At 34.4% G+C, this 102,512-nt stretch overlaps 2 protein-coding genes across 3 annotated transcripts; both read right to left on the bottom strand.

Moving 5' to 3' along the window:
• Window positions 1-17,877: 17,877 nt before the first annotated feature.
• On the bottom strand, window positions 17,878-77,535 carry LOC111057152 (WD repeat-containing protein 26). 2 transcript variants are annotated; one of them, XM_039428192.1, is made up of 11 exons: window positions 77,292-77,514; window positions 71,945-72,044; window positions 69,461-69,520; window positions 65,994-66,130; window positions 64,945-65,079; window positions 63,436-63,583; window positions 55,265-55,636; window positions 42,852-42,997; window positions 28,637-28,845; window positions 27,142-27,351; window positions 17,878-17,962 (listed from the first exon to the last, which is right to left on the bottom strand). In XM_039428192.1, the coding sequence occupies exons 1-11, from the start codon at window positions 77,501-77,503 to the stop codon at window positions 17,958-17,960; spliced, it is 1,734 nt and encodes a 577-aa protein (XP_039284126.1). In that variant the 5' UTR covers window positions 77,504-77,514; the 3' UTR covers window positions 17,878-17,957. The 2 variants fall into 2 exon arrangements, with proteins under 2 accessions (XP_039284126.1, XP_039284125.1); XM_039428191.1 differs by lacking the exon at window positions 17,878-17,962 and adding an exon at window positions 20,098-21,777 and having other exon boundaries at window positions 77,292-77,535.
• A 17,748-nt stretch (window positions 77,536-95,283) lies between these two features.
• LOC120351325 (cytochrome c oxidase assembly protein COX20, mitochondrial-like) lies at window positions 95,284-99,373 on the bottom strand. Its single transcript, XM_039428194.1, has 2 exons — window positions 99,171-99,373; window positions 95,284-95,542 (listed from the first exon to the last, which is right to left on the bottom strand). The coding sequence occupies exons 1-2, from the start codon at window positions 99,338-99,340 to the stop codon at window positions 95,407-95,409; spliced, it is 306 nt and encodes a 101-aa protein (XP_039284128.1). The 5' UTR covers window positions 99,341-99,373; the 3' UTR covers window positions 95,284-95,406.
• Window positions 99,374-102,512: the final 3,139 nt, after the last annotated feature.

The following is a 102,512-nucleotide window of genomic DNA, read 5'->3' on the forward strand; positions in this document are numbered from 1 at the left end:
GAGCTAAAATTGATCCAATTGCGAAATTACTGGCATGATGCCAGTAGTGCCCACAAGGGGGGGGGGCATGGCGCAATTTGCGCCATCAACATTTTTGGGGGGGGGGCAAGATTTTTTTTATATTTTATGTCAACATTTTGAATCATGGCTAAAAAATCAAGGTATTAAATAGAGATATCCTAATGTAGTTAATTTTAATTCTTTTTCCCACCTTTACAATGTTATATTTTCCTAAGGAATATAAAGCATGAAAAATACAATTGATAATATTTTGTATGCAGGAATTTTAGTAATTTTAAGCCTATGAGTTTGAAGGTAAATCTTTCACAAAAATAAATTATAACTTCATCATCCACTATTATTCTGATTTCCTTTGCTTAATTTCAATTTTTAATGGTCCTGTGTTTGAGTTTCCTTGCTGTTGCAACCTAATTTTCTTAAAAGCACAATGACAAGTTAAATTGTAAAGACATTTTAATCTAATAATTACTTTAATTTCGAATGTGTTTCATGATGATATTAATGTCTCTGGAATGGGAATGCAATTATAAACAACATCGCAAACTCTAGTGAATTTGACATGAAAAAACTTCTCTTGTCAAAAATTTGTGAAAAATATCAAATGAAGCCAATTTCAATCTTTCAAATTTACACCCTATTTACCACACAGTAATCAAGTAATTATTGTAATGCTTCATTACTTTTTTCTGTTTTGTATAATAGTACAGTAAAATTGTCGTTTTTCAGGAAACAGCCCAACAAAATTTTTCGCGACGGTTCTATATGTATTTTGGGGCACTGACTTCTAATCTGAAATTCGCTGACACGCCAGAAGGCGGCTTCATCACCAAAACTCCCAAAAAAAACCAAAATTTCGGACTTTTTCAAGTTTTCCATTTAATCTTGAGAACCTTTAACTTTTCGAGAAAAAGCATTCCCTAAAATATTAAAGATAATAAAATTTCCAATAAATTGAGTGGTCGCGCAGGACTCTACGATTTTTATTCCGTAGCTAAGAGTTTTAAAAAAGAAACATTTCGGCTGAAATCACCTTACGAGGGTTATATTATATAAGAATCTCTCGTTAGATTTCAGTATTTCCTAGTGGGGGGCACACATAGGGATACGTCCAGGATCAAAACTTTAATCACTTATAACTTTTGACTGAATGATCACATCTCCTCGTACTACAGCTCGTTCATATCAGCTCGTCATGGCGGTTGAAAATCATGTATCATATCACTAAAATTTGTTTAAAAAATAGGAAATTTCTCCTTTAGTGTATTTCAGCCCATATTTCAATGCATAGAAAAATGACCGATTTCTATATTTAAAACTGTGTGTCTCGGTAACTCAAAATGATACTTGGTCTTGATTTGAAGAAAAAAATCTCCTGTTTTATGTGAGGTGAATGATTTTTGTAAAAATATAATCGTGAAGTAAGATACGTTTGTTTCTAAAAATCAAGAAATTTGCGATATTTTTTTTTTCATTTTCACAGTCTCGACAGTTTTTTGATATAAACAGTAATGCAAGATCAATTTAAGGCCATTCAGCTTATAGAGCATGAAATTTTCTCTCATTTAAGACCAATCGCAAGTTTCTATCATGTATTGTACTCATTTTAGAGACTCTTTAATAACAGTAAAATCGCAAGAAAAATGAGGAAATTGAGATCATTATTCAATTGGCTGTAACTTTTGAACGGTATTGAAAACAGGAGTATAATTCATGGGAGTGAAATGAGGAGAAAATTCATCACAACCTCGACTACTTTTTGGATTTTTTATCTGAAGTGTTCCACAAGATACGCAACGTTGCATATGCGAGACTGTGAAAATGGGGGAAATATCACAAATTTCACGCACATGCAAAGTTGCGTATCTTGTGGAACACTTCAGCTAAAAAATCCAAAAAGTAGTCCTGCGCGACCACTTAATTCATTGGAAATTTTATTATCTTTAATAATATATAGTGAATGCTTTTTCTCGAGAAATTCAAGGTTCTCGAGATTAAATGGAAAACTTAAAAAAAGTCCAAAATTTTGGGGGTGAAGTCGCCCTCTGGCGTGTCAGCAGATTTCAGATTAGAATTCAGCGCCCCAAAATACATATAGAACCATCGAATAACATTCTTTCGGGGCTGTTTCCTGAAAAACGACCATTGACTGGACTATAAGTTGTTATCCTATTATATTAAGCGAGCAATTTCTGTATATCTGTTTATATTTTTATATCTGTTTATATTTTTATATCTGGCTATCTGGTTATCTTGTTAAATGGTTATTTATGTTCAACGGGTCTCTGAAACAGCTCTTACGATTTTCAAGAAATTCGGAATATAGTAGGTTTATGATATCAAAATTCGATTGCACTAGGTCTCATCCCTGAGAAAACTCCCTGAAGGACATGAAAAGGATAATTAATTCATCCTTGGAAAAACAGATGATGATTTCGTCGTCTGTCGATAACAGAAGATGCGTGTGCCTGTGTGGGAGATCAGCTGTGTAATCAATTAGCTTACCGTATCTCGCGAGAAATCTAGAAATTTTAATTGACTCGATCAAAATACAGTAATCTGATTTGTTGACATGAGATGGTATATATCATAATATTCAAAGTTAATCATTATTTTACAGTTCTAAGTGATTAGTGAGTGTTATATTGTCATTCAATTTGGTATGTAAACAATCTAAATTAGAAGTTTCATGTTTTCAAATATTTGGACTGAAAATTTCACTTGAATTCAAGTGTATGAAACATAATCTACTTTTTGGAATATTAAATATTCCAACTATAAATTTTATAATGCATAAATCAAAATTCGGGGAAGAAACAGTTTTGGGCTGTGCCTGTTAGTCCTTCCCCAATCATTTTAAAGAATTGAGCTCTGTTTATCAATGAATAAATAACGAGCAAAGCTCGGTGCCCCGATATTTGGTATTAATAGATAGAATTTACAAAATGTACTTGTTCAGATGATATCTTTATTCCAAAAAACAAACCATTTGAAGATACATTTTGTTCGACTTGTGTTATTTACTCTTGTAATGTTAAAAAGTAAATACTACCAACAACGCAACATCAGTGACAACCTGTTCCAATTTATTATAAATATCGGGGCACCGAGCTCTGCTCTGGAGTACCTACAAAAGCATATAAAATTATTACGGAAGAAGAATTTATAATAAATATTCATAGCTCATACAGAAAGGTTCTATCTAATCACAGTGGATTGAGATTATTTCCTAGAGGAATGCAAAAAATTCTCTCACAAAAGCATGTTAAATTTTAAACCTGATTGATTTCACGTGAACCAAATCACAGAAGACCATCTCAAACAGATAGCTTATCTGATTGGTTCTACTAGAATTAATCAGGATAAAAATTTAACCGGCTTTTGTACAACTGCCACTAAGTACCTGATTGAATTAGGTACAAAAATTCAACAGCTGAGTCATAATTTTGTCTCACACACATGCAATGTCCTTCAGCGAGTTTTCCCAGGGATGAGACCTAGTGCAATCGAATTTTTATATTATAAATCTACTATGTTCTGAATTTCGTGAGAATCGTTAGAGCCGTTTTCGAGATCCGGTGAAAGAGAAACATCTAAAAATTTAAACATCTAAACAGAAATTGCTCGTTTAATAGTATAGGATTTAGAATACCTAAACTTGCCGACATGATATATTGTATGAATAAAATCGTTCCAAATTTGTATGAATGTTTAGGTACCAAAATTGCTATGCAATATTCTTTTGCAATAAAGAATTATCAATGATATTATTATTCAACTTTTTATAAGTAACCTTAACATTTAAAAATCGAAGCCTCCCTTACTTATCTTTTAATATCCTATTAAAATATTTGTCATGTAGTTTTTCCTGATGTAATGTAGTACTTTCTAGTCCTCCCGAACAAGAACGGATGCACTGCTAGTCTCAAAAATAATATCAAAAAGATACTTCATTTCTATTTTAAAAGAGATAAGGAACGATGGTATATATTTTTGCAATATTATGAAAACAAAAAGAATTCCTCACAAGACCAAAGTTAAATAATGTCCTTTGGAAGATGTAACATATTTTAATTTGGATTGATAAATAAAAATCCCTAGCTGAAATATTTATAGGTCCAAGCGAAGTAATTGGCTAATATCGCCAAAGAGATAACATAAAGATTAGATAATATCAGACGTCCTGGCTAAACTGTACAACAGCCTAAGAGGAATGGAAATAAATTTTGCTAATATATAATATTATATAAAATATTGAAAATTGAGGTTAGGCATAAACATTTAGTGATCGGCGACCTAACGATCGACCGAGCCATACAACGTAGAATCTGACCAAACACCTTGGCAGAAATTTATTGTGGCAAAACAGTATGCAATTTGAGGAACTAAAGGTCTCACGTGGCTAATTATTGTGATGTATGAAACAACTAATAACCTATGAAAAATTACTTAGCATGTAAAGAGCATATTTAAAAACCCCAACAAAAATAATTAAATGTATTAAGGAAGTAGGAGGTTACTGGGCGCATGAATACTGTAATAATTTGCAAGCACCAATCAAATAGTGGCAATTGATAGGCGGCAATAGTGAGCCGATTCAAAAATATTTGTATATATTTCTACAAATAAATAGAATTTATAAAAAATTGTTGTATAGTCTATGTTTTGGATATGGCCCGAAGGCAAAGAAATTATTAAATATATAACATAAGTAATAATTTAATATTTTAATACGGTCTATTTGAGCTTTGAATGGCGGAGGACTAGAATATTCAAATTTTATGCAAATTTGGAAATCGGAAATGAGAATTGTAAAATTGAGAAACAAGAACCACACTCGCCTGCCAACTGCCAACATGAGAGGTCACTAAAAATTATAGAGCGTAATACCTTGCTATATCTTGTAATAATTTAAAGTTAAATTGAATTACTAAATTTCTCATAAGACTTTGTGATGCTCTTATAAAGCAAAAGTCATTTTTTTAAAATAATTTTGTAACCCCTTGGAAGAGACTACTCCGGCTACAATAATCCAGGACCACCAGGAGTTGGATCAACATCAGCAGCTCATAAGAAAATTCCGACACGTGAGTGGAAAATATTGAAATAGTGATAGGGCGCCCTCAGTGCTTCGAAATTAAATAAGAATCAAAGCTAGCTCGTCAAAAGGGTTTTCTTATAAATTAAGAATTTGGTAAAAAATACTTGTGCAAGTAAATGTAGTATTAAAGGTATTTTATTAGAAAGTAACGAATCAATCCACATATCAGAAGATCTATCAATCAAAGAAGTATAAAATCTAGGCTGTTAATACATATTCATATGATCATTAATTTCTGCAATATAATTTGCGATAGTTTGTTGTAGCTCTGATTCACTAGATGAATTGCTCTATTTATTCCTTCAGGTGCCGAATCTCGCACCCTGAGATAAAATATATATTTATTACAAAGAAATCTATTAGATACTATAGAATTTAATATATATATTTGGAATACTAGTTTGTCAGTTTATCATGCTGACCTAAAAATCTATTCAAAATAGAATTGTCCAAGTCGACAGTTATTAGCAAGCTGATATCGCAGCTACATGCAAATAAATGCATATGATCATAAAAATAAAAGCACATGGTAACGTTTTGTGCTATAAAATTTAAAGAATAGTATTGGCCTGTGATATTTTATTGATCTCGATTATTGTTCTATCTTATATTATATATTTTTTATCGCCCTATATATTTTTTGCTCTGATTTATTTTTTTGCAATATTTGTTAATATAAGTATCAAATTGTTTATGGTGTGCGATTTATTTTTATTCCTCAATACAATAGGATAAGTATTATATATATATATTTTTTTAGTGAATTATCAGAATTATTGTGGAAGCTCATATCCGAGCCTATAACGATTTTTATGAGACTGTATCCTATAAAAAACCACGACCTGATTTTTATAATTATTAAAATATTTCATGCTCTACCGACTGATGCCAAGCAGGAGGCTAATCGTTATTTAACTATAAAAAATAACGTGACAAAGATTAGAATGTAAGATGTGAATTTTATTGTCATACACTGACTAATGTTGAAAACTAAAGGGTTGGAAATTGGGGTAATTTGTGGGGGGGGGGCATTACACTTGGATTGGGGGGGGGCATGCGCCATTGCCCTTGGGGGGGCTGGGCACCCCTGCTGGCATCTGTGCTAAGAATAAATGCCTTTGAAAAATCTGGATAAATAAGGAGCGGTTCTGTGATTAGTTTTTCTTTCAACTTTTGAAAAGCGGTTTCACATTCTTCATTCCAGTCGAAATGTTGATTCTTTTTAGTTAATTTTGTAAGCGGTTTGGCGATTTCGGCGAATTTTGGAACATGTCTTCTGTAATAACTGCATAAACCTACAAAACCACGGATCTCTTTTTCATTTTTAGGTCGAGGAAACTCTTTGATTGCTTCAATTTTCTTAGGACATGGCTTGATTCCATCCCTGTTGACTATGTGACCAAGAAAACTTATTTCTGGCTTAGCAATTTGACATTTTTTCAATTGAACACTCAAATTGACTTCTCTTTATCTATCCAATACTTCGGAAATATCTTCAGTGTGCTGATCTATTGTAGGGCTAAATATTAAAATATCATCCATGTACGGTAAGCATGCTTTTCCTTTCAATCCTAACAAGGTAGAGTCTACAAGTCTTTGAAACACTGCTTGTGAATTGATAAGTCCCATTGGCATTCTTGTATATTCATAATGTCCATCAGGAGTACTAAAAGCAGTTTTTTCTTGACTCTCAGGGTGCATTTTGATTTGGAAGAATCCAGAATTCATATCAAGTGCTGTGAAATATTTGTTACCTCCAAATGAATCTAATGTCTCGTGGATATCAGGTAAAGGCCTTACTTCTGGAACTGTAATTTTGTTAATTTCTCTAAAATCAATACACATTCTGTATGTAATAACACCATCAGGATCTAGTTTTTTCGGAACAATAACAACTGGTGCTGACCAAGGTGATGAACTGGTCACAATGATTCCTTTGTCTAGCTGTTCTTGAATAAGTTTCTTTAAAACACATCTCTGTGAATGTGGTACCCTATACGGTCTTTTATTAATAGGGGGGTGATCACCAGTATTAATTTTGTGTTCTACTGTTGATGTACAGCCTAAATTCTCAATTCCTTCAAGACTAAAAATGTCAATATATTTGCAAAGTATATTTCTCATCTTAATTCTCTCTTCATTATCCAAATGACTCAACTTTCCTTCTAATTTAGCTGCAAACTCCTCTGTTCTGTTTTTAGTTAGCTTAACTTCTTTATAGTTAGCATCGTGTTCATCATTGCTTGATTGAGACTCTTCGACATTACAAATTAATGTGTAAATTTATGTGTATATAATGTTAAATCTTCATTGGTTACATTTGTTACTTTAGTCCAACACATACCATTCATTACTATAGATAGACTTCGGGCTATTAAAATTCCATGAACTTTGACTGTTACAGGCTCTGTTATTATTACTTTGTTTTCTAATTCATTTTTCAATTCTTTATTGTTTTTTCTCAATTTTATTTGTACTATTCTCTCCGACCTAGCAGGTATTGTGAGATTGGTTCTACAATACGCATTAACATGAACTGTCGATTGTAAGGGTAATTTTGAAGTTATCGGTTTTGATTGGATAAAATTGTCTTCTATCTTTGAATTTGTAAAATCTGTTTGAGTACTTCCTTCACTTTTCATACTTATAGTTTTTGATTGAGTATTTTCTTCTTCAACCTTCATATAGCCACTCTTTTTGTAATCTTCATTGGACCTGTTTCTTTCATAAAGTCGCGCAACTTGCCTTCCTTCCATAAATAATATACTACGATCAAGGTCTATGACTGACTTTAATTTTGAGAACATCATATCCCAGTATTGAAATATAGGTGTCTGGTAAGTCAACTACTATTAAGTCGCATTTTACCTCCATCCCATTCAGTTTTATAACTTGCCTCACTGTCCCATGCACTCGCATAAGGGCTCCAGCGATGCCTCTAATTAGGATGTTGCTTGGAGTGATTGTGCCAGTTACGATTTGTCTTGTGATAAGGGATACTTGTGCTCCCGTATCAACTACAATCTTTCCTTCCACTCCTCCAATACTACCATCCACAACTAGTTCTTCGGCACTATTTTGGCATAATGTAGTTACAATTTTGGGTTTACTTCGTCTCGCCTGTCCAGACCTATTACAAAAGTGATCTGAATTTACTAATGTTTGGGGTTCCCAACGGCGGTCTTGAGCTCCCCGTTGTCGTTTAACAACTTCTCTTGATCTTTTCGGTTGTCATTCATCTTTTCCCCACTTCCCCAACAATTGTGTGCAAGATGTCCTCGCTTGTTGCAATTGTTACAAATTTTATCTGCGGAATATTGTTTCATTCTACATTCAATTTCTAGATGACCCTTTTTCTTACAAAAGTTACAAACTCTAATGTCCACTTGTTGAGTGTCAGTATGTACAACTCTCTTCCTACAATGTCTAGCGATGTGTCCAATCTTCCCACAGTTATAACAATTTTTTTGAGTTATTGTGCTAAATACTTTTCTAGATGGCTCCTGTTCATTTTGGAAGGGTTTTCTATCTAAGTTGAAAATCGCTATGGCTGTTGCTACTGCTTCTTTAAAGGATGTTGGGAATTTGATACGAGTTTGTTTCCCTATTTCACCATGTAATCCTCTTAATAATGACTCCATGGCTCTCCTATCAGCTTCTTCCCTTAGTATTTTATTAGCTTCATCACTTGCTGTTACTCTAATCGTCTTCCTACTAATGTTCATGACTCGGTCTGCATATTTTTCAATTGACTCTCCTTTATTTTGTTGGATTGATGCCAATTGCTCATAGTAATAGCGACTTGGTAGGCTATCACTGAAACGCTCAACCAAAGCTGCACTAATTTCAGCTGCAGATTTTGCTTTCCTACACCTATCATCTGACTTGAAAAACAATAATGCACTTCCAGTAAGTTTTAATCTGATAATTTGTGTCTTTTGAAATTCTGACCAGCCACACAATTGAGAGATTCCATCAACAGTGTCAAGAAAAGAATGAATTTGATCTGACTGCTCTCCATCGAATGTTGGAATACTGCTAACTAAATCGAAATTTGGTTTGACATTTTGCTCAGGGGGTGTAACAAGTTCTACATCTACTAAATTTGTATCTGTTCTATTTAGGTCTATGTTAACAGTTACGTTTAGTGTGATACTAAGTTGATTTAATCTAGCTGATAGCGCTTCAAAAGCAGCTTGAACTTCTACTTCCTGCCCTTCAAAATTAACTCTCTCAGACATTTAAAATTTGTATAATCAACCTTTCATTTTCATAAATAGATAACTCTCATAAACAATAAATTTAATCTATCAGCTCTGTGTGACCTAAATAATTTCATCTTTGATCTGAAATCTTTTCATCTTATATGATTTTATAATAAACAGTATTGTTATCTGACTTGATTGATTCAGCATAAAATAAACATTAATAATTTGAAATGAGCTCTAAATTAACTGAATGTAGACCTAACAATTTCCTATCATGAAGTCTATCTCCAACACAATAATTTGATAAATATATAAATAATAACAATAATATTTTCAATATAGAAAGAGCTGTATAAATTGCTCACCAAATTTAATTGTTGATGTCTTCATCTTCATTGTAGAATGCCGCAAACGTTGCCCCAGTAGTAGATCCATGTTATTACAGTGTTGTCCTCCGCCGAACAGCTGGTAGAATGACAGCGACAATTCCTATGGAGTCGTGTAGCCTGAAGAGCGATGAACCTGGTGACGTATTCGCCAACACCCAAAAGTTGGAGGAAGCCCACGTCACACCTCTACCAATCCCCACCTCAACGTTTCGCTGGTTCGCTGCCCGCGTTCTGCTGACTCAAGACACTTTCGCTTTCCAGAGTTCAACAATCACGCTCGGTTTCATATTTCATCCGAATAATTTTCGAACTCACTGTTCAACAGTATTTAAAATTGAATTTAATAATTTTTTTTGCTGCATCATTTTTGAGACGTCAACGTTATTTAGAAAATATTTCTGAACGGATTTGATTTATCGAATTATGAGTTTAAGAAATTTTGCCTTTTGTCCAAATTCATGTAGAAATGAATCTATACTGTTCATTATTTAGTAGTTAATAAAGTTCTCTTTATCTTCACAAACTAAAGGAACACATAATACACATAATCAAGAGTTCAACAAAATCACGTCCACATATTCAAAAACGAATTAAAATTTAGTAAAACTTAACAATGAACATCGAAACTATCACGATACCAATTATATTATCTTTCGGAGACAAGTTTCGTTACTGATCTTTCACAGTTGAAATACTTTAAACAAATTTTCAGAGTTCGGATCCCACCGCCAAGTCACCACTTGTGGCGTGCGTGGCGAGCATGACAGTGCTCTCCAGTAGCGCTGCCACCACCAGGTTTTTAGGGTCCTGGTCCCTGCTACTTTTATAGGATAATTCAAATAAATACGCAAATTCACTAAAACAATCTCACTCTATTGAAAAAATCCCATAACAAACATCTATACTCTCTCTCTCTCTCTAAAAACTTCATCTCCTATCTCACGCACAACCTTCCTCTAGCGTGTCTCGGAACGTTCTCCCCCTAGATTCGCCTCTACACGGTCATCACTCTCTCAACTCACCAGTTCAAAAGTCCAATTTGGTGGCCTCAGTGATGACTCCGCTATTCTAATAATTAATATCCTATGAGAGCGGGGTGTTTGAATTGTTACACAGTTGATAGGGCTTATAAATAGCTATCTAGGGTATAAATTTGAAGAAAATCCTTGGAGCCGTTTTCGAGAAAACCGTGAAAAACATGGTTTTTTAGTAATTATCCGCCATTTTTCTCAAAAATATTACGGAACTCCTGCAATTTTCCCAGAAATGAGATTCATGTCAGTTGGTCAGGCTTATAAATAGCTATCTATGGTATAAATTTGAAGAAAATCGTTAGAGCCGTTTTCGAGAAAACCGTGAAAAACATGGTTTTTTAGTAATTATCCGCCATTTTTCTCAAAAATATTACGGAACTCCTGCAATTTTCCCAGAAATGAGATTAATGTCAGTTGATAGGGCTTATAAATAGCTATCTAGGGTATAAATTTGAAGAAAATCGTTAGAGCCGTTTTTGAGAAAACCGTGAAAAACATGTTTTTTAGCCATTATCCGCCATTTTGAATTGAATTTTATTGAATTTCTTATTGTCGGATCCTCATGGTATAAGGACTTCAAGTTTAAAATTTCAAGTCAATCGGTTAATTAGAAATGGAGTTATCGTGTTCACAGACATAGCCTACACACACACACAGACCAACACCCAAAAATCATGTTTTTGGACTCTGGGGACCTTGAAACGTATAGAAAACCTGAAATTGGGGTACCTTAATTTTTTTTTGGAAAGCAATACTTTCCTTACCTATGGTAATAGGGCAAGGAAAGTAATGAAACGTATAGAAAACATGAAATTAGAATAACTTAAATATTTTTGGAAAGCAATACTTTCCTTACCTATGGTAATAGGGCAAGGAAAGTAAAAATGTAGAAGAGGTTAAAATATCCTAAAATTTGCTACAGGACTGCAACGAAAATCGAAATAGAAAAAGTAATAATTTATTTTGTTGTGAGAATATTCTTAGGCTTGTGACTACAAGAATATTATAAAAAATATTCTCTGTTCAACCTCATTTACATATCAGAAGTCTTCGATTTTAGAACAGTGATTAAACATGAGGAGGCCTTCAGAGCATACACAATAGACAGTAGACATACCACAACACAATTATTAATATGATTTGTGTTCATCTTCTGCTTCTGCTGCTCTGGTATAAGGGCCGGTTTCCGAGCTCGGGATTTAGCTAAGCTCTAGACTTTAATCCGCTTTATATTAAACTCTGGAGTCAGAAAATTTGCTTTCCGAGTCAGAGCGTTAATGTAGTCGAGGACTCAAATAGACCCTGGAGCTTAGAGATCACGTTAGACCCTGGAGTTTATAATTTCGCTTTCTGAGTGAAGGGCTTACAAGTCCAGGACTTGAATTAGATTCTCGCCTCTTTCCGAGTCAAGGATTTGTTAAAGATCGCTAAGTACAGAACTTAAAACAGTGTGATTTTGAACCCTCGACTGGGGTTGGGTTTAAATTTAATTTCTAGACTTAACCGAGCAAACACAATTCAGTTATTGTTTTGGAATAGATCAATAATTGCCAAATAAATGTCATGGAATACCTAAATTATTTGAATTAGTCCATCTTAATTCATAATTTATAGTTTGCAAGTTTATTTTGGAATAAAGTTCTTCATAATATCATGCGTAAAATACTAACCTTATTTTACGACTGTGGCATAACCTAGAAATAAATGTTCAAGGGAAATAATACAAGGATTGCCTTGGAATTGCCATCATCAAATCTCCCAATGTGAATATTATTAATCAATGGCATATTCAACATATTAATAATAATATTATAACAATAATAAATTATTATTCCAGTTTTTCTTTAAAAAAATACGTTTTCCAACTCAATTGTTAGCATACTAAAATTTTTATTCCAAAATCAATGGCAAGGATCAATGATAAATAATAGCGTAACGTAAAATAAAATGTTTATTTTTTATTCATGTTTCAAAAGTTTAGGTTTTGCTTTGAATCTATAGATCCACACAATACAAAGAAATCGAAACGAATTTTCACAAAATAGGTACTGTAATAATTGTTATAAAACAGTTTGGAAAGCATTTGAATTATCCCGCATTCCCGCTGCAATCAGCTGTTTTACTATAGGCCTAGTGCCAACAATACAACAGCTAAATATTAAGGATTTCCCTCATGTTTACTGCGTTAAAGTCCTGGACTCAAATAAGTCGAGAACATAATTATAGACCCCGGAGTTTAGAATATAAACCCGTGACTCAGAAAGTTGATTTAGACCCGAGAGCTTATTTTAGTCGTGGACTCTGTAAGTCCAGAACTTATAGATGCCGAGCTCGGAGACCGGCCCTAAGAGACATACCGTTACATCGTAATTTTATGGAACACTATGCGGAAATTGTTGCCAACCTTTCATGCAAGACATAACTGAATCAAGACATAGACAACCCTGCATCGACTGTCATGACGGTCAAATTTAATATATAGTCTTATAAGGCTTGCATGAAAAGGTCGCAATTTATACATTTTTGCCAAATATATGTATAAATAATATATATTTGTTTGATATTTTATTCAAGTCTCAACCAGTTTTATTCAAGTTATAGTTTTGTGTTTATGTGGTTACAAAGTGAGCAGAGCGGCTGCATGGTATAGAAATGTACAATATATTAAACATAAATAATCGAGCTGCCAGAAGTTTCTTGAAAGAAAACAAGTTTTGCAATACTGCCTATTCAGCGTTGCCATATATTAAATCACGTTTAAATCAATAATTGAATCACGTAGACTTGCATTCTGTAGTTGAATCAGAAATTTAAGAAAGTCACTATTTCACACATTACCGCTATTTCGTTTGCTGCAACTTGTTTTATTTAGATTATAGATACTACTATAAAGCCGGTTCCAAACCCACAAATAGACCATCAATAAGTGTCCAAAGGCTCATGTTTAAAAAGCCTTCTTCTTTCTCTTGCAAGTTTTTAAAACACAAAATACTCGCAGTCCCAAATCTTTAAATTCATCTTGTGGCTGTATTCCAGTAAATTGAAAAATGAGTAGGTTACAGGATGAGAAATCATCCACCAGCACAATGGGTGCAACACAAGGCCCACAAATTAAATTTGAACAGAACAGCGTAGGTTCGCGTTGCGTTGCGCATTGTATCATATCGCACTATTAATAGTGACGACCACGTTATAATCGCACAATTCAATTAGCATTGGTGTTGCTATCCTTTTCTATAATTGGACCAAGCAGATAGCGCTATCCTTTTCTAGCTTCGCAACGTTTACAGATAGTTTTTTATCATTATGAATATAACTAACAAAATATTTTATCTCAATTATGAAATTGTAGTAATTTATCATTGAAAAATATATTTTCTTGACGAATAAAATATAATTGATTACAAAAAAAAAAAAACAGTTTATATTACATCAGATATACTGGTATCAGCTACAATAAATATACCCTTGAAATCTTGATAAAATTTGCTAACTTTTTGTCCCTTTTAAATTTTCTGTAAAGTGAACGGTCTTCGTGAAATTTGCAATCAAAAATTAAAAATAGCCGCCATTTTGAAATTTTTTTATTTTATTTTTAAAGTTGAGTCTTTATATTATAAATATTCTTGAAAAATTTCAGATCAATACAACATTTCGTTCTTGAAATAAAAATTTCTAAATGAAAAAAACAAAATGGCATAGGATAAACGCTGAGTTTTGGACACTTCAAATACGTCATTTGTAGTCTCCTATCATCCAGGAACAATATCCTAAAATGTTCGACACTACTTCTGAAACACTCTGAAAACTATTAGTTATATAGTTACTATAGTATCAACTATCCTCTATAGAAGGCAGTGGCAAGGCAGAGAATCGGCAACGCTGTTGTTCTATCCTTCTTAACGTGGAGCTCACTATAGTAACATTTCAAAGAAAAAAATCATCAAAATCCTTTGAGGATGTTCAAGGCCAGCTCAACTTCCAATAGCATGCAATCTGTAATGTTCACAATTAAAACACATGAAACATTTTTAAAACTGTTCATCAAATTTATTATTATTATGTCACACTGCTTGAACTAATTATTATTTTTAAAATCATAGAATGCCATCTTATCCGATTGATTATAAAATACAGTACAAAATTAATTGTTAATATCATTTGTTACACTTATTACCAACTACAATATTAAACCAACACGCAAGCATCTTTACACATAATAATTTAACTTTGTAGTAGTACTTTAGTTAGATACACAACAATAATTGATGCAAACTTATCGTACTAATTATTATTGAAGTTACTTGCATCTGTTACATTAGCGGAGAGATCCAAATAAATTATGAGTAATATTTATCGATATTGAATGACTTTTCGAACAAAAGAAACATCAAAACACTTTTCAGATATTAGAACCTATTATTGCTTATAGCAATGCTACCTTATAGCAATTGTCCAACTTATAGCTAATTATTTTGTAATTTTTATTATAGGCACACTAATTTGGAACAGTAGAAACCAGTCAAAATTCATCATATCAATGAATTCAAAGTATTTACTATGTAATTAATGAGTACCGTATTTACTATCGAAACTGATAATGTATTTATAGTTGAATGATTAAAGTCTAGGCAGGACTATGCCTTCCTGTTGGCTGCCACCTGTTCATTGACTTGGCAGCAGAGGTGAAAAACAGATTCATACATAATTATTATTATGTACTGATGGATGATGATCATCAGAAATGAAAAATATTAAATTGTTTTAAATGTTAGAACAATATTATATTTGTTCTTTTGATTCAGAAAAAAAATTAATACAAGTTTATTGCAAATAAGAGATACTTCGGATCTTCAAAATTTGAATTTGGTGAATAAATTTCAGGGGAACCAGGCTACTAAACAGTTTTCTTACAGCTAAAATAGAAAAAGAACTGTTTCAGAGAGTATATTACAATAATAGACAGTGATTGTTTTATCTCTAAGAAAAAATTGAATTTTGAAATATGGAGCCTATCTTATCAGATTTGTACTTTACAACAATCTATAAATAAGTATTGCTTTCTAAAAAATGTTGAAAACCTCTAAAAATTCACATTTATAAGGCAGCTATGTAAGAAGGAACTTAAAAATACAGTAATATTAATTGAAAGACCATGCTCGGGCACATTCATACTAAAAGCCTCTCTCTCTTAGAATAAGAGCCTGTTCACATGACAGCGATTTACGCTCGGTTGTCGCGCGATCGGTCGGTTTTAGTGGTCGCCGGCGAATCGCGGCGGTTGTAATCTCAAACTTAACCGAGGGCAAATCGCTCATGAATCGCTGTCATGTGTACGAGACTGGCAAATCGAGCCGCGCGACAACCGAGCGTAAGTCGCTGTCATGTGAACAAGCTCTAAATAAAAAAATTCAAATTACTTGAAAGAAAATTTGTATTATAGATAGTTTAGGTCTAAATATAATGGGATGTCTCTTGTAGTACAATTCTATATCATTTGACGTTAATGATCAGTTTATTTTTTCATTTTTAGGAAATGCAATTGTCTTCCCAATGGATTGAAGTACTCTGTATATATGTTCATTGTAAATCTTAATTTTTTGGTTTATTATTACTAAAAAGGAAGACTTGAGGAATAATTCAATGCAGATTTCTTTCTACATTCTTCAAAAAATAATGTAGCATTTAAACTATTACTTATTAAAGTTAGTCGAACAAGAAATTCGCAGGACGTTTGATTAAAATTCAGGAAATAGTAAACCTGAGTCACTGAAATATCATCTGAAAATCTGATGAAACTATTTGGTCTGCAATATTGCAGAATAGATTTTTTCTATCATCGTTCAATAAAAAGCAATCGGACACCATGGATTTACATTATCTTCGAATAGAAAAAAGTAATAATTGAAAAAAGTTCAAATCAGAACTTAAATTTTCAAATGAACTAATTAACAGTCAAACTGTAGAAAAAATCATGAAAGAAAACAACAGTTATTGTAAAGTTAAACATAATCTTTTGGTAAGGAATACAAAAATTCATCCCCACATACACACAATAGTTTTTAATAAAAAACAAAATGTTACAAAATAATATTATGTAAAAACTTTTTTCAATGATAATTACATAATATTTAAGAAATAAATATAATAAAATAACATTTTTATGAATGCAACTATATATTTTACTAAATTTATAATATTACTAAAACAATGAGATATTATATTGAATTAAAAATCTAATCTTATTAAATAAGGCATCTCTTATTATAATTTGAAATAATTATGATTGATTTTATGAACACTAACTCAAGACCGGACTCAACCCTCGAGGCAGCCAACCGTAATAATTCACGAATGATATGTTTTCATTTCCTAATACGATGGCAGACCAGGAAAAAGTCTTTAGCTCAATAATGCATTGTTTTGCTATCAAAATAGCCAGTATCTGCAGTCTCCAGTCTCAAAGTTTTGGACTTGTGCAATTTATTCGTAATCGATTAATGTGGATCATTTGAAATTCAAACTAAATTTCATATTTTTGTTAATCCAATTAAAAACCAGAAAAGTCATAACAACCTATAGATAAAACCAAAGTACTACAAAGCAGCTTAGCATCAACACGTTGAGAAAACAAAAATGAGTTATAATCACTTGATTAATTAACGAGTTCATTGGTCTGAGCTAATAAAAATTAACTTTAACTGTAGGGTATTTGATAACAATAAATTAACATAATAATATGTTCTCATTGAAATATTTGAGCCCAAAATCTAATTTAAAGAAGATTTTAAAGCTTACTTAGTAAAGATGTTTGTTTCTAGTATTTTATCATGATTGCCACAAAAATGATGAAAGAAACTATTGACGCAAAAATGTATCACTCTTGACAAAGGAACATTGGCATGGATTTTCTATATAAAGTTTTGTACATTAACAGTTCACGGATAATACCTGACTTAATAATTACAAACTATAAGGCAATGATTTTACAATCTAGTCGTTGAGTAGAGCTTAATTGATTTGGCGTTTATTTTGTTTTCGGAATAATGCTTAAAATTTCAGTTCACTCGAAAGCCTACCAAATTGTAGTTTTGTTCTTTAGCAATAAGAACTGTTATTTACAGTTCATAAATAAGCAGAGTTCCAAAGGAAACAAAATTCCATGAATGGTTCCATAAACCGTGAGTTCTGATTTCCTCTGCATACTTTAACCTAAAACATAAAAATAATTTAATCTATTTAAGCGAGTCGTGTGTTAAAGAGCATATTTGCAATGCTAAAGTTGTGTGGTATATTTTCTTTACGAGAATTCATGAATTGAAATTATTCAAGTAGTAAAACGCCAAATTTTTGTAGAAAGCTATAAGGCAATTTTATACGCTTTGAATGTAAATAAGGCCTGCATTGAATGCTTATTCTAAGGCCTGCATTGAGAGGACACTTTCAACAATGGAGGCAAGTGAAGACGATAATATATATATATATATATATATATATAAATTATAAAGTAACATAATGTACAATACAGAGTAATGAAAGGGGACAGCAGAAAATTCTGCAGTGGGACGGAGAACTAAGAGGATTGAGTAGGAAAGTTCTATGTTCTTACACTAATTTCGTACATATCGTGAACAAAAAATAAATCGACCAGTTAAACGAACGTTTAATTATAAAACTTTGTATAATAATTTACCCAGCCACAAAAACCGGTGTAGTGTAAGTAAAAAGTATGATTAGTGAAAATGGAATTATGAAAATTTAAGGCTTCTATCGGTGAAACAACAATGATTAGTAAACTACGATAAGAACTATGGAGGTTAAAATAGCAACCATAGATTATTTTAAATTACAGCTTCTTGAATATATCAACCAGCAAAATACAAAATATGTATCTGAATCGAAAAGTATTAACAATGAGATAACAAATAATATTACGGTTGGCTAATTGTTGATTAAAATAAGGCGGTCTTCAGTTCTTTCATAAGAAAAAAGGCGGTGATGGTGTTCTTCCTTTTGTTATTACATCAATTCTATCTACAAAATATATTATTTTACAAAAATTTTGCAGCTCCGCATTTCAAACACATATCTTCTCACCAAGTAAATAATTTGGCACAAAGAAAGAGTAAAATTATATTTTGATCAATTTCTAAAATATTAGACTTGCCAAATTGGATTGAATCAGTTAATAGCCTACATTAAAAATGTCAACACAAACTGTTATCATTCTTGTAGACACACGCATATTGTAAACAAACAAAAACTATTTTCAACAATAAAAACTGTTATATTTCTTAGAAAGAAAAATCAGAAGAGACGAAACCAAATGAATATAATTTTCCGATAACTGGAGAATCAAAAATGGAACATAGATATTGAAATTAGATTGGCGTTCATATAATTATAAAAATAGTGATTTTATAATACATTTTTCAATAAAAACACGTTACTTAAATTTTATTGACCATTAAGATTGAAATATTTCTATGTGTAATGGTTCTAATAACATTATCATTTTTACTATAATATTAATATCTCATTCACCACAATTCGGCGGTTCAGGAGGAATGAACAGAAATTAATGAATAATTTGAAAAACATTTAATTTTATTGCTTTGTTGGTCCAATGAATCTATATGATAATTTAACTACAGAATAATATTATACAGATGGAAATAATATTATCTTGTACCTGAAGCCGTTGAAGTAGCATAGTAGAAAAATGTCAGACAAAAAATATATAATTCTACATATAGTATACTTCAGGATTTATGACAGTCGATTTTGTTTATCAATGCATAAAACAATTTATGATTTCAACATAGAAGATTATTTATTAATCAATATCATGTTCTATTAGGCTATTTGGATTGTATAAACAAACCAAATTGACTTTTTAATTAAAGAGAGTTATAATTAGAAAGTTATATTTCAATTAATATATATATATATATATATATATATATATATATATATATATATATATATATATATATATAATTTGAAAAATTAGGAACGAAATCTTGACTGATCACAGTCTACAGTATTTGCATTTCCTAGAAAATATTTTATCAATTCATAAGGTTTTCGTTTTTTTAATGGAATTGAAGCATTAGAAGAACAATGAATCAGCAAATATGAAGGCTTCAGTTAAGTTCATCTTCTTGAAATGAATGCTTTCTTTTTTTGGTTTTTCTATAAGAACCTAAAAATAAAAACGAAATTAGTTCAACTTACAAACAGTTTAACTTGGATGCGATGAAATCGTTCCATAAAGACGTAGAAAGATTAATTATAGCCATAAACAAAAAAATTATGTTCTTATTTTTAGCATTAATGAGGCAATAGGGTTATTATTTATCATGTAGCATTTTTAACTATTTTGCAGATGCAAAAATAAAACTACAACATGGATTTTGAAGCAAATTTACATTGAGCGGTAAAGACCACGACTAAAACTTTTTGACAAATTATTTTAGATTCAACTCGAATTCAGAAATTGTAAATACTAGGAGTAACCAATTACAATGTGAGTAGATGAGATAAAATGGGATGATTTTCAGATTTATCTGTTTATTAATTCGACTATACTGTAGCTTGATTTGTAATCAAATCATAAGAAATATGGCAGACGTAATCAGTAATTTACTTAATAGATAAGTTAGCATCCAGAATAGCCTTGCAAAACAGATTCAATTTTCAAGCTAAATTAGCTTAATTCAATCTTGAGACTTTGAAAACAGGGGCATGCTAGAAAATATTTTGAATGCGATTTTAATTCATTTATGAAATTGAGATTTTTCACGCTTGAAAAGATTGGAACAAACCCTCAACTGGAAATACAAGATGCAGGAAAGAAACAATAAATGAGAAATTTACAAGAATGACATAGCTTCACAAATTTTCTATTCTCAAATGACAACTTAATTATCAATTCTCAATACTTTCTCGTTATATAATAATAATAATACATTCATAATTGATAGATAAGTCACTGTGCATTTCTATGTACTGATCTCAAATTTAACTTGAATCATCAATGTATTGCAAGTGTTGTTTGTTGTAAATCAAAAAATAAATGAGTTGATATATGAGATTTTCAATTAAAGATTATTTGTAATTGAAATTGATAATAACACACACTAGATACATTTAATTTATCTTTATCAACTGAAATTTAGTTAATTTGATTTTTAATCAATTTATTAGTCTTGACCAGGAATGAAGCCAAATGAAGAAGCTTATTAGCATTAAATACATTGTAATATATATTTATTTGGCGATTCCGTATACCCCACAAGATGTAGTATGTAGTCACATCAAAGGACCTAAAATGACATTAATAGTACATTGACTGAATTTATTTGCCATTCAAGTTATCTTTGTTAACTAAGATTTCGATTTATATGAATTTTTAAGTCATAACAGTAATATGAAAAAATAAAATTAATAAGAATATTAGATAAGAATATATCAATTTAATAGTCAGATAACCAAATAATTATTCCCCCATTTTTTCTATTTTATTCAACACAATATTGAATATATCAATGAATAACCCTTGACTGTAATATTTAGAATGATTTCATTTAAAACAGAAAATAAAATTTATCAATTTATCTGTTTTCATAGGATTTTATTTTTTCCTCTTACAATGTATCTACTGGGAATACCACTGAGTTTCATACCAAAAGTCATAATAATTGAAACAAAACTTCATTATCGTTAAGTAATTGAATAATTCTTTCAAACAATTCATCATTTACTTTATAACAGAAAGTAGTAAAATATCGGTAGCAGGCTTCAAAAAGTGATGCCAGTAGCTGCTGTGAAATTTGAAGGGCGAGCTGAAGAAGATCTGAGACAGAAGAAGAAATTGAAGGAATTGGAAGAAGAAGAAGAAGAGACAGCTTGTGAAGTGGCTGCAGCCCGGTGAGAGTGAGAGGGAGAGAGAAGCATCTACTATGACAGCATGTCGTGCCACACACTTCCGTTCGAAGACGTCGACGAGTCTTCCGGTGTACAGCCTGTGCACAATCACCAACAATTCCACAATACACTATTTCTCTAAATGAATGAGCGAAACAGACCTCCCTTACATGGTTTTTACCATGTAAAAACGGCTTAAAATCAACGAATTACAAAAAAATAGAATTTATGAAAATGCATCACAAATGTTCCATCATTCGACATCTAAAGTGAGATTCACTGTCGGCATTGGTTGGATGGCTGAATGCTTGATTCTCAAAATAGCAACCATGCAATCATGCATTCATCCTAAGATTGCTTACATACAGAAAGCAATTGGTGTTAGCAACGTAACGGAAACTACAGTAGATTAACTCTAGTTTTCATATTGCGATGCTATAAGGCACATTCAACTTAGTATATTGTGAAAGAGCAATTGAACAATTTATTTATTTATTTATCTCTTGATATTTGAAACAGTATAATACGCAAGGGCAGAAAAGGTGTGTTTGCCGGCTCGAAATCGCGGTTTTCTAGTTCGATACGAAATCGAGAACGTGAAGCGTTGGAGAGCCTTTTGCCAAACATTTTTGCCCGCGTTCAGAACGCTCTTTTTTGCAACACCAAAAAAGAACAGAACGACAGATTTTTAGTTGAAAACGAAATGATCAGTCATTCAAGGTTATTTTCTTTTCAGCCCTAGGGCCGAAAACGTTTACAGCCCTACAGCTGACCACGTCGGGAACATAATATCTTGTGCTGTAGCTTGAAAAATACTAGATATATATTACACACGATTTGGCTTGATTCGCATCAAATTGATAAGGTACGTACAGACTTATGCGACACGAACACGCATATTTCGCTTTTGATATGTGATGTTCTTAATATATCTATATTCGTACAGAAACAGTAAGATACAGGTATAATAAGCATAGCTTCAGCTGATGAAAAGTGAAATGCACACCTGTTCGTAGCGCATACGTCTGTACGAACCTATAGACGTGTCTGCGCACCTAATACTTGATATATTCAAATTTCATATGCATTTTAATAAACTGTAGTATTCAGTGAATAGCTAAGTATGTAATTGGTTGATGTTTAACCCTTTTCCATAGTGAATGAAGCTATTTGAATTACGTTATTCTATAAACACTGTAATTTCAAACATGATATTAAGTTACCACCTACAAATTATCCTCATAGATAGCTCTCAAACTGGAAGCACAAGAACAGGAAAGCGCCCAAATGCACTAAAGGTCCGTCATCATCATCATCATCATCATCATCATCATCATCATCATCATCATCATCATCATCATCATCATCATCATCATCATCCTCCCATTGCTCACACTCAATTTCAAGTCTCATGCAGGCAGCATTTTCGAGAAAATACAACCAGTATAAATAAAGTGTACAAAATCATTCATAAAGTTAGATAAAATAGTACCTACATGTAACTGAGAAGTAAACATGGATATAAATAGTATACTTGAATGAAAGTATAACCATAAATTGAACTCTTGTAAGGTTCTATCGACAATTATTTGATAACATAGTTAACTTATTGGTATTAAAGTAGAATAAACAATGAATTATATAATTGACCTCGATAATAACACATTAGAAAGCATTTGGCAAAAGGCAAGTAGTTAAATTTACGAAAAGGAGCTAATAATCAACAAGATAGATTTTATAAGATATAAAAAATTTTCACAAACCAATGTGCATTCGTTTTATTAGCAATTTTTCCAACGATCAAATAAAAATATTCCCTGATGTTTCCAGAATAATATTGTATCAATACTACTAGTATACCAAACCATGTAATGAATATTGTCAAGAAATACAGATTTTTAAATCTGTAATATCTGTAATTTTGTATCTGTTAATTAACCTAGTATTGTAATTTTGCATCTGAAATTTTGTATTTGTAATACGCAATAAAGATAAATTTAAAAACGTATAATCAAATATTATAGGCCAGGTCATAGCATTTTGGATGTGGAGATAATAGCTACAGTAAAACCTCGCTACAAACCAAGATAACATCCTAGTACAGTTACTGTATAAAGACAGTTTGACCATTAGACATTAGAACTTTTTCCCCGCCACAGCCATTGAGATTCCATCTGTTTGAATTGTATAATTAAATGGGGCTTATATGAGATTATAGGTAAAATCACTCACGTTTACTTGGTAAAACTTTTCTAGAATAATCTTTTGTAAAATCTCTACCAAACCTTTTTTACTTCACAACATTGTTTTGGATCTTGGAAAAGTAAATGTTGGATAATTACGAGTATCAATAAAGGTACTGTACCGTAACCTGAAAGCTTACTGACTATATAATATTGGTGATTACATAATTATAAGTGAAACCCTCCGTTTTTCCTCAAGTCAATCTGAATTTGCGATACTATATTCATGATTAATTTATTAGTACATTCAAACAACATAGATCGAAATGACACTGCAAAAATTAGCACTACTCTTACTTCTATATTGAAAATTAAATTTTTGGTGAGTTGATGGGTTTTAATCTCCGAAAGATTACCACTGAACTATTGAATTACCTAAGCTATATTCATTTCTTATGCTACATTTAATAAAAACATAATCAATTTCCTTTTTTATATATTGGAAGATGATGAAATTATCATGACAATAGATAACATATGGTAAATACTTTTCTATGCAGAGAAGTCCATTTAATGTGAAACCGTGCATTTATTGCATTAAATGTCAAAGCAAAGAGAACCAATCAGAGAAATACTGACGTCCTTTATTTAGAACTCAATAACAGTTGAATATTTAAAAAATGTTATGTTTAACTGAGCCACAGAAAATATTTTTAATTAGATTAATGGAAGTTGAATCCAATAAATTAAATAAAAAAAAGTAATAAAATTGAAATTGTCTTTCTTCTTCAGGGCTACTTTTGAATATAAATAAAAATATAAATCTAAGTATCCATTTAGTGACAACATGTTTCGGCTATATAATGCCTTAATCAATGATCACTTGATAATGGCATCATAATACAGCCCAAACATGTTGTGACTAAATAATTTTAAAAATCTGGTGTGGTGCACTCACACAACTTTCCTTGCCGTTATGAAAATTGATCAACTGACGCTAGTGTTCCCGCGCATCTCAAGTCTACTTTTCTAAGATCTGAGCCAGCTGGTGACAGGACAATAGCGCTGCAGACACACGAAGTCTGCTATCTCTTCATAGTGAATGATTTAATAGAATCATCAGTTTGCAATTGAATAATCTTATTTTCTCTAATTTCGAGCTTATTTTCAATTTTAGGTGGAAATGCTACTAAACATTAATTGTAGAGATTTTTATTCTCAATCTTCTCCACTTGAAATTTTTAGTTCAAATTGTATCTGAAGCCTGATAATTGGGAATCTAAAATCAAACTTTGCATAGATGGTGCAGCAGTGCTCCTGAAATTTTTACAGATATATGAGACTTGTGGCAGTTGATAGAGCTTATCAATGACTTTTCTAGGTATGAATTTGATCAAAAAATCGTTGGAGCCGTTTTCGAGAAAATCGCGAAAAACCCTGTTTTTGACAACATTACATTTTCGCCATTTTAGCCGCCATCTGGAATTGCATTTGATCGAAATTGTTCGTGTCGGATCCTTATAGTGTAAGGACCTTAAGTTCCAAATTTCATGTCATTCCGTTAATTGGGAGATGAGATATCGTGTACACAGACACACACACACACACACACACACACACACAGACAGACCAATACCCAAAAACCACTTTTTTGGACTCAGGGGGCCTTGAAACGTATAGCAATTTAGAAATTGGGGTACCTTATTTTATTCGGAAAGCAATACTTTCCTTACCTATGGTAATAGGACAAGGAAAGTAAAAAGGGTAATTAGATTTCTATTTTTATTTAGAATTGAAATCTATTTTTCTACATATCTATCTAAATCAGTGGTTCCCAATATGTGGTCTGTGAAAGCTCTGGAAGTGGCCCTCAAGAAGTCCGAGGGAAGAAAAATTTATGTTCTAAGCTTTATTGGTGTTTTAAAAATTATCTTTGTTGATCTATATTGAAATATAATCTATTTCCCTTCAAAAATGTTTTTTCCGAACTCATCGTACCTTCAAAATATATATCCAATCGGTAAAAGAAGTGATAATTTCAAAATTTCAATGCAATAAGATACGATTATAAAGTTTGTTTGGAATCTTAATGGCGGATTACAATATACTTAATGACTCCACCACACGTGATCGAGCTAGCCAATCAGAAGCGTGACAGTCAATGACCAAACTGTATTTTGCTCGGTTATACAAAAGCCTATTAAATTTTAATCATGATTAAATTCCATGATAACTAATAAGAGGAGTTCCTTTCAATAAAGTATTCTCTGATTGGTTCTCGAGACATTTAATCATGATTAAAATTTAATAGGCTTTTGTATAACCGGGCCTTCACATGGTAACTGTACCTAGATCGCACTCGTATAATATAAGACTTGAAGTAAAAATTACTTCTACTTTTCCTGATACCTTTTTCACCTTCTCAAGGATTGAAGGTTTTCCTGGTACATGGATATCCATAGTTGGAAAACCCCTTCAATCTTCCACCCTTTTTTTGCACCACTTCTTTTTATTTTGCTTAAATGTGTATTGTTGTTGTTGGTGTTGTTGTTGTTGTTTGCATGTATTCTTTTTGTTAATCTCTGTATCAAACTTGTATGTGTTTGTAAAAATACATTGAATTGAGTTATTGACACAACGATTTTTTATTGGTACTCAGAGTTACCTTAGACCATTCCAATTGATGTTTTATAGTTTTGCATTATGCTCATCTACTGAATATGATATTTACAATGATGACCCACCAGGTTTCTTTTACCTTTTTATGCCAATTACTTTCGACTCCAGAAGATTGTCATAAAGAGTACAGGATGAAATGAAAACCAAACTAAGTTTTACCATGCCAATTGATTTTTTATAATTTTGCATTTGTAATAATACTAACTATGAGAAAACAAGGATTGTTCAAGCGTTTCATGTGAATTACTTCAACTTATTGCTGTACGGAATCTCCGTGATGACATGAAAAATGAAAAAAAAAACTTAGATTAGGCCATGCCAATGTTGCATTTGCAATAAATATGGCATCTTTTACGATGAAACAGTAGGTATTGTATTTATTACCGTTTTATGTAGTTATTGTTCACAACTTTTTAAATATTAGGAGTCTCCGTGATGACATGAAAAAACAAACAAAATTTGACCGTGCCGTTGATAGGTTTGCATGATAATTATGCAATGAATACGATGATTGTTTTAGCGGACTATGTAAGTTACTTTCAAATAATGACGATTGGTGTAAGGGTTTGTAAGCAAACAACGAGTATTAGGATGACGCACCAGGTTTGAAGTTGGCGGCGGCTGGAGGTGGTGAGGTGGAGGAGGACGAGGAGGAGGGCCCCCAGATGCGTACGGTGCAGTCGTCGGACACAGAGGCGAGCATGTGGTGGTGCACCGGGTTCCATGACACACAGTTGACAGTGCGCGTGTGCCCCGACAGAGTCGCTATCGGCAGCTCGCGCTTTATGTGCCACACGTACACTTTGTTGTCTGCAAACCAAAACAAACACACCAATCAACATCTAAATAATACCTAAAGAATAATTCAAGAAAATGTATATATATGCTTTTAGACTAGAGTGCACTGTTGTAACTGGAAAATAAATGAAAACGTTTCATCTTACTGAGCTGTGTGTTTTTTTTCTTATTGATTCTGATTGTAAATTTTGTGAGTTTGAATAAATAAATATTTATTTCGCATGTGTTCAATCACTGTTGTCTTTCGGTATTATTTTATGAGGGCGGAAGCTACCGTTATTTATTATAACTTTCAATATAACCGAACGCAATAGGATATAGTCTACCGAAGAGTGTAAAGTCGTGTTGTAAATGGTGAATTGAGAGCATTGTTTTCCCAACTTTGAGCGCCGTAAACATAAACAATTACGAAAAATGTTTTCAGCCAAGTACGCTTTGCTCTCAACAACCAATCATAATCGTTGAACAAACTATTCGCTGAAACATTCTTAAATCGCTTATAAATACGGATTAGTGTCTCAAATGTGAAGTGCTGCTTCAGTTGCCTTGAGAGCTGCTGAAACTATGGCCATGCTCTGGTCAAAAATAAAGCTATGGTTTCGGTTTCCTAAGAAAGGGGTACCGTTATTTAGCAGCCGTAATATATCGGCAATAAAGCGGTGAGCAGAATGTAAACTTAGAAGACGGTGTTGATTACGTTGCAGAATGGACGACATAAACAAAGCACTGTTAATTTATTTGGAAAATGAAGAGTCGTCTGAAGAAGAAAAAAATCTTTCAAAAGAAAGTGAAATATTCAAAAACTAAACTACTTAATATTTAAAATTATAATAATACTTGAGATCTAAAATATTTAAAAGGTTCTTTAATGCTTTTAGGCCTACTCCTCCTCCTCAATTATTAGTTCCTCTGATATTATTCCATGGATTTTGTTTCAGCTGGACTTGTCTGAGATCTTTGCTTTTCACATTACACAAACATTAATTACTTTTTACAAAATCAATAAAATGTTGTTCAATGCTCAAATTCCTATTTGCACTCATCTCAAGTCAAATACATATTCTCACCGCTACCACAGAAAATTGTTCTAAGAATGTTTGTCACCGCTATTACGGTAGACTCAAAAATGACAGCACCGCTATTTTACGTTACGGTCATTACTAATATTCCCGAGGAAACCAACGCAATGTGGATTATATGGCCAACGTTTTAATGACGTCACTCACCGCTATATTACGGCCACTAAATAACGGCACCACTTTCTCAGGAAACCATAGGTTAATGTGGATTTAGTTACCTTCGCTGCCGCTAGCGACAAAGTCCTGGTTGGCGCCACCGAAGCAGCTGTGAATGGTGAAGTGGCCTTGGGTGACGCCCTGGAACTTGCGCAGTAGGCACTTGTCGCGCAGGTCCCACAGGTGCACACCCTGTGTTGCCACGTTGAGCAGCGCCAGTCTATCAGCCTTGTTCACCGAGAACGTCATCACCGGGTGGTCCTCCTGCAGTCTATTATCAAAAGCATTGCATTACTACAATCATGTTGGCCCAATGTGTGGATAGCTGATTTGCCAGCGCTGGCCTTCAAGGGCCTTCATTTACCTACGTTAAATTAACAGGCTTGGGCAGGCTGTACCAGCGACTGGGCTAACAAGTAGATGAGGCATAATAATTATCAAGTAGGTACTATTTGCAAAGTATCAGAATAGGTAACATCAATATTGAACACGACTGGCATAAATCAAAACTTGTGCGCTAGCCGTGTTTTCTGTTATATACAGAGTTGGCAAAAATTTTGATGGAAACAGTTCAATATTTATTTTAAAAGGATAATTTGAGAGTGAGTAGGCTTCATTGACGAACCTATTCGAATTAAATATACAAAAATTAATCAAAATCTTATTATTTTATATGTAAGTCTCGAATGTGTGCACGTGTTTTGGTGACAGTTCTTACAACTAGATGCTTGTTGTATAAAAATTATCGATACAGTAAGTATTGATATTCATGATAAATAGGTAGATATAAAATTAAAAAAACAACTTTTCTGTCGGTTCAAAATTTTGGTCCGCCATCTTGAATCCAACTCAATTTTTATTAAATGGGAAGGTGATACATGATTTCGATACAGTATTTCAAGAGGAAATGGATGGCGAAAACCACACATTGATATCTCAAACCATCCAAAAGTTATTCACATTTAATTATGTGCGGCCATTAAATAATAAAATGGAATGATAGACAAGAATTTATAAATGAATGCAAGAATTTATGCAACACCAATGTTAATGTTAATCAAATACTACCTTTATAACGTGGACCTCACTATAGTATATTTAAATGTGAATACAGTCGAACCTCTCTATAACGAACCTCCATTTAACGAAATCCTCTACACAACAAATTTTTACCTGGTCGCATGACATTTTAGAGTTTTTGCTGTTTATTTACCTATATTTAACGAATTTAGGACCTCTTAACAACAAAGTTTTCTCTTGACTTCAACATACAAAGTGTAGTGTTTATAGGAAGCGGACGGTCATTTTCAAGGAATTCTTTAGTTTCAGCAGAAAGGTCAATAGACTAAAAATAATGGCAATTCAGGTAGGAAGAAGATAGGGTGGTAGACAGTCAATAGAGGGTGAAACAGTGAAACACATGTCGGAAATTGAATTCCAAGTGCTTGTCATTTGTTGTGGCCATTCTTGAATTGTAGCGCTGTTCCGTGCTGACCATCCTCTCATGTTACTATTGAAGTGTCTGATCAAACAATTGTGGCAATGCGGAGTTGGTTGGGATCAGACACCACCGTTATCAGTCACGAAACGCTGGGAAGTATGTCAAAATGAGTTTAATTTATTATCAACTATCTCTATTCCTCGTCATCTCGGAGTGTATTTGAATACAAGAATTAGTTTAATTGGATTTTGTGACGCATCAGAACAAGCACTTGGAGCTGTCATTTATCTTAAGAGTCAATGTGATGATGGATCGCCACCAACTATCACTTTGCTGTGTGGAAAATCCAAAGTCGCTCCAAATAAATCAGTTTCCATTCCGCGACTGGAATTATGTGCTGCACTATTATTGGCGGAGTTGTTGCATACTACCTATAACATCATTAGTGAAAGGTGTCGTGTGTCTCGTGTGATAGCCTTATCAGACTCAACGGTGGCTCTCTATTGGATTCAGGCCCCACCGTCACGCTGGACCACTTTTGTTTCGAATTGTGTATCGAAAATTCAAGATTGTAACGTGCAACAGTGGAAGCACGTTAGTGGCTCAGAGAATCCGTCAGATTGTTTGTCACGTGGTTTAACACCAGCCGAGCTTGTGAGTCATAAATTGTGGTGGAACGGCCCTACTTGGTTGGAAAAAGAGGAAAATAGTTGGCCAGTGAAAGTGGACTTTGTCGAAGTTGAAAATCCACCGGAAGCTAAAACTAATGTTCTCACAACCCTTCACACAGATGCGACTTGTGATAATGTGATATATTCATTGATTCAACGCTGTTCAAGCTACCAACGTTTGTTACGTGTAGTAATTGTGATTTTGAAATTTGTTCGTGTATTACCTAAACAGGGTGAGTCTGATTTGAATGTAGCTGAAATGTATCTATGTAGACTAGTACAGAAAATCCATTTTACTAATGAATTGTCTCAATTGAAAACAGGAAAGTGTTGTTCAGTTCGTATGCAGCGTTTGTCTCCATTCCTAGAGAATGAAGTGATTCGCGTCGGCGGTCGATTGTCAACAGCTAATCTTGGTTTTGATAATTGTCATCCAATCATCTTGCCGAAAAAGGACAATTTTGTCACGTTATTGGTGAATAATTTTCATGTGAAGAATTGTCACGCTGGGCCCCGTCTGCTGTTATCCTTAATCAGGCAAAAGTTTTGGATTCTGTCTGGTCGTCTTGTTGTTCGTAAATGTGTTTATCTTTGTAATAAATGTTTTCGGTGTAAACCAAAGATTTCACCCCCTAAAATGGGTAATTTACCGGCTAGTAGAGTAACGCAATTGAAACCTTTCGAGCATTGTGGAGTTGACTACGCTGGACCAATACGAGTTACTATGGCTAAACGACGTAATCCCGTCATTTTGAAGGCCTATATATGTCTGTTCGTATGCATGTCTACAAAAGCAGTACATATTGAACTCGTCTCTGATTTGTCTACTCCAGCATTCTTGGCTGCTTTTCAACGTTTTCTGTCTCGACGTGGGCCTTGTAGAGTAATCTACTCAGATTGTGGAACCAATTTTGTTGGCGCTCACGAGCAATTAGTTCAGCTTTCGAAATTTGTCAACTCTTCTACGTTCCAAACCAGTCTTATAGGTGATTTGTCCGATTATAGAATCGACTGGAAATTTATTCCGCCAGGAGCGCCCCATTTTGGTGGCATCTGGGAAGCGAACATAAAGGCAACAAAATCACATCTATTTCGTGTGATTGGTACTCAATTGTTAACGTACGAAGAGATGAATACCGTTTTAGTTCAGGTCGAAGCTGTACTGAACTCGAGACCACTGTGCTCTATGAGTGAAGATCCCAGTGAACCACTTGCATTAACACCAGCACATTTTCTCAAACTTACCCCATTGAAAGCTTTTCCAATGGAAGATGTTGTTGATTCTCCTGTCAATCGTCTTACTCGCTTTCAGCTGGTGATTCAACTAGTGCAATCCTTTTGGCGCAGGTGGCGAGTAGAATATCTTCATGAGCTTCAGGAACGAGGAAAATGGTGGAAATCGTCTACTCCACTTGAAGTAGGCACTGTTGTAATTGTGGATCAGCCGAACCTCCCTCCACTGCAGTGGCCACTAGGTATTGTGGAACAAGTTTTTCCAGGGACGGACGGCCAAGTGAGAGTGGCTCTGGTGCGTTTGAAGAATGGGTGTCTTAAACGACCAGTCACTAAACTTTTCCCACTACCCACTCAATAGTGGAGGGTGTAGTCGTGAATCTTGGTTTTTTTTGTGTTGTTGGTTGTGGTTGCATGTTTGGATTTTTGTATTATATAATCGTTATTTTTGTCTTTGCCCTAGCTGAAAAATATATTTTCAGGTGGGGGGGAATGTTGTGACCATTCTTGAATTGTAGCGCTGTTCCGTGCGGTGCTGCCTCCTGGCGGTGGATTGTCGAAAACTGTCGTCAGCCTAGGTTTTTTCTTCTCAGTCGGGAAAGAAAGCAGACGGAATCAAGAGTGTACAAGCCATACCGTTCCGGCTCACTTTATTTGTTATTTTGCTATTTGTCTAGCCGGACATTATATGTCAATAATTGTGTGAAGTGTTTAATGAATGTCGTGAATATTTGGGAGAAGCAAGGATCAGTGAAATTAATATTGCCAAGCAGCTTGTAATCATCACCAGGCCACAGTATCAGAGTATCAGAAAGGCATTTCCTTTCCCAAAGGTATTTATCCTTCTCATCTCTATATTCCATCCTGTATTTCGATTCCAATACCTTATAATTGATAATCTGGCACATATAAAAATTACGACTGGTGAGTCTATTATCTATACTAATTTGAGAACTTCCATAGCTTTGCTCACAGTAAATATTTCTTTTAATTCCAACTTGGCAAGTATTTTCATTAAATACAATAAGAATTTAGATACAGTCCTCTCATTCTACAAAACATCATTATTGCAGACCAGGCAGGTGAACAACTGGACTTTCCCATTCTTGCTTTTGTCACACATTCACAATTCTTTGAACTGACTATGATGATGACTGTGACGAACCTGAGGAGAAGAATCAGTCAAATCAAGAAGTTCTAGAGGCTTTCAAAATTATCAGGCAAGGATTAAAACTGAAAAATAATCGAACATGATGCTTTATTCAAATGCAAAATTCAACCGATATTACTCACTTTTTCAAATATAAAAAAAAGGAAATTTGAGTTATTATAGTAATTATAGTGAAGTTATTGACAAAATAACCGTATTTTGCGTTCCATCTAATAGTAGTGTAAAAAGTTGAAAAATATTGCTAAAGAGTATGTACTTTGATTAAGCTCTACTAATAGTACAAATCAAGCGTTCTGGAAATAAATTGGTGAGTTTACTTATTAAACTCTACAAATATTAAAAAACATGTATTTCAACAGCATGAATTTTTAAATTTTTACATTAATATTGGCCTAATAGTTACCCTACCTACGTTCGCGATATGTTTTATGTACCATATTCATTTATTTACCACCGTGATACGATATTATAAGATTGATAGGATCGTGGCAGTTTTCTTGACAGAACCTCTCAATAACGAATACCTCTCGGCAGCGAATTTTTTCTCGGGATAATCGACTTCGTTATACAGAGGTTCGAGATATCTTCGAAACGGTTCGAGATATCACCCTTCACTTTTTACTGAAATTCTGTATGTTGGTTTAAAAATGGTGGATCCAAGATGACGGGCCAAAATTTTGAAGCGACAGAAAAGTAGTTTTTAATTCGAATAGCATAACCAATGGAACCCACTGTTGTATTATACTTGTGAAAGAAATATCAAGTTGTTTCCTTAATGTTCACCAACCCTGTATTTACTACAAGCATTGAATGCTTGTACATTTTACGATGCTTATTATTGATTGGTGCCCTTTGCAGAATATTACCAATGTAAACAAATTTACAATTATTTGAATCTAAATAAGAAACATCGTCGATATAATTCCAAAGTGTAAATTTTTAACCATCATAACAGATCCCTGTGAAATATGAATGGAGACAATTGTGAACCTCCCCGGTAGTGTGCTCTCACGTTATGACACGAATTTTTCAGGATTATTTGAAAATCCGGATTGTTGGAGCTTTGTCAGAAATTAGGAATCTATATTCCTCAAATGCAGTAAATCTGGCAAAAAAGGTTAACGTTTACGGTACACGATGCTAAAGAAGCTCTGAGTCAGTTGCTGAAAACAGGGAGCCTGTCAAAACAAGATCGTGAAGTGTTTCCTATGCTAGGCGATTACGAGAGAATTATTAATAGAAAAATAGAAGAAGTTTACTACAATACAGTTACTCCTGATAGACCATCAGATATTAAAACTGAAAATAAAATGGCTGGGAATGATAGCAGACCATGGAATATATGGTGGCTCAAAGGGTGAAGACTTCAACGAGCAGCCAAAATAAATAAATGGGACGAGGAAGACAAAATCATTTATTTGCCCTTGTACCTAAAAAAGACAGCATTGTCTATTTTTGATAATTTTGCGGAAAAGTATCTTAACTTGACTTTCGATGAAGCAGTTGGCCACCTAAAAATTAAACTAGCGGACCCTGTTCACGAAGAGACCACAAGGCAAAAATTGGAGAATAGAACTGAAGTACAAACAGAGTCGTACACTGAATATTCAGCTGATATAATAAAACTATGTCATAAACTAGAGCCAGAAATGTCACAGGATACGTGTTGAGAGGTCTAGATTTAGGTTCATGGATAATGCTACAATTGAAGAGTTGGAAAATAATTTGACAAAATATGAAAGATCCCGCCTCCTAATAGATGAGAGATTAGGTATTAACAAGAAATCAAAGTCGATCAGCCTCTAAGAAGAATCAGTGTAGAAACATTAGAAAGAAAATTAGACCATCTCAGTACCATTGTAACAAATATGAGTAAAAATGTAGCCCAGTTCAAGAATCCAAATTCTAGAAACAATTTTGGAAACAAAAATCGAAGATTAGTTTCAAGTGAGCTGCATGAAAATAATCGTCAAGGCCAATTCAATATAGGAATCACAACCTTGATAGAAGAGAAAAAGAAAGTGCCGAGTCAACACAAAAGAATTACAAGAGCAGGATTCAATTCAACAGACAAGCGGATCGAAGTGATGAAAGAAATAGAAATAGGAATGATGACTGTAATGAAAATCGCAGGACTAGATTTTGTAAATATTGTAGACGTGATAACCACTGGACTGACGATTGTTTCTATTTGAAAAAAATGCGAAAGCAGAATTCCGAGCATATATTAATCGAACTCAAACTTGGAATGATCCGGATCAGTTGTTAGGAAAATTGAAACAAACAAGTATGAAGTACCATCTCATCAAAATTCCCATGATACTATTGATTATAATGAACCGTCTATATTCAATATTTCGTCCAGATCAGTAGAAGAAGAACAAGACAAAGTCATTGAATTTGTGAGGATTTTCCTTTCAAAAAGTGATCGATTGAATCCCAGATGTAAAGAGAACAATGATGAATCCGAAAAGTTAGGTTCAGAGACACGGACTCATGATTTGGAAATGAATGGATCATTGACTAATGAGCGGAGACTGATAGCCTCCGCACTTTCTGCCCATGATAAATTCAGAGCAAAAGAGGTATCAATTAACAATGGATCATTGACTAATGAGCGGAGACTGGTAGCCTCCGCACTTTCTACCCATGATAAATTGAGAGCAAAAGAGGTATCAATTAGCATTGATACAGGCTCAAACGTCAATATAGCTTGCAAAGGTGTATTCAATAATGGTGAATTAAAGAAATTGAAACATACTGCCATTATTTTAACAGCGGCTAATGGCTTCTTACTTCCAGATTCACTACTATTCTAGGTTCGATTTCGAGCGAAATACAAGAAGACCTACTAGAAAGGAAATTCAAGATTAACTTACTAGTGACAGAACAAATACAATGTGATATCTTGTTAGTAAACTCGTTTTTATTAGATTATAGAGCGCAAATAGACTTTGATAGTAGAAAAATGTCAATGAATGATGATGGTTGTATGATTGATTCACATCTGGACGAAGATTGGATTTGTTCGTCAAATAAATCTTCCTTCTATTGCAGAAAATTAACTAAATGTTACAGATAGTTCATACAATGATTTTTTAGGTTTCAATACTTCTCCTGGAGTAGCTGTGTACAAGCTCCAGTAGTAGAGGATGCTGCTGAATCAAGTTTCCTGAGTTTTCAAACAAACGAAAGACACGGCAGAAATATGAATAAAAATATTGATTTATGTACCATGTAAGCAGAAAGCAAGTAGGAGAGCATCCAACATTAATGACATCAGTACAATGCATTATAACATTCGTAGCATTCGCTCGAAAGATAATGAATTCACCCTTCAACTGGAAACAATGCAAAAGGAAGGTGCATTACCGAAATTGGATTTTCTTTGTTTGTCAGAATCTTGGCTCTGTGAGCAGGAAACGGTTCAACTGCATAATTTTCAACTCATATCTTTCTCAAATCGATCTGGTCAGCGAGGAGGGGGAGTAGCAATATTTGCTAGAAAATGAATAGCATCGTCGGCTTCAGTCTTTGATTGCTCCCTTTAACTGGAATTTGCGAGTACTGCAATAGTGTTTGAGAAAAAGTTTCTTATTTTATGTTTATATAGACCACCCAGCGGTGATATTCTCCATTTCTTCTCTGATCTAGAGAGATACTTGGATCTGATTCAACAGAGATTCTAGTTGGTGACTTCAATGTGAATTTCCTAGTTAATTCATCACACAAACAAGAATTGTATGCACTTCTCTCTGCTTTTGGATTCACCAGTGTTATTGATACTCCTACAAGAGTCACATCACACTCTGCGACCTTGCTCGATAACTGCTTTCTCTCTTCAACAATTGAATACGTCTCTTCGTGTGTACATTCTTTGGCTCTGTCTGATCATTATGCGCAACTAGTTACTATGAAACTGCCGCATGGCCTAATGAACTACAACAGAGATGAGTTTCTTGTGAAGCAAGTTTTCTCGGCAGAAAATAGGACAAAGTTTGAACAGAGTTTGCAGAACTGTGATTGGAATTGTATACAACTTGTACCAGGGACCATCAATGATAAGTTGGCTGTATTCATGAAAATGTACTCTGCGGCTTTCAATGAAGGATTTCCAAAGTAAGGAAGAAATCAGAAACTGTAATATGGTCTTGCCCATATCTGAATTATTTATGTTCCTGTAAGAGAGATATTCAGCTGTTTACGAAACTATATCCCAGTCATTTTTTGTTAAAGCATATAAGCAAATATCTACTGAAATAAAGTCACAGATACGTTTATTAAGAACAGAATATGCCAGCAGACTGATTAGTTAATCAGAAAATAAGCCAAAAGCAATCTGGGATGTGATTAAAAAAAGAGATAAAAGATAATAATGGAGTGAACAGCTAAAAATCACAATTAAATGAATCCTACACTGAGTCACCAAGTGAAATAGCCAATTTATTCAATATGTTTTTCGCTAAGGACAGTCCACATATAATCGGAAAACATGATGCAAATTATATGGACTTGTTAGAAAGGGCGGATTCAGGAAACTGTCAAGTGAATGATGTGACAGTTAAATCTGTAGAGGATGTAAAGAAAATGGTAAGATCTTTAAAGGGTAAGATGTCCAGTGGTTTGGATGGTGTTCCATCACGAATAATGAAGGATTTCTTTCACTATGTGGCAGATACTGTGACTTACCTTTTGAAGTTGTCTATGTCATCAGGAATCTTTCCATCCTCATTCAAGACTGCCAAAGTCAGGCCACTCCATAAAAAAGGATCACAGGAGCTAAATAAGGCAACAGTTGATGCCATAAATATGCTTTTCGATGAGGTCTATCTTTCAATGGATGGTGGCGTGAAGGTGGCTGGATTCTTTGTGGATTTAAAAATGACATTTGACATGCTCAGTCATGATATAATCTTCAATAAGCTAAGTTATTATGGTGTCCGGGGGAGCTTCCTGCAGCTGATACAATCTTATCTGAGAGACAGGTTTCAAGTTGTGGAGTTGGAGATTCAGCAGGATCGAATTCAGAACTATCCTCATCGCTCACAACCCCAGACTGTAAAGAGAGGAGTGCCACAAGGTTCTATTTTGGGGCCATTGCTCTTCCTTGTTTTCATCAATGACTTGCCCGCGAATGTCCCTTTGGCACAAACTATACTCTTTGCAGAAGATACAAATTTCATAATAACATCTGAGGAACCAGAGAGCTTGAAGACTAGTGCGGAGAATGCCTTGAGGGATGTTGAAATATGATGCAGGGCTAATAAACTTCTAGTTAATGTCTCAAAGACAAGCTTCATTAACTTTTCGATCAGAGAGCAACAAGAACACGCATCACTTCAATTTAGAATGTGTGATGCTTTGAATGGGTGGAGAACACCAAGTTTCTTGGCGTATTCATTGATCAGTGCCTGACCTGGAAACCACATGTAGAGATCCTTATGAAGAAATTAAATTCAGCTATTTATACACTTCACGAATTGGTTAGGATGTCTGATGAGAAAGTTGTTACCATGGCTACTTTGAACCCCTTTTAGATTATGGTATAGTCTTCCTCACCCAAAAGAGAGCCATCAGAGTGATGTTTCGAAAACCGCCACGCCATCCTTGCAGGGACTTATTCGCGACAGCGGGCATTCTTCCGGTTCCCTGCCTGTACATTTATTTTTTGGCGAGTATGGCACTGAAATGGAGAAGTGGCTGGACGACTGGTGCAGACATTCACTCTCACAACACACGCAACAGGGAGATCGTGAGACTGGATGCCCATAGAACCACGTTTTTTGAGGCGAGTCCACAGCATATGGCCAAAAAAGTGTATAATGCTATTCCAATTGAAATTCGAGAACTGAATTCTGAAATAGTCTTCAAGAAAAAATTGAAATTGTGGTTAAGTGAGAGATGTTTTTTTGACATTGGTGAACTTTTGATTCAGTAATTTATTATTAGAATATTGTGATTAAGTAAAAACTTGTAATTTAAATTAACTGTATGATCTTTACTTTTCAAGTAATGGAGACTTTTGATTCCACTGTTTTTAGTTTATTCAACTACAATAATTCCATCTGTGATATTAACTTTGTTTTTTAATTATATAGACTATATTACATGTATATTGAGGTGACATTTGTAATGTATTTATGATGTGTATTGTTTGATGAAATGTTTATGACCTGTGTTAATATTGTATTATATACGATGCATAACATGAAAAATAAAATTGAATTAAATTGAGAAAAAATACGAAATTCCCATGGAAATCTTAGAAAAAAATAGTACCTAGTTCAGTTCGGTAAATGTAGTTAAATGTGCTTTTGAAACTATAATACCAGCCCAAAAAGATGTCAATGTGGAAGTGATTTTGACAAATCAAGTGAATGGAGTATTTTCGTTCACCCCTAATGAATTATTGATACAGAACAAAGAATTGCACGTACTTTGGGACAGAAAAGATTTTCAGATTGGAGAGATCGAAGAAATAAGAATTTTCAACACAGGAAAACAAGGCGTAAGACTACTTTGTCAATCCGTGATTGGAGAAATAGAGGGAGAAATGAGTGACCAGGACGAAACTTTATTATCAGTCGATTCTGTCTTATTTGATGATAAGAGGTTCTGGAATGATAAGACTTCTGACTCTACGTCAGAACAAGAATCAGAAGCAAAACAGCTCATCAGCAAAATACAAACATCTTTTTTCAACTAACAAAATTTCTCATAAGTTATAGAGTTAGATCAATTTAACCTCTCGTAAGCCAGGCGATTCCCCCATTATAAATTGTTATCATAATGTCTAGTTGATTTTATTAAGTTACCTTGAATTAGTTATCATTCTCACAACCCTATAATACCAGCTCAATACCATACATAAGATAACCCCAAATAACTTATAATAGTAACCCCATTAACCATGTATGGAAGAAGACATGAAAGGACAACGATTTGACAACATCAATTATTATTATTATTATTTTTGAAGGGAGGAATTCAAGGATCCAACTGTTCAAAGAACCCCACACGTCAACCGAAGCTTATTGTGTTCCCAAGTAGTATGTTAGTTAGGCAAACCAATACCTGTGTCCTTTACAAGAACCAGGAATTTTTCCCTATGCTAACATCCCATTCATCACCTGGTTGCTTGTCGCAATCCAGGGTGATATGCTTGGCAGTCTCTTCAGACTGATTAGTCCTCGTGACCTACGTGAGTTCCACTCCTGGCCTTATTTGAAGGTCCTTCCGCTGAGGAAGGGGCGGCCAAGTTGCCTCTAGGGCGCCCGACCACCCTTCACTCAGTCTCTTGACCCACATTTGTGCCTGGAGTTTCACCCATCTCTGGTCTCTTGGGTTTTTTCTTTTTGCCCCTCCGAAACTTCGCAGGGTCAAAAGCCTCACCTCTCCCAAGAAGTTTTGCCTGAATGACCGCCCTCCTTTAAGCAGTGGTGAGGTTTGGTCTCTCCACTCGTGACCTACGTGAGTTCCACTTCTACCCTTTTTGTAGGTCCTTCCGCTGAGAGAGGGGACGCCAAACTGCCTCTAGGGCGCCCGGCGCCCGGCCACCCTCGACTCAGCCTCTTGACCCACATTTGTGCCTGGAGTTTCGCCCATCTCTGGTCTCTAGGGTTTTTCTTTTTGCCCCTCCAAAACTCTGCAGGGTCAAAAGCCTCACCTCTCCCAAGAAGTTTTGCCTGAATGACCGCCCTTCTTTAAGCAGTGGTGAGGTTTGGTCTCTCCACCCACAAACTCGTGACCTACGTGAGTTCCACTCCTAGCTTTTTTGTAGGTCCTTCCACTGAAGGAGGGGTCACCAAATTACCTCTAGGGCACCTGGTCACCCTCGACTCAGCCTCTTGACCTACATTTGTGCTTGGAGTTTCACCAATCTCTGGTCTCTTGGGTTTTTCTTTTTGTCCCTCCGAAACTGCCCTGATGGGGCAGATTCCGTGGACACCCTTTTAGTCGCCTCCTACGACAAGCAGAGATACTGAGGGTGAATTCTTGTTTTCAACACATTCTTGAGTACGATGTTCGACTCAAAGCTCCCCCAACCCACAGGGGTAAACAACATCAAAGAGATCAAGAGAAAAATGATCAAGAATATCAACAGTATCATCTCAATAAACAACCTTTAAACGACGATTAATCTCACTGGGATTCACTAGGAATCCACCGATTTCCGTCCACCAAACCATCTATCTAAAAAGAAAAATTGATTGGGCACTGCTACTGGTTTTTTATATAAATTGATAGAGAAATAATCTCCTAGTATACAAACTTTTCAGTCGACAGTTTGTACCTAGAATCTATTCTAGTGTACAAACTTACATGTGGTGATTGTAATGTTTGTTATGTGGGTCAAACTGGTAGAAGTTTCAAAAGTAGAATTAAAGAACACATCAGAGATTGGAATAAACAAAATGGGGAATCTAACTTTGCAGAACATTTGATAACAAATAATCACAAGTTCACAGTTAAGGAGAATGTTGAGTTTTAGCATGTTAATAACAAAGGCAGGTCTTTGAATATTCTAGAGGCTTTAGAAATAACAAGAGTAATTAAGGAAAATTTCCAGTATAGTTTAAATGATCAGATTCATTTCAACCAATACAACACAACGAATTTAGTTTCATCATAAAATTGTAAGCATACATTAGTCAAAAGTTTTTCCTTTTACATATTTGTTTTATTATCTTTCACACTTGTTTACTTAGTTCTTATTTTGTACAGAAAGTAAATTTTGTTATCATGGCGATTCTGTTGCTTAAGCCGCCATTTTGTCACACCGTTGAGTGGGAGGAGACTGTCTAGCTGGGCCAATGGCAGGCGTTCATGCCCTTGACCAATAGCAGTACTCGCCTACTAGTATAAATTCTGCTGCTCTTGTATTTAGTTTTAGTTTATCAGAGATTGAGAATGGTGTAATAACCGAAACCAGTCTTTCTAAGTATCAACAAATCTGTGGGTTTTGACAATTTCATAGTCTTTTTCATTCAATATGAATAATTACCACAATATTGACATTAGGACATACGTCGTTACAGCTGTGATAAGTTCTAAATAGTGTTTTTGTCTTTTCGGTCTCAAAATTTTATAGTATTTTGAAAGTTTGGAATTTTTTAATTAATTGTAATTGATTTAATTTAATGTTGAAGTATTTTCTAATTTAAAAATGATTTTTGTGTGTTTTGAATTGTAAATTGAGTGTGTAATTGAAGAATGTTAAGTGACACATAACCTAGCTACATTTGGACTGTTGTATAAATTAGAATTGGAACCGTTTTGGGCTTATAAGCCTGTGGTACTTTTCTGTACATTGTGTAATTATGAATGATTAATAATAATAATAATATAACTTCTCAACTACACAAAAAGTGATAGAGAAAGTAAAGTAATAAAAAAGTACTGTCTGCCAGTAACCATCCGTCTCAACCGCTTGACTTGAAGCAATTTCACATAGACAACATTGGAAGTGGCCTAGTGGATAAAGTGTTTACATAGCAGCCAAGAAATTCCCAGTTTCAAACCCACGTATCACCAAAAGTTCACCAAAACCAGATCACTCCCGTGCTATCGGATGGGCTCGTTAAACTGTCGGTCCCGGCTGAGGTATAACAATATTTACAGCTTAAATTATATATATTCAAGTGAGGTGGACCTCCTCCAAAAAAATCCACATGGATAAACTTTCACTTTACTTTATTGAAAGTAAATATTTACTTTACTCCAATAAAGTATTTTATTGAATAATTGGTGAGTGAACTTACACAGTAGCATCAGAGAGCTCGTCGAAGTTGTAGGATCTGACGCGGTGGTGCGTGTCGGCGGCCAACACCGTCTTGCCGTCCGACCGGCACCACAGGCAGTTCACGCGCACTCCCTCCCACGAGTCCAGCACGTTCCCCTCCAAATCCTGTCAACAAATCACTTCTTATATCAATATCATCATCACCAATCATCAATATCGATGAATATAATACATCTCGATATCAACTACACAGGAATATGGTAAATATTCGAATATATATGAGGTGAATATACGAAATTCATCGATATGATATTACAAGTGTACCTTTCAGTAAGTTTATTAAAGTCGTTCGAGACACTCAATCTTATCGGTCAATTCTTACCTGTGGAAAACCTAATAACTTGGAAATGGATAGATAAGGGATATAGTGACCGAACTATCATGTCTGTACAGTACCAACTTGTCGGCGTCGTAAGTTATATATATATATATATATATATATATATAATATATATATATATATATATATATATAAGACAATAGATTTAGGAACTGTAGAGTAAGCACTTTGTACTAGTATTTAAACCTCTGTTAGATTATTTCTCGTGTCATTCCGTTACCAATAGTCATGCTGCCATGAGGTATGTGTTTTTATTCGTTAAATAAATATTTTTTAAAAGTGAGTTGCGCGTTCGTTTATCTTATCTGGCGCCCGATGCACAGGGACTACAGAAGTTTTTTTCGGTAAAAGTTCAATTAACTTTTTCGCGACCTACGTTCTCGAGTGCCGAAAAACGTGAGTTTCAACTCTTTATCTGTGGTTCTACAACCCTACAAGGACAACTCAACTCCAACTACACGCTGGCAAGCAGACGAGACATCACCCGATACGACGCTTGCAGAACTTTCCGCAGCCCATCGTCGGACGAGGAGGAAGACCCGGATCAGGTCTCTACTGCAGTAAGTCATTCCGTCAAAGCAGAGATCATCCATCAAGAAACAAGGTTAGAAACTCTTTCTAATATTACCATGGCAACTAGCAAGCCCTTTCCACATGAACTTATTAAGTGCATACCGAGATACGATGGAACAGCTTACAAATTAACTCATTTCATTTCAACTTGTGAAGATTTACAGAGAGCTTATTGTAAAGATCATATTGTAGAAAAGGAGGGTAATCATTGGCTTCTTTTCAAAACAGCTTTGTGCCACCTAGAAGGTCCAGCGGAAGCTGTAGCCTACAACAATAGTTGCTCAACACTAACAGAACTGATAAATAGCTTAAAACAGAACTTTGCAGACAATAGGCCTGTTCCAGAATTGATAGCAGAAATATCAGCAATGTGCTCATTCAATAGGGAGCACCCGATAGACTTTCTGAACAGACTAGAAGAAAAACGTACTCATGTACGTTTATAACAAAATACAAAATAGATGGAGTGTCAGGAGAATTGCTAACAAATTTAATACATCAACTTAACGCAACACTAGTGAACACCTTTGTGCATGGAGTCCATCCCACGCTAGGATCCCAGTTGCACCAACTAAACCTAAACAGAACTGAAAACAGATTTTTTTAGCTTCAAATACATTTAGAACCCCAAACTATGAGAGTAGTTATCAATCACAAAGCAGACAAAACAGAAACACCCAAAAATTTGTTCAAAGCAGACAACGTCGATTCCAAAACAATGAGAGATTTTATCAACCGCACTTCCAACAACAGAGCTTCTACTCGCCACCAAGTAGCTCCCAACCTCACAACTTTCAACAAAATTTTTCAAGTCCAAACTTTCAGCAACAAAGAAATTTTCAACAACAAAATTTCCAACAACGCTTCCCACAACAACAAAATTTCCAACAACGTTTCCCACAACAACAAAACAGTAACTTCAAACCAAGTACTCCGATAAATAACTCATCAAATAACTCATACACAGTATCCATGCGCACTCAGCGAACGGATCCAGTACAAAAATTGAGGAATTATAAGTCTCCATATGAAGTCAACTATCTGGAAGAAGACCACTTAGATTGCCAGAGTAGTGAGTACACTCAGAACCCGATTCAAAATATGCAATTTAAATCTCAACTTGACACTTTGACTGAATCGCTGAACAGACTAACCGACCATTTTTTAGGGTCAGGCCCCCAATATGCGAAGGACCCACCCAGCGATTCGACTTAAACATCCTTAATAAATCGCTTCCTTACTTTGTAGATCAGAAGGATAGGAAATGGCTAGTCGATACCGGATCTGCAAAGAACTATGTTCATCCTTCACTAGTCTCTCCTGGCGTAACTCGTCACAAAGAGGATTTTATTGTGAAAACTCCCGTTGGAGAAAGCACAGGGAATGAGTATGTGTTTTGTAATATAGAGCATGTATTTTCCAAACCTCATAAGATAAAACTGTATATATTTGATTTTTTGTCCAAGTATGATATACAGCTTGGGAATGAAACCATGCGTTCATCCATTTATGCAGATAAATATAGAATTGAAGAAGGACTTTAATATTGATAGTAATGAATGTATGTGTTTAGTTTTCGCCCATGAACTTACGACCATTTGTCCTGAGCCAATGGAGGTTGAACAAGTAGAAACTATAGTTGATTGTACAGATATAAATGATTCATGTAAATCGAAATTTTCTAAGTTTATAAATGACATTCCAAATCCTCTACGAACAGATCATATGAATGAGGAGGAAAGAGACAACATCTTGAAATTAGTAAAACAGTATCCTGAAATTGTAAAACTAGAAAACGAGATATCAAGTAGCAGGAACTTAATGAAACAAAAGATAATTACTACAGATGAAAACCCAGTTTACACGAAAAATTACCGGCATTCCCAAATCTTCCGAGAAGATATTCGATTGGAAATAGACAAACTTTTAAGGAACAAAATAATTCAACACTCAAACTCTCCCTACAACTCCCCGATTTGGGTCGTACCCAAGAAACTGGATGCATCAGGACAACGAAAGATCAGAATGGTTGTAGATTTTCGAAAATTGAATAACAAGACTGTAGATGATAAGTATCCCTTGCCCAACATTGAGGACTTATTTGGAAAGATAGGACGTGCTACTTATTTCTCTGCTATCGACTTAGAATCAGGATTTCACCAGATTGAACTGCACCCCGACTCCGTCCCGAAAACAGCTTTTCCTACTGAAAATTGCCACTATGAATTCCTACGTCTCCCCTTTGGACTAAAGAATTCACCCAGTTTCTTCCAGAAGTTTATGGACATGATTTTCGCGAAAATGGATAATGTTTTAGTGTACATGGACGATATTATTGTTTTTTCTGACAACCTCACTGAACATTTGAAACACCTCAAATCAGTATTTGAAAAATTAAAAGAACACAACTTGAAAATCCAGCTTCATAAAACAGAATTTTTCAAGCGCGAACTGTTGGGTCATATAATTTCAGAAAACGGAATACAACCAAACCCCATGAAAATAGACGCAGTGAAGAATTTTCCTTTACCTCGTACTCCTAAAGAAGTTAAACAATTTTTAGGACTTACAGGATATTACCGAGAAATGATTAAAGATTATGCAAAGATAGCAAAGCCACTCACCACCGTTTTAGGTAAGAAATTGAAACTTATGTTACATCTTCTACCGAACACAACATACGGTATATATTGTTACAAGAAAGGCACTCTAGAGCTTGATTATGAAGTGATGTATACAAGTTTTGTTAATATCATAACGGACTCGTTTCAAACAGTCAAACTGAAACGCTACAAGAAGATCAATCTGGATGTTACTGATGGAGAAGAACAGAAGGACATTGTCGCCAACTACCACCGCGGGAAAACGTGCCATCGAGGAATCAATGAAAGCTACAATCACATTCGGAAAACCTACTACTGGCCATCAATGCTTCGCGATATAACAGCCTACATCAATAAGTGCCAAATTTGCTTAAAAGTAAAATATGATAGGAACCCAGTGCAAGGACACTTTCCAGTACGATAAGATAAAATTTCTTACGGTAATAGATTGCTTTTCTAAACGGTTAGCAGCGTACCCTTTGGAAAATTTGAATCAAATCGAGGTTCAGAAAATCCTTTTCGACTACCTTTCATCTATTCCAACTCCGCAAATAGTACAAATGGATAATGGACGAAAATTCGATAATAACAGCCTACGAGAATTTTTCAAATTGTATGACATTGAACCCATTGTACGCATTCATTCCACCCTCATCGAACTTCTCAACGCTCTTCAATTGGAAAACAAGAATAGGACAACACTTGAAAACATGAAATTAGCCCTGATAGCGTTCAACAACACGCTTAATTCCAATCTAAAACTAACACCCATGGAGATTACATATGGAGTTTCGAAGAATCCATATATGAATGATTTGGCTAATACGTTAGTAACAGAGAAACGAACGAATGATTATCTGGATAAGCTGAAAACAATTCACAATTTCGTTAAAGGAAAAATAATAACTGAGAAAGAGACTAGAACAACAAGAGTAAATCAAGACCGTGAAAAAGAGATTGAAATTCCGGATGAACCGTACATCAAGACGACGTTCAATAAGAAGAATAAGCCGAAATATTTCAAAGTGAAACATGATAAGAACACCAATCTAGCGACGAATTCAAGAGCGATCCAGAAACGCCCCTTCAAGATTCATCCCAATCGCATTAAGCGACCACGTAAAGTGAACAAAACTAATGATAATTCTGTTTCAGATGAACGAACACCTCCGCCGAAGGCGAAACAACCCAAAGATCCGCCACAAGACAAGTCTAAAACTGGCAGACTTCGCCCTCCTGATTGTCAGCCTGGCAGCCCTCAACCTGGCCCCAGTAGACGCATTCAAGACGACTGACCTCTCACGATCAGCAGGAGTCGTACCCATCCGAATCCAGGATGCTTTCATCATTAACAGAACCTACACTTACGTGCATAACATCAACATTACAGCTTTACAAAATGAACTTTCTAAACTCAAGATTTCAATACAATTGTTAAATAGAAAAGAAACCGATAAAACTAAAATTAAATTACTTCAATTACATCTCGATCAAGTTACCATGAAATTCGATCATATTTATTTTGTTAAATAAATTTCGAATAAAAAGAGGTCTTTTTAATGGATTAGGTTCCGCTATTTCTTGGTTAACAGGAAATATGGATGCTGATGATAAAGCTAAATATGATGAAATTTTGACAAAAGTGCATTCCAACGAAATTAGTTTAGAACATGATCTTAAGAATCAAGTTTCAATCAACAAAAATCTAATTAGTCGCTTTAACAATGGAATTGATGTAATCCGTGCTAATAATTTGAAACTTGACAATTATTTTAATTCTGTCAACAGTAAATTTGATTCTGTAGAACTGAATGAACAGCATCATATTTTGTTTGACACGCTAACAATAATTCACAATAGAATGATATAGAAACCAGTTTGGAATTTTGTAAACTTAACATAATTCATTCAAGCATCCTCACTTTTGACGAGATGGCGCGTGTCATCAGAGCTATTAAATTACAATTGATATCCGATGGACCTAAGGTGCTTCGGGAATTAGGAAGTGTTCATTGTTCTATTCATAATGATATTATTTCTTATTTTATTGAATTGCCACTTGAATCTAATTTGTACGAAACACTTTTTATGCTGTCTTATCCTGTGAAAACGAACAATGAAATAACTACGATACATGTTGATCCATCATTAGTTATTAAAGGTCATGAATTGTATGAAGGCGATTGCCAGTTATTGAATAATAATTATTATTGTAGAAATGCCACACAAGTTGTTAACAAGTGTGTAGAGGAATTGGTTAGTGATAAGAAGTTGAATAGCTGTAGGACTTTAGTTATCAAAGGGTATAGTTCTTTTATTAAATATATTCCGATTATAAACCAATATTTGATGTTTAACATCAGCAAGAGTTCAATTGTTCACGGCTCAAGAAATATTGTAACATATCCAAAATCTACACAACTAATAGCCCTTGAAAAAGATGAAGCATTATTAAATTTTAGTAAACCTTATACATTCTGGGAAAGTAATGTTCTATATCCTACTGAAGTACCGACTTATGAAAATAAAATAATCACTAATTTTACTTTTGACGAAATATATAAAGCAAATACTTATTTAGAGCCATTACTGATTCTTGAAGATTTTGTAGTTAGTAGCAACTTATCAGAATATGTAGTTTATATATTAATGGCGTGCTTAATACTTATTATATTATATGTTGTTTTCCATTCTCATGTATTCAATAACAAACTTGAGATTCCAGACAAAAATTAGATATTGTTCAATTTCACTTAGAAAATTCTAAAATATTTCTTACACCCCAGCTACCCTTATGAAGGTGAGGACACCTTCATCTTAAGGGGGGAGGAGTTATATATATATATATATATATATATAAGACAATAGATTTAGGAACTGAAGAGTAAGCACTTTGTACTAGTATTTAAACCTCTGTTAGATTATTTCTCGTGTCATTCCGTTACCAATAGTCATGCTGCCATTATGTATGTGTTTTATTCGTTAAATAAATCTTTTTAAAAAGTGAGTTGCGCGTTCGTTTATCTTATCTGTAGACTACTACAGGGAGATTTTTTAGTTATGTTACCAAATTTTTAATGTTATTTATGTAGCGGTAATTTAGTTGTGATATTTTTGACGTTGTTATATACAAAATAAATCAAATATCGTATCAATCACATTTCTTAGTTACTAAATGTTATTAAAAATATTCCGATTATAAACCAATATTTGATGTTTAACATCAGCAAGAGTTCAATTGTTCACGGCTCAAGAAATATTGTAACATATCCAAAATCTACACAACTAATAGCCCTTGAAAAAGATGAAGCATTATTAAATTTTAGTAAACCTTATACATTCTGGGAAAGTAATGTTCTATATCCTACTGAAGTACCGACTTATGAAAATAAAATAATCACTAATTTTACTTTTGACGAAATATATAAAGCAAATACTTATTTAGAGCCATTACTGATTCTTGAAGATTTTGTAGTTAGTAGCAACTTATCAGAATATGTAGTTTATATATTAATGGCGTGCTTAATACTTATTATATTATATGTTGTTTTCCATTCTCATGTATTCAATAACAAACTTGTGATTCCAGACAAAAATTAGATATTGTTCAATTTCACTTAGAAAATTCTAAAATATTTCTTACACCCCAGCTACCCTTATGAAGGTGAGGACACCTTCATCTTAAGGGGGGAGGAGTTATATATATATATATATATATATAAGACAATAGATTTAGGAACTGAAGAGTAAGCACTTTGTACTAGTATTTAAACCTCTGTTAGATTATTTCTCGTGTCATTCCGTTACCAATAGTCATGCTGCCATTATGTATGTGTTTTATTCGTTAAATAAATCTTTTTAAAAAGTGAGTTGCGCGTTCGTTTATCTTATCTGTAGACTACTACAGGGAGATTTTTTAGTTATGTTACCAAATTTTTAATGTTATTTATGTAGCGGTAATTTAGTTGTGATATTTTTGACGTTGTTATATACGAAATAAATCAAATATCGTATCAATCACATTTCTTAGTTACTAAATGTTATTAAAAATATGCTCAAAATGTCCAATCATTGAGTTTAATATAGGCTTCGACTGTTTTCACCAAATTAGCAGAATGATACCTTTTTGAGAGATGTACTGGGAACATTTTTGAGATTAATATGTAAATTATTCACTTCAAGTTCATAAATATTGCGAGGATTGTTTTTGAAGAGCTTGGGCTCTATGAAGCCCCACGACAAGTAATCAGAGTATGTGAGGTCTGGCGACATTGGAGACAATACACAGCGCAAGGATAATCGACTTGTACTGCTGTGTGTATACAGATTGAGTAGGGCTACCAACTTGTACTGCTGTGTGTACACAGATTGAGTAGGGCTACCAACTTGTACTGCTGTGTGTATACAGATTGAGTAGGGCTACCAACTTGTACTGCTGTGTGTATACAGATTGAGTAGGGCTACCAACTTGTACTGCTGTGTGTATACAGATTGAGTAGGGCTACCAACTTGTACTGCTGTGTGTATACAGATTGAGTAGGGCTACCAACTTGTACTGCTGTGTGTATACAGATTGAGTAGGGCTACCAACTTGTACTGCTGTGTGTACACAGATTGAGTAGGGCTACCAACTTGTACTGCTGTGTGTATACAGATTGAGTAGGGCTACCAACTTGTACTGCTGTGTGTATACAGATTGAGTAGGGCTACCAACTTGTACTGCTGTGTGTATACAGATTGAGTAGGGCTACCAACTTGTACTGCTGTGTGTATACAGATTGAGTAGGGCTACCAACTTGTACTGCTGTGTGTATACAGATTGAGTAGGGCTACCAACTTGTACTGCTGTGTGTATACAGCAAATACTTATTTAGAGCCATTACTGATTCTTGAAGATTTTGTAGTTAGTAGCAACTTATCAGAATATGTAGTTTATATATTAATGGCGTGCTTAATACTTATTATATTATATGTTGTTTTCCATTCTCATGTATTCAATAACAAACTTGTGATTCCAGACAAAAAATTAGATATTGTTCAATTTCACTTAGAAAATTCTAAAATATTTCTTACACCCCAGCTACCCTTATGAAGAAGGTGAGGACACCTTCATCTTAAGGGGGGAGGAGTTATATATATATATATATATATATATATATATATATATATATATATATATATATATATATATATATATATATATATATATATATATATATATATATATATATATATATATATATATATATATATATATATATATATATATATATATATATATATATATATATATATATATATATATATATATATATATATATATATATATATATATATATATATATATATATATATATATATATATATATATATATATATATATATATATATATATATATATATATATATATATATATATATATATATATATATATATATATATATATATATATATATATATATATATATATATATATATATATATATATATATATATATATATATATATATATATATATATATATATATATATATATATATATATATATATATATATATATATATATATATATATATATATATATATATATATATATATATATATATATATATATATATATATATATATATATATATATATATATATATATATATATATATATATATATATATATATATATATATATATATATATATATATATATATATATATATATATATATATATATATATATATATATATATATATATATATATATATATATATATATATATATATATATATATATATATATATATATATATATATATATATATATATATATATATATATATATATATATATATATATATATATATATATATATATATATATATATATATATATATATATATATATATATATATATATATATATATATATATATATATATATATATATATATATATATATATATATATATATATATATATATATATATATATATATATATATATATATATATATATATATATATATATATATATATATATATATATATATATATATATATATATATATATATATATATATATATATATATATATATATATATATATATATATATATATATATATATATATATATATATATATATATATATATATATATATATATATATATATATATATATATATATATATATATATATATATATATATATATATATATATATATATATATATATATATATATATATATATATATATATATATATATATATATATATATATATATATATATATATATATATATATATATATATATATATATATATATATATATATATATATATATATATATATATATATATATATATATATATATTGAGTAGGGCTACCAACTTGTACTGCTGTGTGTATACAGATTGAGTAGGGCTACCAACTTGTACTGCTGTGTGTACACAGATTGAGTAGGGCTACCAACTTGTACTGCTGTGTGTATACAGATTGAGTAGGCTACCAACTTGTACTGCTGTGTGTATACAGATTGAGTAGGGCTACCAACTTGTACTGCTGTGTGTATACAGATTGAGTAGGGCCACCAACTTGTACTGCTGTGTGTATACAGATTGAGTAGGGCTACCAACTTGTACTGCTGTGTGTATACAGATTGAGTAGGGCTACCAACTTGTACTGCTGTATGTACACAGATTGAGTAGGGCTACCAACTTGTACTGCTGTGTGTATACAGATTGAGTAGGGCCACCAACTTGTACTGCTGTGTGTATACAGATGAGTAGGGCTACCAACTTGTACTGCTGTGTGTATACAGATTGAGTAGGGCTACCAACTTGTACTGCTGTGTGTATACAGATTGAGTAGGGCTACCAACTTGTACTGCTGTGTGTATACAGATTGAGTAGGGCTACCAACTTGTACTGCTGTGTGTATACAGATTGAGTAGGGCTACCACTTGTACTGCTGTGTGTACACAGATTGAGTAGGGCTACCAACTTGTACTGCTGTGTGTATACAGATTGAGTAGGGCTACCAACTTGTACTGCTGTGTGTACACAGATTGAGTAGGGCTACCAACTTGTACTGCTGTGTGTATACAGATTGAGTAGGGCTACCAACTTGTACTGCTGTGTGTATTCAGATTGAGTAGGGCTACCAACTTGTACTGCTGTGTGTATTCAGATTGAGTAGGGCTACCAACTTGTACTGCTGTATGTACACAGATTGAGTAGGGCTACCACTTGTACTGCTGTGTATACAGATTGAGTAAGGCTACCAACTTGTACTGCTGTGTATACAGATTGAGTAGGGCTACAACTTGTACTGCTGGTGTATACAGATTGAGTAAGGCTACCAACTTGTACTGCTGTGTGTATACAGATTGAGTAGGGCTACAACTTGTACTGCTGTGTACACAGATTGAGTAGGGCTAACAACTTGTACTGCTGTGTATACAGATTGAGTAGGGCTACCAACTGTACTGCTGTGTGTACACAGATGAGTAGGGCTACCAATTGTACTGCTGTGTGTAACAGATTGAGTAGGGCTACCAATTGTACTGCTGTGTGTACCAGATTGAGTAGGGCACCAACTTGTACTGCTGTGTATACAGATTGAGGAGGGCTACCAACTTGTACTGCTGTGTACACAGATTGAGTAGGGCTACCAACTGTACTGCTGTGTGTATTCAGATTGAGTAGGGCTACCACTTGTACTGCTGTGTACACAGATTGAGTAGGGCTACCAACTGTACTGCTGTGTGTATTCAGATTGAGTAGGGCTAACAACTTGTACTGCTGTGTACACAGATTGAGTAGGGTACCAACTTGTACTGCTGTGTGTATTCAGATTGAGTAGGGCTACCAACTGTACTGCTGTGTGTACACAGACTGAGTAGGGCTACCAACTGTACTGCTGTGTGTATACAGATGAGTAGGGCTACCAACTTGTACTGCTGTGTGTACACAGATGAGTAGGGCTACCAACTGTACTGCTGTGTGTACACAGACTGAGTAGGGCTACCAACTTGTACTGCTGTGTGTATCAGATTGAGTAGGGCTACCAATTGTACTGCTGTGTGTACAGATTGAGTAGGGCACCAACTTGTACTGCTGTGGTACACAGATTGAGTAGGCTACCAACTTGTACTGCTGTGTGTACACAGACTGAGTAGGGCTACCACTTGTACTGCTGTGTATACAGATTGAGTAGGGCCACCAACTTGTACTGCTGTGTGTACACAGATTGAGTAGGGCCACCAACTTGTACTGCTGTATGTACACAGATTGAGTAGGGCTACCAACTTGTACTGCTGTGTGTATACAGATTGAGTAGGGCTACCAACTTGTACTGCTGTGTGTACACAGATTGAGTAGGGCTACCAACTTGTACTGCTGTGTGTATACAGATTGAGTAGGGCTACCAACTTGTACTGCTGTGTGTATTCAGATTGAGTAGGGCTACCAACTTCCTATTATTAATAATAAATACTACCACACACTTGCAATAGGATAATAGCAAGGCAGATAGATAAAATGTATAACGCTAGTCATCTGATCAAAGCTTTATTTCATTATGTTTAAAGATTTAGTTTTTATCTCACATAAAAGAACATGTATAAATAAATTGAAACTGGATATTTCAACACAAGACATTGAAACGGTGAAAGTTTGGTGTGAGGCAAAATAAAATCGACCATGAAAAGCTGTGATCGGATGACGAGCGTTCATAGCTAGGGTGAGAGGACTGTGTATTATTGACTCACACACTGATAGAACTGTCCTTTTCCTTTCATTAAAAATAAATCAGCACTCACTTAGAATAGGGTGGTAAGAGGAGTGTGTATTATTAACTCACACACTGATAGAACTGTCCGCGAATGCCGCCGGTGACGAACTTGGAGCCGTCGCGATGCCAGGAGCAGGCGGTGAGCGAGTCCTCGGGCGAGTGGTGCATCTTGACTCTGAGTTCGTCGGTGTCGACGTTCCACAGCCAGAGCTCGGGGCAGTCCTCGGGGCCGCAGGCGATCAGGTGCGAGCTGTCGGGCGACCAGGCCAGGTAGGCCACGCCGTAAGAGTGTCCGTCCAGCGTCTTGCGGTGATGACAGCTCATCGTGTCAGGGTCCACGTCCCAGATCATCACAGTCGTGTCCTTCGAGCCCGTCGCCAGCTTGGTGCCGTCCGGTGAGAATCGACAGTACCACACCTCGTCGCAGTGGTCGTTCAGCACCTGGACAGCAACAACATTCACAACATCAATCACCTCTGCCTCAATACAACAGCAACATTTATTCTGAACAATAATTCTAAAAAATTAATCATAATGAATAAAAGAATTTAGAATAGAATGAATTATAGAAATTTATAGAATAACATATTTGTTAGCAAATGATGAAAATATAAGAGAATATAAATTCAATAATACAAGAAAATACAAGTAAAATAAGGATAAGTTAAAAAGACATTTTGATAGTTAGTTTTATAATATAATTAGGCCCGGTTGCACAAAAGGTGGATAAATTTTAATCGTGATTAATTGAACGAGAACCAATCAGAGAAGACCTGTTAAAAAACTGCTTCTCAGATTGGTTCTCGTGAAATTAATCACGATTAAAATTTATCCAACTTTTGTGCATCCGGCACATTATAAAACTATAAATAAAACTACCTAAAGCTTATGTGGGCAACATCCACAAAATTGCCTTGTGAAATGTGAATGAATAAGCAGCTTGAAAATAATTACACTGTAAGACTTTCTGATAAAACTGATTCTCAATTATAATGATGAACATTGAAAATTATTTAATTTTCATGAAAATGTTATCAATGTTATGGTAGTCTCAAGTGACAGATAAATTAATAAAAACGTTTTGTTTAAGTTGGTAAAATATTGTGGTGAGATTGAGATACACTTTTGCAAGATATTCTGTATAAGATAGACACCGTATTTAAGCATTATCCAATTGTTGCATTAGAAGAACATTCAATTCATGTGGCAGTCACTAAACTGTATTGTGTAATAGGCTTTGGACGAACATTTCGAATAATACCAACACAATTAAAAAGTCATTTAATAATGTCTATTAAAAGCAAATACCTAACCTACTCTTTCACCTATGATACACAACTAAACAAAACCTTTCAGGTTATGTCCATCTATCTGTAAGCTTAGATTAAAAATTACATCGAGAGGCGCTGAAATCCTCCATTGAATGGGAGAAATGAAATAATTAAACATTAATACAGGGCCCGGCACATAAACCTGACGATTTTTGAGGGATAATAACTTAAGTGTGTTTCGTACAATTATTGAATCATATAATATATCAAATTGAAGATCAAATTTTGCAATTTATAGTGAATTACATAGATTACTCACAATTTTTTTTATTTGAAGATTATGTCATCCAAACAGACATTCACGCCTAATTCTAAAATATGCCATTGCTCACTCAATCATCACTTGTAGAATTACTACAATTTCTCGTTGAATGACTTCCTTTAGTTCTGTGGATTATTGGCTGCCCAATAACGGTAATTTTGCTTATTCACAAATCCCGACAAATGAAAATGTGCCTCGTCACTTACAAGAATAACTGCATCCTGGTGGACATTTTCGATAATGATCTCGCAAATGGCTTTGCAATGTGCCCAATAATTTGCATTAAGTTTTTGCACTAACATTAACTTATACGGATGCGGATGCTGGCGTGGAGAGAGGCGATACAGTTCGGCTGCTCCCGTCACCTGAGTCTCCTTTTCAACCGGCTTCGTGTCTGATTCGAACTCGAGTGGTGGATCACTATCTCTTATCTTATCGGCTGAACTTTCTTTCTAGAAAAGTGTGATTGTTGTGTCAACGGGCTCGTTTTCGGACAGTATACTCCTATAGATAATTAACGGACCTTAATATTGCTTGACTGTTTTTGTTGTTATCAATTTTCCTTTTCATATTTCTCTTTATATTATGTTTTCACTTGCATTTTAAATATCCTTCTGTGATTCCAATTGAATCACAGTATCATAACTCTATTTAAGAATTATTGCTTTCCTTCTTTATAAAAATATATCACAATATTAAATAGCCTAAATCAATAGTAGATTGAAATCAATAAGTGTGCTTTATAAGATAGGTAGCCTACAATATCATAACGCATAATTTTCCTATACTTACGACACGTCTTGTAGTGTTCTCTTTCTGCTTAATTACTCAATTGGGAAATGGATAATTTCACTCTCAGTCTGACAAATAAAGGGAACACCAAGCTTATTTACCGTGACTTTTCCTATAGAAAATCGTTTGAGAATCTTTCTGGTGAGATTCAATGGCGTTGTTCATCAAAGTCGTGCAAAGCGTCTCTAAAAACTGACAAAGCAATATCTAAAATAATAGAAATAGATTCTGCTGCATCACATAAACATAATCATCCCCCGCAATGTAATAATAAAACGGTTGAACATGTTGATTTATCAGTGATCATTGATGAGGATACTGATCGGGATCGCCCCCACCTAGTTACAATTAATTGACCCGTTGTTGGCTTCATCCGGAGCTGCCTTATCTTCTACACCAGTATATGATAATAAGGGTAAACCGTCTACTGGATTTGAGTACGAACAACATTCACTTCACTCTTTCGATGGAAGTGTTTGCTATGAGGGAAACAATTCTGATAATGTTTGTGATAAATGTTCTGTTAATGTTGGGGAGTTGAAGGGGAAAATGCAGGCATTGTCTGAGGAAAATGCTCGTTTGTTAGTGCAGTGGCATGCTGCAATAGATCGGTCCATTGTTAATGATAGGATTATTATGGAGTTTAATGATAAGACAACTATTGATTTTGGGACTCAAACAGACGATAAAGAAGGAGGGGAGGACTCTGTTGCTGCTGTCTTGTCAAGCTGCAGAGCGGTGAAGGCAGGTGCGGTGGGAAATATTATTAGTGATAATCTTGATAAGAAAAATGTATTTCTTAATAAGATCTCTGAACTAGCAAATGATTTGAAATTGAATGAAAAGCTATTGACAGATGTGGGAAAGAATGTTGGTTTGGCGAAATTGGCTTTGAATAGTTTCCGCAGATCATGCTCCTTGATTAATGCTGCCTGCAGAGATGTCAGTTCGCTTAGTGGGTTTGGTTTAGATAGAAGACTGCATTTGTGGGTTGATAGTCATGGTAGGGGGTTGCGTGAGCGTGTGGGCTCCTTGCTGCCAAATGAGTTTTCTTGTGTTGCCCACATTCTTCCAGGGGCAAGGCTTGAAGCTTTGACTGACTGGATGCTCTCCCCAAATGAGGTCAAAAACTGCCAACAAAAAGATTGGGTCGTCGTTTTGGGCGGTACTAATAGTATTAATAGTAACTCTGATGAGATCTGCAAGTCAGCATTCATGCAGGGGTTAATTGAGGTGATTGAAGCATATATAGAGAGTAATATAATCATATCCACTATTCCCTACCGCTATGATTTACCTGGAAGCTCACATATTAATAAAACTATAGCTGCTATAAATACACTCATAAGACGTTTAACTGATGTGTATCCGGTTCATGTACTAGAATTGTGTACTTTGGAGAGGCGGTTCCATACAAGCCACGGACTTCATCTGAATGGAATGGGTAAATTACTTACTGCTAATAAAATAAATGATATTATAAGGGGTGTTGATAGCAGATGTATCGGCCACCCCTCGTCAAGAGTGTCCTCATTTTCTTCCAAGGCAATGCAGTCAAGTGTTTCAGTCTCTCCTGGTTTAAATGATGATGGTTTGGCAGTTGACAGTTCCTTGTGCCCTGGTGTGGAGGATCATCACAATGTATTTGGAGATCAGCATTCTCTGTCTGATGTGAGTCAGCCTTTTCTAGGTTTCGATCTGGCGAATCATGTAAGTGTGGACACTCTGCTTGAGGATGGAAGGGATTGTCTGAATGATTCTGGAGGTCAGCAATCATTGTCTGACTCGAGTCAGCCTTTTTTAGGATTCGACCTGGCGCCCCTAAGAGTGATCTAAGTTTTGATATGCATGTAAATGAGTCAAGCCCTAATTATTTAGAGTCTTCTAGAAATAATAATAAAAAATTCCGATTGAATTTATGCTCCATAAATGTGCAGTGTTTAAGAAACAAATTGAATGAACTTGAAATCTTATGTAAATCACAGAATGTTGACATATTGTGTATCATAGAGCATTGGCTGGTTGAACAAGAGTTACCATTCTACCAAAATATTGATAGGCTGGCACTTACTGGCAGTTTCTGTAGACAGTCACCTTGGGGCGGTGTAGCTGTATATTTTAACAATAGGAATAATTTTACTATTAAACCACTTGACTTGTCAACTTACTGTGTGGAAGTTTCGGCGGAATTTGCAGGTTTTTATATTGTTGAGCTATCACTCATAGTGATATCGATGTATAGGTCTCCTAGAGGGGATGCAAACCTGTTTTTTGATAAGTTGGAGCTTTGTATTTCTTATGCACTGTCTGTGGGTCATTATGTGTTGATTGGAACTGACCATAATTTCAATGCAATTTATTCACCAAGGGATGTCAGGGTGTTTCTGAATGTTTTGCAGGGGTTTGGGCTGACAAGTTTAATAAGTGAGGCAACAAGAGGATGCTCAGCTCTTGACTCAGTTGTAACAAACTTAGATCCGGATTGTTTCACTGTGAATGTTAGCAAGGATCAAATATCAGACCACAAACATATCCTTCTGAGAGCTCGGTTGGCTTGCTATAGACGGGGTAAATCACTCAAAACTATCCAGTATCGATCATTTAATGAGAATTGTCTTCAGATTTTTTGTGCTTCACTACAGGATCGAATTGAGCCCTGGTTTAATATGATTTCAACGTTGTCAGCAAGGGAGGGGTTTACGTTTTTCTTTTGTAGTTTTAAGGAACTTTTTGATTCTTTGTTTCCTGTGAAGACTAAAAGGGTTTTCTCATCATCGGGGAGGGATGCTGGTCGACTGGGGGGTGGTCCAACCCGTCCAAGTTGCAATTGGTTCACTCCAGAACTTGAAGAACTGAGAGAGCTTATTCTGTTGGTAAGTGACATGTGTAAAACAAACCCTAATCTGAACATTGTATTGAAGAATCTTAGACATGGGTATCGCAATAAAATTAGGGAAACTAAATTGGAAGCAAACGCAAAACTCATTATGGAGTCTAGTAATAAAATAAAAGCTGCCTGGACCCTTATAAACAAAATAAGACCATCATCAAAGGAGACCAACAACTCATTTGCCACAGCAGATGACTTCAACAATTATTTTCTTGAATCAGTTGAGAAGATTGTGAATGATATACCAAATGACGGTGAACCTATTCAGTTTACTCACATGCCTGCCATAGTTTCTGAATTCACCTGGAGTCCTGTATGTGCTCAAGATGTAATTGAAGCGGTTTTAGGTTTCAGGAGTTCCAATTGTAAGGATATTTATGGCATGACCCCAAATTTGCTCAAGCAGATGATAGTTATTATTGCACCCATATTAGCATTGTGTATAAACAACTGTTTAGCTAGCGGTACTTTCCCTGAACAACTCAAAATCTCCAGAACAGTTCCAGTCTACAAGAAGGGTCCATATTGTGACACCTCAAGTTTCAGACCAATTTCTATAATTCCTGTTTTTGCTAAGATATTTGAGGCAATCATATTTGCACAACTGTATAAATACCTTGAGGAGCATGACCTCCTGGCTCCTTCTCAGTTTGGTTTCAGGAAGGGAAAATCTACTGTCATGGCTGTGGAATCACTGTTAGAATCGATTATCAATTCTTTTGAGGAGCGGAAATCAACTTTTTCAATGCTATGTGATCTCTCACGAGCATTTGACTGTATTCCTCATACAGTTATTTTAAAGAAATTGGAGCATTATGGCTTACAGGAATGCGCAATTCGGGTGTTTGAGTCTTACCTTTCTGAGAGAAAACAGATTGTACATTGGAATGATCAGTGCTCAATTCCTCTTCTGGTAAAACGGGGTGTGCCACAGGGCTCATTGTTAGGCCCATTACTCTTTCTTGTAGCAATAAATGATTTGCACTACTATCTAGCGGGAAATGTGCTGTTCTATGCGGATGACACTTCCTTGTTCTCTGCAAATAAGAGTGTCACCCAAGCTAAAGCAGATGTGATGGAGCTGTATGATAAAGCTCGTGATTGGTTCTCACTAAACAGATTGTCTCTGAATGAGGCAAAAACCCAAAGTATACTGTTTTCTCTATCTGATGTCAGTGAGTATTTGCAGCCGGTCCGATTATTGGGGTTCACTCTTGATGCCAAGTTACTCTGGGAACCTCATATAGACATGGTGTGCTCCAGTCTCAGCAGCATTGTCTATCTACTGAGAAGGCTGATGTCTGAACTGCCAATTTCGGTGGTCAGACAGGCCTATTTTGCTTTTTTTCATTCGAGGATGAGTTATGGTTTGAAATTGTGGGGTCATGCATCTAGCACTTCTAAAGTTCTGTTAATTCAGAAGAGAGCGGTCCGGGTGATTTCTGGGGCGGGCTATCTAGATCACTGTAAGCCCCTTCTTTCTAAAAATGGCATTCTATCCGTCATTAATGAGTTCATCTATCAATGTTTGAAGGATATACATCAGATGCAGGATAGGCTACCAAAGAGCAATGACATTCACAGTCACTTCACAAGAAACCGTGAGAGTATATATATACCAAGATGCAGACTTGAAAAGTCCAAGTCGAGCTACCCTGTGATAGGCTACAAATTCCATAACTTGCTACCAACTCAAGTTAGATCCTTGCCGAATAAACGTTTTCTCCAAGTACTTAGATCCTGGTTGATGTGAATCAATTTTACTCAGTAGAGGAATTCATTGCTGCTGATCACAACACCCTAGTCAATTTAATATAATACTTTTTTGTCTATTGATACCCAAGTACAGGCGACTAAATTATCTGATCTAATTGTAAATTTGCTTTTACTGATCTGTTTTATTTTATTTATTATTGTCTATTGTATGTATTGTATCTGTGCAATTTATTGTATGTTTCTTTAATGTGAATTGTGACTTGGCTATATGTAACTTCTATGTTCAACTGGCCCAATAAAAACTTGAAACTTGAAGAAAAGGCTAGCGCAACAGCATGTTTCGCTGCTGAAAGTCGTGAAGACCGTGTAACAGCTACTCAGGCGTTTTTCAGGCCTGTTGGTTTCGTTTTAAAGCGGACAGCATGTTCCTGAAATTCTTTACCCACAACAAGATCTTATTCCTATTGGAAACAGGCGCGTGTCGATTCAAATTATTGAAATGTCTGCGACATAAACGCTGTGTTAAAATAACTGATTCATTATTTTTAAAATAAGCTACAATCACAGTCGCTTGATGTTCACTTGACCACGACATACTGGCTAATGAAATGGCAAGAATAGACCTGTTCATGTACAACATTCCCGTCTTTTCAATGACAGTGGTTCAAACATAACAATTACTACAAAATCGTCAGATTGATATGCCGGTCCCTGTATAATGATTTGACAGTAAGGTGGCTCCAGATCACTGGGAAATGATTTTGTAAATCATTCAAATCCAAAAAATGTTACTGCTGAAAACAGAGGCCCATCCAAAGGCACAGCCGCGCTGAAAGATCGACTGAATCACTCTTTTTCTGCAAATTTTACAATAATTATGAAGACACAATCAAAATTCAAACAGCAAAGGTTGATATCCAACTGCATAGATTTTCTGCTCAAACCACATCCAAATTTTGACAGGAAATTCAATGGCTGCTAGTGTAAACCATCCACCACAGGGAGAGACAGCCTGTCTAACCTAACCCAAAAAAATCAATTCCAACCTAACCTGCAAATTGTACTTTGTCTGTAACTCATAATTATAATGTTGAGAACTCGATAAAATATTGCAGTTTATTATGGATCATGAAACAGGCTCTAAAACATATTTGTTTTCAGTAGGCTACGAAATCAATCATGATTATCAATATTGTTATTCAACAAGTCAAATAAGTAAAACAATGAGAGCTGGTATGTGCTGACTGACCTGAGTGGTCTCGCAGGGAAACTGATCGCGGGAGCAGTGATGATCGACCAGCAGCGAAATGGTGTCGAGGTTCTCCTCGCTCTTGGTGTTGTGGTAGGGGCAGCGGTCCTTCTGAAGTTCCACTGCCTGAGTCAGCAGCGTGTGTAGTCTGTCGACAAAAACAATGCATTATCTACAAATATCCAATATACTCATTTCTTTATTTAGCAGTTCATCAAATTGACATAATATACTTAAAATTAATTGATTACTTATTGTACAGTAAAGAATTGGATTGGACAGAATCGTAATAAAATAAGGAAGGTATGTAGAAAGAGGTTTGGACACGCGGTCATTTTTTTGCTAGTTGAAAAGTTTGTTCACTTGTTGCTAACCTGAGCTGATGAACAGCTTATTAGTTTAAAGAATACGGCCTAATATAATATTATTATAGTATACATAGTGTAGTATATTTTGATAGGATATATTATGGAATTGTGTCTTGCTAAAAAATTAACATTGGTGTCATGACCTCTATCCATGGATCATGAACTCTACCTTGAGGAAGATCTCAACGGGATTTCCATATTTTTCAATGGAAAAATTCTAAATGTCTTGTAACGAGGTAAATTCGTTACAAAGGATAGTTCTAGGAGTTACGGATAGTTATTGCTAAACTGCCTAGAAAATCTCGCAGCTAGATTTTAGATACGCAGGTTAGAGACCCTTCTCTAGGACGTGAGCCTGTGCCCTGAAACCCTTCCTTAGGATGCGAGACCTCCTGTCAGCGGCCTGTTACCTCCATAAAATCGGAAACAGCCATTAGAACAAGGACTAATTGGAAGAGTGGTCAATACCGGGGCAGGCCAGCAATCAACCCATGCCAGAAAAGCTCTCTTAGAGGCTGGTTCCCGCCCGTCCAATCTACTCAAACTCAAATCTACTAAGAAACCAGTCTACTAAAAAAGAAAATGTTGCTTGTTGCTTGCTCGCCCCACTCACAGCACGACTGAGCGAGGTCGATCAGGAGAACAACCCAAACATTAATCAGGTTACTCAGACGGTAGAACGAGTGCATCTGATAATTATTCATTGTTAGTATATTTTGTCCATAATTAGTTTTGCCTCACTCACCTGGCTACGAACATACAGAGAGCAACAAGGTGCTAGCGACTGGGTCACTCTTGTTATATGGATAACACACTATTCGACCTTGTTTCTTTCAAGAGAGTTAGCCAAATTTGTAGCTATTTGCAGCCTAAGCAGCTCTTTCTAAACAGCTTCAGAAAATGTATATTAATAACTGAATTTCCGCAGGTAATTGATTAATTTATCGACACTAGAACAAAATAATCGCTTTCCTAAGTCAAATGGTTTGAAATAGAATTCTATTTGAATTTCAATTAATATAGTATTAGGTTCAAGTAACACTTCAAAGGTATTTTTGAGGTAGTAGCTGAACTATTAAATTCGAATTGATTGTAGGAATATTGTTGTGATGTGAACAAGACAGCAATAATGGGTGGATACCTTCTGGGTGGAAGCATAATTGTGGGCGGAAGAAACTCCTGCAGGCGATCCATGAGCAACGTCCTCGACTTGTGGCCTTTGCCCGACCAGTTCGCTCGCGACATTAGATCTTCTTTGCCGCTGCACATCATGAAACTGAAACCACAAGCACACTCACTGTCAATCAATCTTTCATTATTGAGATAAAAGGTCATTCCATACATGTGTATTTCATTTTACAGTTATCGCTAAGAATTGCATGTACAGTTTTAAAAAGAAGAGAAATACAGCAACAAAAAACTTGAAATTGCAAGAAAAGTTGAATATGGGAAAATTTATTCATGTAAATGCTAATAAATATTCGAAAAATATTAATCGCTGAAACATAATAATATTCAATAAATGCAATTTGAAAAAAATGTATTTTTATTTAATCTAGAGGGCCGGAATCATGCTAATGAAGCAATGACTCAATTATCAGAGCTCAGAAACAAATATACTCTGAAACTACTCTTTTTTGAAACTTATTCTTTTATTATCAATTATTATTACAAATTGGATTCACAAACATAAAGATATAATAAAGCGTTTTGCAATCAAATTCAAATATAACAAATTATTACAAATTGGATTCACAAACATTAAGATATAATAAAGCGTTTTGCAATCAAATTCAAATATAACAAACAAACAAATTAATTAGTACATTTGATTTCATAAGTTTTAACAGAAAAACACTTCACTTATACAGGCTATTTTTGTACAAATTAATAAAAACAATATGAAAACTTGTAGTACCCCTTATTAAGAACTTTAAAATATTACTTTAATATTTGTTGTAATATTTTAAAGTTTTTAATAATAAAAGGTACTTCAATATTAGTTGTATTCAAATATAACAAATATATTTTACCAAGTGAATTTGGGGTTTTCAGTGATCTGCATTTCAAATATAGAAAAATGTGAATGATTTTTTTTCTGATCAGTAAGATATATTCCGTTAAACAACAGAACAATTTATGACAGAAAACCAAGTACAGTGCATCAATAATTGATTATTAATGAGGTACCTGCTCAACTGATGAACCTTGTCGGTGTTGTGTTGGAGAGGAGTCAGTTCGTTGCGCAACACATGCAGAGCATCGTACAGCCGGCCGTCCTCCAGAAATTCAAGGTACTTTTGTTCCAGTAGAAGAAATTTCATTTCCTGAGAAGAAAAACACTATTAGAGTGAAGTATCTTTTAGGAGATTGTAACCACAGATAATTACTCCAAACCATTAGCCATCAAGTAACCATTAGTCAAGTAAACTCTGATTTGAACTCTAAAAGCAATTTTACTACCTTGAAGTACAAGGTTGTTTGGTACTTCTTTGTGTTTCTTTGACTGATACTGTGATGTGATACATACCATTATTCCTTTACCATGTGATCCATTTCAATAATGTTATAGCTATTCAAGTCACGTGGCCGGGAGGTGGCCGTTTGCAGGGCGAGTATGATGTTTCTAGTCGAGGCCTTGAGGTGGGTTTTCGTTTGTGCGTGAATGCCGTCGTCGACCACGACAGGGTGAGGATCTCAGATTGGGTAGATTTCAATTTGTTTAAATAACCTAAAAGATTATGTTGCATTATATTTTTTAATGGGGAGAAAGATCATATTTTGCAGCTCTCACATGGGGATCTTACAATTCAGCCGACGTTTGCTCAAAGTATGACTCATCACTTTTCTCAAAGTCTAACTTCCTTAAAAATATAGATAGAAGATTTATGATTTCGGATTTGGATTCAGCAACCCCAAATTCTTCAAAGCGTACGTCTCATTTTCGAAAATACCCGAAAACAAGTGAGTTATGGCTGTTTTTAATATAGCATTCCATTATCATATAACTATTTATAGTGAAAATGTACTAAGATAATAATTATTCTGCCTCACAAAGGGACAGGCAAAGGTTTTAAGAAGATTTTAAACACTTGAAAAGTTTAAACATGAACAAGTTCTAGTTTTCTAAAAAAATTAAACTTTGAAAAGATGAATCCAAATATGGAATCAGAAATCATTTTTCTTTATCACCCAATTAAATACGAGAAAAATAAATCTTGTATAGTAAACTTAATTGAATTTCAAATTGTCATTCAACAATCTAATTTATCAGGTTCAAATCGTTGAATATCACTCCAAATTCCCAGTAATTATTGACTTGAAATCTTTGCAACAATCAAAAAAATCTGGTATGAAGATACAGTATAAACACTGTGCTGATCTGAATCGGTCCATGGTAATAATAGGAATTTAAATAATAAAATATGTCATTCTATTCAAAGTAAAACAAAACTGATGTTTGTGTTTGTATTAGAACTGCTGAGTGGATATTGCATAATGAAAAATTCATAAATAGTCCATACCAGCCTGGCGACTTCGATGCTATTTACACTCGATTCGTTATTGGAATCTCGTTTTTTTTCTATCAAAGAGTGAATCCGAATGAAAACCATGTATCATAGTACAAAGCAATTGGATTAAACTTAAATTCTGTTGGATCAAACATATGATATATTTGACAAGTTGCGCTTAATCTGGGGCAAGGACGGCTAAAAATCAATCGTACCAAAATCGATGTGCATGTAACTGGCTTTCGAAGATATATAGGATAATCTATTCTATCATCAATTTAATGATTTTCACAAAAATGTTCAAGTGAAAACGTTGTGCGCAAACCTACTGCCATGGGGAGACAAAGAAATTGATAAAAAGCTTGATCGCTTGAATAGTGATCTGGATATCTGTTACACGTTTTTAGTCTGAGACATAACATGATAATTATGATATTAATAACAGAATTCATTCAAGAATGCATTTAACAATATAGAAGAGTTATTTTCGATTTTTTAATCGGCAGGAAAACGTTGGTTTTTCAAAGTTATTTTTGGGTATTTTCAGAAATAAAAATTCTGAAAAAAATGCATTATTCCACCAAATTTCTCACACGGATACAGTGTAAGTTATATTATAATAGCTACAGTACATACGTACTGTATAGTACAGTGCCTGTTCGTTTTTACTGTATAAATTATATATGATAATAGAAAGCTATATCAAAAACAACCATAACTTCATTGTTTTCGGGTATTTTCGAAAATGGGACTTACGCTTTAAAGAATTTGGGGTCGCTGAATCCAAATTCGAAATCAGAATCTTTCTATCATCATTTTCAATAAAGATAGATTTTGAGAAAAAGTGATGACGAGAGAGACGAAGGATCCTCATGTGAAAGCCGCCATTTGTCCGCTAGTATCTCGATCTAGACCGGTTTTTGCTGCCTCGAAGGAAATGACGTGACAAAAGCCGGTTCCTGGCTCAGGATCCCCATGTGAAAGACTCAATTGGACTCAATGTACTTCGACAAAAAACGTGAACACTGTTCAGTGTTCAAGGTGCACGTTTCCTATCGTGTGAAAGAGGCCTAAGTGGCAATATGTTCATATTATTAGAAATGTTTCGATTCTTAGATAAATAAACACAAATAAGCAAAATTTATTGGATCAGCTGTCTTAGCTCAATTGAAATTTGGACAATATGAATGTCTTCAGACAACAATGCCTGTCGTCGTCGACTGCGAAAGTTTACACACAAACAAAAACCTACATTTAGCCGAGACTGGAATTTCATTCAAGTCCTGAAAGAGACATTGACGGCTGACTAACATACAATATTTTTCGCTACACAAAATAATGATGTGAATGAGTGAACAACAACAAATAACTCAATACATCACTTGATGTGTTTCAATTAGCCCATTCATATTCACATCTTCCCAAATGTTGATAAGTGTGTCTTCAGTAGGCCTTATTGTAGCAACATCAGGGAGGTAAGCTGGTTGTGGAGGCATGTAAAAGGTATAGCCTCAAAGGCGTGGGGTCGGGATAACGAGGCGGCCATGCATAGCAGACCCTATCATTGGGGCTCCTGCGTCCTATTCAGCGCTTGGGTTGTCACGTTCAACCAGTTGCGTATTTCGTTATTCCAGTGAGGTTGCGCACCATCTTGATTGAAAATGAAGTTTTTTGACTAATTTTCTTCCAATTGAGGGGATGGCTATTACTCTAGTGTACCTATCTAGGTGAGAAGTGCCAGTTACATGGGCCTTCCTTTTTTGGTAAACCTAACTAAAAAGGAGGGCCCATAAACTTTACGTCGCGAAACAGCACAAATTCATTTGACATATCATTTATAACTTTGAGTTAAAACCCCATTAAGAAAAATTTAAAATTTAAAAATTTTATAAAGAGTTAATACCTACCTAATCATTAATCATACAAACACTTTTTAGATGGATAAATATACAGGTTTACTTATTGTTCGGTCTCGCATTGATGATGTGTCAAACATGTATTTCGTATCCCGTACATGTATAAACCGCCGATTCCTTCCTTTATATTATACATTAAGTATAGATAAACCTCATCAGTCTCATTGTCTTATAGAAAAAATATTATATAAATTTAATTTTACAATAGAAATCCTTCAGATATACTTACATTGAGCCTTTGAGAAGAGCTTTCTAAAAGAGATTTCAGCTCGTTCAAGTCGTTGTCAGCCTATAAAAAATAAAAATTATTGATAACGATTTGAAATTATTGGAAATATAATATCAGGTATTGAGCAGTTTAGAAGGATGTTAGTCCAATCCATCCGCAAGAAGATGGTATTTTATTATTAGATTAATTCCTAATTAGTTGTAAAAATAATATTATTCCTAATATGAGTACCAAGTGTGAGAAACTATCAAACAATCACACCCAGATAATATTTAACGCTAGCAGAAAGAATTGTAATTTCATTTTAATAGAAATTAATCATTTTTATAAAATCACAACATTAGCATGGTTAGTTATTGCAAGCATTCACAACTTTAGATAAGATGCTGATGAATGAAAGAAAAAATGCCATACTGATAAAAAATAAATTGAAAAAAGAGCAGGTCAGTGAACTGAAGACTAATGACGAAAAATAAACAAATACATGTTTATTCCAATTCATTTTAATAGCCACCTTTGCCATTGCAATAGTGTACATTACTTTGTATGATAATATCTCGTGCATCAAGATTTTACATTCATGACTTGCACTGCGACCAGAGCAGACTCTTTCCAATTAGTGATGGTTTACCGTGATTCTACAGAGGAATTCACCAGCCTAACACTGAGCAATACTTGAGTTCATTGTTGGTTTGCACAGTTTGCTGTGTTAGACAATAAATTCTTTGATGTTTTTCTTTTAAAGTCAAAAGAGCTTCACCCCGTTAAGCTGATCTCTTTTACTCGAAGGCAGGCTCAATAGGTAGATGTGGTAGCTTCTTTTCAAGAACATTTATCAACACAGTAGTCAACAATTACATATCAATAAAAATTTATATCGACTTATAAAGACTGGAAGATCAACATAAATAATCAATTAATTTCAAACTTGGTATATTTCACTCCAAATTCTTACAATAATTGCTAATCAACTTGAACTAGACCTGATCTTTGAATTCTTACACTTAAAAAACGGCTCTTCCCAAACATTCTTTTTATTCTGATCTCCTAGCTTAGTCACACTTTACTACTGGATAAATGTATGAGTACTGAGTATTCCAATTAAGGTTGCTATGGGTAATTGGATAGGTAAGTTTGTGAGTTTGGAGTTAAAACTAATTGAGATAAACAAAGTATGGAATATAAGTTTCAAACCAAAAAATGAAAATTAATTACAAAAAAGCTTATTAATAAAAATAATTCATAGACAAATATGTTCTGTACCTTTATTTTCGATTTTCCTTACCCTAAATCATCCAATTTCATTAATATATATTATTTGATTTTGTAGATTTTAAATGTAAAATATACATTTTTGGGACAACTCGTTGTCTTTGTTAGAAGAACAAATGAATGTTAAAGAAAAATGGAAGTAGTATGAATGAATGAGAACATGAACATGATGGCATAGACTTGGAAGTTTGTTTCTACAGAATATATCAATTTAAATTGAGTTTCATGGATTGAAAAATTGATTTGAAACCAACTTATGGAAGATTAATTTATTGTAGCACAAATATCAATGAATGACAATTGCATGATCAAATGATTTCGATTTGTTTTCCCACTTGATGTTATGATATTTAGTTGGAGTGTGAGCTCGAAGCGAGATTGAGGTTATTTAAATGCACTTGAAGTGTCCTGGATTTGAGAATGCCGGTATTTAAATTGAATCTTTTCTAAGGATGATATACTCGTGTTCACTATTTAATGTGACTTGGTATTATAAAATTCATTTGTGAAATTGTCTTATTCATTCATTCATCTTGGTATGATGAAGTTCCACAGCATGTCTCAATCATGGATAAATTTTACGTAGTATAATAATGTCAGAATAATTCATGAATTTTACGTAGTAGTATAATTCAATGCATACTAAAGTGAATAATTTCATTGGTGAATAATTCAATAGACAAATATGAATCATTTGCACTTCACATAGCCTATTGACTTTAAATGCATTCATACGAACAATAGTATAGGTGGCCGATTGATTCAATTAACATGCTTTTTGAATTTACGATGGGAGTTTTTAAATGAATACAGTGTTCTCTGGTTTGCATCAATCGCTTGTTCCTTCTACGTTTTCTTATCAAATACAATTTTTCTCTTAATTTTTTTTCTTAATTTTTTAATTATTTTTTGTACTTCTACACATTGTTTTTCTCCCTACTGGCTTCTTAATTACCTTTAAATTGCTCTTTCTTATTTTAAGCATACTATTGTCCTTTTCGGTATTTGAAACCAACTCCAGTTGGATTTAAGTTCTCTACTACACCAACATCAGTGTTATTTTAACAACTCCATTAACATTAATAATGAAGTAACCTGAAAAGTGATTGAGAATGGAATAAATTTTCCCATTTCCGAAACATGACAATAAAATCAAAATCATTAAAATCAGTGAAAAGACTAGATGGAGAAGATATTTTTGAGAAAAAATACCTTATTCCAATCGCCATCCATTACATGCTGGCGGAATTTTGCTGCAGCAGGATGATCCAATCGGCAGCCAGACTCTTGCATCAGCAAATCAGCTGTCCGACTGTACAACAAATAAAATAAAATATATAACTACAAAAATGTATTGGTAGATATAGAATAATTTTTAATTAATTGGTGATGAAATGTGGAAAACTATTTCCAAAAGAATGATTCAAGACCAGAAGATACAAGAACAGATTGTTTTGTTCAATCAGAATACTAGTTGACATGAGAATTCCATGCAAACAACAAATGAATGGTTTGATGGAAGTGTGAACTATGCCAAATTATTGAATAAGCTACAAGTAAGAAAAATTACAACCACTGATTAGATTTTTACCAACATATTACAATTCAACGGTGGGTGAAGAAAGGTTAATTTTCTCTTTTGGACTCTATACTTCAACCGATAAACATTGACATAACCTATTACAAAATTTTTCACAAACGTTTTAATAGCGGCAGTCGAGTAAAACGATAAAAGTCTAAAAAGATGCAATTAAAAAAGTTGGGTTAAACACTCCAAGAGTAAACCCAATTCTATAGATGTGGGTAGCATTTTAATGTTCGAAGGTTAAGAATCAGCGTTCTGAACAGTCTATAGCTTTCCCACTATCATCATAAAATTCCTAACTTAGGTAGCAGAAATTTAGTCAATGTTCAATTCAATTTTCTTCTGTCTGTGACCAGTGTATATACCGGATAGACATTGTCGATTAATAAAACACAAACGTTAAATATGTACACTAATCTCAAGATGGCCGATCGAAGAGACTGACAAAACATACAATCTCCTCCTCACACAAAGAATAGAGAGGGAGGTTAATTAGCTTCTCTCGGAGCACTTTCTTGAACACTCTCACCTCCAGCTCCCGCACATGCAGTGGAAGTCTATTGTAGATTTTTAATGCGCGCATTGGGTAGCAAGTGTGCAGCTTAGCCAATCTAGAGTAGGGAAGGTCAATGTTGTCTTCCCCTCTAGTTGAATAGTTGTGTATCTGGCCTCTTGCTTGGAGTGTGTGAAGTTGGCCTTTCAGAAGTACAAGGGAGTTCAGCACATATTGACTGAAGACAGTGAGTATTCCCAGCCTCCTGAACAGCGGGCGACAATGCTCCAAGTATGGTGATGATGTTATTATACGAATCACTTTCTTCTGTAGGAGGAGAATTCTGTGACATACACTTGCATGCCCCCAAAGTGCAATCCCATAGTTTATGTGGCTATGAAATAGACCATGGTATGCAGTAACCAGGTAACTCCTTGGAACATGGCTTCTCAGTTTCCGTATCAGATATGTTACTTTGGAGAGTCGGTTACATATATCAATGTGCTGGTCCCATGTCAGTGATGAGTCAACCATGAATCCAAGGAGCTTAACCTCAGGCCCTCCAAAAGGAGGTAGACCATGCCTCAGGGTGCACAGAACATTCTGTGTCTTCTCTCCATTAATACACAGTCTGTTTGCCCCAAACCATGTGCTCGCCTCCTCCAACTGTTCAGCAGACCTCAGTACAGCCAATTGTGGATCCTCTTCTTGTGCAATGAGAGTTGTATCGTCAGCAAACAGCAGGGCTTTTCCATCCATACTAAGGTCATTTATGAAAATGAGGAACAGCAGCGGGCCAAGAATTGATCCCTGCGGCACTCCATACTTGACCTGGAGCTCCTGCGATTTGGCACCGCAGGTTGTAATCGTTACAACCTGCCTACGCCGTAAAAGGTACTCCTGCATCGTTTTCATGGCCACTCCTCCAACACCATATCTCATGAGCTCCCCCAGCAAAATCTCATGAGATACGCAATCAAAAGCCTTGGTGAGGTCACAGAGGGTGATGGCAGTTGAGTTCTTCTTCTCCATTGCCTCAAGTATGGATTCCACCAGGCGTTGAACAGCTTCAGTCGTCGATCTCCCACGGCGAAAATCAAACTGATCCTCCGTGAAGAGCGAATTCTCCTCAAAATGGGCTGAAAGTTGGATAAGCATCACAGACTCCATAATATTTGCAAAAACAGGGATCAGAGATATAGGTCGATAGTTTGACAACTCTTATATCACCCTTTTTGTAGATTGGCACCGTTCTTGAGATCTTCAGAAGGTCAGGAAAAATGCCTTGTTCCAGACAGCTGTTAATTAGTCTGCTGAGTGGTACAGCTATAGAAGAGATTACTGCCTTCATGAGACATGCCTTGATGTTAGCAAGGCACCGTCAAGCTCTCAATTATAAACTTATGGATTCATCAAAATGCAATACACCTTATATACAGTGTACTCTTATAACATGTGAGTGTTATAAATTTGTTATGTTCAATGATATTTTTTGTGTTTATCTTTTCATTTTTTGATAAATTTTGAGTTCTGGGTCATGGCCATTAGTTTGTGCTAAGAATTTTATTAGTTGTGTGGTTTCGAGGGCAAGTGAGTGAGTTACCCAGGGATATCTGGTTTCCATATTACAGTCGAACCTCTCTATAACGAACCTCCACTTAACGAAATCCTCTACACAACGAATTTTTACCTAGTCCCATGACATGTTAGAGTTTTTGCTGCTTTTTTACCTCTATTTAACGAATTTCGGACCTCTCAACAACAAAGTTTTCTCTTGACTTCAACATACAAAGTGTAGTGTTGTGTATAGGAAGCAGACGGTCATTTTCAAGGAATTATTTAGTTTCAGCAGGAAGGTCAATAGACTAAAAATAATGGCAATTCAGGTAGGAAGAAGGAAGAAGATAGAAAGGTAGATAGTCAATAGAGCAATAGAGGGTGAAACACATGTCGGAAATTGAATGCAAGCTACTGGAAATTGAATTCCAAGAGCTTTCAAGTTGAAATAAAATTAATATTTCATCCAATTCCCTTTAATATTCTTATTAGTTCATAAAGTGTTTCATCATCATTTCCCATGTCATTTGGGGTGGGCTCTCCGTATCAATTTGCGCTATTCTTCTCTGTCTTCTGTCTTTTGTCGATGGGTTCATTATTGTAGACCAGGCAGGTGACCGACTGGACTTTTTTCCCATTCTTGCTTTTGTCACACATTTCAATTCTTTGAACTGACTATGATCATCATGATGATGATGACTGTGACGAACCTGAGGAAACAAATCCGTCAGATCAAGAAGTTCTAGAGGCTTTCAAAATTATTAGGCAAGGATTAAAACTGAAAAATAATGTACCAGACATGTCGGACTGTTTGAATAAATGTGAGTCGTTTATCGAACATGATGTTTTATTCAAATGCAAAATTCAACCGATATTACTCACTTTTTCAAATATAAAAAAAGGAAATTTGAGTTATTATAGTAATTATAGTGAAGTTATTGACAAAATAACCGTATTTTGCGTTTCATCTAATAGTTGTGTAAAAAGTTGAAAAATATTGCTACAGAGTATGTACTTTGATTAAGCTCTACTAATAGTACAAATCAAGCGTTCTGGAAATAAATTGGTGAGTTTACTTATTACACTCTACAAATATTAAAAAACATGTATTTCAACAGCATGAATTTTTAAATTTTTACATTAATATTGGCCTAATAGTTACCCTACCTACGTTCGCGATATGTTTTATGTACCATATTCATTTATTTACCACCGTGATACGATATTATAAGATTGATAGGATCGTGGCAGTTTTCTTGACAGAACCTCTCAATAACGAATACCTCTCGGCAGCGAATTTTTTCTCGGGATAATCGACTTCGTTATATAGAGGTTCGACTGTATAAGCTCATGTAGAACAAGATGACCTTAGGACACAATCAAAACAGTTTGTTAGCATACCTAGAATGATTTTGACTGATTGTACACCTAACAACGCATTTCAAGTTTCTTATTTGAGCATTTCAATGAAGGGCTTTTCTAATTTTGAAAACAATCAACCACAATGGGCAAATTTGATCAAGACATATTCTACAGACTAAAGAAAAATTATCATTACATAGGTCTATACATAGTTTTATGTTCACACTGATTTTTCCAGAGTTTAAAATTTCCTTGTCTTTTCAGGGGTTTTCACAGTCACTAATTTCCAGTTTTCCAGGTTCAGGTTCCTTATTCAACCAGTATCATCCACATAAGGTCTGTACTCTGAAGTCCTAGACCCACTACACACAGAAAGCACTTCAGACACGGACGTGATGCAACCTTTTGTCCCTTCCACGCCACTTCTTTTAAACTTATGGTCCAATACACAGTTTGGCACGCCACGTCTCTGCCAGACGGCTGTTCAGTGTGAATCGTGCTCAACATAGCAAAGTTACACAGAATACATAGGAAAATACCGTAACCACTATAACTCAGAACACTTGAAAAAGGATGATAACAAAGTAAAAGTGAGCTAAATTGAAAATAGTTGATGAAAACATAGAGAAATTGTAATCTTTTATGGGTTTGAGTGTTTTTTCTCAATTGAATTTCAAGTTATAATTGAAGAGATTAGCCTCTATTAAAAAATGTATTCAATTAATAACGAAAATAATCTCAATCCAATAACCGACAACCTAACTAACAATGGTTGAATTGCTGAGCTCTCAGTTTCAACAGACTTTGAAACAATAATGTTACCGGTAATTTAAGTTAATTCAAAGAAGCTAAACCACCAGATTCGGTGTTGATAATAGAAACACTATAACAAGGATATCACCTTGAATAATACTGCAATACAGAAATGTATTATAGTACTTGATTATTTAAACTAGGCTTATGCAAGAACTAACCATAACGATTACTCTTATTGAACAAAGTTTATGTCAGTGAAAGTAAACTACCTACTTTTAAGTGAAAGCAAATAAGTAAATTTAACAAGATAAAAAAGTTTATTAATTTTGAAAGATTTAACTATATCGACTCCGGTATAAGTTAATACAAACATGATGGGATGTAGGCTAACATTAAAGAATGAAAATTACCAATAATGCAATAATAAATGTTCGAGGTTAGCCTGCACTATAAATATATTTCTAGCAACCAAAAATAATCACTAGGTAACAGTCTGCATACAAGGCTCATTTTAAAAACAAATCTTAAGTAGTGGTAATGAGCAATGGTTTTTAGTTAATGACCCAATTGAAAAATTAGCTGACGATGTAAAGGGAATTGCGTTCTTGATACGTACTGTGCAAAACTATGCGGAGTTGGAACAAAGGCATTGACAAATACAATCGTGAAAATGTTTTGTTATCAGATCTATTTTTGAAGAGTGGTCTAATAAGATACAAAGGAGTGGTTATGAGCAAAAAAATAATGATGTTAGAAGATTTTTAGATTGTTATCTATAATGTTAGGTAAGGTTGGTTGTTACTTACTTTAGACCTATTGTCTTGAGGTGCTGGCCTATGAGCCTGACAATGTCCTGGTCAGTTTTTCCCATGGTTTTTGGCACCAGCTCTCCGTTGACTGCAACGTTGTTGTCACCTGTCATATCTGTGGTGCCATTTTGCTGGTTGGACGAAGACGCATGAAGATGGTCTTCGGACGCTCCATTGTGTTGCGAACAGCCATTCGTTGGTTGCTGCATTGTAGCTTCCAAGGAAAAGCTTTTGCGAACTTAGTTGATATTTTCAAATGACCGTTTCCAGGATCAATGATGGAGTGATAATCTTGATAAGCATTGCAAGATTATTATTCTACTATCCACAGTGTAGAAATAACTTTTTGGATATGACCAATCATGACTTTAATCTATATGAATTTAAATATTTTTTAATTTGAATTGAGTTTGTCATTGAAAAAGTAAAAACCCGTACGCTTTCTAAAAATTACATATAGGCTACACCAATTACGGTATATTTTAGTCATCAATAAATATATTCTTCAATGATTGGGCCTGAATCAAATTAAGTTTAATGCTATGCTATTCAATTATAATTCTACATTGTAAAATAATAATAAATATTCTTATTGCATAAAAATCTGTAGAATTACAGATATAGCAAACCTCAAAATTATAAAAACAAATTAAATATATGAAAAAAATCAATCACAAAGTAAAAACACAAAAGTATAAAAGTTAGTAAGTTATCAACCACAGTTATTAATTTGTTGATGGTGCACAATATTATTGAAATACATCCACTAATTAGCCATGTAGCCTATTCCTTTATATGGAATAGAAGCAACCATTTAATAAAAATTTCTTTACTTGAGCTTTAAATACATTTTTATTTGCTTCGATAGATTCTATTTTATTTGGGAACCTATTGTAAAGATGTATTCCTTGATAAAATGGATTTTTCTTCGCTATCGCTAAATTAACATAAGGTAAATGATAGAGTTATTAGTAGTTCTTGTTCTGACTGTGGATATTGCTATTAGTGGGTAGAAAATTATTATCAACGGTGCTAAGGAGTAGTCTTGCATATAAACAAAGATGGAAATGTGAGAATACTTTTAATTTTAAAATAGTCTCGGCAGGACTGATATCTCGTTAGTTTACACATACATCTAATGGATTTTTTTTGCAAAGTGAATATTTGTCTTACATTTCTTCCAGAAGAATTGCCCCAAACTTTTAACTAATCCATATCTCAGATGACATTCAAATAAAGCAAAATATATACATTTTAGTCTATTGGAAGTACAATAGCGGGATAGTGTTCTTTAAAATGAAAATAACTGAACTTAGTTTAGAACAAGTGTGATCCACATGAAATCGCCAGCTAAGACTAGAATCTAGATGAATTTATACACCCAAAAATTTACACACTTCAACCTCTGAAACAAATTCATCATCCAGCAATAAACCAATAAAACATACACTATCTAAAAAGGTCATTCTAACAGTTTTACTAAAATTAAAATGCTGATTAATACTATTGAACCACTGACCATTGTTATTGACTGATACATAAACATCCATCTCCAGCCGCTCACAGTCATTCTCAGCATTTAAATAATGCTATGTCATCCGCATATAAAGTAATTGGCTGTCAGCTCCTAATTCATTGCCTTTTATATCATTTATGTAGGTGTTAAAAAGAAGTGAACCCATAGTGAGGTCCACGTTGTAATGGCAGTGTTTGATTGTAGCAATGGCATTGCTATCCTTGTTCATCTTTCAACAAAGCGGATAGCACTATCTCTTTCTCTCGCTTTGCTCTGTTGCCAGATCGGCTTTTAACAATGTATAATTAATAAATAATATCAATATTCCATCTTGATTATGGATATTCATTATGAAATTATTTCAAAATATAATTTATTATTTTAAACGAAAATGCACAATTAATATTGCTACAATAATTGGGATGGTCTCTGACCAGAAATTTTTATAGGGGGGCTAGTAATAATTATTTATTAATCCATTTTACAGACCTATGTATTCGAAATTTACGGCCGAGCGGCTACCGAAGATCATGTTGTGATAATATTATGATTTAGCATCTAAAGTTACCAGCTGTAATAAACACGTCACCCTGTGATAAATATTGTGTACTGGTATTGAAACGGTAGTTTGGAGTTGAAGTGTAGTTGATTGGTACCAGCTGTAGATAATGTTTCCTTAGAAGACCTATACAATAATACAACTCCCCTATCATTGAGAACCTGGAAAATGTTGGAAAAAATTATTCACCTCATGAAAGAGAGTTGTTCAAATTGCATTCATTAATATTACTAAAGAATGAGAGAATAATTTACAATTTATTTGAATTTAGCTTAGCTTATATTTATCCTAAAATGGAAGAATGTGGAATTCTCTGTGATTCATTGTACATCGCATATTTCCTGGACCATCCATTGACAATCAACAATTATGAATACATTAAATTAATCTTTAAAACACTGATTTAACCTATCTATTTTTTTTAATTCAACACTTTACTGATAGATATTACTACCAATTGATTGAGAAGAATTTATGTTCCTTTTATAAACCCATGCTGGACAACACTATAAGAGGGTCGTACTTATTAAAGAAAGGCACAATTCTAATACTTTTTCAAATATTATTGAGAATGTGGATACAAAATTGACACCGGCCTATAGTTCTCTCTATGTTATCCCTCTCCTTACTTTTAAACAGTTGTGGAATAACTTATACAATGTTCAAGTTGTTGGGGAATATACCCATCTCGAAAGATTTGTTTATGATAAAGGCAAGAGGTGTACAAATAAAAGTATCACATTTCTTTACCAAACAATATTAGATAATACATTATGATCTTCTGACTTTTTGTTTTTGAGTGTTCTTATAACCTGCATCACCTCATGGATACTGATGTCAAGTAGTCTATATTGAATTTAATGAATTAGTTAATGTGTTCCTACAATATTCAAGCCTCTGTTTTCCCCAGCCTTTCCGTATTTTTTCAGCCACAAATACATAAATGATCATTGAAGACATTGGCTATTTTCACTGGGTCTTCAACTTCTGAATCGAGTTTTAATTTTGATTATAAGTTTACTTCTTCTATTATTAGCTCCATTACCCATCTCACTATTTTTTATAATATTCCATGTAGTCTTAATCAAGTTGTCTGAATTTGATATTTGCCTAGTGATGAATAATTGTGTTTTGCATGTTTTTTTTGTTATTTCTATTAAAACTAGTCACTAGGACTAAACATTAATTTTGTTCTGTTATTTCTTATCCTAAATTAATTTTTATTGATAAAATCTTCCAGTAAAGCCTACACTTCCAATCTATAATTTCACTACTTTAAATTATTTCACTACACTTTTATTCAATATACGTTTTTCACTCCACTAAAGTCTGAGATAAATTACTTTTAACATGAAGAGGAGAAACCCATTTCTCCCTCCACAGTTTGTAGCATAGACACAGACAGACATCCTGCGCACAATTGGATGCACTGTGTCATTTTGCTTCATTTTCTTGTGATGAAAACATCTCTGTAACATACACAAACCAATATACCTGCTGACCGGTACACTACTTGGAACATTGCCAGCAATAGATGGAGGGGAGTGTTGCCGCGTCGCGTTACAAAGCTCTCTCACTCAGACACAAAAGAAAGAGAATGCTGCTATAGTGAGGTCCACGTTATAATGACAGTATTTGATCAACTTCAGTTTTGCTATCCTTATCTATCATTTGACAAAGCCGGTGATACTATCCTTTTCCAGGTCCACAATGATGCCAATTATGTTTTTGACAGTGTAGAAATATAATTAATAAATGCAGAGAATCGGCATCATTATTCTTCTATCTTTATCCACTGCCATTATAACGTGGACCTCACTATAGGTAGTGGGAGTAATTAGTGGAGGATAGAGCATAGGACCTCTCCGTCTTCGAGAAAGAGCTGTGTTAAAAGTAATTTATCTCACACTTTAGCACTACACCAACTCGAAGGGCTTTGTTCTCTTCAACCTCCTTGTCAGTTCAGTGTTGTCTAGTAGTTGAATGACTTTGTTGTCGTGTTGATGGAAACGTGACTCATGATGGGCTGCCAATCGGCTGCTTATCTCACAGGTCACATGGAGCAAATCGCTGTTCCTTATGTACCAGGGCGCATTCACCATGTTCCGCAGTACTTTGTTTTAAATGTTTGAATCTGACTGATGTTAGAAGTTCTAGAGCATCCCCAAAGCTGAATTCCATACGTCCCAACAGGTTTTAGAATTTGTTTGTAAATCAGTAACTTGTTGTCCAATGAGAGTTGTGATTGACGAACCAACAGCCAATAGATTTTACTGTATTTGAGTCCTAACTCGCTCCTTTTCATCTTGATATGCTCTTTCCATTTCAACTTGGTGTCAAGAGTCATTCCAAGGTATTTTGCTGTGTGGTACTACATTCCCATTCAGATTTATTCGAATTGGATCATTGATAATTTTTTTTGTGAAGTTGATATGAATAGACTTCATCTCATTCAATCGAATTCTCCATTTTTTGATCCAGTCACTGAATCTGTTGCTAGCATTCTGTAGTTTTGTGGCTGCTTCTTGTACTGTTTCCCCTTCTGCCAGTATTGCAGTATCATCAGCAAAAGTAGCAATTGTCACTGCATCCAATTCAGGAAGATCGCTTGTGTACAGCACATAAAGAACTGGTCCAAGAACACTACCTTATGGAACTCCAGCCCTTATTTCCTACAATTCGGAGACGTCTTCACCTTGTTTTACTCTGAATAATCTGTTGTTGATGTATGATTCTAAAAGTTTTTCAAGTTGAGTGGAGAGAATTTTATGAAGTTTAATGATCAGTCCTTCATGCCACACTTTGTCAAATGCCTGTGCCACATCAAGGAAGATGAACATATCGATTTTTTCTCTAATGACTTCTCTATTACATTGGTGATTCTATGTACTTGGTCCAGGGTTGAGTGCTTCTGCCTGAAACCAAATTGATGGACTGGTATCAGATTCCTGCTACTTATGATGGGAGTCAATCTCTTCATTAGAAATTTCTCAAAAAGCTTTGAAATTACAGGTAGAAGAGATATTGGGCGGTATGATTTTGCTTCTAGAGGACATTTCCCATGCTTTTGCAACATAATGACTTCTGCCACCTTCCAAATTTTAGGAAAATGCTGTAATCGGAGTGATGCATTGAATAATTATGTTAGCATGACAATACCATTCCTTGGAAGTTTCTTCAAGATTTCACCTGTAATCAGATCAAACCCAGGTGCTTTTTTGGTATTCAGATTATATTTTATTTCTTCTTGAACCTCATTTATAGAAACTGGATCAATCTCTGTATCTAAATCTTCTATTATATCTTCTTCAGGATCAATTTCAGATTGAATGTTGTTTGGCTGAAATATTTCTTCTGGATGATTAGCAAATAAATCTGCCTTTTCTCTGTTATTTCTCGCCCAAGTACCATCTGGTTTTCTAATTGAAGGCATTGTAATATTGGCCGCTTAATTTTTTTTGTTGCTTTCCATAATGAATAATCTATACTGGCATCAGCTGTCAAATTTTAAAGGTAGTTATTAATGGATTCCTCAGTTAGTTTCCTTATCTCTCTTCTCAATTGTTTTGTTATTCAAGATATTTTTGTCAGCAGGATCACGAGTTTGTTTCCATCTTCTTCTAAAATTAGTTGTCAAATTTCCAGAGGGTGATTGCATCCTTTTGTTTTCCTGGTATATTGTCTGGTGTTTTTCCAGGCTGATTTCTGGATTTGCCACATGAAATTTTCTGCGGCTTCATCTAGCTGCTCAGCTGTTCCAAGTGGAATATTCAAGTTGATTTCATTCTCCAAATCCACTTTAAAAGCTTCCCAGTCTGTTTTTCTGTTGACTAACATTGATCTGTCTTCTTTCTTTAATATTTGTTCACTGAGTGTGAGAACTACAGCTGAATGATCAGAATTCAGGTCAAAGCTCTCTTCAATGTCGATAAAATTACTGGATATTCTCTTTGTTATGAAGAAATCTAGAAGATATGGAGTTTTATTCAAATCTGTTGGCCAATAAGTAGGTGTCCCTGTTGAATGGAATTCGCAGCCCAGCTCCTGGATAGCCTCTCTGAGTTCTTTTCTTTTGGTAGTCGTGAGTCTTGAACCCCAATCCTTATGCTTGGCATTGAAATCTCCACCCACTATGAATCTATCTCTTAGCTGAACAAGAATATTTGTACAATCATTTTTCTTAAGATTGTAACGAGGTGGAAAATATGGAGCTCCAACAAGTATTTTCTGGTTGATTGACTCTATTCGCCAACTACAGTTGGCTGTATTTCATCACTTTGAGTACTGAAGTCTTCATAGTGTTCAATACCCTCCTTCACTATTACAGCACTTCCACCTCTTGCTTGATTTTGAGGATGAATAGTTTCGTAAACTTTATATCCATTGATTTTGAAGTGAGTCTGCTCAGTTGAATGGGTTTCAGAGATGAGGCAAACATTGCTATATTTCGTATCTTTAGAAATATTTCTATTTCTTGTTTTTTATTATTATTATTGATAATATTTATTCCATTGGCATTCCAGGTAGCAATCCTTATATTTTGTTGGCTCGCAATATTCATTTTCTAGTTTTCTTCTCGATACTCTTACTCTTCCCTTCCAAGCTGTCAAGTCGTCCAGAAAGAATATTTAAACTGTTTAAAATTTCCTGCAAAATCTTATTGACATCAACTGGTTATGGTTGTTGTTGTTGCTTTTCAAAGTTCAAGAAACTATCTCATCTCTTGATGACAATTTCATTCAATGAATTTGATCTAATTGCAAAGAATATTAAATTTTCAATGGGTGATGAGGTGAGTGATCTTGCATTAACAAAAACAGAAAATCTTCACTTTCCAATTCTATCTGAAATTTTTGAATTACTGGATATATTAGAAACCGGTCATTTCCATTATGGTTGTTCAAATAATGATGAATCATTAGCTATTGTTAATAATTCTAATGATCTCTGGAAATGCTTATATGACATTGCCAATAAAAAATGTAAAATATCATAGTTCGCTCTCTAGAGAGTTTAAAGATACATGTGTATTTGGATATACAAGTTCATTCTATGCATTAGTTATGATTGAGGAAACATTAAAAATATAATGTTCGTTGTGTGTACAACCCGTTGTCAAGAACATGTTTCAGTTAAATCTGAGAGTAAGATATTCATTTCACTTAAATTCACTTAAGTTCGTTTCACTTAAATCTGTCAGTAGATTGCCTCTCTCTCTCTCACATATCTCTCTCTCTACTATTAATCATCAAATAGACCATGACTAAATGTAATTGAGCATGACTGAATGTAATTAGCCATGACTATATTAACTAGAGCATGACAAGAGAGAGAGAGAGAGAGAGTATCATCGTTATCATATTCTTCTCTTTCTTCTTCCTCTTCATCTTCTTCTCCTTCTTCTTCTCCTTCTTCTTCCTCTTCTTCTCCTTCTTCTTCTTCTCCTTCTTCTGGAGAGAGAGAGAGAGAGCCTCTTCTAAGGGGGAGGCGGAGAGGGCGGGAGAGGTGCGGCAGGAGCGGGGGAGGTGGGGGGAAGGTAGGATGGGTGCGGGGGGAGGGGGAGGGGGGGAAAAGTCGCAAAAAAGCTTCCTAGTATCCGCGTTATCCGTCTACTAATATGACTGGTGGTGGCTTGTTTTTCTTTTCTGTCGGTTTCATACTTGTATAATCGGTTGCAGGCCTTATTTTTCTGGTGAGTCATGGATTTTTCTCTTCTTTTGTTTAGGGAGAATCCATGCAGTCTCTGATGCTACCATTTTCTCTTCTTCCTCCCAATTCGGTGGTGAATAACTTTTATTGTTACTTATAGAAGATGCTGGTTGCATTGTATGTGAAGCTGATGATTGAAGATACTGTGTCGTTGTAGATGCTGATGAAAACATCTCTTTTAGCTGATTAATCTCCAACCGTGCTCTCTCCAACTCCTTTTCCAGCTTATGCATTCTTTCTCTCTCTCTTCACTCTGTTGGCAAGTGACTTCTTTCCATGCATTGTACAAAAACTGCTCCATTGCAGTTTTTAGTTGGTTTGTTTTTAGAAACGATTCTATGGGGAAGTGTTGACGTTTCCAGTCATTGACGCTGGTTCAAGCTCCTAGTCGGTGTTAGTTAGTCACCTAAAGTGCGAGATAAATTACTTTTAACATGGCTCTTCCTCGAAGATGGAGAGGTCCATGCTCTATCCTCCACTAATCACTCCCACTACCTAGCAGCATTCTCCTTCTTTTGTATCTGAGTGAGAGAGCTTTGTAACACGACGCGGCAACACTCCCCTCCATCTATTGCTGGTGTATGTTACAGAGATGTTTTCATCACAAGAACATGAAGCAAAATGACACGGTGCATCCAATTGTGCGCAGGATGTCTGTCTGTGTCTATGCTACAAACTGTGGAGGGAGAAATGGGTTTCTCCTCTTCATGTTAAAAGTAATTTATCTCGCACTTTAGTTGCTCCTTGTTGACCCATAGTTGCGTCGTCCTCTGTTTCCTCTTCCTCTTCGAACTCTGGCAGCAGGAAGGTCGGCAGTCTTTTGGGAGTCAACATTCCTCACATTCCTTACATTCCTCAGCCGGATTAGATGATGATTCAGCACTGAACTGTTTTTTCAGCTGAGGGCACCGAACTCGCGCACAATAATTAAATCAATGAACTCAGCACTTTAACTATTGCATACACTATTTTAACTACTCTCTAAAAAAAACTACGTCTGCTCGCTACGACTGCTCGATCAATACTCTACTTTTTTTTTTTTTTTTAAGATTACGTCCTAAAGACTCCAGTCATGGAGTATAAGACAAGTCATGTTATTACATAATAATTCTAACACTAAGTAGTTCAACCTAGTTTAGGTTTGAAAGGAATTCTTGTACACTATAAAAAGCTCTATCAACTAAATATTTTTTAATTTGTTTTTTGAAAATCTTCAAATCATCATTACTTTTCAAGATTTGAGGTAGCTTGTTATAAAATTTCCTACCAATATAATCTGGTTTTTGTTCAAATAACCTACTATTGTGACCCATTATATGATAATCTGCTCTGTTTCGCGTATTATACTCATGAACATCTGAATTCTGGATCACACCACTCGTTTTCACATGCATTACAACTTCATATACATACAAAGATGGCACAGTTAATAGACCAAGCTTTTTAAATAAAGGCCTACAAGAGTCTAACCTATTCACTTTCTCTATACATCTGAGTGCCTTCTTTTGAATCTTAAACACCCTGTCCATATTTTGTTGAGATGAATTACCCCATACTAAAATAGCATACCTAATATGAGATAGTATAAGTCCATGGTAAGCAGTTAACAGTAGTTTTTTATCATTCAGCCTAGCAAGCTGCCGCAGGACAAATACCCCAGATGATATCTTATTACATATCCTCTCAATGTAAGGATGCCATGTTAATTTCCTGTCCAATAAAATTCCCAAGAATGCTACTTTCTCTTCTTGGTCTAATTCATTTTCCTCTACAAACACATTTATTTCTCTATCCTCTACTGAATTATATTTACTTTTGAATTGTAGGAATTGACATTTCTTACTATTTATTGTTAATTGCCTTTGCTTCAAGAATTGGACAATTGACTGTACTCCAGTAAAAGCATTTATTTCTAGACTATCTAATAAATAATTGTTAAAGATAAGCGATGTGTCATCAGCAAACAACAGAGCTCTGTGATCTTTTAACTCTTTTGGTAATTGGTTCACATACAACAGAAACAGTAAGGGACCCAGAATTGAGCCTTGAGGTACTCCAGCCTGGACCTCCAGTTTTTGAGATTTAATTTTTACTATTTCATTCCCATCCACCTTGGTAAGCTCAACACACTGGTTTCTACCTATGAGATATGATTCAAACCATTTTAGTTCTATACCATTCACACCTACAGTTTTTAGTATTTCCAATAATATTCTATGGTTCACACAATCAAAAGCTTTGGATAAATCAAGAAATATTGCGGCTGCCTTCTCACCTGAATCTATTATATCTATTAGTCTTTCAACAAGGGATACTATTGCAGTCTTAGTAGATTTCCCTTTCTGGAACCCATGCTGTTCATCACATATGAAATTAATTTCTTCCAGGTGCATCAATAGCCTATTTAAAACTACTCTTTCAAAAATTTTACTTATTACATTTAGAATACTAATGGGTCTATAATTTTCAACTCTTTCAGAATCACCGCTCTTGAAAATTGGCAAAATTTTTCCTTGTTTCAGATCATCAGGGAAAATACCCTGCTCTAGTGAAGTATTAAGGAGATGCAATAAAGGGTCCAGTAATTCATTTTCACATTCTTTTAAAATTTTGCTTGAGACCCCATCCAATCCTACTGTTTTTTTGTTATTCAAATTTTTTATTATTCTTGACAACTCATCTCTTGATAATGGATGAAATTTAAATACCTTTTCAATTGGCTCAGCATTTAATGTAGTTGTATTATAAGTATTAGTGTTCAGTGACTTTTGGAGATTATATGCAACCTGTTGATAATACTTATTGAAAAAGTTACAAATGTCTATACTATCATCCATATAATTTCCATGTTCATCGATTATCCTAGGGACATTAGTAACTGTATCTTTTTGAGCTGCTCTCCTATTTCTATTAATTACCTCCCAAACAGCAGAGTTAAAATTGGTACTAGTTGTTAATATTTCAGCTGTTTTCTTACACTTAGCTTTCCTCACTTCTTTTGCATAGTTTTTCTTTAGACATTTGTATTTGACTTCACTCGGAACATCCCTCACTAATTTAAATTCCTCATAAGCTTCCCTAACAATATTTCTTTGAGTAAGAATATCTTCAGTTATCCATTCATCTACTTTGTTAATTTACTTTTTACTTTGACTTTTTTTATTGGACAGCATACACTAATGTGAAATCTTAGAGTATCAATGAATTGCTTATATTTGTAATTTAGGTTACAACTGTTATAAACACTACTCCAATTTTCTTGAAGCAGTTCCTGCTTCAAACAATTTATATTTCCTAGCTCATATTGCTGAATTTCTTTCACAAAAGTTTTTTTTCTGCTTGGATTCTGGCCCTGCAACTTAACATCTAAAATTTGATAGTTATGATCTGATAGATCTGAGCTACCTAACCTGACATTACAACCTTCTATATTTGTGAGGATATTATCAATAATTGTCTGTGAAGTTCGAGTTACTCTTGTATATTCGTGGACCTTAATTTCTAAATTATTCATATTAATAATATCTCTAATATCCTCTGTCATTTTATCCTGCCTGGCAAAATCGGTATTGAAATCTCCTACTACTATAACATTTGTGAAACGAGCGGTTGTAATTTCCAAAAGTGTATGGAGCAGCTCACAAAATTTTTGCCAGTCTCCATTTGGTGACCTATAGATACCTAACACTGCTACCTCAAATCGATCATCAATTTTTAACCTTAGTCCCGTCACCTCTAAATCCATCTCAACAGAAAATCTCTTAACAAAATCCAGTTCATAAGTTTGGGTATGTTTAGCATTGCTAGTGAATATACATACACCACCACTTCTATGAGCTATTCTACAAAATTCTGATCTCAGTGAATAGCCTGGAATCCTAACTTGATTTATTTCCTTTATTTTTAAGCCATGCTCTGTGAAAATAACAATGAGAAATACTTCTAATCTGTCAATTTTGTTGCGAAGATACTGAATATTTTGATGATAAATACTAAAAACCTTACCATCTTGTGCTACTCTATCTCTAGCATTTGTAGCTATTTCCCTTTCCCTGTTTTGAGCCAATTTACTAAAAAATCGTTATTTGTTTTTTTGACTGTTTTTAAACCAGAGGATTGCAAACGGCTTTCAATCAGCTCTGCCAATCTATTACAAAAGATTACTTTGCCAGATCGATTTAGATGCAACCCATGATTAGTGAAGTTATGTCTTTTCAGCCTTTCATTTAGAAAACAAATCCCCAGTTGTTTAGAATTCTTATTTTTTAGGCTGTTGATTGTATTATGGATTGATTTGTTTGTCGAATTGATTGCTTCATTTAATTCTGGCCTATCAAACCTATTAGGAATAGTACTTATTATTAAGTTTGTTTTTTGCTGAGTGGCACAATTTCCTTGATTTTTTCTGTTACTTGAGGAAGATGATTCAAGTTAGGTTCATTTATATTATTTGAGCCACCCAGTACAATTAGATAGTCATTTTCATCAAAGTCTTTAGTTTGTTCCCTAGCTGACTCTACAACTGCATTAATTGATGCACTTGGCTTGAAAAAACATTGGACATCAAATTTATTTTTTAATCTTTTATCAAGGAGATCACTGCAATCACGTCCATGACTGGACGTCAGTAGCAGAACTCTCCCTTTCCTATCTTTATTTCCCTCAGCTATATTTTTGGTTGCTGTCTTCAAAACCTCACTGTACGTTTTATTTCGACCATTTTCAGAGCATTTCCCATCATTTAGGTTAGATTCTATTTTTTGCATTTGGACGGAGGTTCTATCATACATTTAGTATTATCAAATTTAGATTTTAGTTTCTTTATTTCCTCCGACATTAGACTACATTGATTTTTTAGATTTAGTATTTCTTTTTTATGGTCTTCATCTTGTAATTTTATAATCAGTTCCAAAGATTTAATTTCTTCTACCATCCCTAACCTTTCTTCCTCAGACGTTTTTAGAGTTACTTCTAATTGGTTTTTTAAATTAGTGTGGCTACTTTGTAGTTGAGCAACTTTTTCGGCTAAAGTAGTTTGAAGAACTGGGGTTTTTGGTTTTGGCGTTTTTGAATTTTGGTTTTGGGAACGCGTAAGTACTCCCGCTATGTTTACATTTCTATTATTAACCTTCGGTGTTCTACTTGAGCTCATCTTCCTATCTAAGAAATTATATAACTTGCAATAATAATAATTGATTTATAAATGATAGGATTTTAATTTGGTTATAATTTTAGTCAAGTAAACTATCTATGTTTATTTTTAAATCTCGAAAACCTAACCTCAAAATAACCTCTAAACGATGTTTGGCTTATAAAATAGAATTAAGAATTAAAATCTAAAACAAAATGATAAAACGTGATCAAGAAACAATTAATAATGAAATTGTTAATTAAACAATTAATACTGTTATACTTGCATGTGTTTAAAATTTTATTGTATTCTTGCTTTTTTTGTTTTATAAGTTTTTGAGAGTATTCGTTTTTTATTGCTTACCGTATAGAAAAGAGCAGCATCTCTATATTCCTCATGTTTTTACATAATTATTCATCCATTTATTCTGTTTAAGTTGTGATAGGTAGCCTACTTTCTTGCTTTTAGCGGGAACGCCCGATTTTTGTGAAAGGTTAATTTTTTAAAGAATGATTCATACATTTCATCAACATTACAAGACCGATATAATCATCCCAAGATTCTTTTCTCAGCAGTTCTTGAAAAACATTTATCATCCTATACTATTAAACGAGCAACTTCTGTTTAGATGTTTATATGTTTGTATTTCACTGGATCTCGAAAACTGCTCTAACGATTCTTATGAAATTCAGGACATAGTAGGTTTATAATATGAAGATTCGATTGCACTAGTTCATCCCTGAAAAAACTCGCTGAAAGACATAAGGATAATTATTATTCATCCTTGGAAAAAACAGATGATAATAATTATTTCGTCCTGTTGGTGATGGAAGTGAGTGAGCGAGTTCATGATTGTGTGTGGGACTGTGTCAAAATTAGATGCAAAAAAGCCGGGCTATTTTCAATCCTGATTAATTCCAGTAGATCCATCTTTTTGAAATGGTCTTCTCTGATTTGGTTCACGTGAAGTTAATCAGGATTAAAATTTAACCGGCTTTTGTGCAACTGGGCCTTTGTGAGGGAAATTTTTGCATTCCTCTGGGAATTAATCTCAATTTACTGTGATTAGACAGAACATTTCTGTATGAATGTTATTGTAACCGACCCAGAATGGGGTAGAATTAAGAGATCTCTGAATTCTAAAGGGCGAGTAATGGGACTTTATTAAACAACAAACTTTAGCATTATATTAAACTTGTAAAATTTTATTAAATGAATTTAACTAATTTAAATTTGGACCAATAACAAAAATAATCTATATCGGTTCATTGCACAATCTAAAAATTCAAGATGACTGCATGTAAGATTTTGCTAACTGCTTATTTGGATTCTAACTGTTCACGAAGGTAGCGTGGACTTTACTCATTTCTCAATTACAAATTTATGATACTAGGGATTCGGTCATTCAAAGGTTTTTAGCATGAGCTAGAAAATATAATGGCACTAACAATCGATCAATTTATAAATTCTTTACTATTTAGAAATTTTCACTACACTGATTACTCCCGGATAACTTACTAATTTAAACAAACATTGACATATTCACTTCAAATAATTAATAAACTCCTTCAACTTAACTCACGGCGAAAAATAATACATATTAACAAACTTAAACAGCAAACAAATTCAACACACACGTTAATTTTGAGCCCTCGAGGCCCGAGGCTACCTCTGGATTTTAAATGTGAATTCGGCCGCGGCTTGATTGGAACTGAACTATTCCACGCAAATTATGTTCCCCTTCCACCAACGAGACAACGGTTCACTTGGAGACGAGCATAATTCCGTGGGAAAGGAAAATAATGCAAGTTTGAAATATTCCCAAATACTCGTGTATTTTCCATCGCTAACGGAAATACAGTTCCGTGAGAATACCTCAACCCTGCATAAAATTGGAGTCTTCCCCGACGCAAGTTAGCAAAATCTTAATGTAAGAAAAATATTTTTTAACAGAAAAATAAATTTCTCACGATAAAAATTTACATTCAGCTACAAGATCACTAAAGTCTCATTGTTGAAGTCCTAATCCTACTCCAGAGCGAAGCTCGGTCCCCCAATATTGTTCACTATAATTTCTGGAATACTTAAAGGGTGTTTGGTGTTTACCCTGAGACCTATCAACTTCCTCGCTAAATATTTCTATTATTTGGGAGTGATGATCTGATATATATATATATATATATATATATATATATATATATATATATATTTTTTACAACCTCAGCCTTATAAAAATCTTCATTCAAATCGTTGCAATATTAGCAATAATAATTTTAAAATATAAAAATAAAAGACAGATTGTGATATTTCTCTAGTAAAGCTGCGAATACATAAACTTAAATTATGAGATATTACCTAGCATGCCTCTGAGTAAACAGCTCTCATTTGTCACCTCGGCTGTGTTTGTTTATATTAAAATCCCTTAATACCATTTTATTCCTGTTAATGGGTAGGGTTGACAGTATCTTATCTAAGTTTTCTATGAATGGCTTCACCTCACAAAAAGGTGATCTATACAAGGACAATAAATAATTATTTTCATCTTAATTGATAACAAACAAACTTCAAGAACCTTTTCTTTGCAAAAATCATCCAGCAAATGGGAGTTTATAACATTAAATACAATGTTTCTATCATTTTTGAAAAATATTGATACGCCACCTCCTCTATATGACTCTCTACAGAAATATGTAGGTAATCAAACTGTAACCACTTATATTGACAAGATTAATTCCAGAAGATTCAAGTTCATGTTTTGACAAACACAAGATATCTGGCTTCATTTCATCTAATTCTAAAAGTTTATTTTTCAAGTGTTGTATGTTCAGGTGCATGTTTCTATTTTTTTTCTTGCAACCTGAATCTTTTCCATTTATCAGTTGAAAGCCTTTGTCCTGTGAATACATTTTGATACATCACATATTGAAGTTGGATTCTCATTAGTCTTCCTACCGAATGATTGCTCAAAAGGTGAGAAATCTATCATAGAAAAAACATTGTTATCATCACTGTGTTGACGTAATGGAATAGGCTGTTTAGAAGATTCTACCCAACTCAACATTTATATACTAATGATTGTTGGGGTTTCAACTATTTATAAAATTTGTTAATCCTTTGTAAAATTTGGTAAACTCCGACAATCATTTGTCAACACCCTGTATACTAATAAATGATACAAAAGAGTACCGTACCTACATTGAATAATCAATAATTGATTGGTCCGAGTCGAGCCAAGCGGGGTCCGCGTGCGCCCTAATGCAGGATTTAGTCAAATTTGTCAACGTCATGGCAACTGCTATCACAAGTAGTATTATTAATTACGCGTATGTTACAGACAGACAATAGACAGACGTTAACGGAAGCGAGTTGATATAGTAGAACTAATAAAAATGAAATATGTGTATTATTCAGCTGGAATCATGTATCGGCACTTATCGGATAGTCTGTGTGATAACTCCCAAATAGTATCAGCATTTTTAAATGAATGAAAAAATTACAGAAATAGCATGCAATTAATTCCAGCTGACTAAATAATAAATCACAACAAATTTTTTTCTTATGCAATTTAAATGTAATTTTTTTCAATTTTATTTTTACATCCTGAAAAATCTGGTGTCACACTCACACAACTTTCCTTGCCGTTATGAAAATTGATCACCTGACGCTAGTGTTCACGTGCATCTCAAGTCTACTATTCTAAGATCTGAGCCAGCTGGTGACAGGACTAAAACGCTGGATACATACGAGGTCTGCTATCTCTTCATAGTGAATGATTTAATAGAATCAACAGTAGCCAACAGTTTGCAATTGAATAATCACATTTTCTCGAATTTCGAGCTTATTTCCATTTTTAGGTGAAAATGTTACTGGTGATTAATTGTAGAGATTTCCATGCTCAATCCTTTCCACTTGATTTTTTTTGTTTAAATTGTATCTGAAGACTGATAATTGGGAATCTAAAATCAAACTTTGCATAGATGGGACGGAGCTCCTGAAATTTTTACAGATATGGGACTTATGGCAGTTGATAGAGCTTATCAATGACTATTATAGGTATAAATTTGATCAAAATCGTTGGAGCCGTTTTCGAGAAAACCGCGAAAAACCCTGTTTTTGACAACATTTTTGCCATTTTAGCCGCCATCATGAATTGCATTTGATTAAAATTGTTCGTGTCGGATACTTATAGTGTAAGGACCTTAAGTTCCAAATTCCAGGTCATTCCGTTGATTGGGAGACAAGATATCGTGTACACAGATGCACATACACTCATACACACACACACATACTGACCAATACCCAAAAAACACTTTTTTGGACTCAGGGGACCTTGAAACGTATAAAAATTTAGAAATTGGGGTAGCTTATTTTTTTGGAAAGCAATACTTTCCTTACCTATGGTAATAGGGCAAGGAAAGTAAAAAGGACGGAGTGAGTCAATTTTGTTGTCCAACGAACTTGACCTGTAAAAAGGTTCGAAGAAAACGTGTTCAAAATTTGAAGTTGATTGATCAATTCTTTCTAAAGTTTTTGTAGAAAAAAAAACAGACGGACAACAACTTCGGCCTTGCATGAGTCAAAAGTGAGAACTTGCTAACGTTCGTTCAATAAGCATTTTCAATACACCAACCCTAACAGCCATTAGCCGTTTTCACAACGATATCTTGCTGACACGACAGAACAGAATTCACTCTTTACACTGATGGACAGTATTAAAGGAGACTTTACTCACAAATTTAACACTGAACAAAAAAAAATTGTCTTGGCAACTGCTATCACAAGTAGTATTATTAATTACGCGTATGTTACAGACAGACAATAGACAGACGTTAATGGAAGAAGTGGAGGAGATTGCGCGAGATCTACTGTTCACAGAGCTACTAGTGTAAAAGTATTACCAGGTTTATATGAGTACGCCTATCACTAGCTTCAATATTGCTCACCTAGCATAATCAGAAGAGTTGGACTATAATCTTAATAAATGCTTCTCCTACAAGTGTGTATTTCTCAACTTGTCCTTGTACTTGCCTGTCAACAGCTCACTTGATAAAGAGTTAGAAATAATCGAGGATGATATCAAGCATTCAACACTTTTATTTTCTATTAATAAGCTGATTACATAATATACAAAGATAAACAATAATACTCTCTAAATTATTTACAAATATAACTAAAGTCCATGTTTACAAGATAGAACTTAGCTATCTTCATCATCATCATTCAACAACTCAGCTTCAAGTGCAGTTCCTTCAATCTCAATTCTTCTCAGCAACGCGGCTTGAATTCGATCTATTTCTTGTTTGTTAGTTATATAAGCATAGCGACACTGTAACCTGGAACATAACAATAAAATAAAAATCAGCCAACATGTTTAAGCTATTCATTTTCTTTACAATACAATAAATTAGAAATGCAATAATTATTTTCAGATATTGCCTACAAAGATTGTAATTGAATTGATTTTTTTTATTTCCATAGAATAATACGAGTACAACATATACAAGTGGGACCATTAGAAATTAATGTAAGTTTTGACAATAAAATATATTTTTGTACACTAAGCACCTTCACCATTTTTAAAGCAATAAAACACCAATATTTTTTATCATATTGTTGTAAATGTGCTTTTGTAACTAACACTTTATTCACTAGTAGTTCTGTGAACAGTAGACCTCACGCAGTATTTCATCTACAAGTACCTGATTGAAACTATAGACCTTATGGAAATACAGCAATAGACTGGCTTCTACACACATCTGTGTAATCACTTGTCAGCTGATTTATGATGAATAATTCTATAGTCTGGTTTTTACTCTAATATTGGCGTATGAAGGAGGCTCCTTTTTCCTTTTTTATTATCCTTAAAATGCAAAATTTCCAAAAACCTTGTATATACGTCGACGCGCAATTAAAAAAGGAACATACCTGTCAAAGTTCATGAAAATCTATTACCGCGTTTCGCCGTAAATGCGCAACATATAAACATTTAAACATTCAAACATTTAAACATTCAAACATTTAAACATTAAGAAAAATGCCAAACCGTCGACTTGAATCTTAGACCTCACTTCGCCACCCCTAGGCTGGCGGCTGTCAGTATTGTCGGCTTCTAGGGGCAGCTGAAAACATGCTCTGTGCTGTGAGGTCCGCCGCCACAGTCGGGACATATATCACGCATACCATCAGTGATTCTGGACATGTAACTGTCCAGAATCACAGAGCAGCCCAATCTCAGTTGAGCAAGGATGGTGCGGGTTCTTTTGGGCAGGCTTTTCTCGTCAGCATTTATTTGGGGTGGTTACCCCCCACCGGATTAAGCCTCAGTCTGCTAATGCTTCATCGACCGTCTTTTTGTGTATGGACTTGATCCCCTCCTTGTACCTTGTGCTATTGATGGATGGTCTTGGTTCCAGCCACCCAATTTCACAGATCAGATCATCTACTGATCTTCTTATATGTCTTGGGGTGTCCAGATTCATAGTGGGCCTTGTCCACAAAACATAAATTTCGAGTTAGGCATTTAACTGTGCTCTATGCTCTATACAATACTATATATATAATGCACCAATATATAGTGACTGGACTATCAGCCGTAACAAATACAACATTATTTTTACAGAACCAGACACGGATTTTGAATCTGTAGCATGAGGCCTTCACCTTAGGACAGGTGTAATGTTGCGAAAAAATCCTGTACCATTGAAAATCGCAATTAAAATCTAGTAGTTGTTTCAAAATGGGGTTGTCCTCAACTGTTTTGCAACTAACTGAATCTAGTCAATCTGTTCGTTTCGCAGCAAAATGAACTTTGCCCAACCAAAGTAGGGTGGCTGACTTGTGGTGTCGAATCAAAATTGATTCTTATCCATAAGATAAGATATCTTTTATTGCCAATAAACATATACAATGCAGTATTAGGCAAAAGTCACAATACAAACAATACAATAAAAGTAACAAAATCATAACACTGGCAGAAGTAACAATACAATAGAAACAACATCTGAACCAACCGAACACAGTCATAGGAAAAGAAAAAAAATTGACTAGAACACTCGACACTGTACCACAAGTGTAACAATTATCTCAATATTGCTTATTTTATGAACAAGACACATACAAACTCTAATCTGCTAGACATTAATAACAATATCAGATTCAAGTTAATTTACGGAGCAAAAACGTAACTCTAGCCAGTCTTTTACATAATTCCGTGATATGCACATGCCAATCAAGCTTTGAATCCAATTGCATACCCAATAACTTAACAGAGGTGACACCAACATCTGCTAATACTTTATTATTGAGTGAAAAGAATATTTCTTCTGTCTTGCTCTCATTAATGCACAAGTCGTTTGAAGTGAACCATTGCTTTGCATCAACATAGGATTGGTTCATCATATTCCGTACATCTCTCCTACTTACATTGGAATTTATCAGAGTGTCTGCATAGAAAACAGGTTAAGTGTGAACATTGGACTGAAGGTCATTCATAAAAACCAGGAGCAGAAACGGTCCAAGTACGGAGCCTTGAGGAACACCTGCTAGTACTTCCTTGATTGAGAATTTTCCCAGGTGTCAGCGACCACAACTTTCTGTTTCCTATTAATTAGGTATGATTGGAGAAGTATAAGTTCATTATTTTTAACACCATAGAAGTTCAACTTATCCAAAATTTTTTCATGGTGGATGCTCTAAAAAGCCCGGCTCAAATCTATCAATTTCGCACCAGTTGCTAATTTCTTTTCAAAGCCTTTCAGTATTTCATTTACTACAGATTCAATCGCCATCACTGTGGAATGCTTTGATCTAAACCCATATTGATGGCAATACAATAAACCCCTTCGATGTAAAATACTCATAAAGCTGAATCAATATACACATTCTATGATTTTGCTTACAATAGGAACTATGGCAATGGGTCTATAGCACTCTGGTTTACTGTGGTCCCCCTTTTCAAAAACAGGGATTATCTTCGTCAATTTCAGAGCGTCTGGGAAACCCCCAGTTACAAAAATCAGGTTAATTAAATGAGTAAGAGGAAGCAGTATTGCATCAATAATGTGCTCATACAATAATAGATCATTCACATCTTAAGTACGTGATGAACTCAACTGCATAGCAATTGTCCTAACTGTGGAAGAATATATCTGTCCTAAATGAAAATTGGCTTTCCGCTTACTATGTTCCCATACAAACTTTTCAAGTAGCTCAAGATGACTGGGTACACCATCACCTTCCCCATTATTTGTCTAAATGCTTGAGTTTATGAAATAACTGTAAAAAACCTCTGCAGAAATATAAATTTTCTTTGGTGTTCTCTTACACGGCTCACTCTTGACAATATTCTATGCCACTCTACACTTATTTCTAGAGTCCTCAATTAACACATCATTCGCCTCTATTTTTGCCTTTGTTATTGCAGAGGCATACAATTTCTTTATTTCAATTTTATTACAATTTCAATATTTTTTTAAATTCTTCTTATCCTCCTCCCTACTTGTCGATTTCCACCTATTATGATATAATAATAATACAGCTCTCATATCATCAAGATCCTGATTAAACCATCTATTTTTCTTAAACTTACCAGCATTCACCGGTCTAGAAACAATTGGACATTTCTCATTGGAAACTGACAGCCCACATTTCAAGAATTGATTGAAAGCCAGGTTAACATCAATTGTAGGCCTACTGAGTAGAAAAGACCAGTCAATATTCAACAGACTAGGACTACAATTCCTTAATCTTGTTTCTGCTACCAATCTGGATTTTACTATTTTCCTACTACCCTTACTATTAAATTCCTTATGATCTAACTTTAATGTAAGCCAAATACCGACATGATCTGTTAATAAATTCTGCTCGAGCAATGTATAGTAAAAGCGTATAGTAAGCAAAGTATAGTAAAAGCACATAAGTCCTGCTCGAGTATATTGGAGTAAACGCATTATTTGTACTTACCAGTAGCCAATAGTGACGGCGAGGTAAGTTGTTGCGCCAAATCGATAGCTTTGCGGAATTTTACTGGTAAACATGAAATACCCCAGACCTCCAAACAGGCCAGATGTCAAGCCGTACAGGAAACTGTTTCGAAAACATGGAATTTTCGATACGTCTCGACCAAAGAACATCAACGGCTGAAAAATTGTTATAAATTATAAATACTCATTACCCAGTAAGATTGGTTTCGTAGTTATTTACAAAAGAGGAAAATTGCAACATTTTCTTCAAGTACGGTCTATCAGTATATTATGAATACCTTACCGTAAGCTGAATGTTGACTTTATGCCTTGGAATTACAGAAATGACTTAATTAAAAATCAATTTTTTATAAAACAATTTAGGAATTTGTTTACGATGTAACCTAATATTTGTGTGGATGAATTAGGTTTAAAATTTAAATTTCAAAAATTCTACATCGAAAATAATAGATTTATTTAGATTGCCTAAACCCATAGAGGCAAGTTAAGCTGGATTCCAACATATAAATATCAGCGAACGTATCCGGCATAGTGAAAATTCCCATTCCTCAGCCCGTCTGAACGAATATGTATAGTCCCATTTGGAATTATGGCAATAATTTTTTCACGGTACTGATATTTTCACCTATTTTTTTCACTCATACTGATATATGGGAATCCGCCTTCATGAGCATACTAATCATTGGTACCGTAGGCTATATAAGTTACAGAAAGGTACAACTTTCTGCGGATTCTATCATCCATGTTTAAAACAATCTTTAACACTAACAAACCCCAAAATATCCTCTGATTGATTAATAATGAAGTGCAAATAAGGCAATTGAAAGAAATTATGAAAGGACATTCTCAATGGAAAAGCTATCACATTCACTTTCACCGAAGGTATCAACCGGTTACCGGCCGACAGAGATATCCTGTCGTTAAAATAAAAGCATCGCTCCTATATATTCTTGATGGGCGACATTGCTCCATCATAAGGATATTATTAACATGATGTTAGTTTGAGGTTGGGTAGCACGGAAGCATTTAACATTTGTGTTGTGTTTCAGTAGCAAGTATGTCTGTCTATAAGCTTCAAGGAGCTAGTAGAATAGTTATGAGCTTATGGAACAGGGGCTGTCTGGCCAGGTCGGCTGGTCGGGGATCCCCGAGGGCCCCGAGGCCAAGGGGCCCCCAAAATGTAAGGCCTGCTTTTGCAATTCACTTGGACTTTGAATGTTTTTCCTAGTAACAATAATCCAGGCAATGAATGCTCAAATAAAGGTATAGAGGGAAAAGTTTAGAATACAATTTTCAACTCCACGGCTCTTTCAAGGATAGTAAAAGGATTGACATATCCTCACCCCTACCCCCTGTGCTAAAGTGGTGGGGTGGTTTGAAAGTACCATTTTTCCATGCTTCGCATATATTACGGAAACTATGCATTCTATGAACATTTGTATTCTGTGCAAAATTGAAGTATACAAAATTACCAACAAGAATGTGCTAATTACAAGATTGTAGAGCATTAAATTATCTTTTATTTAATGAATAATTCGACTATTTCACGCATTCCCATACGACTGTTGCAGCAGTTTTAGTTTTGAATGTCTTTGTTTGGTAAGGAGTTTAGAAACACCCCATGTGTTTAGTTCCGGAGACTTTCCAATAGGTACTCAATATGAATGTTCATACTGAAGCACACTGCCAATTTATGACGACAAAATAGTGTGATATTTGAGAAAAGTCACTTGTTGTAAATCTTGAGATTTGACACTCAAAACTAAAACTGCTGCAACAGTTGTATGGGAATGCGTGAAATAGTCGAATTATTTATGAAATGAAAGATAATTTATTGCTCTACAATCTCGTAACTAGAACATTCTTGTTTCATCAATTGTTGAATAGTTGAGACTTGAAAGAGTGGAAAAATGGAAGAAAAACTGGTTTTTCGAAAATGCATCACTTTAGAACATAAATATCTTGAAAAGTATAGGATTTATCGAAAACCTCTCCTAAACAAAACTTGTATGAAATCTATTAAGCTTCATTTTGTATATAGTTGATTATGTCAATAGAACACATCGTTTTCAAGATATAACCATGTAAGTAATAAGTGGAAAATCAACTTTCAAACCACCCTCATTCCTTCAGCACATGATGTAGGGGTTAGGAATTTTTATATGTTCACATGTACTTTGTTATAATTCACATGAGAATTTTTTATATCGGAAGTAGTAGTAAATTAATACCTAGTAGCCTAAAATTGAGAAGCAGAATTCCATACATGATTCAACCTTCTCTGCAGTGTCTGGCTACCGTACATCATAAATCATCAGAGGTCAAGTGATTTATTTACATTTCTCTATTCCTTAATTCTTTCCTTACCTTTTTACCACCCAAACCTATAGATAAAAATCACTCTGACTTACAGCATAGATCATCAACCAGGGTAAGTTTAATAATAGAGTTTTTCATTGCATCATAAATGGATTCATTAGTATTTTTCTGCCAGAATATATTGACTATTAAATCGATTAAAATTACAGTCCACTTAATCAGAAATTTGTATAACTATCTACATTGATAAAAGACGATCTGGCAAATGTTTGGAACTACAAAAAGGATAGCGCTATCGCTTTGTGAAATGATAAACAAGGATAGCAACACCAATTTTCACAAATACTTCATTATAATGGGACTTCACTGTAGGAAGATGATACAAATATGATAGAAAGATGATACATGTTACAAGAATAATAGACAAGGATAGCACCAAGTTCACCAAATACTGCCATTATAACGTGCACCCCTACATGAGGTCACCTCACTGTTTGTATCAGTGATAATGTTCACATTACATGTGGAAGAAGCCTGGAGCGTGAAATACAGCCACAGCTTTTCCATTACAATCGAATCTATTGCTTTGAAACGAACGAATTTTCTTCATGATTGGCAATCTGCCGAGTTGATGGGATAAGCTTAGATTTTGCGTTGAGGGTACAAAGGTGTGGACTAAGATATACAGACTACGAAGAAACTGGGAAGGGAGACTGTAATCATACTAAAGCGAGGTCCACGCTATAATGACAGGGGAAAAATAGGAGAACAACGTTGCCATCCTCACTGACTTGTCAATGCCTTCTATAGAAGGTAGTATTTTAATACAGGTTATTATGTAATATTAACTAATCATTCTCGTTTTAATTAATCAATTATTTTATACGCAGAAGATTATATTTTTCAATAATTTAATAATTAAGATGGAATATTTTGTTAACCAATTATAATTCCACATTGCCAAAAGAGAATGGAAAATAGGAATTTTTTTGCTTATATAATG

Source organism: Nilaparvata lugens, chromosome 5, assembly GCF_014356525.2.
Source record: "Nilaparvata lugens isolate BPH chromosome 5, ASM1435652v1, whole genome shotgun sequence".
Classification (NCBI taxonomy): Eukaryota; Metazoa; Arthropoda; class Insecta; order Hemiptera; family Delphacidae; genus Nilaparvata; species Nilaparvata lugens.

Bases quoted from the DNA above. Each gene is read 5' to 3' on its own strand.
- LOC111057152 (XM_039428191.1), bottom strand. From the start codon at position 77,503: ATGCAGCAACCAACGAATGGCTGTTCGCAACACAATGGAGCGTCCGAA. The intron at 69,521-71,944 runs GTATTTTTTCTC...TATTTTTTATAG, and splicing joins TGGATGGCGATTGGAATAAG to GCTGACAACGACTTGAACGA. The intron at 42,998-55,264 runs GTGAGTTAATAA...ATTTGTTGACAG, and splicing joins GCGGACAGTTCTATCAGTGT to GATTTGGAGGGGAACGTGCT.
- LOC120351325 (XM_039428194.1), bottom strand. From the start codon at position 99,340: ATGTTCTTTGGTCGAGACGTATCGAAAATTCCATGTTTTCGAAACAGT. The intron at 95,543-99,170 runs GTAAGTACAAAT...GTTATGTTCCAG, and splicing joins GCCGTCACTATTGGCTACTG to GTTACAGTGTCGCTATGCTT.